The sequence below is a fragment of the Tetrao urogallus genome (genome assembly GCF_951394365.1).
Source record: "Tetrao urogallus genome assembly, chromosome: 14".
In the NCBI taxonomy this organism is placed as follows: domain Eukaryota; kingdom Metazoa; phylum Chordata; class Aves; order Galliformes; family Phasianidae; genus Tetrao; species Tetrao urogallus.
The window spans coordinates 886,672-1,030,850 of NC_136827.1; the positions used below are offsets into that span (position 1 = coordinate 886,672).

At 45.6% G+C, this 144,179-nt stretch overlaps 1 protein-coding gene and 3 pseudogenes across 5 annotated transcripts; all 4 read left to right on the plus strand.

Annotated features, from left to right (window-relative positions):
* The first annotated feature begins 2,807 nt into the window (after positions 1–2,807).
* Positions 2,808–5,369, plus strand: LOC306951852 (protocadherin alpha-5 pseudogene; annotated as a pseudogene). Its single transcript has one exon. The product of its transcript is annotated as a protocadherin alpha-5 pseudogene (transcript).
* A 5,587-nt stretch (positions 5,370–10,956) lies between these two features.
* LOC306951686 (protocadherin alpha-5 pseudogene) lies at positions 10,957–13,533 on the plus strand (annotated as a pseudogene). Its single transcript has one exon. The product of its transcript is annotated as a protocadherin alpha-5 pseudogene (transcript).
* Positions 13,534–20,935: 7,402 nt separating this feature from the next.
* LOC306951687 (protocadherin alpha-5 pseudogene) lies at positions 20,936–24,556 on the plus strand (annotated as a pseudogene). Its single transcript has 2 exons — positions 20,936–23,506; positions 24,494–24,556. The product of its transcript is annotated as a protocadherin alpha-5 pseudogene (transcript).
* Positions 24,557–30,011: 5,455 nt separating this feature from the next.
* On the plus strand, positions 30,012–120,397 carry LOC306951833 (protocadherin alpha-5-like; the record flags this gene model as incomplete). 2 transcript variants are annotated; one of them, XM_079542399.1, is made up of 4 exons in its annotated part: positions 30,012–32,558; positions 88,639–88,697; positions 90,928–91,016; positions 120,087–120,397. In XM_079542399.1, 4 exons carry the CDS (start codon positions 30,012–30,014, stop codon positions 120,395–120,397), a joined length of 3,006 nt encoding a protein of 1,001 aa, XP_079398525.1. The 2 variants fall into 2 exon arrangements, with proteins under 2 accessions (XP_079398525.1, XP_079398524.1); XM_079542398.1 differs by lacking the exon at positions 30,012–32,558 and adding an exon at positions 39,088–41,649.
* Positions 120,398–144,179: the final 23,782 nt, after the last annotated feature.

The following is a 144,179-nucleotide window of genomic DNA, read 5'->3' on the forward strand; positions in this document are numbered from 1 at the left end:
CTTTGGGAGCTGCAATAGTTGTGGATATTTCCATGATGGTGCTCCTGCTCAGACAGTATTTCTGAAGAGACAAGGGGAGGTGGATGTAATCCTTAAGGGCTCAAAGAACAACATGTGCTGTCTGGGATCAGATATTGATAACATCTCCCATTTGAGATTGTTGAGATGGTTCAAAGCTTTCAGAGTTTCTGAGGCAGGTAAGATCCTGGCAGCCAGTGTGTGCCTCGGCATAAGCTCAGCTGTTAATGGTGTCGTTGAGCAAAGTGGAGGATCTGCAGTACCCTGGGTCATGTTGAGTTTGGGATTTAGAACTGGACCCATTTGGTGGGATGGATCAGAGTTCAGACTTGTGTTTTTGTTGGCAGTGCCAAGAAGAGACTGGGTTTCCTTAGCAGGGAAGAAAGCGTCTTGTCTGAGGGACTCAGAGATGTTCCGAAGAAGATGGAGCGTATCTCTGGAGAACAGCTGGGAAATGCTGACTGAGCTGGAGCTGATATTTGCAAGGCACAGGATAGAGTTTGCCAGTAGAAAACCTTTAGAGAAGGCCATCCACACAGAGCTTCTTGGCCTGGATCCTGCGATAACCTGTGGAAATTCAGCTGTAAGACATTGCCATGAGAAATGATGTGTTACTGATGTGGCCACACTCTTACCTTCTGTATGGGTTTGAAGTGTCTGTCTGTTGTTTTCCCTGATCATCCACTTGACTTCAGAAGAGGATGATCTGGTAATCTGGGAGCACCGCAGTAGATACGATGGCACTTGGAAATATCCTCAGCTGAGCAACTGTTGACAGCAAGGCCATGTGCGAGGTGCGATGATGATCTGCAGTTCCCTGAGCAGTTAGCTTTTGTGTGCCTTTACTCCCTGTTGTATGTGTGTGATTTCTGCTTGTGAAGACATCTGCCATAATGGCTTTTATTCACATGTGTTTGAATATGGCATATTGTTGCTCAAACAAGGAGCTTTTCCCAATTTTGATAATTCTAGCTGATTTCATTAGACCTCCCCATGATCTTCCCTCTGCTGCTATTCTTTCCTGGGAGGGGAAAATGTACCCTCAGTATTCAAGACATTTGCTAAACATGTGCTTCAATGACATGCAGTGAGATCTTATTTTTTTTTCTCCCCTGTTATGTGAATGTCCCACTCTGTTGTTTTTATTCTCTCATAATGGAAACAAGTTGGTGAGAATGAATGAGATCTAGTGTGGTGAGCTCTGGCTGCTGTCAGATTGCACAACTTTGAGCAGCTGGCCATGCATCTGAGGTCTGAATTTGCTACTTCAGTGAACTGAGGTTGTCATTGATTAAGAGCAAGTCCTTAGTTTTCAGGTCTCCCTCTTTCTTCCCTTCTGAGAGGTGTGTGCCAGGGAGCACTGCACACTATGATCGTGTTTCTCTTGGGAACATGCATCCACTGATACCACAAGGCAAATCCATCATACTTAAAAAGACTTTGTGATTGATTAGCAGAGATATGTTTTTCTGTTGTTCAGCAGTTGTCACTTTCCATAGAATGGAGTTCATTTGGCCTGGATATTGCCTCTAGGTTTGCAGGATTCTGGTGATCATGTCTGTACCAATGCAGGTAAGATACAAAGACACTAATTTAAAGTTTACAAGGGTAAAACTCAGAAGACACAAACCAAACCCAGTGGACAGCAAGGAATTAGATTTGAATATGGATCGAAGGCATCAGTACTGTTCTTCAGAAGCAGGCTTGTCTTCAGCAGTGTTATTTCTGCGTGAACTAGCAATAGGTTGGAACAGGAAGGCTGGCAATGCCCCAACTCTTAGAGACTTCATCCTGCAGAAGAATCTAGGCATGCTGAGTGCACCTCCTCTCATGTCCTCCTCCAACAGTTCCTGCCATAGAGAAGTGGTGACTAAGCAGCGTTTGGAGAACTCACTCTCACTTCATATCCCTTCCCTTTGAGCACCGGAGAGCAAGGTCGTTGCAGCCTTCCATTGCCAGCAGCGTGGATTGTCAGCAGGAAATCCCCCCCGCTGGAGGAATTGCAGAATGGTCCTTTTCCCCTGGAAGGGCTCACTGAGGAGTACACATGAGCCAGAAGGGGAAAAGGGAATCTGTTTCCCTCTCTTCTCACTGTGCTTCATCCTTGTGAGACTTGCAATGGCCTTTAAAACCCTGCTTCCCCGTGTGTCTACTACAAGGAATGTGTCCATGTAATACAAGAGAGGTAGGAAACAGGTAAGTGAACAGAGCATGCTGTCCAAAACGCTCTATTCGAAAAGATTTCTTAACAGAAAAACACCGATTATGGCCATTCTAAGAACAACTTTCTAACGACAGAAGCATTCAATATATTTCAAGGGACGGCAGTTTCACTTGGAACACAAGTGCGAACACTGATTGGAGCCTCCAGTCAATAAAACAGGTGAAAATTGATGTGAGTAAGGAGTCAGAACAGAAAAACCCCAATGATGTCTGAAAGAAGTGAATTGCAAGGAATGAGGAAAGGAAAACGGAAAAAAAATAAGGTGAGGAGAACTTGGCTCGATACAGAGAAGCGCAGATGTAATTCCCGCAAAAAGCCACATGATGGCGCTGTGAGCTAAGGAACGCGCGATGCGATGCGATGCGATGCGATGCGATGCGAGGAAGGGAGGGGAACACCTTCCGGTGCCCATGGCAAAGAAGGCAGAGCGAGAGCGAGCGGCGGGGAGGAGGAGGCGCGTCCCGTGAGGAAGGATTGTGTCGGCGAGCGCGGGCGGAGGGTTTGGAGCAGGCGGGTCGGGAGGTGCGCGGCGCGGAGAAGGAGCGGTGCGGCGGCGTAGAGGGCGATGGTCGGCGGTGGAGCGGCGCGGCGGAGCTGGGGGGCCGCGGTGCTGGTGCTGCAGGCGGCCTGGGCGCTGGGCGGCGGTCCGGTGCGCTACTCGGTGCCGGAGGAAGCCGAGGCCGGCACGGTGGTGGGGCGCGTGGCGCAGGACGTGGGCCTGGAGGCGGGCGAGGCGGAGGCGCGGCGTCTGCGGCTGGTGTCGCGGGGCGGGCGGGCGAGCGTGGAGGTGAGCGGGGCGAGCGGGGCGCTGGTGGTGAGCTCGCGGCTGGACCGGGAGGAGCTGTGCGGGAAGAGCGCGCCGTGCGCCCTGCGCCTGGAGGTGCTGCTGGAGCGGCCGCTGCGCGTCTTCCACGTGGAGGTGGAGGTCACCGACATCAACGACAATGCCCCGCGCTTCCCCGCCGCCTCCAAAAACATCAGCATCGCGGAATATTCTCTGCCCGGGTCGCGTTTCCCGCTGGAGGGCGCGTCGGATGCGGATATCGGATCAAACGCGCAGCTCTCATATGCACTGAGTCCCTCGGAGCACTTCGCTCTGGATGTGAAATCTAAAGACAAAAACAAAGTTTCCATTGCCCTGGTGTTAACGCATCCTCTGGACCGCGAGTCGCAGTCGGAGCACCGCTTGGTGCTGACGGCGAGTGACGGGGGCAGGCCGGCGCTGACGGGCACGGTGCAGCTGCTGATCTCGGTGCTGGATGCGAACGACAACGCGCCGCAGTTCAACCAGTCGGTGTATAAAGTGCAGCTGCCGGAAGATGCCATGCCGGGAACAGTTTTCCTGCAGCTAACAGCAACAGACAAAGACGAGGGGATTAACAGGGAAATCTACTATGCATTCAGCGAGACAACTTCTGAGAACGTGAAGGAATTATTCATAATCGATAGATTGTCAGGGGAAATGAGAACAGCGGGACAATTGGACTTCGAGGAGGTTCAGTCGTATGACCTGGAGATCGAGGCGAGAGATAAGGGGACGCCTCCATTGTCGGGGCACTGCAGCGTGGAGCTGGAAGTGCTGGACGTGAACGACAACGCGCCCGAGGTGTGGGTGACGTCGCTGTCGGTGCCGGTGCCCGAGGACGCGGCGCTGGGGACGGTGGTGGCGCTGCTGAGCGTGTCGGACCGGGACTCGGGGCCGAACGGGCGGGTGCGGTGCGCGGTGGTGCCGGCGTCGCCGTTCGGGCTGGTGGCGACGTTCGCGGGCTCGTACTCGCTGGTGCTGCGGGAGGCGCTGGACCGGGAGCGGGTGTCGGAGTACGAGGTGGAGGTGCGGGCGGAGGACGGCGGGGCGCCGCCGCTGCGCGCCAGGCGCGGGCTGCGGGTGCCGGTGTCGGACGTGAACGACAACGCGCCGGCGTTCGCGCAGGCCGTGTACACGGTGCTGGCGCGGGAGAACAACGCGGCGGGCGCGGAGCTGGCGCGGCTGTGGGCGCGGGACCCGGACGAGGCGGGCAACGGGCGCGTGAGCTACTCGGTGTGGGAGGGCGGCGCGGGGATGGGCGCGGGCTCGGGCTCGGGCTCGGGCTCGGGGTGGCGTCCGGCGTCGAGCTACGTGTCGGTGGAGGCGGAGAGCGGGCGTCTGCGGGCGCTGCGTCCGCTGGACTACGAGGAGCTGCAGGTGCTGCAGTTCGAGGTGCGGGCGGTGGACGCGGGGGAGCCGCCGCTGTGCGGCAACGCCACGGTGCAGCTGTTCGTGGTGGACGAGAACGACAACGCGCCGGCGCTGCTGCCGCTGGCGGGCGGCGGGCCGGGGCCCTGGGCTGCGGGCGAGGCGGCGGAGCCGGCGTGGCGGGCGGCGGGCTCGGCGGGCTCGGCGGGTTCGGCGGGCTCGGCGTCGTCGTCGTGGTCGCTGTGGGCGCGGGCGGCGCTGGGTGCTCCGGCGGGGCAGGTGGTGGCGAAGATCCGCGCGGTGGACGCGGACTCGGGCTACAACGCGTGGCTGCGCTACGAGCTGCGGGAGCCGCGGGGCGAGGGCCCGTTCCGCGTGGGGCTGTACAGCGGCGAGGTGAGCACGGCGCGGGCGCTGGAGGAGGCGGACGGCCCGCGGCAGAGGCTGCTGATCGTGGTGCGGGACCACGGGGAGCCGCCGCGCTCGGCCACGGCCACGCTGAGCGTGTCGCTGGTGGAGGGCGCCGAGGCGGCGCTGGCGGCGGCGGGGGCGGGGGCGGTGTCGGCGGGGGCGGGGCCGCGGGCGGCGGCGGGCGCGGAGGGCGGCTCTGCGGCGGCGGCGGCGGCGACGAACGTGTGGCTGGTGGCGGCCATCTGCGCGGTGTCGAGCGTGTTGGTGCTGGCGGCGGTGCTGTACGGGGCCGGGCGCTGTGCGCCGCGGGCGGCCGTGCCGGCGGGGCCCGGGCCGGCGACGCTGGTGTGCGCCAGCGAGGTGGGCAGCTGGTCGTACTCGCAGCGCCAGAGCCGGAGCCTGTGCGTGGCCGCGGCCGCGGACGGCGCGGGCAAGAGCGACCTGATGGTGTTCAGCCCCAACTGCCCGCCGCCGCCCGGCCCCGCGCCGAAGGAGACGCCGCACGAGCCGCCCTCTCTGCTCGACACGGTCAGTGCCCCTTGAAGGACTCTCGCCCCTTCCTTCTTTCCCTTCTTTTTTTCTTTCTTCTGCTGTTTCCCTTCATCTCCTTCTTTCTCATTTCCTATATCTCGTCTCTTTGCTTCCCGTCCTTTTCCATGTCACTGCTTAAGGACACTGGTATTTCAGGTTTCTCCTCTCAAACAGTGTATTTTTCTGTGCTTTGAGTCAGCTGACAGAGTTATCAGGGAGGTCAATACATTTGCCCGCATCCTTTCCAACCGCAGCATTACTTCTCTGCTGCACAGACTCTCTTTGCCAATTCCTGCCGACCTCTCTGTTGTTGTGTGTGGCAGATGGTCTCAGCCCTTGGGCTGAGGTTAGTCAACTCCAGGTTCTAGTAGCCATGTGCCATGGCTGTACGTATTTCTGCAACAGGCGATCTGGTGCAGAGCCATTATGCTTGAAAGCTTACTGATAAAAATGTGATTTACTTGTTTCTTTATTTCATTTGGGTGAACTTGTGGTGGGGTATGTGATGTCCTATTTGCTTGCCAGGTTCAGTTTGAGAAGGTGATTCTAGATTTTAGAGCTTCTGCTGATTTCTTATGATTCAAGCTCTACAAATGCTGTTGCTGGTGTGCAGCATTTCTTCCTGAGTTTGCTGGAGGTTGGAAGACACGAAGGATCTTGGTTGTGCCAGAATAGCAGGCAGGATTCAGTGTCATTGGTGACACTGAATGCTGTCACTGGATATGGTTTCTTTTCAGAAACTTTGTCTTCCTTTGACTTAGGTCTCCTTACAAAGAATCGTGATACAAGGCAGAAATTTAGAGTTGAGGGTTATGTTTGTGATGTAAACTTTTGTATTTCGATTCTCATGGCAGAGTTATAATGAAAATCAATATGGACTTTTCCTATTTTTATTGGTATTTTTTAATTTTTTTGATTTTGTTTTTTGTCTTCCTTTGTAGTGAAATGAAATGTATTTAGAGTGAATAGTGTGATCATATTTATGGAAGCGGGAATGCATACTTCTTTTTTATTTTTATTTTTATTTTTTTTTAATAGGAATGCTTTTACCATACTGAGCAATATAAATTGTTGAGACCTCCAAGATTGCTTTTAAAAATGCCATTTTGCTCCTTCTTCTCTCCTCTGCCTCCTTTGGGTCTGTAATCCTTTTCTGTCCATTCTGCACTTGAAACTTTCATGACTAATGCTTTTGCTTGCAAGAGTAGCCCATGTATATGTATATCTTAAGGGCAGATATCAAGAGGATGGGGCCAGGCTCTTTTCAGTGATGCTCAGCAATAGAACAAGGGAACAAACTGAACCATAGGAAGTTCCATCTGAATGTGAGAAATGACTTCTTTACTTGGAGGGTGCCAGAGCTCTGGAACAGGCTGCTGAGAGAAACTGTGGTGTTTCCTTCTCTGACGATATTGAAAACCCAGCGGGATGCTTTCATTTGCAACTTACTCCAGGGAACCTGCTTTAGCAGGGGGTGGAGTAACTTGATCTCCAGAGGTCTCTTCCGAACCCAACAATTCTGTGATTCTGTTTAATTGTATGAAATTTTCTTAGCATGTGCAGTTGCAGAAAGCGCTGTTAGCTTCTGTGTCTGCTGGTGTTGTGATGTTGCTGCCTTTTCATGGAGGAAAATAATGATTGCGCTCTCAAATCAGTGTAGTTGTGGACTTGTTTCCTCTATGCTGGAAGAAATGGTTTGAGGTCTGCAGTCTGGTTTTGGTGTTCTTTTAACACTGTTATCAGCATCAGCCGCAGACTTAGAAAATCCCAGGAACTCTTTCATCCAAGAAAACGTCAAATGCTTCCATAACAGTTACTTTATCAATAACAGTGCTGTGCTTGACATTGCCTGTGCTATTTCCTCATAGAATGATATCAGTTCTTATTGCCTTTCGAGGTGTCATGACATCAGTGTTAGAAATAATGTTGCTTACAGACCTGTAACATTTCCATCTGAGATGACTGAAGCACTGCAAAAGAGGAGTGGTCAGCGGCAGAGATTCTGCTGCATTCTGCATGTATACAACAGTCTCCCTTTATTTCTGTTAATGGTGCTGTCATTGATAGGAAAGTTGTCCAAAATGCAGTCAACCTCTGGATGAGAATTGCAAGTGTGGTTGGTACCTCTGAGGAGTGAACCTAGCAATGGCAGCGAGTAAGGTCTGCTCTTTGCTGATGTGATGGGTGATCCTAATCGGTGGGAAAACTTGTGTGAGGGGAAGGACATCATTTGGAAGAGGATGGGACATGTCATAAGAATGAGAGATCTCTTCTTGTCTTGAGACAAGTGTCCCAGAATGTGGAGTTAACAATACCAGAGGTGGAATGGGCCCAGAGCATTCTGGCCAGGATCATTTCCCAGAGATGGCAGCTAGTGGTTTTCCTGCTCTTGAGCTTGTATGTAGTACTGGTCTTTCTGAGCATGAGAGGCTGTATGTTATTCATGGTGTCACGTGATGGATTTGATTTGTTTGCTTGAAGGCTCTCTTTGTGTTTTTTTTTTTTTTTTTTTTGCATTGATGCACGTAGAGGAAGACCTGGTATGCTCAGACAAGCCAAATAATTGCTTATTTATAGCTGAGACTTGGAGAGGTCTTCAAAGAAGCCATTGTTGACAGTACAGCCGTTATATGAGGTGTGATGGGCTTTCCCACATCCACATGTAGTCAAATTCTGTGTGCCTTCACTTCATGTTGCCGTTGTGCCATTCCTGGTTGTGAAGACATCTGCCATCTGTGCATTTATTCACTTGCGTTCAACTGTGAAATGTTGTTGCCCAAACAGTGGCTTTTCACAATGTATTTCTTCTTGGCTGTAGTGGACCTCCCCATGATTTTCCCTCTCCTCACATTATTACTTGGGAGGGGAAAAAGTGTGCTCTGTACTCCAGATGTTGGCAAGCCTTGTGTTTCAGTGATGTGCAATTGGATCTTCTTGTTTCTTTCTCTCTGTCAGAAAAGTGTCCCACTTTGTTGTTTTCCTTCTCTCACACTGGAAATACATTGATAACTGTGGATTGGATGTAGGGTGCTGAGTTCTGGTTTCTGTGACATTGCAGATCTTAGGGCAGTTGGCCATGAGTGTGCGATGCAGCTTTTCCACTCTGGTGGGCTCTGGTACTCATGGAGAGAAAGTCATTAGCTTTCAGGTCTCGCTCTTGCTTCCCTTCTGGTATATGTGTGCCAGGGAGCTCTGCACCCCTATCCAATAACAGTGTTCTTTTTGTGAACAAGCATTTTCTGCTACTGTGGGTAAGTCGTTCATATTAAAGAATATGTGATCAATAGACTGCTGTTGTGCTTCCTTTGTGTTGGAGTGTCGAATATTGCCTGAGGGCTGGAGCTTTCTGTTGATGAAGTGCATTTGAATGGGTAGAGCAGTTTCTTCCGAAGTCAAAGGTACCTCCCTGGGTTGTGTGTCAGCCTAGAGTTGGAAATAGAGGTGATTATTTTTCAGGAGACAATATTTGGTGGGTATAATCGTTGTGTACTGAGTTTTCCTCACTTTGTGCACTTGCCGAATTGGCTTTGGTCTGATGGTGTGCCATCTTGTGTCAGGGCTCATTCTAAAATATGAATGTATACACAAAATCCTGAATAGCAGCCCAGGTCACTTTCTCTGCAGAAAAAAAAGAAAAAAAGTTCCTTACAGCCACAGGTACGTGTTTGTATTTTTCATTTTTTATTTCTTGGAAGACTCTCCAGTGTTGGAGGCAGTAAACTGAGGTGTTTGGCAATAGATAATCCAACAACTTGGTGCTTTTCACAGGATTTTCTCAGCTTCTCCCTGTGAACTTGGTGGTTTCTCAGTATAGCTGTAGGTAAAAGACAAGTTCTTTGTGCATTTGTGATGAGTGTGCAGTGCTACGATTCTTGAGGATTTGCTTTACCCTCAGTAGAAGAATAAAATCCCACATTGGCTTGATATGAGTTAGAAGAGAACAACTCTCCCGAGATGTGGGTTGTCTTGAATCACACAAATGTTTATGCAATCTTAATTTTGACCTCAGCCCAACTCAAAGTTACCTGAAAATAAAACAGTACTCATTTTGCTGACTATAGCGTATGTGTGTTCTCATCCCTCTGGGTATGGCATGAATGAGAAGGTGATCTGCTTATACTTTGTGGATGGATGATCTTAGCAAGTGGGTAAGTAGAAGGAAAATGCCTTTACACTCTTTGAACACCTTTCATTCTGGATTCACATGGAATAAGTTTGGTGTTTTTTTTTTTTAAATATAAAGTCTATCCCAGAAATTTCTTTCTACACAGTGGTCAAGACATTGGTCTCTATCCAGGCTGGTGTCTACGTGGAGCTGCAACAAAATGTGTCTTGCAGAACACTAATCTTGCATTCCTCTGTTTGCTCACAGTCTGCCTGCATCTGGACAAATCAACAAAATGCTTTTACACAGGGCAGGATTCATTTTTGTCTCCATCTGTCAGGGTGGGGTAATACTGATGTGAGATCACAGGAGATACATAGGCACAAAAAACGGGAATGTGGAACAAAACCAGTTCTGTTATATTCTGAATGTGTTGGGAACGTGTTGAGTCTCCATCTCTGGATGATGCAGTGTCTGCTGGAAGTTGCTGCTTACCTTTCTCATGAGCTTGTCTGCTCAGGAGCATCACAGAAGGAAAGGACCACACTTCATCTTCTGAGGCTGAACCTCTACTCTGCCCTGCATGCAGGAATCTGGGATAGGAAACGTGCTCTGTCTGAAGGCTTCCTCGGAGCAATGAGCTTGCCAGTGGGGTAAAGAAATGCAGATAAGATACAAAGCTGCATGATTAAGGAGAGTATGTCTTTTGGTTAGAATTTGTACAGTGTGAACTCATCAGAACTTTAACACAAATAACCTGTGAGGAAAAGTCACTGGTCATGAGTGTAAGAAGGGGAACTGTTTCTTTACTCCTTCCACTCAACCCATATAAGACTTACCTGAACAGCCTGTGAACCTCAGCTTTCCAGTGTTAAGGTTAAAAATTACATCCATATTAGATATCTTTTGCTCTAAGAAATGTATAGCAGACCACAAGAATGGAGCATGTTTTCAGAAACACTTCAGATAAAGCACGTGGGTTCCAACACAGGAGAATTGATCACAGTCATGGTGGAAGCTGTATCACTAAGCAGAATTTCCTGCATGCCCATTTCGTTTTGAAAGGAAGGATGAAACGTTACTCGAAGTCTCATTGTAGCTAAAAAGACAAGTGCTTTTGGGAACTGGTACAGCGCTGTAGGTAAAGATTCGGAAAAACAAAGAAGAAAAAGAAAAAAGAAACAACTGAAAGAAATGAAAAATAGTAAAGATGAAGCGAATCCGGTACGAGAAACAATTTCCTCCGTGAGCCACATGATGGCGCTGTGAGCTAAGGAACGCGCGATGCGACGCGAGGCGATGCGATGCGAGGAAGGGAGGGGAACACCTTCCGGTGCCCATGGCAAAGAAGGCAGAGCGAGAGCGAGCGGCGGGGAGGAGGAGGCGCGTCCCGTGAGGAAGGATTGTGTCGGCGAGCGCGGGCGGAGGGTTTGGAGCAGGCGGGTCGGGAGGTGCGCGGCGCGGAGAAGGAGCGGTGCGGCGGCGTAGAGGGCGATGGTCGGCGGTGGAGCGGCGCGGCGGAGCTGGGGGGCCGCGGTGCTGGTGCTGCAGGCGGCCTGGGCGCTGGGCGGCGGTCCGGTGCGCTACTCGGTGCCGGAGGAAGCCGAGGCCGGCACGGTGGTGGGGCGCGTGGCGCAGGACGTGGGCCTGGAGGCGGGCGAGGCGGAGGCGCGGCGTCTGCGGCTGGTGTCGCGGGGCGGGCGGGCGAGCGTGGAGGTGAGCGGGGCGAGCGGGGCGCTGGTGGTGAGCTCGCGGCTGGACCGGGAGGAGCTGTGCGGGAAGAGCGCGCCGTGCGCCCTGCGCCTGGAGGTGCTGCTGGAGCGGCCGCTGCGCGTCTTCCACGTGGAGGTGGAGGTCACCGACATCAACGACAATGCCCCGCGCTTCCCCGCCGCCTCCAAAAACATCAGCATCGCGGAATTGTCGCTGCCCGGGTCGCGTTTCCCGCTGGAGGGCGCGTCGGATGCGGATATCGGATCGAACGCGCAGCTCTCGTATACACTGAGTCCTTCTGAGCACTTCGCCCTGGAATTACAAAGAGCAAATGACCGGAATATTATACCTGATCTTGTATTGAAGAGCGCCCTGGACCGCGAGTCGCAGTCGGAGCACCGCTTGGTGCTGACGGCGAGTGACGGGGGCAGGCCGGCGCTGACGGGCACGGTGCAGCTGCTGATCTCGGTGCTGGATGCGAACGACAACGCGCCGCAGTTCAACCAGTCGGTGTATAAAGTGCAGCTGCCGGAGGACGCGGCGGAGGGGACGCTGGTGGCGCGGGTGGCAGCCACGGACCAGGACGAGGGAATTAATAGCGAAGTGACCTACAGTGCCACCAACATTATTCCACGCAGTGGAAAAGATTTGTTTTCTGTCCATCCAGAGACGGGGGAGATTAGACTCACGGGTGCCTTAGATTTTGAAGAAGTCAGTGTGTTTGACTTTCGTATTGAGGCGAGAGATAAGGGGACGCCTCCGCTGTCGGGGCACTGCAGCGTGGAGCTGGAAGTGCTGGACGTGAACGACAACGCGCCCGAGGTGTGGGTGACGTCGCTGTCGGTGCCGGTGCCCGAGGACGCGGCGCTGGGGACGGTGGTGGCGCTGCTGAGCGTGTCGGACCGGGACTCGGGGCCGAACGGGCGGGTGCGGTGCGCGGTGGTGCCGGCGTCGCCGTTCGGGCTGGTGGCGACGTTCGCGGGCTCGTACTCGCTGGTGCTGCGGGAGGCGCTGGACCGGGAGCGGGTGTCGGAGTACGAGGTGGAGGTGCGGGCGGAGGACGGCGGGGCGCCGCCGCTGCGCGCCAGGCGCGGGCTGCGGGTGCCGGTGTCGGACGTGAACGACAACGCGCCGGCGTTCGCGCAGGCCGTGTACACGGTGCTGGCGCGGGAGAACAACGCGGCGGGCGCGGAGCTGGCGCGGCTGTGGGCGCGGGACCCGGACGAGGCGGGCAACGGGCGCGTGAGCTACTCGGTGTGGGAGGGCGGCGCGGGGATGGGCGCGGGCTCGGGCTCGGGCGCGGGCTCGGGGTGGCGTCCGGCGTCGAGCTACGTGTCGGTGGAGGCGGAGAGCGGGCGTCTGCGGGCGCTGCGTCCGCTGGACTACGAGGAGCTGCAGGTGCTGCAGTTCGAGGTGCGGGCGGTGGACGCGGGGGAGCCGCCGCTGTGCGGCAACGCCACGGTGCAGCTGTTCGTGGTGGACGAGAACGACAACGCGCCGGCGCTGCTGCCGCTGGCGGGCGGCGGGCCGGGGCCCTGGGCTGCGGGCGAGGCGGCGGAGCCGGCGTGGCGGGCGGCGGGCTCGGCGGGCTCGGCGGGTTCGGCGGGCTCGGCGTCGTCGTCGTGGTCGCTGTGGGCGCGGGCGGCGCTGGGTGCTCCGGCGGGGCAGGTGGTGGCGAAGATCCGCGCGGTGGACGCGGACTCGGGCTACAACGCGTGGCTGCGCTACGAGCTGCGGGAGCCGCGGGGCGAGGGCCCGTTCCGCGTGGGGCTGTACAGCGGCGAGGTGAGCACGGCGCGGGCGCTGGAGGAGGCGGACGGCCCGCGGCAGAGGCTGCTGATCGTGGTGCGGGACCACGGGGAGCCGCCGCGCTCGGCCACGGCCACGCTGAGCGTGTCGCTGGTGGAGGGCGCCGAGGCGGCGCTGGCGGCGGCGGGGGCGGGGGCGGTGTCGGCGGGGGCGGGGCCGCGGGCGGCGGCGGGCGCGGAGGGCGGCTCTGCGGCGGCGGCGGCGGCGACGAACGTGTGGCTGGTGGCGGCCATCTGCGCGGTGTCGAGCGTGTTGGTGCTGGCGGCGGTGCTGTACGGGGCCGGGCGCTGTGCGCCGCGGGCGGCCGTGCCGGCGGGGCCCGGGCCGGCGACGCTGGTGTGCGCCAGCGAGGTGGGCAGCTGGTCGTACTCGCAGCGCCAGAGCCGGAGCCTGTGCGTGGCCGCGGCCGCGGACGGCGCGGGCAAGAGCGACCTGATGGTGTTCAGCCCCAACTGCCCGCCGCCGCCCGGCCCCGCGCCGAAGGAGACGCCGCACGAGCCGCCCTCTCTGCTCGACACGGTCAGTGCCCCTTGCGGGCCTTCCGCCTAGTCCTTCCTGTTTTCTTTCTATTCTTTTTTGCTTTCTTCCTGTTGTCCTCTCTTTCCTTTCCTCTGCTTCCTTTCTTCCCTTCCATTTTGCACGCGGGACCTTGGAGTTCTCACAGCTCCGTTCTATTGCTTTCGGATTCTTGCAGTACCTGCTGGTGGCTTGCGTTCTCTGTTTTGATATACTTGCCAGGGTGTTGTATCTGGAATTTTCTCTCCATATGTGATTTTGTTAGAGCTTATTGTTTTCTTTCTGGAACGGTGGTGTCTTGCTCATTCTCACAGATTGTTTTTACTCTAACCGAGGTTAGGGAAACGCTACTGTGCTAATTCGCTGTGCGTATTGTATGACGATGTTTGTTTTGCATTTGCATCTGCCCTTTTATCCATCCCAGATGTTCTTAGTTGTTGATGTGGAACTTCTTTCTGAGGCTTGCTTTTTTGTTCTGGAGTTTTCCTTTGATGGAAGAAAGTCATTTGCATAGAGCTGCTGTGTCATAAGTCTTCTGCCGAGACTGATCCTAATAATGAACAGCATTGAAGGATCGGTCCACGTGAAGGCTCATTGTGGTAGTGTTGATCCACGGGGCACTTTCCTCCTCTTGTAATAATGTGGAGTGTGACTGTGCTGGTAACAGGTCTGTTTGTTTCCTTCATTCTCCTTTGCAAGAGTCACATTTCAGTATATCGATGGTTTGTTCAGCATTGTGCCTGAGTGTGGTGAGCCTCCGTCTGCATCAGATCGTCAGTCAGAGTTGTGATAGTAGGGAAGTCAGAAAGTGATTGTGGACTTTTCCTGTATCCTTTCCAAAGCTGTAGTCTGTCCTTATAAAGTCTTGGAAATGCCTCTGTTGTTTCGTTTGAGAGAGGAGTGCAGGACTGTTGCTGAGTGTGCTGGTGACCTCAGAGTGCTGACAGTGATGTCCCTTTGGTGTGTCTCTCATGCATAAAGTGAATAATGCAAAGCAGTGAATTTTTGTTTGGAATGTTGGGAGCTGGGATGGCTCAGGGTACTTCTGTAACACTTTTCTCTAGAGGGAGCACTCAAGATCTTTTCAATGAAAACGGTTTGCTTTTTGCTTAGTTTATTATTTTTGTCATTATTTATTGGTGGGACATGTTTTGGGATGTAACCTGTTTTGACTTCTGATTGCCATTTGTGGTTCTCAGAGGTGATTGTAGGTCCTGGAGGTGTTAGTGCACAGGGCTGTGTTTATTGGAGCTCTCCTCCTGCAGCTGGACACGAGGCTTTCATTGCTTGTGACGTTCTGTCCCAGACAGACATCAGTGCCTCTTTTGATTTGCCACGTCGCGTTATTGACTCTACAAATCCTGTAGTTGATGGTGTGCTGCATTTCCAGGTGGGCTGCTGAATGTCTGGAATTCGCAAAGGCTTGGTCTTGAGGCAGCAGTCCAGCATGTAGTATTCACCATCATTGGCCGTGATTGCTATATTATCAACTATAGTTTCTTTTCAGAAATTCTGTCCTCTTCTTCTTTCTTTGTTCTTTGATGGAGATGTGATGCAAGGTGACAGTTGTGGCTGGAGATTTTTCTGATTGTAGACTTGTGTTTTGGCAGGATGTATTGAACCTCTGTTGATGTTCTTTTAGTATTTGCATCAGTAGCTGTACCTTCACAAAGCACCCGTGCCATTTTTAAAACCAAAAGTGAAAAGGGCAACCTTGGAAACCCACCTATACAGTTCAGACGACACATAAAGATGTCTTACTCGTTAATATTAGAAATTCCTTTGCTTTGCTGTGTGTGGTGACTCCATCTGAATTTGCAGAAGCATTGCAAATCATTGAGTGTTGTCCACAGAAGGTCCGCCAGGCTCTGTGTATGTGACACTGTTTGGTGTGGTTGGACTTCTTTCTCTGATTGGTGGGATGGTTCAGGGAAGGGCAGTGTCAACGTGGATCGGGAAGGGGAGTAGAAGCTGGAACAGAGGCTCTTTGTCTTCTGTATCCATTGTTCAGAGTGGAGTTTGGAGGTTACCAGGGGCCGTGAGAAATGAGAGGTCCTCCAGATCTGGCGGCCGTTCATTGTGTTGACGTGACTGCACGGCACTGTCTTTGGATGTTCTGAATATGTGTCTCTCTCTGTAGTCATGAATCCCTTCGGCTCCTCTTGGCTTTCCTTAGCTGTATGTAGTTAATTGTGTCATGTCTGAGTAATGGATGAGTGAGATCCCAGGAGAGTTCTATGATACTCTGTGAGTTTTGGCGCTTGTGCGTGAGGCTGAATGTGAGTGAGGTGAGACTGCTGAGAGCCTCATCCTTTCAAGGTGTGATGATGTCCAAAGAAGAGAATTCAACACCTTCCCTGTCCTGCGGCTCTGTAGCTTACCCACTTCCACGTTGATATTTCAGTTTCTGTATCCTCTTGGTTTTCCTTCCTGGTCTCATTCTGCACTGCAGTCCTGTTTTGGAAGCGATGTGCAGTCTGGCCTTTCAATTTTCTCTTTCCAAGCATGAGCACTTGCTGCTCATGTAGAAGGAGTCAGAAAGATGGAGCATCGTGAAATGAAGTCCATTTTTTTCTTCCATATTTTAAGATGCTGTTTTCTTGTTGGTGGCCACAGCCGTGAAGCTGTGTTCACTCCCCACATCTCTGCTTTGGGCAAATATGCTGGTGTCTACCGAGTGCGTGTCATCAGAAACAGAGTTCTCCTTTTTGCTGATCCATCATAGAAATAGTCCTGATGTTGGTTTTCATTGGCACGTGTGGGTGTTTCTTTTTTCACTCTTATCACTTTAATACCACAAGGAGTTTCCGGAGAGGATAATGTAGCACAGCCATACTGTGTGTTCTATTTCCATGCATGATATTAGCAATTTGAAATGGAGACTTATGGAATAACAAACAAAGGTAGAACAAGTACTGAAAGAACAGTTTTTCCACGCTAGGCAAATGTTTGCTAAAGCGGGAAACTGTAGAGGATGTTGCGGTGTTGTTTCAATGTATGCTGTGGTGCCAGGCTTTCTTGTCTCCCATGAGTGCAGATAAAAAGAATGTGATTATTTCTGTGCGCCTTAAAAACATGTTGTTGCAAAGGGTTGAGCAGTTCCTCCCACCAAATGCTGTCTTCCACTTTGACATCTGCCCGATGTAGGAAATGTGTTTGGAAATGGGATGCGAGATGCAGAATGCTGCCTACGTTTAGACGAAGGTTTCCCTCAAGTACTGGGAATGTTACTCACAGCCGTGCCAGTACTAATGCTACAAGCTGCAAGAAGTCAGATGTAATTCTGCTTATAGTTTCCACGTGAAGTTGCTTAGTAGGTGCAGAACGTTCAGAGAGCAGTTGCTGCTGCTGTGAAGAGGCTGGCAGACTGTGTGTGTTTCTGCAGCTACCCAGCTGTTGGTGCTGTCAGTGATGAGGGAAGGTGAAGGTGTGTGCATCCATGGGTCGTGATGAGGGTGGGGCGTAGAGCCGTGTGCAGGCAGTGGGGTGGATCAGTGTGCATGTGTTGTGATAGCCATCATGTGAGCAGCACCAAGTGTGGCCTGGCTGTTTGATCCTGGGAGTTTTTAGCAGTGAAGAGTCTTGTGTGAGGGAAGTGATGATGCTTTGGTAGATTAAGTGGTGTTTCAGTGGCCACGTGCTGGAAATGGTTGACTGGTGTTGCTACTCGCCATGGACTGAGATGGAGGTTGCAAGAATTAATTGTGGAGAAGAGGCCAAGTGCAATATTCTGCCTGGCTCGCATTGTTGAAATCCTCCAGAATTTGATCTGTTTGTCCTTAACATGAGAATCTATGTGACGTTCCTTGTGGCAACACTTGTTCCTTTTCGTACGTTTGAAGTGTCTATGCCCTTTTTTCCCTGGACATTCCCTTTCATTATGTAGAGGTAGGACCAGTAAGGAGAGCTGCACAACAAATATCACCGTCAGTGGGTCATGGGGAGGCCTTCCACCACGTGACAGTTGTCTGCAAGGCCATCAGTGAAATGTGATGAGCCCCTCTGGTGCCCTGACCAACCAGATTCCGTGTGTCCTCACTTGCTGTTGTACTTGTGGCGTCCTGCCTGTGAATTCATCTTCCATATGTGCCTTTGTTTACTCATGTTCCATCTTTATATGTTGTTTCTTCTACAAGTGTTTTTCCCATTGTTGATGATTTTTGGCTGATTTCTCTGAAACCTCCCATTTGTCTTCTCTGTGGTCTTGTTCCTCCTTGGGATGGGAAGAAGTGTTCTACTGTATTAAGGATGTAGGCAAACTTTATGTTTAATTGAAGTGCAGTGAGATCCTTCATCTTTTTCTTTCTTGTTTTATGAATCTAACTTTGTTTTTTGTTGTTTTGGTTTTTTTTTTCTCTCTTACATTGGATCTATGGTGGTGAGAGTAGATGAGATGCAGTTCTGAGTATTGAGTTCTGACTGCTGTCAGATTGCACACTTTTGAGCAGCTGGCAATGAGGCTGGGATCTGGATTTTCTACTTCATTGATCTGAGGTTGTGCTGAAGTGAATGTCATTAGCTTTCAAGTCTCCCTTTTGTTTTCATTCTGATAGTTGTGAGCCAGGGAATACTACACTCTAATGAGTGATCATGTACTTTTTCTTAACAAGCAGGTATTGCTTCTGCGTGCTACAGGTAAGTTTTTCATATTAAAAGAATATGTGTTCTATAGATAGCTGTAGGTTTTGGTGCTGTTTAGTAGTGGTCTTTTCCTGTTGAGTGGAATGTGTGCTTCTGGGGAATTTTCCTGTAGGTTGTAAGCTTCGGGCAGTCATGTGTGTACCAGTGCAGGTAAGATACAAAGATGCAGGAGAAAGAAGAATTCATGTTTAAATTCTGAATATGAACTCAGATGGTGGAAACCAAACTGCAGTTGCATCAAGGCATATGGATCTGGGCTCCAGACACTTTGCTGTTCCATGTAAGACTGACGGTCTTCAGTATTTCAGAGGCAGATTTCCATATGAAACAGTAACAAGTTAAAGCACGAAAGCAAGGAGGACTGTAGGCCAAAGTGTGTTCCTTGATCCTGAACTGTGTTCTGTGTTTTTGAGCTGTAAGAAATGAAGATGCAAGTTGCACTCTGCCTTGGCCCGACTCTTGCTGTTGTGCAGTGCAGGTGATGGTGAAAGCAGAGGGTAGCAGAAAGGAGCTGTGTAAAGTGGTGATGGATTTTTCCCTGTAGGTTAAGATGCAAACCCTATTTTCAGGAACAGGGTGGAGCAGAACAGTAGCATTTAGTTGCTGAGTTCATAATTCCTGTCCACCAGTGTGTCTGTAACAAATGGTAAGGACAAATATTTTTTGAAAAGTACGTATAAAAATGGAAAATCCAAAGACTCCAAACCCCAGGAGACAACCCTGTCTTGTCAGAAGGAAGCACCTTGCCAGTAACACAGATTGTTTGCTCTTCTGCCCATCCATGCTCAGCGCATCTCATCTCAGCTCTGCTTCCAATGGTTTCCATCTGCAAGGAAGTGGGGGCTGACTGGCATTCCCAGCAGTTCATACCTTTTCCTTTAAGCACTTCACAACAAGGTCTCTGCAGCCTTGAACTGCCAGTCAAGGAAGAGGACAGAGAACCTCTCCTGGAGGAAGCATCGCTAAACTGCCCTGTTCCCACAGACTGGAGCACTGGAGATGAACCCATCATCCAAAATCAGTGCATACAAATCCATGGGCCCCGATGGAATATGCCCAAATGCGTGAGATAGTTGGCAGAAGTGATAGCCAAACCACTCCCTGTGTTGTTGAAAAGTCTCCAGGTGCTCGGTGCAGTCTTGTTCAGCATCTTCTTCAGTTACCTGGATGAAGGCATAGAGCAAGTTTGCTGATGATACAAAGTTTCTGACAGACCAGAAGGCTGTGCTGCTATTCAACCAGGTGTGGACAGACTGGCATGCTGGTCAGAGAGAAACGTGATGAGATTCAACAAGAGGAAGTGCAGAATCTCACATCTGGGAGGAATAACCACACGCATCAACGCGATTAGGGGATGACATTCTGGAGAGGAGCTCCGGAGAACTCTGCAACCTCTGTCCTTGTGGCCAGCAGGTCAGCTACTGGCCTTGAGCCAGCAGTATGCCTTTGTGGCAAAGAAGACCAACAGGATCCAGGGCAGTGGGTCATATTGAAAGGAGAATGGCCAGGTGTGAGAGGTGATCCTTCTCCTCTGCCCAAGTGAGACATTTTCTGGAGGACTGTATCCAGTTCTGGGATCCCCAGTTCAAAAAAGGGATCTTGTGGGAAGAGTCTGGCAAAAAGCAACAAATTAAGGGCCAGGAGCATCACCTGTGCAAAGAAAGGCTGAGAGAGCTGTGTCTGTTCAGCATAGAGAAGAGAAGGCTGAGGTTGGATCTCGTCACTGTTTATGAATATTTAAAGTGCATCAGTCATGTCGATGGGGTGGACTGTTTTCATTGATGAGCAACGATGTAAGAAGTGACAGTGGTGAAAAAGTGGAACATGAGGAAGTTTCATTTAAACAAAAGGATAAAATTATTTGTTGTCATGCTGACAGAACTCTGAAACAGGCTGCCCAGAGAGTCTGTGGATTCTCTCTCTGTGGATTCAGGACATGCTTTAGCATGGGGGATGGACTCAGTAATGACTAAAGGTCACTTAAAATCTCTACAATTGTGTGATACTGTAATTCTGTGACCACAAGTGGAAGAAGAGGAACTGTTTCCCACTTTCCTCTGTGTGCTCCGTCCTTCCAAGACTTAAACCAAGAGCCTGTGAGTCTCCACTTCCCAATGTGCTTGTCAGAACTGACAGTTAAATTCACTTTGCTGCTAGAAATGTTGACACTTGAACAGAGCATTCTTTCAGAGAAATTTCAATGATACCAAAAGAATTTCAAGAAGGACTAGACTGGTGGCAATAATCGTACCATCTGCCTCAATGCCGACAAATACATTCAATGCATTTCAAACCATGCCCAATTCAACTCGAAAAGAATTGTGAAATATTACTTGGTGACTCATTGCATTTCGACAGATACGCATTTAAAGGGAGCGAGATCACTGAAAAATGCGAAGGATACATTTATCGCAACAACAACAACAAAACAGAGAGAGAGGAAGAGAGAAAAACCCAAAGGTTGATGCACAAGGAATTGAAAACGGAAATAAAAGCAGATTGAATCCACACGGTAAGTAGAGAATCACGAGACGCAGTTCCTTCCGCGAGCCACATGATGGCGCTGTGAGCTAAGGAACGCGCGATGCGACGCGAGGCGATGCGATGCGAGGAAGGGAGGGGAACACCTTCCGGTGCCCATGGCAAAGAAGGCAGAGCGAGAGCGAGCGGCGGGGAGGAGGAGGCGCGTCCCGTGAGGAAGGATTGTGTCGGCGAGCGCGGGCGGAGGGTTTGGAGCAGGCGGGTCGGGAGGTGCGCGGCTTGGAGAAGGAGCGGTGCGGCGGCGTAGAGGGCGATGGTCGGCGGTGGAGCGGCGCGGCGGAGCTGGGGGGCCGCGGTGCTGGTGCTGCAGGCGGCCTGGGCGCTGGGCGGCGGTCCGGTGCGCTACTCGGTGCCGGAGGAAGCCGAGGCCGGCACGGTGGTGGGGCGCGTGGCGCAGGACGTGGGCCTGGAGGCGGGTGAGGCGGAGGCGCGGCGTCTGCGGCTGGTGTCGCGGGGCGGGCGGGCGAGCGTGGAGGTGAGCGGGGCGAGCGGGGCGCTGGTGGTGAGCTCGCGGCTGGACCGGGAGGAGCTGTGCGGGAAGAGCGCGCCGTGCGCCCTGCGCCTGGAGGTGCTGCTGGAGCGGCCGCTGCGCGTCTTCCACGTGGAGGTGGAGGTCACCGACATCAACGACAATGCCCCGCGCTTCCCCGCCGCCTCCAAAAACATCAGCATTTCAGAGAACTCCCCTTCTGGTTCTCGCGTTCCTCTGGAGGGCGCGTCGGATGCGGATATCGGATCGAACGCACAAATCTCCTACACACTGAGTCCCTCGGAGCACTTCGCTCTGGATGTGAAATCTAAAGACAAAAACAAAGTTTCCATTGCCCTGGTGTTAACGCATCCTCTGGACCGCGAGTCGCAGTCGGAGCACCGCCTGGTTCTGACGGCGAGTGACGGGGGCAGGCCGGCGCTGACGGGCACGGTGCAGCTGCTGATCTCGGTGCTGGATGCGAACGACAACGCGCCGCAGTTCAACCAGTCGGTGTATAAAGTGCAGCTGCCGGAAGATGCCATTCCTGGAACTGTTTTCCTGCAGCTAACAGCAACGGACAAAGACGAGGGGATTAACGGGGAAATCTACTATGCATTTAGCGAGACAATTCCTGAGAAAATGAAAGAATTGTTTGTAATCGATAGAATTTCAGGGGAAATGAGAACAGCGGGACAACTGGATTTTGAAGATGTTCAGTCGTATGACTTGGAGATCGAGGCTGGCGATAAGGGGATGCCCCCGCTGTCGGGGCACTGCAGCGTATTGTTGGAAGTGCTGGACGTGAACGACAACGCGCCCGAGGTGTGGGTGACGTCGCTGTCGGTGCCGGTGCCCGAGGACGCGGCGCTGGGGACGGTGGTGGCGCTGCTGAGCGTGTCGGACCGGGACTCGGGGCCGAACGGGCGGGTGCGGTGCGCGGTGGTGCCGGCGTCGCCGTTCGGGCTGGTGGCGACGTTCGCGGGCTCGTACTCGCTGGTGCTGCGGGAGGCGCTGGACCGGGAGCGGGTGTCGGAGTACGAGGTGGAGGTGCGGGCGGAGGACGGCGGGGCGCCGCCGCTGCGCGCCAGGCGCGGGCTGCGGGTGCCGGTGTCGGACGTGAACGACAACGCGCCGGCGTTCGCGCAGGCCGTGTACACGGTGCTGGCGCGGGAGAACAACGCGGCGGGCGCGGAGCTGGCGCGGCTGTGGGCGCGGGACCCGGACGAGGCGGGCAACGGGCGCGTGAGCTACTCGGTGTGGGAGGGCGGCGCGGGGATGGGCGCGGGCTTGGGCTCCGGCTCCGGCTCGGGGTGGCGTCCGGCGTCGAGCTACGTGTCGGTGGAGGCGGAGAGCGGGCGTCTGCGGGCGCTGCGTCCGCTGGACTACGAGGAGCTGCAGGTGCTGCAGTTCGAGGTGCGGGCGGTGGACGCGGGGGAGCCGCCGCTGTGCGGCAACGCCACGGTGCAGCTGTTCGTGGTGGACGAGAACGACAACGCGCCGGCGCTGCTGCCGCTGGCGGGCGGCGGGCCGGGGCCCTGGGCTGCGGGCGAGGCGGCGGAGCCGGCGTGGCGGGCGGCGGGCTCGGCGGGCTCGGCGGGTTCGGCGGGCTCGGCGTCGTCGTCGTGGTCGCTGTGGGCGCGGGCGGCGCTGGGTGCTCCGGCGGGGCAGGTGGTGGCGAAGATCCGCGCGGTGGACGCGGACTCGGGCTACAACGCGTGGCTGCGCTACGAGCTGCGGGAGCCGCGGGGCGAGGGCCCGTTCCGCGTGGGGCTGTACAGCGGCGAGGTGAGCACGGCGCGGGCGCTGGAGGAGGCGGACGGCCCGCGGCAGAGGCTGCTGATCGTGGTGCGGGACCACGGGGAGCCGCCGCGCTCGGCCACGGCCACGCTGAGCGTGTCGCTGGTGGAGGGCGCCGAGGCGGCGCTGGCGGCGGCGGGGGCGGGGGCGGTGTCGGCGGGGGCGGGGCCGCGGGCGGCGGCGGGCGCGGAGGGCGGCTCTGCGGCGGCGGCGGCGGCGACGAACGTGTGGCTGGTGGCGGCCATCTGCGCGGTGTCGAGCGTGTTGGTGCTGGCGGCGGTGCTGTACGGGGCCGGGCGCTGTGCGCCGCGGGCGGCCGTGCCGGCGGGGCCCGGGCCGGCGACGCTGGTGTGCGCCAGCGAGGTGGGCAGCTGGTCGTACTCGCAGCGCCAGAGCCGGAGCCTGTGCGTGGCCGCGGCCGCGGACGGCGCGGGCAAGAGCGACCTGATGGTGTTCAGCCCCAACTGCCCGCCGCCGCCCGGCCCCGCGCCGAAGGAGACGCCGCACGAGCCGCCCTCTCTGCTCGACACGGTCAGTGGCAATCCCCCGCCACTCGTCCCTTCTTTCCCTCCTTCCTTCCTGCTTTCCTTCTTTCCTGCTTTTGCCTTTTTCCTCTTTGCTCTCCTTTGCTCTTCTCCATGTCCTTGCTTCTTTTTCTCCATGCCGGAGCTGCCAGTTGTCACTGTTGAGGACGCTGTGTCCTTCAGGCGCGTTCCACCTGGCATGGCCTGGTGTCCGCACTGTCCCCTACAGCTGCTGGGCATGGTGCTGTGCTGCGAACTTCTTGCCCCCCTCCCAGCAGTCTTGGAGAGTTGTTGTGCTGCTGACAGCGTTGTGTTTTTTACTTCATTCAGGAAAGTGTTGAGGGAGGGTGAGCTCTTAATTTTTCTTTTCATGGTGCGTGATTTTTTTGTAATCTCTGACGCTGGTAGTACAATGGTATTGATGTCTTGTTCCTACGCAAGTTGTGGAGCAGTTGTTGTTTGTTCCAGTTCTTGTTGGAGCCATGCTTTTACTTCTAATGTCTTGTGGTTGATCTGCTTATTACGTTTATTTAATATTCATACTTTTGGTGTCATCTACGCAAGAGCTCTTCCGGTGTTGATTTTGGACTTCTTACAGAAGTTATGTATCCGTTATCAGAGCTTCTCCCTTCCAGAGTGAAATCACTGCCATAGGGCTATCACAACATCAATTTTATATGTGATTTGCCTCTGATTGTTCTGCAGAGGCATGCTGGTATGAAGGGTCATTTTGGTGGTGATGTCCACCAGGCTGTATTAGTTGCTTGTAATGATGTTGATATTAGGTCTGGTTTCTTCTTTGTTTCTCATCTACAGCAGATGTTAACAGCAATGAGAATTTGGCATTCTCTCTGCCCATTCTATTTGTCTCGACATTGCTTCACCTTACAGAGTTATTATGTCAGCAGCAAAACCAGCATGTCCTTTTTCTATATGCATTTCATCCATGTCATTACTCTCCAGTTCCATGGATGCCCCCAATCATTTTTGCCGACCACTCTTGTGTTTGCTGTGACAGAGCGATGCAGCCCTGGGGCTGACCACGGTTGTTGCTTCCCTGCTGGTCACCTCTGAGTGTTGACTGTGATATTCCTTGTTTGTGCCTCCTTTTGTTGTTCTGATACAGAACCTGGAATTTTGATTCTTGCTGAGGAGAGTGGGAATTGTGTTGGGTACTTCTGCAACATTCTTCTCTACAGTTATCACTTTAAACCATTCTGATGATAGTATTTTGTTTTGGTTTATTTATTAATGTATTTATTATGGTATTTGTTGTATGTTGCTGTGAAGTGTCGTGGTTCTAGTTTCCTTGCCAGGTGTAGTTCCAGAAGGCCATTCTGGATGCTAGATGTGCAGGAGTCTGTATCTGGGGTACTTGGAGCCCCAGTCATTGGGTTGGGCACGGAGCATTCATTGCTTGATGTTTTCTATCCTGTAATCATATTTGTGCCTGTTTTGACTGCCACTGTCGTGACACGGACTCTGCAAATGCTGTTGGTTGACGCTGTTCCGCACTTCCAGCTGAGACTGCTAAAGGAGTGCAAGTCTGGAAAGGGTGGTCTTGTGGTGACAGCCCAGCAGGCATTGTTCTCTGATGGTTCTGGCTATCAGTACTTGTTTCTTGTCAGAAACTCTCTCCTCCTCTTCTTTGGTTGTGCTGTCGAGGAGATGTGATGCAAGGTGCCACTTGTGACTTGAGAATTTTCTATCTATAAACCTGTGTTCCTGGTCAGGAACTGGCAGGATCTACACTGGCTTCTTTTGATGTTCCTTCAGTGTTAGCATCAGCAGTTGTGCCTTTACAAAGAGTGTTGGATGCTTCTCTTCAAAAACAGAAACAGAAGGAGAGAAAAGAACCCAGGAAATACATGTGTTCAGTTTGAATCATAACAACACCTTTTTTATTAACTTTAGAAATACATTTCATTACATCCATGTAAGATTTCCTTATCATTTTGTGGAATCATCATAAAGAATGAATCACTGTCATCAGAGCGTCTTCCAAACACTGTGTATGTTACACTGTTCTCCTGGTTTTGTCAGGTTTGGTGCTGTCACTGATGGGAAAGGTCTGCAAAAGCCAAATGAGGGGTGGGAAAGACAAGTGTTGGCATTTGGTGGAGGTGAAAGTGGAAGTGGTACTGAGTGGGGTCTGTCTGTTTCCTCCTGTGAAGGGTTGGGGGAAATCCTTCTTCTTGAGGAAAAGGAAGTAATTGGGGAGACCGAGGGACATGCCATAAGACATGAATGAGAGATGTCTGCTCGTCTTCTGTATTTGTGTTCGGGGTGGGGAATGGAAATTACCATGAGGCTGTAAGAAAGGGGAGCTGGAGGCCTTGATATAGTGCATGATCTTGAGAGAATATATGCTGTGGAAATGGCTAATATGTCTTTCGATGTTCTGTATTTATCTCCTGTACTAATCATGAATCCTTCTCACTCCTCTGGGAATTATTGAACCTACCTCAACACTTCTGCTGTTCCTGCGAAATGAAGTGGGAATAGCACTAGTGAGTGGTGGCATGGGCATTTGCCCTTGAATGCGAAGTCAAGTTTGAGGTAGGTGAGGGTGTTGGTGGCCTCAGCCTTTCAAGGTCTGATTATCTCCAAAGAGGGCAGTTCAATACCCTCCCTGTCCTGTTGTTCCATAGTGTGCCAGCTGCTGTGGGGAGTTTTGGTTTTCCATATGCACTTGGTTTTCCTTCCTGGAATTATTGTGCATTATAGGCCTGTTTTCAAAGTGATGTGTAATCTCAACTTCCACTGCTGCTTTTCTGAGCTGTTCAAGTAGAAGCTGTAGTGAAGTTTGATCATCCCATTGGCCTTCTCTGGAGGTGATGCTTTTCTTCCTTCTCTTGCTGTTCCCTGCTCCCCACATCCCTGCTGTCTGCTAACTGTGCTGGTGTCCACCAAGTGTTTCTGCTCAGAAGCTGTGGCGTTCTTTCCATTGATCCTTCTCAGAAAGGGACGTAAAATGAATTGACCAATGGCAGCTGTTGGTTTGTTTGTTTGTTTTTGCACAACCTTTGAGCAAATACAGATTTTTTTTTTTCCGTTTCTTTAGTACCACCAAGTTGTTTGTACAGAAGACACAGCGCGCATCATGTTGTATTTTCTTCTTCCATTTATGATAATAATGTGCTTTGAAATACAAAGTTGTTGAACACTACCATGTGGAAGATGCACAAATGAGAGAAGTGTTTTTCTGTATTGGACAAGGGATTGAGATGACAGCAGAGGATCTGGCCATGTCAGTTCCATGTATCCCATGGTAGCTAATCCTTCTTGTCTCCTGTGAGTGCTGATTAAAATGGTGCAGTTTTTCTCTATGCCTTATGATGAGCTTTTGGTACCACCTGGGCTGACGGTTTCTCCCATCAGAGGTGTTCCCTTCCTCTGGTAGCTGCGTGGTGCAAGAAGTGTGCTGGTAATGGGATGTGAGATGCAGAGTGCTGATTATTTTCTGATGATCATTTTTCCTCCCATACATGGAAAGCATATATGATGTGGGAGAGTAGCACCCCAATTTCCCCTCCTTGTGTCATGGTGGGAACCTTCAGGAGATGCAACAGCTGTGGATATTTCTGTGATGGTGCTCCTGCTCAGGCACTATTTCTGAAGACACAAGGAGAGGTGGATGTAATCCTTAAGGGCTCAGAGAACAACGTGTGCTGTCTACGACCAGAGTGGTCCCAGTTCAAAAGAGGGAATATCTAATGACTGTGGTGTAGAGACTGGTAGCATTTCCACCTGAGATCGTTGAGATGGGTCAAAGAACTCAATGTTTCTGAGGAGCCTGGCTGACATTGTGTAGCTCTGCTCCAGCTCCGCTGTTATTGGTGTTGTTGAGGGAAAGTGAAGATCTGCTCAGCCCTGGATCACGCTGAGTGTGGGACTTAGAGTTGGATCCAGTTGGTAGAGTGGATCAAATTTCACATTTGTGATCCTGTGAGCAGCTCTGAGTAGGGTCTGGGCATTCATTCTTGATTTCCTTAGCAGGGAAGAGGGACTCAGAGAGATTTAGAAGAAGATGGATTATGTCACTGGACAATAGTTGGAAAATGCTGACTGAGCTGGAGAAGGTGTTTGCAAGGTTAGGGGTTATCAGTAGAAAACCTTTACAGATGGCCAACCACACACAGCTGCTGACCTGGATCCTATGATAACCTCCAGGAATTCAGCTGTAGGATGTCACTGTGAGAAGTGATGTGAAATTGATGTGGCCACAAAAATGCTTTGCCGTATGGGTCTGAAGTGTCCATCTGCTGTCTTTGCTTGGTATCCCCTTGCCTTGTGAATATCTGATTATCTGGGAACAGTACAGAGTATATACCATCTCTGATGGGAAATTGAGAAGTCTTCAACAGTGTGATCATTGACAGCAAGGTCATCTGTGACATGTGATGATGTTCCACAGTTCCCTATGCAGTTAAGTTTTGTATACCTTCACTCCCTGTTGTATTTGTGTCATTCCTGCTAGTGAAGTCATTTGCCATATCCACTTTTATTCCCACGTGTGTGAATACGGAATGTTGTTGCTCAAGCAAGGAGCTTTTCCCCATACTGGTTGTTCTGGATGACTTCATCAAACCTGCCCATGATCTTCCCTCTGCTGCTCTTCTTTCCTGGGAGTGGAAGAAGTGCTGTCTGTATTCAAGATATTGCAAATCTTGTTCTTCAATGATGTGCACTGGGATCTTATATTATTCTTCTCTCCAGTTATGAAAGCATCCTAATCCATTGGTTTGGAAATATATTTGTTGGCAGTGGATGAGATGCAGTGTGTTGAGTTCTGGCTGCTGTCAGATTTCAGATCTTTAGGCAGTTGCCCATGAGTGCGGGGTCTGACTTTTCCATTCTAGTGAGCTCAGGTAATCACTGAGTGAAAGTTATCAGTTCTCAGGTCTCCCTCTTACTTTCCTACTGACAGATGTGTGCCAGAGAGCACTATATCCAGTGATAGTCTGTTATTTGTTCTAAAGAAGTATCTACAAAGACTACAGGTAAGTCATTTGTGTTAAAAGATAATAAGAGTGATAGATAGCTGCATTTTTTTTTCTTTTTTGCTGTTCAGTTGTGGTCTCTTTTCATTGGATGGACTAAATATTGCCAGGGCATTACCTGTAGGTTTGGAGTCTTCCTGTAATCTTGTGTATGCAAATGCAGGTAAGATACAAGGATGCAGGAGGAAGAAGAGTTCATCTTTGTGTTATGACTTTACACCAGGTAAGCAGATGGCGGAAACCAAACTGATCAATGACTTCTTATGCATCTGGACTGAAGACATTGCTGTCCTCAGGAGGTCTTGTTTTCTTCAGCAGTGGGTTTCCACATGGACCAGCGATCGATTAGAGCAGGAAGGAAAGAGATCAGGAGGCACAAGATGGTTCAGTGCTGAAGAACCATGATGTACATTATGAGAAAGATGTGAGTTGCTCCCACCCTTACGCTGGCAGATGCCGTTGTATGGGGCAGGTGGTGTTGAATACAAAGGGAGTCAGAGAAGACCTGATATACAGGCAGGTGGCAGATTTTGTCCTGCATGTTTAGCCACTCAGCCAACTTTTTTGATTCGAGGAAGAGGAGAATGATTCCAGTATCCAGCCCTGACGATGTGTCTGCTGCAGGTATTGGTCACAGATGGTGAACACAGATACCCATCAAAGAAGAAAATCTCCTATTTCCTTTCTCATCTGAATCATCTTGCTAATATGGAGACTCCTGTGCACATCCTCCCACAGCTCCCACCTGCAGAGAAGTGCAGGCTGACAGGAATACCAGCAGGTAGCTCTCACTTGCATCCCCGTTTCCTCTCAGAAACCTCTCTGCCTTCAATCATCATACGACTGACACACAGCAACTGGAGCTACCACTACCCGAGTGTTGGCTCGAAGCAACGTTTAAATTTACTTTGCTGTAAGAAATATACAGAAGGCAGGTGATCAGAGCATGTTTCCGGAAGCACTTGTGTTAAACGATAAGGTTTCCGACAGAGGTCATAGTAGAAACTGTCCCACTAACCAACCTATGGGTACAGAACATTTCACAGCACGGTCATTTCAAGTGGAAGACAACAGGAAGAGATTAATCGGTGTCTCACTGCAACTAAATAGCTATGAACGACTACTAAACGAGTACAGTGAAAACTGCTGAGAGAAAAAACGTGTAAAAAAAAAAACAAAAACCCTACATCTCAAAGAGAACTGAAGCATAAGAAATGGAGAATTGCAAAGACGAATCGAATCCGGCACGATCTGCAGGAACACAAGAGCAGTTCCGTCCGCGAGCCACATGATGGCGCTGTGAGCTAAGGAACGCGCGATGCGATGCGAGGCGATGCGATGCGATGCGAGGAAGGGAGGGGAACACCTTCCGGTGCCCATGGCAAAGAAGGCAGAGCGAGAGCGAGCGGCGGGGAGGAGGAGGCGCGTCCCGTGAGGAAGGATTGTGTCGGCGAGCGCGGGCGGAGGGTTTGGAGCAGGCGGGTCGGGAGGTGCGCGGCGCGGAGAAGGAGCGGTGCGGCGGCGTAGAGGGCGATGGTCGGCGGTGGAGCGGCGCGGCGGAGCTGGGGGGCCGCGGTGCTGGTGCTGCAGGCGGCCTGGGCGCTGGGCGGCGGTCCGGTGCGCTACTCGGTGCCGGAGGAAGCCGAGGCCGGCACGGTGGTGGGGCGCGTGGCGCAGGACGTGGGCCTGGAGGCGGGCGAGGCGGAGGCGCGGCGTCTGCGGCTGGTGTCGCGGGGCGGGCGGGCGAGCGTGGAGGTGAGCGGGGCGAGCGGGGCGCTGGTGGTGAGCTCGCGGCTGGACCGGGAGGAGCTGTGCGGGAAGAGCGCGCCGTGCGCCCTGCGCCTGGAGGTGCTGCTGGAGCGGCCGCTGCGCGTCTTCCACGTGGAGGTGGAGGTCACCGACATCAACGACAATGCCCCGCGCTTCCCCGCCGCCTCCAAAAACATCAGCATCGCGGAATCTTCACTGCCCGGGTCGCGTTTGCCTCTGGAGGGCGCGTCGGATGCGGATATCGGATCGAACGCACAAATCTCCTACACACTGAGCCCCTCGGAGCACTTCACTGTTGATATTCCGAAATTGGAGGAGGATGGTGAGCCCCTGTTCCTGGTGCTCTCAAAATCTCTGGACCGCGAGTCGCAGTCGGAGCACCGCTTGGTGCTGACGGCGAGTGACGGGGGCAGGCCGGCGCTGACGGGCACGGTGCAGCTGCTGATCTCGGTGCTGGATGCGAACGACAACGCGCCGCAGTTCAACCAGTCGGTGTATAAAGTGCAGATCCCAGAGAATACGGAACGTGGCACTTTCGTGGTAAGGGTGAACGCTACAGATTTGGATGAGGGAACGAACTGTAAAATTTCATATTCTCTTACGAACTTCTTTCCTCCTCATGCGAAACACGTTTTCGAAATAGAGAAAAACAGTGGCGAGATCCACCTAACAGGTTCCTTAGATTTTGAAGATGCTGCTGTATATCGCATGCAAATAGACGCGCAGGATAAGGGAAATCCGCCGCTGAGCGGCCACTGCAAGGTGGTGGTGGAGGTGTTGGACGTGAACGACAACGCGCCCGAGGTGTGGGTGACGTCGCTGTCGGTGCCGGTGCCCGAGGACGCGGCGCTGGGGACGGTGGTGGCGCTGCTGAGCGTGTCGGACCGGGACTCGGGGCCGAACGGGCGGGTGCGGTGCGCGGTGGTGCCGGCGTCGCCGTTCGGGCTGGTGGCGACGTTCGCGGGCTCGTACTCGCTGGTGCTGCGGGAGGCGCTGGACCGGGAGCGGGTGTCGGAGTACGAGGTGGAGGTGCGGGCGGAGGACGGCGGGGCGCCGCCGCTGCGCGCCAGGCGCGGGCTGCGGGTGCCGGTGTCGGACGTGAACGACAACGCGCCGGCGTTCGCGCAGGCCGTGTACACGGTGCTGGCGCGGGAGAACAACGCGGCGGGCGCGGAGCTGGCGCGGCTGTGGGCGCGGGACCCGGACGAGGCGGGCAACGGGCGCGTGAGCTACTCGGTGTGGGAGGGCGGCGCGGGGATGGGCGCGGGCTCGGGCTCGGGCGCGGGCTCGGGGTGGCGTCCGGCGTCGAGCTACGTGTCGGTGGAGGCGGAGAGCGGGCGTCTGCGGGCGCTGCGTCCGCTGGACTACGAGGAGCTGCAGGTGCTGCAGTTCGAGGTGCGGGCGGTGGACGCGGGGGAGCCGCCGCTGTGCGGCAACGCCACGGTGCAGCTGTTCGTGGTGGACGAGAACGACAACGCGCCGGCGCTGCTGCCGCTGGCGGGCGGCGGGCCGGGGCCCTGGGCTGCGGGCGAGGCGGCGGAGCCGGCGTGGCGGGCGGCGGGCTCGGCGGGCTCGGCGGGTTCGGCGGGCTCGGCGTCGTCGTCGTGGTCGCTGTGGGCGCGGGCGGCGCTGGGTGCTCCGGCGGGGCAGGTGGTGGCGAAGATCCGCGCGGTGGACGCGGACTCGGGCTACAACGCGTGGCTGCGCTACGAGCTGCGGGAGCCGCGGGGCGAGGGCCCGTTCCGCGTGGGGCTGTACAGCGGCGAGGTGAGCACGGCGCGGGCGCTGGAGGAGGCGGACGGCCCGCGGCAGAGGCTGCTGATCGTGGTGCGGGACCACGGGGAGCCGCCGCGCTCGGCCACGGCCACGCTGAGCGTGTCGCTGGTGGAGGGCGCCGAGGCGGCGCTGGCGGCGGCGGGGGCGGGGGCGGTGTCGGCGGGGGCGGGGCCGCGGGCGGCGGCGGGCGCGGAGGGCGGCTCTGCGGCGGCGGCGGCGGCGACGAACGTGTGGCTGGTGGCGGCCATCTGCGCGGTGTCGAGCGTGTTGGTGCTGGCGGCGGTGCTGTACGGGGCCGGGCGCTGTGCGCCGCGGGCGGCCGTGCCGGCGGGGCCCGGGCCGGCGACGCTGGTGTGCGCCAGCGAGGTGGGCAGCTGGTCGTACTCGCAGCGCCAGAGCCGGAGCCTGTGCGTGGCCGCGGCCGCGGACGGCGCGGGCAAGAGCGACCTGATGGTGTTCAGCCCCAACTGCCCGCCGCCGCCCGGCCCCGCGCCGAAGGAGACGCCGCACGAGCCGCCCTCTCTGCTCGACACGGTCAGTGGCAATCCCCCGCCACTCGTCCCTTCTTTCCCTCCTTCCTTCCTGCTTTCCTTCTTTCCTGCTTTTGCCTTTTTCCTCTTTGCTCTCCTTTGCTCTTCTCCATGTCCTTGCTTCTTTTTCTCCATGCCGGAGCTGCCAGTTGTCACTGTTGAGGATGCTGTGTCCTTCAGGCGCGTTCCACCTGGCATGGCCTGGTGTCCGCACTGTCCCCTACAGCTGCTGGGCATGGTGCTGTGCTGCGAACTTCTTGCCCCCCTCCCAGCAGTCTTGGAGAGTTGTTGTGCTGCTGACAGCGTTGTGTTTTTTACTTCATTCAGGAAAGTGTTGAGGGAGGGTGAGCTCTTAATTTTTCTTTTCATGGTGCGTGATTTTTTTGTAATCTCTGACGCTGGTAGTACAATGGTATTGATGTCTTGTTCCTACGCAAGTTGTGGAGCAGTTGTTGTTTGTTCCAGTTCTTGTTGGAGCCATGCTTTTACTTCTAATGTCTTGTGGTTGATCTGCTTATTACGTTTATTTAATATTCATACTTTTGGTGTCATCTACGCAAGAGCTCTTCCGGTGTTGATTTTGGACTTCTTACAGAAGTTATGTATCCGTTATCAGAGCTTCTCCCTTCCAGAGTGAAATCACTGCCATAGGGCTATCACAACATCAATTTTATATGTGATTTGCCTCTGATTGTTCTGCAGAGGCATGCTGGTATGAAGGGTCATTTTGGTGGTGATGTCCACCAGGCTGTATTAGTTGCTTGTAATGATGTTGATATTAGGTCTGGTTTCTTCTTTGTTTCTCATCTACAGCAGATGTTAACAGCAATGAGAATTTGGCATTCTCTCTGCCCATTCTATTTGTCTCGACATTGCTTCACCTTACAGAGTTATTATGTCAGCAGCAAAACCAGCATGTCCTTTTTCTATATGCATTTCATCCATGTCATTACTCTCCAGTTCCATGGATGCCCCCAATCATTTTTGCCGACCACTCTTGTGTTTGCTGTGACAGAGCGATGCAGCCCTGGGGCTGACCACGGTTGTTGCTTCCCTGCTGGTCACCTCTGAGTGTTGACTGTGATATTCCTTGTTTGTGCCTCCTTTTGTTGTTCTGATACAGAACCTGGAATTTTGATTCTTGCTGAGGAGAGTGGGAATTGTGTTGGGTACTTCTGCAACATTCTTCTCTACAGTTATCACTTTAAACCATTCTGATGATAGTATTTTGTTTTGGTTTATTTATTAATGTATTTATTATGGTATTTGTTGTATGTTGCTGTGAAGTGTCGTGGTTCTAGTTTCCTTGCCAGGTGTAGTTCCAGAAGGCCATTCTGGATGCTAGATGTGCAGGAGTCTGTATCTGGGGTACTTGGAGCCCCAGTCATTGGGTTGGGCACGGAGCATTCATTGCTTGATGTTTTCTATCCTGTAATCATATTTGTGCCTGTTTTGACTGCCACTGTCGTGACACGGACTCTGCAAATGCTGTTGGTTGACGCTGTTCCGCACTTCCAGCTGAGACTGCTAAAGGAGTGCAAGTCTGGAAAGGGTGGTCTTGTGGTGACAGCCCAGCAGGCATTGTTCTCTGATGGTTCTGGCTATCAGTACTTGTTTCTTGTCAGAAACTCTCTCCTCCTCTTCTTTGGTTGTGCTGTCGAGGAGATGTGATGCAAGGTGCCACTTGTGACTTGAGAATTTTCTATCTATAAACCTGTGTTCCTGGTCAGGAACTGGCAGGATCTACACTGGCTTCTTTTGATGTTCCTTCAGTGTTAGCATCAGCAGTTGTGCCTTTACAAAGAGTGTTGGATGCTTCTCTTCAAAAACAGAAACAGAAGGAGAGAAAAGAACCCAGGAAATACATGTGTTCAGTTTGAATCATAACAACACCTTTTTTATTAACTTTAGAAATACATTTCATTACATCCATGTAAGATTTCCTTATCATTTTGTGGAATCATCATAAAGAATGAATCACTGTCATCAGAGCGTCTTCCAAACACTGTGTATGTTACACTGTTCTCCTGGTTTTGTCAGGTTTGGTGCTGTCACTGATGGGAAAGGTCTGCAAAAGCCAAATGAGGGGTGGGAAAGACAAGTGTTGGCATTTGGTGGAGGTGAAAGTGGAAGTGGTACTGAGTGGGGTCTGTCTGTTTCCTCCTGTGAAGGGTTGGGGGAAATCCTTCTTCTTGAGGAAAAGGAAGTAATTGGGGAGACCGAGGGACATGCCATAAGACATGAATGAGAGATGTCTGCTCGTCTTCTGTATTTGTGTTCGGGGTGGGGAATGGAAATTACCATGAGGCTGTAAGAAAGGGGAGCTGGAGGCCTTGATATAGTGCATGATCTTGAGAGAATATATGCTGTGGAAATGGCTAATATGTCTTTCGATGTTCTGTATTTATCTCCTGTACTAATCATGAATCCTTCTCACTCCTCTGGGAATTATTGAACCTACCTCAACACTTCTGCTGTTCCTGCGAAATGAAGTGGGAATAGCACTAGTGAGTGGTGGCATGGGCATTTGCCCTTGAATGCGAAGTCAAGTTTGAGGTAGGTGAGGGTGTTGGTGGCCTCAGCCTTTCAAGGTCTGATTATCTCCAAAGAGGGCAGTTCAATACCCTCCCTGTCCTGTTGTTCCATAGTGTGCCAGCTGCTGTGGGGAGTTTTGGTTTTCCATATGCACTTGGTTTTCCTTCCTGGAATTATTCTGCATTATAGGCCTGTTTTCAAAGTGATGTGTAATCTCAACTTCCACTGCTGCTTTTCTGAGCTGTTCAAGTAGAAGCTGTAGTGAAGTTTGATCATCCCATTGGCCTTCTCTGGAGGTGATGCTTTTCTTCCTTCTCTTGCTGTTCCCTGCTCCCCACATCCCTGCTGTCTACTAACTGTGCTGGTGTCCACCAAGTGTTTCTGCTCAGAAGCTGTGGCGTTCTTTCCATTGATCCTTCTCAGAAAGGGACGTAAAATGAATTGACCAATGGCAGCTGTTGGTTTGTTTGTTTGTTTTTGCACAACCTTTGAGCAAATACAGATTTTTTTTTTTCCGTTTCTTTAGTACCACCAAGTTGTTTGTACAGAAGACACAGCGCGCATCATGTTGTATTTTCTTCTTCCATTTATGATAATAATGTGCTTTGAAATACAAAGTTGTTGAACACTACCATGTGGAAGATGCACAAATGAGAGAAGTGTTTTTCTGTATTGGACAAGGGATTGAGATGACAGCAGAGGATCTGGCCATGTCAGTTCCATGTATCCCATGGTAGCTAATCCTTCTTGTCTCCTGTGAGTGCTGATTAAAATGGTGCAGTTTTTCTCTATGCCTTATGATGAGCTTTTGGTACCACCTGGGCTGACGGTTTCTCCCATCAGAGGTGTTCCCTTCCTCTGGTAGCTGCGTGGTGCAAGAAGTGTGCTGGTAATGGGATGTGAGATGCAGAGTGCTGATTATTTTCTGATGATCATTTTTCCTCCCATACATGGAAAGCATATATGATGTGGGAGAGTAGCACCCCAATTTCCCCTCCTTGTGTCATGGTGGGAACCTTCAGGAGATGCAACAGCTGTGGATATTTCTGTGATGGTGCTCCTGCTCAGGCACTATTTCTGAAGACACAAGGAGAGGTGGATGTAATCCTTAAGGGCTCAGAGAACAACGTGTGCTGTCTACGACCAGAGTGGTCCCAGTTCAAAAGAGGGAATATCTAATGACTGTGGTGTAGAGACTGGTAGCATTTCCACCTGAGATCGTTGAGATGGGTCAAAGAACTCAATGTTTCTGAGGAGCCTGGCTGACATTGTGTAGCTCTGCTCCAGCTCCGCTGTTATTGGTGTTGTTGAGGGAAAGTGAAGATCTGCTCAGCCCTGGATCACGCTGAGTGTGGGACTTAGAGTTGGATCCAGTTGGTAGAGTGGATCAAATTTCACATTTGTGATCCTGTGAGCAGCTCTGAGTAGGGTCTGGGCATTCATTCTTGATTTCCTTAGCAGGGAAGAGGGACTCAGAGAGATTTAGAAGAAGATGGATTATGTCACTGGACAATAGTTGGAAAATGCTGACTGAGCTGGAGAAGGTGTTTGCAAGGTTAGGGGTTATCAGTAGAAAACCTTTACAGATGGCCAACCACACACAGCTGCTGACCTGGATCCTATGATAACCTCCAGGAATTCAGCTGTAGGATGTCACTGTGAGAAGTGATGTGAAATTGATGTGGCCACAAAAATGCTTTGCCGTATGGGTCTGAAGTGTCCATCTGCTGTCTTTGCTTGGTATCCCCTTGCCTTGTGAATATCTGATTATCTGGGAACAGTACAGAGTATATACCATCTCTGATGGGAAATTGAGAAGTCTTCAACAGTGTGATCATTGACAGCAAGGTCATCTGTGACATGTGATGATGTTCCACAGTTCCCTATGCAGTTAAGTTTTGTATACCTTCACTCCCTGTTGTATTTGTGTCATTCCTGCTAGTGAAGTCATTTGCCATATCCACTTTTATTCCCACGTGTGTGAATACGGAATGTTGTTGCTCAAGCAAGGAGCTTTTCCCCATACTGGTTGTTCTGGATGACTTCATCAAACCTGCCCATGATCTTCCCTCTGCTGCTCTTCTTTCCTGGGAGTGGAAGAAGTGCTGTCTGTATTCAAGATATTGCAAATCTTGTTCTTCAATGATGTGCACTGGGATCTTATATTATTCTTCTCTCCAGTTATGAAAGCATCCTAATCCATTGGTTTGGAAATATATTTGTTGGCAGTGGATGAGATGCAGTGTGTTGAGTTCTGGCTGCTGTCAGATTTCAGATCTTTAGGCAGTTGCCCATGAGTGCGGGGTCTGACTTTTCCATTCTAGTGAGCTCAGGTAATCACTGAGTGAAAGTTATCAGTTCTCAGGTCTCCCTCTTACTTTCCTACTGACAGATGTGTGCCAGAGAGCACTATATCCAGTGATAGTCTGTTATTTGTTCTAAAGAAGTATCTACAAAGACTACAGGTAAGTCATTTGTGTTAAAAGATTATAAGAGTGATAGCTGCATTTTTTTTTCTTTTTTGCTGTTCAGTTGTGGTCTCTTTTCATTGGATGGACTAAATATTGCCAGGGCATTACCTGTAGGTTTGGAGTCTTCCTGTAATCTTGTGTATGCAAATGCAGGTAAGATACAAGGATGCAGGAGGAAGAAGAGTTCATCTTTGTGTTATGACTTTACACCAGGTAAGCAGATGGCGGAAACCAAACTGATCAATGACTTCTTATGCATCTGGACTGAAGACATTGCTGTCCTCAGGAGGTCTTGTTTTCTTCAGCAGTGGGTTTCCACATGGACCAGCGATCGATTAGAGCAGGAAGGAAAGAGATCAGGAGGCACAAGATGGTTCAGTGCTGAAGAACCATGATGTACATTATGAGAAAGATGTGAGTTGCTCCCACCCTTACGCTGGCAGATGCCATTGTATGGGGCAGGTGGTGTTGAATACAAAGGGAGTCAGAGAAGACCTGATATACAGGCAGGTGGCAGATTTTGTCCTGCATGTTTAGCCACTCAGCCAACTTTTTTGATTCGAGGAAGAGGAGAATGATTCCAGTATCCAGCCCTGACGATGTGTCTGCTGCAGGTATTGGTCACAGATGGTGAACACATATACCCATCAAAGAAGAAAATCTCCTATTTCCTTTCTCATCTGAATCATCTTGCTAATATGGAGACTCCTGTGCACATCCTCCCACAGCTCCCACCTGCAGAGAAGTGCAGGCTGACAGGAATACCAGCAGGTAGCTCTCACTTGCATCCCCGTTTCCTCTCAGAAACCTCTCTGCCTTCAATCATCGTGCGACTGACACACAGCAACTGGAGCCACCATTAAGCGAGTGTTGGCTCGAAGCAACGTTTAGATTTACTTTGCTGTAAGAAATATACAGAAGGCAGGTGATCAGAGCATGTTTCTGGAAGCACTTGAGTTAAACGACAAGGTTTCCGACAGAGGTCATAGTAGAAACTGTCCCACTAACCAACCTATGGGTACAGAACATTTCACAGCACGGTCATTTCAAGTGGAAGACAACAGGAAGAGATTAATCGGTGTCTCACTGCAACTAAATAGCTATGAACGACTACTAAACGAGTACAGTGAAAACTGCTGAGAGAAAAAACGTGTAAAAAACCCTACATCTCAAAGAGAACTGAAGCATAAGAAATGGAGAATTGCAAAGACGAATCGAATCGGGCACGATCTGCAGAAACTCAAGAGCAGTTCCGTCCGCGAACCGCATGATGGCGCTGTGAGCTAAGGAACGCGCGATGCGATGCGAGGCGAGGCGATGCGATGCGATGCGATGCGATGCGAGGAAGGGAGGGGAACACCTTCCGGTGCCCATGGCAAAGAAGGCAGAGCGAGAGCGAGCGGCGGGGAGGAGGAGGCGCGTCCCGTGAGGAAGGATTGTGTCGGCGAGCGCGGGCGGAGGGTTTGGAGCAGGCGGGTCGGGAGGTGCGCGGCTTGGAGAAGGAGCGGTGCGGCGGCGTAGAGGGCGATGGTCGGCGGTGGAGCGGCGCGGCGGAGCTGGGGGGCCGCGGTGCTGGTGCTGCAGGCGGCCTGGGCGCTGGGCGGCGGTCCGGTGCGCTACTCGGTGCCGGAGGAAGCCGAGGCCGGCACGGTGGTGGGGCGCGTGGCGCAGGACGTGGGCCTGGAGGCGGGCGAGGCGGAGGCGCGGCGTCTGCGGCTGGTGTCGCGGGGCGGGCGGGCGAGCGTGGAGGTGAGCGGGGCGAGCGGGGCGCTGGTGGTGAGCTCGCGGCTGGACCGGGAGGAGCTGTGCGGGAAGAGCGCGCCGTGCGCCCTGCGCCTGGAGGTGCTGCTGGAGCGGCCGCTGCGCGTCTTCCACGTGGAGGTGGAGGTCACCGACATCAACGACAATGCCCCGCGCTTCCCCGCCGCCACCAAAAACATCAGCATCGCGGAATCTTCACTGCCCGGGTCGCGTTTTCCTCTGGAGGGCGCGTCGGATGCGGATATCGGATCGAACGCACAAATCTCCTACACACTGAGTCCCTCGGAGCACTTCGCTCTGGATGTGAAATCTAAGGACAAAAACAAAGTTTCCATTGCGCTGGTGTTAACGCATCCTCTGGACCGCGAGTCGCAGTCGGAGCACCGCTTGGTGCTGACGGCGAGTGACGGGGGCAGGCCGGCGCTGACGGGCACGGTGCAGCTGCTGATCTCGGTGCTGGATGCGAACGACAACGCGCCGCAGTTCAACCAGTCGGTGTATAAAGTGCAGCTGCCGGAAGATGCCATTCCTGGAACTGTTTTCCTGCAGCTAACAGCAACGGACAAAGACGAGGGGATTAACGGGGAAATCTACTATGCATTTAGCGAGACAATTCCTGAGAAAATGAAACAATTGTTTGTAATCGATAGAATTTCAGGGGAAATGAGAACAGCGGGACAGCTGGATTTTGAAATTGTTCAGTCGTATGACCTGGAGATCGAGGCGAGAGATAAGGGGATGCCTCCATTGTCGGGGCACTGCAGCGTGGAGCTGGAAGTGCTGGACGTGAACGACAACGCGCCCGAGGTGTGGGTGACGTCGCTGTCGGTGCCGGTGCCCGAGGACGCGGCGCTGGGGACGGTGGTGGCGCTGCTGAGCGTGTCGGACCGGGACTCGGGGCCGAACGGGCGGGTGCGGTGCGCGGTGGTGCCGGCGTCGCCGTTCGGGCTGGTGGCGACGTTCGCGGGCTCGTACTCGCTGGTGCTGCGGGAGGCGCTGGACCGGGAGCGGGTGTCGGAGTACGAGGTGGAGGTGCGGGCGGAGGACGGCGGGGCGCCGCCGCTGCGCGCCAGGCGCGGGCTGCGGGTGCCGGTGTCGGACGTGAACGACAACGCGCCGGCGTTCGCGCAGGCCGTGTACACGGTGCTGGCGCGGGAGAACAACGCGGCGGGCGCGGAGCTGGCGCGGCTGTGGGCGCGGGACCCGGACGAGGCGGGCAACGGGCGCGTGAGCTACTCGGTGTGGGAGGGCGGCGCGGGGATGGGCGCGGGCTCGGGCTCGGGCGCGGGCTCGGGGTGGCGTCCGGCGTCGAGCTACGTGTCGGTGGAGGCGGAGAGCGGGCGTCTGCGGGCGCTGCGTCCGCTGGACTACGAGGAGCTGCAGGTGCTGCAGTTCGAGGTGCGGGCGGTGGACGCGGGGGAGCCGCCGCTGTGCGGCAACGCCACGGTGCAGCTGTTCGTGGTGGACGAGAACGACAACGCGCCGGCGCTGCTGCCGCTGGCGGGCGGCGGGCCGGGGCCCTGGGCTGCGGGCGAGGCGGCGGAGCCGGCGTGGCGGGCGGCGGGCTCGGCGGGCTCGGCGGGTTCGGCGGGCTCGGCGTCGTCGTCGTGGTCGCTGTGGGCGCGGGCGGCGCTGGGTGCTCCGGCGGGGCAGGTGGTGGCGAAGATCCGCGCGGTGGACGCGGACTCGGGCTACAACGCGTGGCTGCGCTACGAGCTGCGGGAGCCGCGGGGCGAGGGCCCGTTCCGCGTGGGGCTGTACAGCGGCGAGGTGAGCACGGCGCGGGCGCTGGAGGAGGCGGACGGCCCGCGGCAGAGGCTGCTGATCGTGGTGCGGGACCACGGGGAGCCGCCGCGCTCGGCCACGGCCACGCTGAGCGTGTCGCTGGTGGAGGGCGCCGAGGCGGCGCTGGCGGCGGCGGGGGCGGGGGCGGTGTCGGCGGGGGCGGGGCCGCGGGCGGCGGCGGGCGCGGAGGGCGGCTCTGCGGCGGCGGCGGCGGCGACGAACGTGTGGCTGGTGGCGGCCATCTGCGCGGTGTCGAGCGTGTTGGTGCTGGCGGCGGTGCTGTACGGGGCCGGGCGCTGTGCGCCGCGGGCGGCCGTGCCGGCGGGGCCCGGGCCGGCGACGCTGGTGTGCGCCAGCGAGGTGGGCAGCTGGTCGTACTCGCAGCGCCAGAGCCGGAGCCTGTGCGTGGCCGCGGCCGCGGACGGCGCGGGCAAGAGCGACCTGATGGTGTTCAGCCCCAACTGCCCGCCGCCGCCCGGCCCCGCGCCGGAGAGCGGTTCTTTGGAGAAGGGTCGGTCTCTGTCTCCGTATTCTTTCTCCACGGTAAGTTGTCTTGCGTATTTTTACTGGTCAGTTCCTTTTTTCGGTTCTTGTGGGCTTTTTGGTTTTGGTTTTTGTTTGTTTTTTCATTAGTCATTGAAGCGTTTTATTCTGGTAACTTCTGCAGCTCGTTTCGTTGTAGTCATGCGCAGTCATCATTTTTACTTTTTGTGTTTGTGTTGCATATGAATATGTTGTTCATATGTGCCGTTGCTGATTATTGAGTTTGGATTGAATGTGGATTGCCGTGTGCTGTGGATTCCTGTCACGGTTGAAAGCTGAACTGACCCATAAGGTGTGTGATTTGAGAGAGAAAACTTCGTGGATGTAATGTATGTTGTCCTTCCTCAGGATATTCGCTGAATATTATGGAAGAATGAGGCAACGATAAAGATTGTTAAAGATAGTGGTGGGAACTGTTGGAGGGCGCGTGTTTCCTGCTGTGCTTCGAGGTCTATGCCAGGCTGGGCTCCCATATCCCTGTAGCTTTCTGTTCCATCCACCTCAGAAACACATTGTGTATAGTAAGGTCAAAAAGTGTTCTATTGCTGTATATTAAGAGGAAAGAAGAAACAAGCGTTTCTGTATTCGAAGTCTGATGATTTTGTAATGAAAACCACTCGTTTTTTCTCCTGTGTATCTGAATAAAGCTGCAAATACAGATTCACCTGGAGAGTAGGTCTTAGTGCTGGTTTCTGCATTGATGTCCTTATTTGGAGATTGATTATTTACGGGTTGTTTTGATATTGTTGCAAACTCAGGTCATCTTGGCTGCGCACTGATGGTATTTGTTGATTTTTTTTCATTCAGGTCAGCTGCAAAACACTCTTTGGGATAAAGTGTTAAGGTCATGTTTAAAGTTTTGTGATTGATGCTAGAATCTGGATGTGTCCTTTGTGGAGAAACATGAAGATCTCTTTATACTGCTTTAGTTCTCATTTTAGTGTAAAAACAGTATGTTGGGCTGCCAGGGTAGTAAGAACAAAGAGTACTCCTCTCATTATGCATTCAGTTCACTGAAGGTGCGTGTATGGCTAATTATCATGGTATGATTTTTAGAGCATATTTTCTGACGACTTCTGTAAGCGATTTACACGAAAGTTGAGGTCTGAAAAAAAGAAATATCTCCGATTGTTGGTGATATGACAAGAGTGCTGCTTTTGGGGGTAGCGAAATCCAGTCAAGAGAGTTGAAAACGTAGTGGCCAGTGGTTTTTTGTTTGTTTGCTTTTAATATAATAAGATTGAGATTTCCCTCTGAACTATTTAAAAGAATATTTCTGAGCACGTTCCATGAATTTGTTTCTTTCGTGCATCTCTTTTAGATCTCTTAGAAAAAGCTTTTTGTTCTCTTTCTGGAAATAAGATGGGTATTGTGTTTGTATGCCTTTAATCTCAACCCACAGCTGATATGTATCAATAGAACGGCTGATCACCTCTTGATTATGCACGAACTGCCTTCATTTGTCTGTGATCAAGGCTTCTTCCAGAGCTGCAGATCTGTCATTTTTCTTCTCTTAATTCACAAGAATGTGATACGAAGCTGGAAACGCAAACCACGATCTCCTAGAGAAGAATCCTCTGGATTAAGTTTATAAGATTGAATCAGCGCTGTAGGGAATGTATAACCACATCAAGTAGCTCATTTCTCTGTGCTGTACGATGAAGGGAGATGAGCCTTTTCTTGCTAAATCGTTTGGGACAGGGTGGGCTTTGCCTTCCCTGCGATTTCACAGAATCGCAAGGGTTAGAAGGGACATCCTGAGATCATCGAGTCCAACCCCCTGCCACAGCCAGTTCCCTACACCAGGTCACGCAGGTAGGTGTCCAGGCAGGTGTTGAATATCTCCAGAGAAGGAGATTCCACAACCTCCCTGGGCAGCCTGTTCCAGTGCTCCGTCACCTCACTGTACAGAAGTTCTTGAGCACATTTGCGCAGAACTTCCTATGCTGCAGTTTCTGGCCATTTTCCCTTGTTCTGTCTCCACTCACCACTGAAAAGAATGGTCTTGCCATTCTGCCCCCCACACCTTAGATATTTATAGACCTGGATCAGGTCTCCTCTGAGTTTTCTTTTCTCAAGGCTAAACAAACCCAGTTCACTTAGCCTTTCTTCATAGGGGAGATGCTCCAGACCCTTCACCATCTTTGTGGCTCCCCTTTCTCTTGGTAACTCCGAGTTCAGTCATGAATTGAAAATCAGAATGTGATTTTGCTGTAGTCGTATAGCGGCAGGAAAGAATGCAGTAGTTTGTTTAGAAATACACAGCTGTCAGCTGCCAGAAACGAACCACGTGGAAGCTTTTATTTCGTAGGATATCCTGGGAAAGAGTCCTCGGCAGAACATGCGAGAATACCCAGTCGGTGCCTGGAATAAACCCTGACAGCATGGCGCGGGGTTATCAGCCGCTGCAAGCTCAGGCTGCCGCAAAGTGGCGCTGACGAATTAGCGGTGCTTTCAGGCACAGGAGGCAGCTAAAGCTGTGCTCGGAGCCGGGAACTTGGCAACCCAGCACTGCTCTGTGGGAGCTCGGGAGCCGCCGGGCTCGGAGCTGCTCGGGCGCACGCGGGACCGAACCCCGCTGCCCCTGCGTCCTCCTCCGAGCGCGGTGGTCGCTGGCTGCGGTAACCGAAGCAGCCTCTGCCCTCTAGTTCCAAACGCGAGTTCTTTCTTGCGATGTAGCGTCGTGTTTCCGTGTTTCTGTAGCTTGTTGGGGACGATGAGGATGTGGGAAATCAGGATTTTTGTGGCGTTCGTTGAAATCTCTACGCCCGCCCCGTAGGAGATAGTTCTCCCCGGTTTATTTTAGGACTTTCCACTGCCGTTGTGCCCACGGAGCAGTTGCGAGCTCCCGTGGCTTGCCGAAGGGCATTCCGACCTCGCTGTCTGCTCATGTAGCGGTCAGATTTCTCTCCGTAGAGGTCTGCCAGCTCTGCGGCGACAAAAGCGGATCAGCCCGGGGCTACCGGGCGGGGGGTGGCGGCAGTTCGGGCTCGGTGCTTCTGGCTCCAGTCTTTCTCATCCCGCGGGCAGACCCCGTTCTCTGTCGGGCAGAGTAGGAGCTGTGCTCACGCTCCAGCGGGACCCTCGGTTATGGAGGGCACCCCTGGCATCTCCCTACGTATCGAGCAGGACAGGACGTGTTTGTACTCCGCAGAAATCTCCCGAAGGCGTCGCTCTGCATCTGCACGACCCCGGGTGCATTGCTTGCGGGGAACGGAGTAGTAAAAATCGTCGTTCACATAGGTGATGCTGTTCCAGCACGCGTGGAACAACAGTCTCATGTGGTGCAGTTATCCCCGAGATAACCCAGTGTAAGTACTCACCTTTATGTTTTGCCCTTCCTTGCTTAACGGTTCCTTCTGGCCGCTACCATTGTCCGTCGCCCGGTGTGCACGTCTGGACTAATGACGTCTTCTGGCCGGAAAAAAGGGATGATTGGCTGAAAATACAAGACGGGGCGGGACGAAGAGAACAGAAGGCGTTCTCGGGGCTGTGGGGCGTGGTAAATGCAGCGCTGCGGCCGCCAACCGGGAGAGGGAGCGCGAAGGGGGCGGGAGGTGATGGGGGGGAGAGGAATGGCTTCGGGTGGCAGAAAGTGGCATTTGGGGGAAGATTTAGATCGCTCAGTAGTCGAGGTAGATAACAGAGATCTGTTTCGAGGTCATAGAATGTGGTGGATTATTGGAAGGGACCCACAAGGATCGCCGAGTCCAGCTCCTGACTGCACACAGAACTGTGCAAAATCAAACCCTGTGTCTGTTACAGCTGTCTGAATATTTCTTGACCTCTTGCAGTTTGGATACTGTTACCACTGCCCTGGGGAGCCTGTTCCAGTGAAATATGTCTTTAAATAAGCCTTTCAAATGAATCAGTGAAAGAACTTGTCTGCTAAAGGAAAACCTATGTCAAAAAGTTTACATTTAATCTATTGATGATGTTTTATTTAGTCTTGATTGAACTGTTTTCATAATCATGCAATCATCAATTAAACTGTTTTCATTATCTGTGTTCATCTTTTATAGTAAGTGATTATGATCAGCTAGATTTTGCTGTTGGAGATATTTAGGATCCTGTTTCAAAGTTTTAATCTGGGCAGCCATCTGCTGTTTGTTATTCATGGTGCTCCAGTCTTCAGTTAAGCAATTAGGTCCTCTCTTGAGTCTCTTAATATTGAAGGCTTTTGAAGGGGAAATACAATAAATATTTGTTTCACCATAAGCTACCCAAAGCTATAGGGCACGTGTCAGTAACTCTTTACAGGGTGAATGCCTTTACACCGCTGTGTGACATCCTCAGTCTGGGTTTTTCCCTTAGTTGGAGGCAAAGATGAGATCAGAGATGAGAGATTTAAAGTAATAGTTGTGATCAGCTGTGACACTAAGGGATGGTTTTACATTTTTAGTATTTACAAAGAATGATGCACAAATACCATAATTAGGAGAAGACCAGGGCTTGAAAGGAGACTCTTGAGATAAGAGATCATGAAAATCATGTTAGGAGGGAGGGTAGTAAAGCAGGCACCACAGCTGTGTGTTGAGATGTTTGTTGTTGAGCAAGTCTGCCTGACTGTTGGGGACATCAATGTCCACAGCATAGGAGAATAGCCCAAGTGCAAGAATATTAAACAGAGCTGAAAGGTCTAAAAAACTAGTAAGAAAGAAGGCAAATTTGAGGCAGGTCTCCTAAAAACCTGAAGGTCAAGCATTAGGTAACTCTGCAAAGGACAAGGGATGCAGCAGAAAACTAAAGAAATTAACTTCAATGGTAAATGTGTAATAAAGGAATGAATTAAAGCCAAAATCAACATAGGTTGCCAAATACTTCCAACAGGTGACTGCATCTTGGAAAGAGGCAAATGTATAATTACTTGGACTGGTTTTAGCCCTTGTTCGTTAATCATTTTTTTTCTAATACTCCTGATATTTCAGGCAGCAGTGTGCATAACCACAGCTCTTATTAAAATATTAGTGTTTGGGCTTTTTTTCCCCCATGTTTCTTTGAGTGGGTTTACCTGTTGAATGAAGGCTCTCAAATTCAAAATTCTTGGGTTTCTTCATCGCCAACTCAGTCACAGATCGATGAGCGCAGTCCATGTTTTACCTGTGTGTGCCCAGGGGCACCAACAGCTGGCTGCCCCAATCCTCCCAGATGGATCAGTTTACCTTTGTCATTGGTCAATGTTAAGAGAAGTTTGGGTATTTCCTTTGATTTTATGAAGTGGTAACGCATTGGGTCGGGGTGTTTTTAACAATTTTGTATTGCTACAGAACAGTAAGAACACTTTTTTTTTTTTTTTTTTTTTTTTTCAATGTACTGTAGAGGATATCATACCTTTGCAGACAAAAGTATAGTGCACCTTTGGGCTGGGGAAGCCTCGGTGACATTTCTAGGGTGACCAGGTGGAAATTACATTATTTCTTCTGTTATCAGTCAAGCAAACAATATGCTCCAACGTTGATTGGGTATCGTATATATTTATATTATATATTGCATGCAATGGTCCCCTGGCCATATTTACATGGTGTGTGAACTAAGGTGGGTGCATGCTAATGTTGCAGTACCTGCAGTCAGCCCCCTGCAGCTGTAACAGGTACATCAATGAAGTAAAAGGAAAATGCAACGTTCAGACACTCCCAGGTGCTCCTGGAGTTAGAAAATTGTAATAACAGCAAATACATGTGCTGGGGCCGACCATGGGTTGCCCTGGTGCATACAGGATAGAAACCTTTCTGGGAGGTTTTGCTGATCTGTGAGGTTACAAAGAAATCTATCGATTTTTATTTATTTATTATTTTTTTCTTATATCCAACTTCTGGCTGTGCTCTCGTTTTTTTAAAGGCCCAGATACTTCATATAATAGAAATGCTTTTTACTTGGCTGGCATTTCTCAACTGCATAAAGAAGCAGTGAACACTGCTAGGGTTAAGTTCTCTTCTTGCTGTGGGTTTATAGCCTCTCGGTTTTGATTGATCGGATCTCGTGATGACAATAAGCTCTCAGAGAAGGAAGCTGGAATCCGAGGAGTCCAGAGGGGATTGTCAGGGTCGAAACCAGGGGGTAAATTGCTGCCGAAGGTCACTTGAGGAAAGGTTTTCCAGGAGGTGTTTTGCAGTGCATTCTGCCCTTTCTCAGCTGCTTAGAGGGCTGGGGGGGCAGACAGCTTTGATTTTCATACATGGGCTGTTATCTCTGCGTGGTATCAATTTGTCTCTCCACACAGTTCCTAAGCCGTCCTAAATGCAAGAGCTTTCTGGCGCCGGTCTTTACTTGTGTGCGAGCAATTCTCCCATTGCAGCCTCCCGGTCCTCCCACCCAGCCGAGCCGTCCCATCCTGCTCTGGAGGTCGGATAGGAGCTCGCCTGTGGCTGCGAGTGATCAGACTGGGACTGTTACGGGAGAAACCCGCTTTCCCTCCTGTAATCCGAATTCGTTTACTCTGTATAAAAGAGAAAGCAAGAAATAGGCTTTTTTTTTTTTTTTCCTTTTATTTTCCCGTCTCCCTTTTTAGTTTAACAAGGGTAGAGTCTACTGCCTCCCTTAATCGTGCTCTTAAAACCCCTCTGGGAGATGTTGTTCTCAGCCGGAGCGTGCTGGGACTGTGCTAACCCATGTTTAGCCGATGCCTGTCACTTCTTATACACGTTTCCCTTACAGCCCGTACTCTGACAGCGGCGGGCGCATCGTCTGTCTGGAGCAGAAAGGGGGAGGGAGCGGGGGCTTCGCTGTGTCTCTCTCTCACGGAAACTCAGCCATGTCTTTAAGTCGGGGACCGCGAGCCTCTTCGCAGCAACGGGTCTCCGTAGGGAAGGGAAAAAAAAAAAAAGAGAGAGAGAGAGAGGGAGAAAAGGCAAAAAGAAAGGTGTGTGGGGGGAAGTAGGAAAAAGAAGAAAAAGGAAAAAAAAGAGGGAAAAAGAAAAGAAAACGGTGGGGGGGGGGGGTAGGAAAAAAAAAAAGAGGGAAAATAAAGAGAAAGAGGTGAGGGAAAAGAAAAAGGGAGAAAAAAGAGGGGAAAAAAAGGGGGATAGTAATAAAAAGACAAGAGTGGCGGAGGGGCAGCGGCGGGGCTCTAGCAGCCTCCACCCCCGGCACGCAGGTGACTCCGCGGCCTCTGGGTGGCGCCGCCGTCGCGGGCCGCCGCCGCTTGCCCGGTAAGAGACGAGCGGGGCCGCGGCGCCCGGCACAGAGAGCGGCGGCGGAGCAGGGGCAGCGCGGCGGAGCTCAGCGCAGCGGCCGCCTCTCTCCGCGCACGGCGGCGGCGGAGCTGCGCGGGACCGGGGCGCCTCCCGCACCCGGAGCGAACTTCTCGCCTTGCCGCCGGTGCGCCCCGGTGCCCGCTCGCTGGGAACTTGGGCTGCTCGCTGAAATATTGGATTATGTTCCTGCCGAGCCGGGCTGCGGGGAGCTGAGTAGGGGAGGAAGAATGCGGGTCTATTGGATGGTCTTCTGCCTTATTTGCTGCACTGCGAAGGGACAAGTGGTGTACTCCATCGCCGAGGGAACAGAGCGAGGAGCGTTTGTCGGAAACGTAGCGAAGGATTTAGGAATAAACGCGGCTGCACTTTCAGCCCGGAAATTTCGCATGATCACCGGTTCAAGTAAGCAATATTTTAATATAAACGCAACCACGGGGGTTTTATCTGTTAACGAGCCAATAGACAGAGAGCAGCTTTGTGAACTAAAATCTGCGTGTCTTCTGAATTATGAACTTGTGCTAGAAAACCCTCTAGAGCTTTATAGGATGGAATTTAAAGTCCTGGATGTAAATGACAACTCTCCCAGCTTTCCTTTAAGTGAATATCGTGTAAGTGTGCCTGAGTTCCTGTCACCTGGGGCAAGGTTTGCGCTCCCTACTGCCCAAGATCTCGATGAAGGTACTAACGGTGTCCAGAATTATATTCTGAACCCTGATGACCATTTCCATTTGGAAATGCAGACACGCGGGGACGGAAGTGTGTATCCTGAATTGGTGCTGAAGAAAGCCTTAGACAGGGAACAGCAAGCCACTCACGGACTTGTTCTTACAGCCAAAGATGGTGGAGATCCTCCAAGGTCTGGTGATGTCCCTGTCGTTGTGACTGTTCTGGATACCAACGACAACGCACCAGAATTTGAGCAGTCAGTCTACAGGGCGAGTGTCCTGGAAAACTCCCCCAGTGGCACATTGGTGGTGCAAGTGCATGCCACAGACTTGGATGAAGGTCCCAATGGAGAGGTCGCGTATTCATTTAGCAATGCTACAGCTGCTGACCTACAGCAAATGTTCTTAATTCACCCGCACACCGGGGAGGTGACAGTCAGTGGCGATTTAGCAGTTCAGAGACCTCTCCTCGAGATGCTTATTGAAGCAAGGGATAAAGGGGCATTTGCCTTGTCAAGCACAGCTAAGCTGCTGGTGGAGATCACTGATGTGAACAATCATGGCCCAGAGATAACGATTGCATCCCTTTCCAATCCCATCCCTGAGGATGCTGTTCCTGGCACGGTGATAGCACTGCTGAGTATTGTGGATAAGGACCCTGGGGAGAATGGGAAAGTAACCTGCCAGATCCCTGATGACCTTCCCTTCCAGTTAAAACCTTCCCTGGAAAACTACTACAGCCTGGTCACCAGCGGGCTCCTGGACCGAGAGCTAATCAGTGGGTACAACATCACCATCACTGCCACAGACTTGGGATCTCCTCCCATCACCACTCAGCAGACACTTTGGGTGCAGATTTCTGATGTGAACGACAACCCCCCTGTCTTTGCTGCTGACACATTTGATGTGTTTGTGGAGGAGAACAATCCACTTGGTGCTTTTCTCTACCAGGTCTCAGCCTCTGACCTTGATATAGGGGAGAATGGGCAGATCTCTTACATACTCAGGAATTCAACAGTTGCAGGCAGTGCCCTGACCAGCTTTTTGTCTGTGAGCTTGGTCAATGGGAGCATCTATGCAAAACGTGCCTTTGACTTTGAGCAACTTAGAAGCTTCCATTTCCAAGTGGAAGCCAAGGACAGTGGGTCGCCAGCCCTGAGTGCTGCCATGACTGTGAATGTTTACATCTCAGACCAGAATGACAACGCCCCAGCCATCCTGTATCCCATCAGCCAGAATGGCTCAGTGGCAGTGGAAGTTGTGCCCCGCCTGGCTGACGAGGACTATCTAGTGACCAAAGTGGTGGCAGATGATGAGGACAACGCAGAGAATGCCTGGCTCTCCTATCACCTTGCCCACTCTACTGACTCCACGCTGTTTCACTTGGCACCGCACTCGGGTGAGCTACGCACCGCTCGCTCCTTGCGCTCCACCGACCTCCTTAAGCACAAGGTGGTAGTGGTGGTGCGGGACCATGGGGAGCCTCCGCTCTCCTCCACGGTGACTGTGGGCATCCTGCTGGCTGACACTCTGCCCCAGGCTCTGCCTGACTTCGACGACAATGGGGAGCCACGGCCGCTGCTCAACGCTACAAACATCTATTTGATTGTTTCTCTTGCTTGTGTCTCCTTCATCTTTACAGTGTTCCTCCTCTTTCTTGCCATTGCACGGCTGTGCCATTGCTGGGCTTGTCACCGCCAGGGCTGCTGCTGCAGCGTTTGTTGCTGCTCAGCTGACGAGTATGAAAAATATCGATACAGTGTGCACATGCTTCCCAGCTCTCACCTCCCACCGGACATGCTGGAGGTCACCGGTGTGGGTAAACTGACTCATACTTACTTGTACAGGGCATCTGTAGGCCTTGGGCTTGAGAACAGCGGCATCCCAAATGGGGATGCTGGGAATGTTCCCAACGGCTCAAGGTTACAAGTGCCAGGACCCTGCATCCAGGTGCAGCAGATCCAAAGCGACCGTTTGAGTGCTGTCCTCATGGTAAGTACTTCTTCCTTTCACTTGTTTTCTCCCAATCGCGTGGCCACTAAGAAGCTCATCCAGGAGAGTAGGTGTAATTTTATGGCGCCCATAGGAAACTTCATATCCTTTTATGTATTTCCTAAAGCTAGAAGCTGACTGGAAAGCTCTTTTTGGATTAGAGTATGGTCATAGTGTGGCAAAATGTGCGACACGCATTTAGGGTATGCAGATGTAGCTGAAGATAAATACCTTGTAAGTTGAGCCATTCTATTCACATAGCTAAGTAGAGTCATGATGAGAGTTCACACAAGTTTCTAATCTATGAGAGGTTTTTCTACATTTACACAACCAGTGATTTCTTTTCTAATTCTGGAGACTTTTCATTCATCAATTTAATGAGCCAGGATGCTGGCTTACAGCGTCCAAGTTAGGAATATGTTGAAATAGCAGGAATTCCATATCAATAACCTCTTGAGAAAATGTCAAGTACCCGTCTCTCTTTTCAAACCCTAACATGTGATGGGTGACTGTGGAAGAAAATATGTTATTGTCATTACAGTGAAGGATTACAATGTGGGGTATGTTTATAGATCATATTTATTGGGTGTTACCAGGTCACTTGTCCAAGATTCAGTTTTCGTCTATGCAAAGTAACATTAGTTGTGATTGTAATAGGTGTTTTGCATTTTAAGTATATTTTTGTGAAGTTTTGAGATGTTTTGTCTACACACTACCAACTTTCCCTACTATGCGTAGCAGATAACTAATGTGTGGATCCAGCAGTTATGGGACCTAAAGGCATCATCGTTATTGTGAGCCAGATGAATTGCCTAGAAAGGCTCAGTTACTTGATTTGTTTTTTACTGTAATATTTAGTACTGTAATTAAAGAGTGATTTTTCTTAGTTATGTCAACTTTGGATGCCTCAGTTTAAGTAACTCAGCGAATCCTGGCCTTCAGAGTACTTTCTGAAACTCAACACACACCAGAATGTCTCAAGTTCCAACTCTCCGGTTAGAGACAGTCACATGGTTGGACTAGATGATCTTAGTGGTCTTTTCTGATCTTAATGATTCTATTATTCTGAATGAGTCTACATCAGTGCTTTTTAGGACTAAGAACAGTGGCCAGCTCTGTCCAGGCCAACATTCTGTGCTAAGAGCTATTCCAGATGTTCCCAAGGCAAAGGTAGGAACCCTTGGTAGACAGGTATGATAATAATCTGTTTCCCACAGTTTTTGTCCTTACAAACAATTACTGGAGATTGTAGTAAGTTTGTAGTCATGATTTCACTATTACGCTTTTTAATGCTTGGAAATGGCCAGTCCCCTTCTGAATCCGGGTGTATGAGTAGCTTCAGTAACTTCTTTGGCTAACAAATATACATTCAACTAGACAGTGTCTGAAAAATACTTCCTTTTATAACTCTTGAGCTTTTGTGTAGATTCATTGTTCGCTCTTAACTATGCAACGTTTGTTGTGTCTTTTATCCACCTTTTAATGAGGTGAACTAGTTTTGTAGGTTGGTTTTTTGCTCTCTGTTCTGAACACCTTTCACACAGAAATCCTATTCTCAAGGAAGGATCTTTTCTCAAATATATACTACTTGATTGACTCCTGATGGTCTACCTAGTATTTAACTGAAAACATGGCCAGTTTTAAGCCACTGTAGTGGAATAGAGAACTGTGCCTCTCAGTAAGAAAATAGCAGTTGACAGTATCAAAAGAAGAGTTTGTTCCTGTGCTTTGGTGTATTTTGGAAATATCATTGATTATTTGGAGGATCTCAAAAAAAGCCTCCCACAGTAAAAGCTTTCTAGCAAGGAATTGAAAACTTTTTGGCTATCACTTAATTCAGGGTTTGTTTTCAGGAACACTGATTGTGTCTTAAAAGTGTATCCTTGGCTGTAGAGTAAGTCATAATTGCAAAACTTTTATAACAAAGGTGATACGAAAGAACATTTTTACAATTAATGTCTGCGTTCCTATTGAGCAAAATCTTGAAACTCGGGTTGCTAAAATAATAATAGACTGAGTAATAATAAAAAATGCAAATGCATTCCCGTTCTTTGTAATAGGAACAACCAAAATTACTTCTGTCTACATGTCAGCCATTCAGGTAAACTTTTAGCCTTGAGATGTAATAGACATTTTTAAGAGCTTTCCATAGCGGGGAAAATAAATCCTGGATGTTTTCTTTGGCAAATTTCTTTCCTTTGCTCTTATATTCAGGAATGGGTGACCATAGACGTGACAGGTGTGAGAAGTCCAAAGGCTGTGCATTAGTTGTGTTGAGCAGAAGAGTAAGGAAGAAGGCTCAGAACTACAAAAATTTATCTATCCTTAGGAACAAAATGATGACAGTTATTATTAATTCGGTGCTGATGATCATAGTGATTTGCATGTTGAACAATTAACAATGTGTGTATAATATAGAGTATTCAGCTCTGGGGATCTCAGCGTATCACAGAATCACAGAATGGCCAGGGTTGGAAAGGACCTTGAGCATAATGAAGCTCCAGCCCCCCTGCCACACGCAGGGCCACCAACCTCCACGTTTCATAGTAGCCCAGGCTGCCCAGGGCCCCATCCAATCTGGCCTTGAGCACCTCCAGGGATGGGGCATCCACAGCTTCTCTGGGCAGCTGTTCCAGCACCTCACCACTCTCTCTGTAAAGAACTTCCCCCTGACATCCAACCTAAATCTTCCCTCCCTCAACTTCAAACCATTTTCCCTTCCCCTGCAGTTATCTACCCTTTCAAAGAGTTGATTCCTCTCCTGTTTGTAGGCTCCCTTTAGGTATTGAAAGACTGCAGTGAGGTCACCCCGCATCCTTCTTTTCTCCAGGCTGAACAAGCCCAGCTCCCTCAGCCTGTCTTCCAAGGGGAGGTGCTCCAGTCCTCTGCTCGTCTATGTGGCTCTCCTCTGGACCCTTTCCAACAGCTCTCTGTCAAAGATGAAGGTGAACTATTAGAGCAGGTCCAGAAAAGGCCACAAGGATGATCACCTCCCTGTGGAGGCTGGCTGAGGGAGATTAACCTAGGAGAGAGAAGGCTCTGGAAAGACCTCCAGTCCCTAAAGGGGAGCTACTGGAAAACTGTGGAGGGACTTTTTATCAGACATTGCAGTGACAGGATGAGGGGTAATGGTTTCAGACTAAGAAATTATAAATTTACATTAGATATAAAGAAAAAACTTTTCTTGATAAGCGCAGCAAGGCCCTGGGCACTGCTGCCCAGAGAGCTGTGGGTGGCTCATTCCTGGTTGTGCCCAAGGCCAGGTTGGATGGGGCTCAGTCTTGGAGCAACCTGGTCAGGTGGATGACAACCAGCTCACAGCAGAGCTCTCGAACTGTTTGGGCTTCAAGGTCCCTTCCCAATCATTCCATTATTCTATGACTCTACTTATTTCTTGCAGAAATCCGAAGTTACGAAAATCAGGAGTGGATAGAAGATACAGTTGCTGTACTTGGATTCCTTTGCCTCCTTTGGGATTGCCAAGTTACAGAATAAAGTGAAATAGAACAATTTGGAAGAGATTCTTGGAAAGTAGTTTCCAGTTATCTTGGGTAGAAAAGAGAACTGTCACTCGTTCTTGAAAACTGTTCCTTTTACAAAATCTCTTTCGTTGCTCTATTATTGAATGGTTTACTCCTTTTATATTAAAATGAGAGGACAAGCATTTTTTCAGCATTTACCAATGGATATTTTGGTAAAAAATAGCATGTGAGTTTGCTCATTGAATTTTGTGTTCACGTGCTTTCAGACCAACTCATTTGGATTTACAGATATGAGCATTACATTACCCTCTGAACTAAAATGTAATAAAAAGTAAGCATCAAATATTTAAAAGGAAAAGGGAGCAAATCCTTTGTTACAAAGCAAGGCACTGGGAACGACTCCAAAATTATAATGTAATCAGAAGATAAATCCCCAATTTAAAGAAGTATTCTTAGGATTATAATTTTTAGTACCTGGAAGACAGAGAAATGTCTACATATAGTACAAGGTTAGTGGAAGTTCCAGAAATTAAATGTTTTCAAAATTTAGGTTTATTTATTTATGGTTGGTCCTCTTTTGATACTGAATTGAATGACAGGATTGAATGCTTTTTACATATACAGAAGTGTGAGACCATTTTGTGCTTTAACATCTTCTATTTAGGTTAGTGCTAAAAATAGAACTTTGGCCACAACTGCAGTAAACTGTAACTGTACATCTTTCAGCATCTTACCGTCTCTTTGTGCAGTGTAGCATGTGTGACAGCCAAGTGAAAAGCATTTTACGTGGCAATGCTGCATTGCTGTATTAGAGACAAAGGCATTAGTGGCTTTACTGACTAAAGGAAGCATTAGTTCACTGGGGTCATTAGTTTTCGGGGTCATGATGTGGCCATGGATTGTTGCAGTGTTTCTGTTTGCTTGTTTTGTCCATTAGGTGCACAAAAGGCCTGTAAGATAGTAGCGCATTCGGAGCATAGTGAGCTCTCTGTGATTTTGCACTCAGTATTTAGGTTACATCGACAAAAACAGACACCAGTGTGGCAGTGGAGAATATTTCCTGGTAAACTGTAGTGGCAGTGGGATCATTTTATGCTAAGTGGCATGAATTTCAAGCAATGAAAGTAGATGCACTTCTTGACAGTGGCACGCAATCTGGGCTGAGATGCTGCAGGCTAAGCATCAGTGGCTTGTCACAGAAGTAAGGACCAGCCATGTAATTTCCCTATGCATCTCATTCTGATGGGCCTCATAACTTAACCAAATAGAAAGGTAAAGCGCCATGCCATTTCCTCCCGTCTGTACAGATAACAACCTGCCCAGATACAGCAGTCTTGTGCCCACTTTTTAAGAAGTCAGATGTGGAGGCAGATTTCTTGGCTACAGAAGTTTACTCCTGGAATCAGGCCAAGAAAATCCTTGAAACAGCAACAACCGAAGGAATTTCAGCAGTGGGGAATTCAGTAGATTTCCCTCCTTCTGACCACTCCACTTATCTTTCCCAAAGAAGGATGCAGCTTCAAAGTTCAACAAGAAGGACACTGTGTCCAGGAAAGCCTGCAGATGTTGCCTGGGCTGAAACTTTGCATGTCTGATGTCTGCCTTGGAGTACTATTTATAGAAGTAGTGGAGGGGAGGGAGAGTGACAGACGGAGAAGCTTGAGACAAAGGCCTTGAGGGGATGTGAAAAGTAATGTGACTGTATTTGGAGATGTTTAAAGGCAAAGGCAGTGATGGGGAAGCCTGAATGAACTGGGCTGAGGGAGAGTGGATGTGAGTAGTAGTACTTGTATGAAAGCATAAGACAAGAAAACACCATTTGGATCAAGGCCAGTCCTTTCCTATATGAGCCAGCATTTGATCTTAAAACTTTGTATTTAAAGATTTAAATTTGAATTGTAAAAATGCTCCTTTTATTTGCAAAATTCATTAGGTTGTGCCCAGTGTTCCAATTGGAAAGTCATTCTTCCAAGGCTTTGAAACCAACTTGTAACATCTTGCCAACAGTTATTTGCTATCAACTTGTAGACATCTGTTCTCATGCCAGCAGTGTCATTTTTAGTATAAATAGTTCTTTTCCCTTTTAAGGGCTGGCTTTCTTCATAGTTTAGAAAGCAACCATATTTTTTTTCTTAGGCTTTATTTGACTACGCTAAACAGATCAACCTCTTTTAGTCTTTTTTTCTAGGGTCGTCTCTGCATTTGTCTGGTCATGCTAACATCCCTTCTCTGCATCTTCTCTTCCTTTGTAGAAGCATATTTCTTGCAAATTTGTTCCCCCTATGTATATTTCCATAGGGCCTTCTATACGATAGAAATATTTCCCTATCCAGGGGATAGAAAATACATTGCCTGATATTTCTTGAGACAGAAGTTACCTCCTCCATAGATGGAATATGTTGATTGATCTATCAGGTAAGTATTATCATAATACTTCTTTGATGGTAAAGTAGATGGGTAAATCTTCCAAAATGGTGTTTCTTGTGCCTAACTTCATGAATCCAAATGTTTGATGATTGAACATTTGGAAGGCAAAGCCACCTGCTGACAGCGACTCATCCTCTTCGTCTCAGTCATCTTATCTCTTTTCATTTAGTTTAGACATGATCTGTAGACAGTGCTCAGGCTTGATGCACAACTTTTAAAAGACAAGTTAGGTGGGATGAAGAGTGGCTTGTGGGAGTCTGCACTTTGGGTTCTTAGGTGTAATTCATTTCTGTGATGGGTGTCAAGTTGTTACTGCAGTTAATAATGTCGTATGGCTGTCTTCAGCAAATACTATTAGGTTTGCACAACATCCTGTAACATCATTAAACTTTTCAATGGTGCCCTGGAAGCCATTCCTGGGTGTCAGCTGGTACCACCAGCCCTTGAGAACTCCCTCTCCACTGTCCTCTTTGTAGGCTAATTCTGCTAGTCTCTAAAGAGTTATGCTGCTGGAGTTGGATCCAGTTCTATTGTTCGGCGTGTTGCAGTGTCTCTAGTTCTGCCCTTGCTACAATTCTGTTGAATCTAGTTAATCAGTCAAGACCATATGTGGGGTTTCTGATATTGATCAAGCTCCCCAGTCCCTCATAGCACTTACTACATGATGGTAGCAACATTACATCTCGAAAGCAGAGTAAGAACCCAGTTGTCTCATACTTTGTGTCTATATAATGTCTCATGTGCTTACCAAACGATAATAAGCTGTTAATATCCATGATAATTATACAAGAGTACCCTATTAAAAATAAGAATACCCTATTAAAAACATTTAAAGCCACTGCCACATAGTTTTCTTTGAATAATTTTATAGTCAGTTCTCCAGTGTCTGGAAGGTGGGACTTCCCAAGTAACCAAATAACCAAATAAGTATTGTGGAGTATCTTAGACCATTGAGATGGTCATGACTGCATGAAGCCAGCTCACAGCTAGGGCAGCGTGTTGGCTGGGCTGCTGCAGAGCTTGAGCTGAGCTAAGACAGCTCTGCTCGATGCAGACTGGTGCTCCAGTCCTCACAAGCTGTGTTAGCTGAGAGCTACTTGCATGTAGCTGTATCCATAAATCCTGCAGGACCAAACTTTCTCAGTGCAAATTAAAGATAGTTTTCCATATCAACTTACTTCTAGATCATAAAGGTTCTGCATTACATCTAAGGCTGTGTTGAAGGACTTGCTCTGCCTCTTGGTTGCTCCTTGTTAATGTGCATGCTTGTGCAGCATCCTTGCTTGTTACTGGGAAAATCCCTTGCAGAAAGCAGTTCTGTAAACTATCAGTGCATACACTGAAAATGTGCCCATATAGAGAGATCTCTGCTTGCAGAAGCTGAGTATTTATTTTTGACATATGAGGGAATAGCGTTTGAAAGAATTACTATGAACACAGTAGACCTGTAGTCCTGCTGTGTAAGAGTACAGGGAAACAGTATCAAAATGTGTTATGACTGAGGTAGTTGAGAGACTTCCAGAAAACACATCTCTCAGTCAATTATCTTTGAAGCAGAGTCATGATTTTCATAGTGCAGAAATTATTTCGGATTCATTGGGATTCACTGGGGCTCATTCTGATTCTTTTTAGACCGAGATGATGAAAGGAATTTTGATTAAGTGTGGCTTGATGTGGATTGTCTGAAGAACTGTAAGAACTGTTAAAAGAGGCAATCAGGCTTTTGGGAATTAAGAGATTGGCAAGCCAAAAACTCAAAGACTTTTTGCAATCAGAGACATTTGGAGAATAAATACAAATTTGACAAATACAGCAAGCAGAAAGTATATGTCAGAGAAAGAAGGTACATTAAAAAAAAATAAGGGGTTTTTACTTTCCAATCTTTGAACAGTGTCTCTAAGGAGCATTGATTTATTTTTATTCTTTGGATTCTTTCTTTCTGAAGGAATGGTTTGTTTGTTCTAATTGGTTATTTCTGCTGTCCCTCTGTGGGTTCATCTCAGCCTGATGGATGTTTTCCCCTTGACACCCTGTTCAGTGAAAGCCATCTTTTCTTTCTTGTTCTGAAAGAGCTGCCTCCTCAAAGTAAAACACCTTTGTATGATTGGTCTGCAAAATCAAAGTTTTGATGTTCATTTAAGAAACATGAGGCTCTTGGTTCCAAGAATCACTGTGCTGTTCCTCATCCCTTGCCAATTCTTGTGCAGCAAGCAGAAGCTGAGCATGGTAGTTTTACAGCTGAATGGGCTTAGCTGTTATGTGTATTGGGAATGTATTTTAAATAGCTGTTAGGCCCTGCTTTGTAGCCAGCAGTTGTGTAGGGATTGGTGCAATATCCATATGTTTCAAACATTTTTCATTGCATGATGTTACATTCACAGGGATGTGATTAGACCTATAGTATTAGGGTGTATAGCCTCATTTTCAGATTTCTCCTTTTGTAAGATCCCACGAATCTCTGTGCAAGAGAGATTAGAGTGACTGGAGAGAGTACAGAGAAGAGCATCTGAAGTTGGGACTGGAACATCTCTTCTATGAGGAAAGGTTGAGAGAGTGAGGACTCTTGTAGCCTGGAGAAGAGAAGGCTCAGCAGAGAGATCTCATTTATGGAAAATGTCAGGAGAGAGGGTGTAAGAAAGATGGAGCCAGGCTCTTTTCAGTGCTGCCTTGTGCCAAGACGAGAGACAGTGGTCACAAAATGAAACACAGGAAGTTCCCTTTGAACATCAGGAAGCACTTTTTTGCTGTGAAAATGGCAGCACTGGCATGGGTTGGCCAGAGAGGTTGAGATTCTCCTTCTTGGAGATGGTCAAAACTTGCCTGGCTGCAGTCCTAAGAAGGATGCTCTGGATGGCCCTGCTTGAGCAGGGGTTGGACCAGGTGGACCCAGAAGTCCCTTCTAACCTCAACCAATCTGATTCTATGATGTTCTTAATGGAAGACTGTTCTGGGTGTGCTCTACTCTACAGAGCTGTGTGATGATGAGGGACAAATGCTGCAGCTTCTGTGTTAGAGTGCATCCTCAAGCACATTTCCTAATGGAAAAAAATAGCCTTGGGCAATGCCTTGGAGAGAGTATGGTGCTGTACTGCATTGACTATGAGAGACAGTTTTCTTTTTCTGAATGGATAGAGATTAAAAAATACATATTTTTAATATATATATAAATAATAGAAAATAATAATCATAGCAAATAATACACGTTCAGTTATATGTTTGATCAGGGATACCTTTTCTGTTTCTCATTGTCATTCAGCATATCAAAGATAGCAAGAACTCAAGACATCTGCCATGTGGTTAAGACCAAATGAACTATGGAATTTAAGGAGCTTTGTTCAGTAGGAAATAGAAAATCTGTGACTGCTGATAAACCATAGGAAAAGTGCTTTTTAGGGCAATTGGTGAGTTGAGTATTCAGTGACCCAATTTTATGAAGGGACACTGATTTTACAAAGAGCACCAGAATGCTAAAGGTGCTGAAACGGAACTGATGTAACATTTTGTGTTGTAAACACAGATGACCTTTGCAGTGTTGCAGACCGAGGTGTTTATTCTTTTAAAGGCTTTCAGATTTGCAGCCACGATCCCATTGTATTACTTATTTTTCCACTATTCCTCATACCTCCAGCCCCCTGAAAAGGGAGGTCTAGCCAAATTTGTTCAAATTATCAAATTCTGCTCTGTGCATCAACCAGCTATTTATCTCCTGTAGGTTTAAATCATAAGAAAATTCATGATATTTCAGGGGTCATTAAAATGTAATGTTTTAAATATATCTTCTTCAGTTTTCTTCTTTGTGGTGTCATGTACAGTGTCATGCAGGATGGCCTTTATCAATTCTATGTATTGCTTCAAGAGGACCCTTCATGCAATTTTTAAAATCTTTTTGGCTTTTGTTTTGGGCAGTCATGAAAAATGAAGATAATTCAACTCTAAAAATATTGCTTGGAAGGAAATCAAGTGTAAAAGAAAATAATTTCCCCCCTTCCAAACAAAAAGGAGATTATTGCCATCTTCAAGATCTGATGAAGTGAAATCATCCTTGTAAATGACTTGTCTAATCTGAGTTGTCAGTTGGAATGGTTTCAAAGGATTTGGGGTTGTTGGCTTTGAACTGCTACTTGCACTTTCATATTTGTTTGTTTCAATTGTATTATATATTTGTCAAAGGATTAGAATTAGCGGGTTCTTGTCTCCTCTTTTACAACATCCTGCTTCTCTACAAGGCATTCAATCTCTTTAATGCATCTCACCTTATTTGAAAAACTACAAGAAAAATTAACTTGAGCTAATGCAGAACATGGAAAGATGCCAACTTGATCAGAGTCAGAGTGTGGGTGCAGAACAGAGATGTGCACGGAGGAATACTATATGAGTTCTTCATCTGGTGAAGCTTTTTACTATTGCAATTATATATGTCAGGAAAGAGCTTTTCTTCATTCAGTCTGTTCAAAGTGGAACCAGATTATTTAGAATAAAATTGGAACTGAACATTGGGGCCCTGGAGCTGCAAGCTCCCGTTGTACCAATGGATAGTTCAAATCCAAGGGTCTCTTCTGTTTTGTTTTTGTTGTTATCTAGGAAATGAGACCAGTGTTTTTTGATGTGGGTAATATAGGTTCTTGTAAAACTTAGGAAACAGTTGGAGTTCAATTTAAATAAAGAAAATAAAAGCAAGAGGGAATCTAACATTGTTCCTCTACTGTGTCATTGCAGTGGCAGAAAGACAAGTGATGGTTACAAATTTCAGGAAAGGAAATTCTTGGTGGCCATGAAGAAGAAATGGCTTCTTGTGTGAAGTGCAACCCAGGGACAGTCAGGCAACTGAACTCCACCACGTCTCTCAGTCTTCCTCGTTAAAGGAAGTGGGGAGAAACTATGATAGAAAAGGGCTCAAGAGCTGAGACAAGGCCAGAGTTGTCACTCACCAATTACTGTTATGGGGAAAACAGACTCAGTGTGTGGACATTACTATAATTTTATTGCCTATTACTAACAGACAGCAGCAAACTAAAACAGAAAGCAAACTAAAATCACCTTTCCCCCCCATCCATCCTCTTCAGCCTCTTCTTGACACAGAGGAACAGGGAATGGGAACTGTGCTCAGTCCAGAACTGAGCATCTTCTACTCTTTCATGGCCACTCCTTGCTCCATGTGGATCCCTCCCATGGATGCCATCTTCCCAGACTGATCCCTCCCACTGGCTGCAGCTCCTCAGGCTCCTCCTCTCCATCCAGCAGAGGTGGACTGCTCTAGAGCAAGGCAACAAGAAGCCTAGATCTTGCCTTTAGCTATGTATAATTGTGATAAAGTGAAAAAAATTTAATTTTCTTCTCCCTCTGTATAACGTGAGGAGTTCCTACAATAAATCAGCAGCATGTGAAAGATGAGCCAGTTTACACAGTTGAAGCAGCTGGTGGTGTTGTGTTCTCAGGGTTCTAGGATGACTGCAAACAGAGAAGAGATGCTTCATGCTGTGGTGTCATTATTCAGTGAGGAGGTGTGGAAATGGCCTTCCTGCAGGTACTTGTTTGTGCTATCTGTAGAACTGTGGCTTATGTTCTGCCTTTTGCAAGGAAATCCTGCTCTCCCTTCTAAATATTCTTTCTGCTTCAGAATTCAGGGGTTCTGTTACTCTGTCTTGAGCCTGCTGGTAACTCTAGCACCCAAGCAAAGTTGATGAAAAGAGATTACAAGCAATCAACACCTGCTTCACTGAAAAACATAATGAATTTTATCAGAAAGCTGATAAATGCAAATGCCAGTTTTCATCTGTGATACGTACTGAATAATTTGATCTTATATCTATGATTTTAAGGAGTGTTACTGATACTCTTCTCACATTAAGGAAAGGTGCTGCTCAGTTGATTAATGAGACAGCATTTACTTTAGAACTTGGAGGACTTGAGTCATGGCTCCCATCTCATAAAAATCCAAAGAACTGAAAAAGGCAAAGACATTAAATTTCAAAAAATGTTCACGTGTCCTTATTCCCACTTAAGTGATACTGTAGAACAAATGTCAGGACAGAGCATAAGTAGCGGAAAAAGTAAGTTAAAATAGCTTTATATTTATATATACTTCTTTTTTTCCTCTGAAAACACTGCCACACTTCATCTAATGTGTATTAAATAGATTGAATGTAAATAAATCACAGTCTGGGAGTAAGGGATTTTGGAGTGCATTCTGGAAAATTTCCATGTCTTATAGCTATTTAAAATGCATTAAAATACCAAACAAGTGTGTGTTACAGTATCTTATGATACATTTTGTCTCTCTATACCAAGGGCTTCCAGCCATCTTTATAGAGGCAGCAGAAATATGCTATTTATCAGCTGTGATGCTGTGCAATTAGTCTGTTCCAAATGTATGTTTGGCTGCTGCTAATGCACAAGTCTGGTTTGCTGGGATGATTTTATATGTAGAAGTGTTCTGTCTGAAAGATACACTTACTTTCATAAATAGTGTTCTGTCTCTTAATGTAATGCATCCGTAATGTAATATTAATTCTTCTAAAAGGAATGTTTTCTGAAATACTTTAACAGAGAGAGACTGGACAGTAGTAATTGTCATATATAACAGCACCTTGTGTTCAAGCTGAATTTTCTTCTAGTCCCACACTTATATTGTTTATATGGAGAATATTTTGCTCTAGGCAAAGTATCACTTGTCATCTATGACTTCTGCAACAGATGGAAGGAGATTCAGAAATGTGCAAATGTGAGCAAACGATTACTTTTTATTAATATTCATTTAAACAATTTAAATGGTTAACTTGGATTTATGAACTTCTGTATTTACATCTCTCTCCATTAGTGAATGAATGAAAACCTTTCAGGCTTTCAGTCTGTGTTCGTAGCACTGCTTACTATGAAAGTGGTTTGGTGCTATTCATTATAAAACCCTCTGGCCTCTTTGAGTGGTGATATGCCCAAACCAATGGTTGCCTGTTAAAAGTTTAACTGAGCAGTTTGGTCATTCCTCAGGCTGAGGGTGGTGAAGAATATTCATTTTTGCCTGCAATAAAAATGTGGTTAGCCTTAAAAGTCTTGGCAAGGCATATCTGGGGGGAAAAAGACTCAATATTTGTTGTGAAGTAGTCTCTGTCGTGTTAAATAGCTGTTGAGGTCTACTCAAGTTGGCTGAGTTATAAGCTTTTGAGTAATTCTTGTCCTCTGAACTTGGTAGACTCTTGAAAGAGCTGGAAAGCTCTTTCCTTCAAGTCCTGCCAACACAGAAGACTGTTTAAGCCAAGAGCTGGCAGGACCTTCCCGTAATAGCAGTTGTATGATGGTGGCCCAGATGAGGATGAAAACTGAGAACAGGAGCATTGAGAGCAAAAATAATGCCCTTACCAGGATGCAGGGAAAGGGAGAATCCCAAATTTCAGTGTGCAGAAAGTGTAGAAATGCATTGCATGGAAGCAGACCAAGTGATCCCATGGCCATACCCTGATGTCTTTTGAGTATCTTGAGATATGGAGACACCAGAGCCTCTCTGGGCAACCTTTGCTACTGTTTAGTTCCCTACAACGTTATAAATAAATAAATAAACAAAATTTTCCTTATTCATAGGCAGAATTTACCTTAGAAAAACATTACTTCAAAACTTCAGAGGCTTGTAAGTCCTATAGGTCAGTTACCGCATAGCGGACATTCATCAGTAGTAAGTGTGATAGGCCGCATGAAGTTTCCTGTGAGGGACTGACTTTACAGCATCACTGGAAGCACATGGAAGGTGTAAAAGGAACTATTAATAGAGAAACAAACATGTCAGAAGTGTCAAAGTTCAGAGTTAAGAGCTTAACTAAGTGATTTGATGATGTAACGCTGTAGTAATTAAACAAGTAGCACAGTGGAATAAAATAGGCAAACCATTTGGTAGCTCAGAAATCCAATACCTTCTTCCTTTTGATATTTTTACCTTGAGTGGGGGTACTTTGTTTCCATCAGGATGGAAAACTATAAAGGTTTTTGTATTGCAACAGTACAAAACCCAGAAAATAACCCACCAGTACTCGTCTGAGTCCTTAGTGTGGGTGGTTTTATGTTCTTGAATGAAGGACTGAAAAGGAGCTGAAAGTCTTCTAATGAGAATGCAATGTCAAGATGACTCTGCGTTTATTCAGCAAGAGGATAACTATGGTGTCAAGTTTTCAGGACTAAGTATCTCAAGAATGGGAACATTGACAGGGCTGAGTCTCCTTGTTTTTTCAAACCTTTCTTTGGCTCTTTCTACATTTGACACCACAATGACATTGTCTGCTGTTGTAGGAACAAGTAGACACAATATGAGGCTTCCGTCAGTAATATATATATATTTTTTTCCATTATTTTGCATAATTATACAAAATGCATAAAGCAGATCTGCATTAATATTCCAGAACTAGATAGTTCTAGACACCAGATATAGCCTAGCTTTTAAAAGAATACTTTATTATGTAAACCACTTTGAACTATTCACTATAGACCCTTGTGCTCAAGGAAGGCAATACTGAAAACGCTTCCTAAAGCTGAAACATAAGTAGTTTAGTGTCACTGATGTTATAAGAATCCTGAAAAGAAGATGGAAAACAGATATGCTTTGCGTACTTAAACAGTTTTCTCCATTCGGCACCCATTACAAATAATAAATTATACATATGTATATGTAACTTGTTTCTTGAGAATATCCACGTGTCCTCTGCAGTACTGCTGTAAGCCATTCATAGCCACTTGAGCCCAGATACTGCTGCCATTTTAAGAACCAATTAACACACTTAGAAATCATGAAGCCCTTGATGTAACACTGAATAGAACCCAGTCCTCATGAATTTATGGTTTTATGGCACAATCAGATATTTCTGTTACTGTCTTAGAATCAGAGAATAGAATCATAGAATATTTTTATTTGGAAGGGGACACATAAAGGTGGTCTCGTCCAGCTCCCCAGCAACTAACAGGGCCACACACAAATAGATGAGGCTGCTCAGAGCCCATCCAGCCTGACCTTGAGTGTCTCCAGGGACAGGGCACCACTTCTCCAGGCACCCTGTGTTTGTGCTTCACCACCCTTATAGTGAAAAACTTCTTCCTTATTTCCACTCTAAATCTTTCCTCTTTTAGTTTGAAACCATTTCCCCTCGTCCTGTCACAACAGAACCTGCTAGGGTCTGTCCCCATCTTTCTTACAGCCTCCCTTTTTACACTGAAAGGCTTCAATTGTGTCTCCCTGAAGCTTCCTCTTCTCCGGGCTGCACAGCCCCAGCTGTCAGCCTGTCCTCACAGGGAGGTGTTCCATCTTTCTTGGATCTTTCTTGTGGCCCTCCTCTGGACTCACTCCAGCAGCTTCATGTCTTTCATGTGCTGAGCACTCCCCATCTGGATGTAGCACTCCAGGTGAGGTCTCAGTGCAGAGAAGAGGGGCAGACCTCCTCCCTTGCCCTGCTGGCCACGCTGCTTTGGATGCAGACCAGGGTACAGTTTGCTCTCTGAATTACAGGGGCACAGTGCTGGCTCGTGTCCAGCTGCCATCCAGCAATACCCCCAGTCCTTTTTGACAGGGCTGCACTCTATCCTGTCATCCTCCAACTTCTACTGACAGTGGCGGTTGCCATGACCCAGGTGCTAGACCTCGCACTTGGACGTACTGAACCTGGTGGTGTTCTCCTGAGCCCACTGCTCAGTCTGTCCAGGCCCCTCTGAATGGCATCCTATCCACTGGGTGTGTTGACCACACCACATAGCTTGCTTTTGTCTTGCCTTGTTTTCTAAACCCCCAACTCAGTTCCAGGGAATTTCATCCTCTTCGTATTGCATGAGTGATACTGCTTTTCATTCCTTCCTTTGAGCTTCTGATCATCATGTGCCCTCCACTTACCTGCATCTTCTCTTTCCTTTGCATCTCCTTCTGAAGTCTCAATCTCAGGTGCTCTTATTTGCTGCATCAGAGGTGATCTTGTTGCAGCAGTGAATCTGAACAGCGCTGGCTCAGCATTTCTGAAGCTTGCTACAGGCCCTGATGTGGGCAGCTGTGGTCAGCAACTTTCTGACATCTTCTTAATAACATGATTGCTATTTCTCCTCGACCTGTCAGCCCATACAATATCATGCTGTCAAGTTCTTAGCTAATTTTGTCTGTGACATTACAGGTCTTGTATTTTCTATGGTCCATTCACCACTGCCTCTTTCTCTTCTTTTTGGATCTTCTTGTCTCAGTATTTTGTCTCACCACCCTGGAGTGTCTTTGGTGAAATTTTTGAATTTCACATTTATCTTGTTTTTCTCATCAGTGTATTTTAAGGCTCCAGTTCTCCTCTCTGTTTTCTTGACACCTTGCCTCAGGTCATTTTGTTGCTCTTCATTCATTTGAATGAAATCTCACATAGGGTGCTCTGCAGCAAGTAATGCCCATTCTTCCTGTTAGTCCTTTTGTGTTTTTTTTTTGAGTGCTTTCACTTGTGCACACACTTGTATTCATACCTCAGTCATACTAATCTTAGTCATTTCTTTTAGTCAAATTTCTGTATCCAGCATAAAATATAATAAATGGGGACAGGTAAAATCAGAAGGATTACAGAAAGGAAAAGCTCAGATTAGTTGCAGGTAATGAACTCAAACTATCGAGACAATCTTTGTAAGAAATGATAAAGCAAAATTGTTGCTGGGCTTATGTACAAGATTATTGGCAGATGATCTTTGGCATGTTATCAGATACTGCTTGTAAGTGCCCAGTTAGAATCCAATTGATGTTCTATTTTGATAACCTCACTAAGGGAAAAATATGATAGAGGTTGTAAAGGTGGAGTAGAGGGCACAAAATGGCTGGAACATAGAATACAAGTGAAGAGGGAAAAAAGAACCAACTTCTGCATGGCTATTCAGGGAGAAGGAAGACATGAGATCTCAGAGAGCTTCAGGACGCCAAAGAGAAACAAAAATGTAGAACAAAGTCATTGGCCAAGGGTGTAAGCCAGGGTCAGAAGCTGTTCCTTGTTCTGCTGAATAAGAAAATCAATGGGTCTTGTCCTGAGGTGAGATAATATCAGCAGAATCTGCAGTAAAAACATTGTGCTCATTGTGGATGTGGTTGTACATTAAAAATAGCCCAAGCACAACAAAGTTTAGGCAAATGTGCTGGGGGTTTTTTGTTGTTGTTGTTTGTTTTTTTCCCTAATAGGATTTGAAATAAAATCTTCTAAGCTCAGAAATGCCTTCTGAGAATTTAGCAAACAAAAATGAAATATTTTCCTGCCCTACTTTCCCTGCTCAGCCATTCCTGGGCAGACATGAAATACAGAAAGCTGTGGAACAGCAGCCATTGGATTACTGATCTCATAAAACTCCTCACAGAGTCAGTATGTTTTATGGGGCTGGTGCTGTAATGTCCTCCTGCTTCTTTTATGACTCTCAGCTGCTGAGTAAAATAGCTAAGGGCTTTATATTTTCTGTCGATGTACTGAAGACCATAGCATGTCTATCAGAACTGCAAGCCAAGACCTGCAGCTCAGCCACAAGGCTGATGGGATGAAGGGTTATTGGTTACTTAACTGTGTTGCTGGGCAAAGTCTTCCCCATTGGTGCTAGAAGTTGGGTAGACTTCTGTGATGGAGGCTTTCCCCCATCATTTTATCACAGGGTGAAGTTACTTCCTTCTCACCATAGGGAGAATTATCCTAAAAATGGCTAACGCTGAGGAAGCTGTGAAAGGCTGGAACCAGACATGCAGAACTGAAACATCCACACCACATGTGGCTCTTATGTCATAGCAAATATGCTAAATACTGCTTGTATACAGGCCATGTTTGTTGTAGGGAGCTCTAGAAGCCCCGAGCAACGCTCTGTTTTTCTTTTGGTTGTTCATCCATTCTGCAGCAAAGAAGTGACTGATACCTAGCTGGTTCTACCTGCTGCTGCTTGGAGGCAATACTGCCGTGGTGGCTGAGGCTCTGGCTGCAGAAAGTGTGGGGACTGTGTTTGAGTGCTATATCCAGGGCTAGAGGTGTTGACTTGCCCCACTTTTATGCTTTAGAAGGCATAACACTAATGATTTATTTTCCTGGTTGATACAAGTTGCAGCTTGATAGGACCCTTAATGGATAACCTTGTTGTTTGTTTAGCTAATGGGAAGGATCTGCATCTCTGTTGTAGAATACAAAGAGATGTTCTGTGAGACTTTGTATTGAATTGATAAGGGAGATTCCTGAGACTTTGTATAGATGAGGAAGGTTTCATGAGTCTGTGTGGAATATGTTTGTACCTCAGAGAAGGTCTCTGAAGTAGCAATCCTCACAGCCAAAGCTGATTTTGAAGAATGCCTACTTTGTAACATCCAGCTTGAGTCTTAGAGAGTTTTTTGATTGACTGCTTTATGGTAAAATGGTAGGTTTGATACTGGCTTGTTCTGACATCAAGAAAACAGCTATTACGTGGATAATCCTAAAATGCAGCCCTGAAAAAGAAGGTCATTCCGACACTTTTAGATTCTGCTGAAGTATAATTTCTTCTATTCATTTTAATTTAATCTATTAATTAAATTGCTGACATTTAGGGCAGCTCTGTAGCGCTCAGCATGGTAGGATATGGAGTGATTTGAAATGGGGAGAATATGTCCTTCGTTGTTTCAGTGCTGCTTTACATGCTTAGCTTCAAGAGGAAGTTGTAGCTTGCTGCTGTGTAAGAAAATCATAGAAGTTTGGAGCAGACGCTTGGAGCTTGGTGCTAAGCTCCATGCAGCTTTGGAGATGTGCCAGAGAGGGAGAAAGGACAGGTGTGTCACTCTCAGCTGCTCCAAGAAATTTGAGCAATATGAAAAATGCTTAATTGTAACCATTGGATAATCCATTTTCACACTGCGCACGTTACTTCTCAAGTCTTGGTCTGTTTGGAGTGGCTGCAGATGGCATGTTGAATGCATATTGGAATGCATTTCTGTACAGGGAATGAGCACAAACCATTCAAGCCACGTTTAAGTTGTCAGGTTGGGACTGAAGTGGCACTTAGGTCTGTTTAGCTAAGAAAATACACTTGGTATTTGCAGCCCAGTGGAACAAGTTAATGCATGCTTCAGCTAGTGTTTGTGTATATATGTGTATATAATTTGTTTATTTCTGTTTTTCTTATTCAACCAGGAGAAGGTATGTTATACTTTAGGTAACCCAAAGAAATATTTATGATCGTTTAAGGAGGCAAATAGAAGATGGTTTCAATATCAAAAGCACGAGTCAACTGTCAGATGCAAGTATGATCTTGCTACTCAGTATTTAGCAGAGTAGCTCTGCAAAGGGAGGGAGGTCTTCATTTTGGTGTTTGTGTGTGTGCTGCTTTGAATTCAGTATGATTACCCAGATACGAGGCTCAATAGAACATCAGAAGCAAAGCTTAGGATACACTTTTATCTCTTGAATTTATCATTTCTAATTTGATATATTTTTGCAGAGTAATGGAATTTATGGAGATGCTATTAGAAAATGCAACAAATCTGGAAAAGTCATTAGTAGGCCAAGAACTGAAAGTGCAATTGAAGGAGATGGAATTGACATTTGAAAAAGCAAAATCTGATCTAGCACAAGATGTACAGTTTATAGTTAGGGCATTGACAGTCAGTACTTCTGACATGCTCAAAGACAAACTTAGGTCATCATTAAAACAGCATGAAAACCAGCCTACCTGATTGCCAGCTCCTTTTCAGATCCAAATGAGGACATTTCAGATTTTAGATGATCAACTACTGAGAGACACTTAAGCAGGGAGCAGAAATAAATTTAATAGATATATCTCACTCTGTGTCTTTAAAGGAGTGAACACACAGCATTTAGCTACTCATATAGTCTTCTATAATGCAAACTTGAACTCTTTTGCTAATAAATGAGAAGCAGTGGCAGGCTGTGAAGAAAGTGCTGTCAGTCTTTTTCAGCAGTGAATAAGGTGACGGACTGTTCCTCATATTACTGCTTCCCTGTATTTTTGATTCTCACTTTCTATTTTTACACCTAGTTCTCAATTTCCATTGGGTCAGTGCTGCTGTTTGGTGCTTGGCTTCTCACTTTATCTGAAGTGTGTAGACAAAAATGAAGGGAAAAGGAGACATCAGCATCCCTTATCGGTATTGTTTTGGAACACTGTCAGTTTCTCATATATCCAGAAGGACAAACTTAAAAGTCTTAGGAAGCTGAGGAAGAAAAAAGTAGGGAAATCAACATAAAGAGAGGAGAATATTTTCTGGAAAGCGACAAGATTACTACTGACACTAATAATATGAAAAAGGAAACAAAACATGTGGAACAAATATTCAAGAAGGAGAATAGATTGATAGGAAAACACAGAAGAGAAGGAAGGGTTTAAGTATTGGTCTGTAGACATGAAGACAAGACTGAGAGCTTTAAAACTGCCAGTCTATCTTGGATGAGTTAGCAGAGCGAAGGAGGCAGCAGTAGAGACTTGAACTCAGTGGTCATGTATAAAAAAAAAAGGATTTAAAACACTTGAGTCCCACTCTTTAAATATTTAGAAATGTTAATAATGATAATAATCTGGAAGAAATTTGTTTGTGGAGTAGAGGATGTCTTACGACCAGATGGCTTGAGATGAAAAATCATAGTATGTATGGAAGACTGACAAAGATGGAGGCAGAGATTGGAAAGAAACATAATATAGGTAAAAGAAAGCACAAACCGACTTTACAGTGGTGGAAATTATTCTGCCCACATCCAAGTTGTTAATGTCCTTTCATTTAGAATGGCACAGTGTGTGACAGTTATTGTCAATAAGTTATTGGAGGGATTTGTAGTTATGAGAAGAAATATTGCAGGCGACAAACTGGATGAGTCAGAGAGAGAGCCATCCTTACATTTTAGACTACAAGTCAGAAATAATTAACTGAAGACCTTGAGAAGCAGAGAAATGCTTTTTTTTTTTTGTATTCTTGTTATATGTATTTTGTCTGTGGCTTGTCTAAATTCAGGTTTACAACATAAATCCTTCTTTTCTATACCCCAACTCACCGCCACTTTTTCTTTGCATGCAGTTTTCTGGAATACTATCAAGTATGCTACTGGAAAGAAATTGTGACCTAATTACAAGCAGGATTTTTTTTTTTTTTTGGCTGTTTAGCAGCCTTGGTTCCCATAACAGCAATGTTTTAAATAGGCTGGCTTCAAGATGTCTGTGATACAAAAAAAAAATCTCACCAGTTATTCTTACCAATGGTAAAAAATGAATTTATGGGAGGATATGAAAGAGCAGAGTAAATTGAGCTGAGCAATTTGGCACAGTACCTATTCCAAACAAAGGGGAGGCAAGCTGCATGTAGAACAATCACTTATCAGCAAAGAATTCAAGTGCAGAATATGACTGGAACGAAGGAGCAGAGAAGTTGGATGTAGAAACAAGAAGTTTACATTGCCTCAGGGAGGCACTTTGCAGTGTATTTCAGAAGAGGGAGAATCCCATGTCCTCAGAAAATCCCACACTGAGAATGAAGACTGGATGTGGTTCAACTGCGGGGCTTTGTTTGAAGGGTTGATTGGTGGCTCTGTTCTTATTGCAGAACCCACTTGCTCATGTTTTGGGATCTCTGAGCTCAAGTAGCTGAATGGAGAGTGATGGAAGCTCATCAAACCCTTTTCACTCCTGCTTTTACATTGTCTAATCATCCTATGTGCCATTTTCCTGACCAGATAGTACTTGAAACATAAGGATTCTCCAGAAACAACGTAAGGCCCTCTACACTCTTCAGAGAAGATGTGTGTGAGGGTGGGGGACACAACTGAAGTAAGTGGGATGCAGAAGAGTTCTAGAATCCCAAGGGAACAAATTGAAACAGGGGGTTGGACTGGAGTATTAGTGTGCATCCCTTCAGATTAACAAGATCTTTCCATAGGCGTTCAGAGTACTTGTGGGCTAGAAGAAAGCACCTTTCTGGAAAACACTGTCTGTAGGAGTCATTCCCTTTCTGTTTGTGAGCATTGTTTTCCCCTGTGGTTGATGTAATTGGCCTTGTGTCTGTCCTCTTGATTTAATTCTAAGCAAAGCAGACAAACCATAAGCACCGCATGCAAGTGGGCACACGAGGAGAAAATCTGGGGTTTTCTACAGAATGACATAGCTCACCTTTTTGTTAATGGCTGAACTGTGTGGATCATCTAGACTTGTCTCTATACATTTTGCACACTGCCTTATCTGAAGGCAGGAGTTGTGTATGCCAAGAGCATTGTGTAGTTACTTAAGTAATCTCTTGTTGCTAAAGAGTACGTGCCGAAAAAACGGAGTGCGAAAATCTAGAGCCTGGTCCTCAGGTCTGCATCTTCCCACAAGTTCAGAAAGGAGCTGCGTCACAGCACTGAGTCATTGGATGTCATGTTTCAGGGATTTGCTTTACTGAAGGTGAAGTCATTCGCAAAGAAGCAAAATGTCTCTTCAGGTGTCAAAATTCCATACAGTTCTTCAGTTAACATGGCGCATGGTCCCATGTTCCTATTTCCTGACATCTCTTTACTTTTGCTTTGTGAGAGACTCAGAAATAGCCAGAGGAAGGAAGGACTCTTCAGTGAATTAAAGAGAACAGATATGTTGCAGCTCGAGCAAATTTAGGTGATTTTAGTTATGTTGCTGTATGAAGTTGTTTCTGGTACAGGTGTGATATGAAACAGGTGAACTTTTAAGGCCCTCAGTAAGTGCAGAACTGTATTCGTTTTTAATTGTATCGCTCCCAGGAGAAATATCTGTGCAGAAATATTTCTGTGGCATTGTGTTATGCTGCTACTAATTCTGGCATACCTATATATAGTAAGATTTCAAGAGAGACTTGCATAGGAATTGTGGTGACTTTCTACATTGAAACAGTTGTATTGCTACAGATGCATATCAGTGTATTACTGCTTTATAATATAACTTACAGTTACTATCATATAACTTAATTGATTTCTGAGCATCTTGGTAAAACCAGTGTGTATTTCTCTGCTTCCATATGTTTGTACTCGCATCAGAGAACTGATAGAATTTAATTTAACCAAGCAAAACGTAGTGGTGCAATTTTTGTGTCAGTGAAGCCCAACAGGCGTGAGTGTGCAGATACTGCATGCAGGTTGTATCCGTCACTTCAGGAGCTGTCAGGATTGTCAGCAAATGGGTATTTGGCCCAGAGTGTTCTATCAGCTGTTTTTTGCTGCAGGGACAGACTCTGATGCTCTCTCTTCCGTGAACTGTTCTGAAGTCCTGGGAACACTCCTATGTAGTGATTTTTAAGGTATTTCAGAATTTGGAGTTTTATGAAATTTCAAGAAGTTTCCGGAAAGCAAAACTCCAGGTTTCGAAGTCTGAGTCCAACTGAAACTGAAATTTTGTGTCTGAGTTTCCTTTATTGTCGTTTGCTATATAAATCAATATTACTACAGAACAAACCCTGAGGTGTTTTCTCTATGGGAGTGTTTTCCGGAATTAAAACCCAACATCTGCAGGACCGACTCAGCATTCCCACCAAAGCCAGTGGGAATACCTAAAATTGTTGTGGCCATTGATAAATTTTATGTAGATTCAGAATAACTCAGGGCACACTGAATCAGAATAGAGGTTTCAGTGTATCATTTAAAAACTGTATGGTCAGCCTGAATGCTGTAAAGCAAATATTTTCAGAAAGACTGTTACATTTGTACAGTACTAGTGTGTATCAGCCAAGCTACAGTATTAATCTTTTCTGATTTTATTCATTCTTTAAGGCTTACAAAAATTCCAGAGGCCAATCGCTGGAATTAAACTTCTGAAATTAGGAGAAAAATCTTGTAGGAACTTGACGTTGAGATTTCAAAACACATTTGAAGGAAATTTCTAGTTTTGTTATGTGTGTGTTATCTGTGTTCAGTTTTACGTTCTGCAGTACTTTACAAAACCTAAGGTGTGCACAGTGCTAGCTGTTCACAAAGGGGTGGGATCTCTGGAGGTGTTTAAGGAAAGGGTAGGGGTGGTACTGAGGGACATGGTTCAGTGGGTGCTGTTAGTGGTTGGCAGACAGTTGGACTGGATGATCTTAGAGGCCTTTTCCAACCTTAATCGTTCTGCGGTTCTATGAGATGAGCCCCGGTAGCACGTGAGTAGGGATGGGTAATATTTAAGCATTCACCAGCTGTCACTTGGTGAGGTACCCAGCTGGAATGCACTAGAGGGGAACCTCAGTATGTATCAGAAGTAAATCACTGGGGCCTAGCAGCAATGAGAAAGGAAAACTTGCCCCCAGAGGTGGGCTTTGTCTTCCCACTGCCGCTTACCATGGGCATTGCTCATTTTTGAGAAAATCCCTTATATTTATTATATATATATATATTATATTATATAATATAATACCATTATATTCCTTAAATCAGTGCCTAAGATGTTGCCTTTTATCCTGTCTGTTGGTGTGATGCGTGTTTGTTAAAGGACTTTGTACCTGTATGCCTGGGAGATGTGGGGCAGAGGTTGTCCTTAACCTGACTGGATGAGCCAATATTGAGTTGTCTGGAAAACTGAGTGTGCGTCTGCTCTGTTTCATATGCTGACAGTGAGCTGTTTTGACACACAGCCACATAATCCACATGTACTGCAGATTCAGAAATTTCAAAATGGAAAACAAAGAAACAAACAAACAAAAAACAACACCAAAAAAGAAAATTTGGGCTTCTAATCATTTAGTTAGTTTGTTCTATCAGGGCATTTTGTTCTCAGTCTTTGAACTTTGTGATCTTGAAGGTGGATAGCTAGACAAAAAAAAAAAAAAAAGGTAGCTTTTTTTTCTTAGAAGTATTTGGCTCCTGTTTAGACCACTGGTTGAAACGAGCAGATCTCCTGATATTGTAGGTGCTTGGTTTCTCCATCTGCCCTTCTTGCTCTGCACAGACCCACATTTGTCCTGCTTAAAAAGATAGGTAGGGTGCTCCCACCACGATACCTGCAGACCCTAGAGTGCTGGGCATATTAAATATGAAGGCAAATATTTGGAGTAGAGAAATGGCCTTGAAAAGTAAATCAGTACATGAGTATTGAACATAAGTAGGGTGATTCTACTGATATTGTCTGTTCTAATTCCTCTAGTTCCTCTCCGATAATAGTGGCTACAGTTAAAAGCTGATAGACTGGTAATCTCAGCAGTGCTGAGTCAGAGTTAGGGCAGTTGTTCTTCAGGATTTGTTCATCAGGTACATTGTAATAAAAACCTTTGGGATTCACAATTCTCAAAAGGTCAATGAGAAAGACTTTAGCTGAAAATTGAGGTCTGCTGTTGCATTTCATAGAACAGCCCCATCCAGAAAAGATTTCAGCAGTCATTCCAAAGGACCTGGTGAGGAACTTTGCGCTGGGTAATAGGTACAGCATGCACCCCTGGAGGATTATGTTCAGTGGTTTGTCTCCATAAATACATCAGTAGTGACTTATGTGCTGTATGAATGGGTACTTAAGTTTATTGCTTTGACTGTGATTTGTGGCACTGGGGTAAAAACTTACTGCAGCTGCAGCACCTTTTCCCCCCACTGCTGAGGTGATTGAATTTCATCACTCCACTTTTTGTCAGTCCTCTAACACGTGAGCAGAGGAAGATACAACAGTAACTGGAAAACAGCTCGTATTGCGCTTCTCCATCTTTTCTCCAGTCACACTCAATCACCTTGAGCCTCTCTTGCGTTAATGGGAAGCTGAAGCCCACCTTAAATGCTCTGAACTCGTGGGTGTGACCTGCAGAATTTCTCCAGTCCGACAGCTGGTGGGCCTGCAGCAGGGGCGAAAGGAGGGAGAGGGGCCCCGCAGGGGCTGGGCAGAGGGACGGTGCTGCAGCGAAGATGAATCTCCGAGGGAGCAGAGGGGCAGGTCTTCGAGAAAGAGGTCGTCAGACCCACTGCAGCAGCACACAGACGGCACCAGGCTTGGCTGGAGGCCCGGTTTTTTTCGGCGCCCTGCGCTGATTTAACTCTCCCAGGCGGATGCATTTTAGCACTGCAGCAGCAGGTCCAGAAGTGCAGGCGGCTCGAGGCCCGCCCCGCGCCCCCGAAGCTTCAGCAGCGAAACCGGGGCGGAGGCGAGGGGCGGCGCGGCTGGGCACGGCCGGACCGCTCCCCTCCCTCCTCGGCGGCGGCTACCGGCAGCGACGGGCCCGGCGCTCCGAGGGGCGGCAACACGTGGGTGAGGCCGGGGCCGCGGGGGGGAGCGGGGCTCGTTCGCACGCCTTCCCCCCCGGGACCGGGCCCCGGGCCGGCGCGGTGCAGCGGAGCGGAGCGCGGCGCTGGGAAAGGCGTGCGGCGGAGGGGCCGCTGTTCGCGGCCGCGGTGCTGAAGCGGAACCCGCCCCTCCCGCCGCGGAGCCGCTGTTCCCGGCCGCGGTGCTGAACCGGAGCCAGCCGCGGCTTAGCGTCCTCCCCCGCCTCCGCCCGCGCGGCAGCTGGAGCAGGAGAAAGCGGATCCGGCGAGTCCCGGTCCCTCCTCCTTCCTCCTCCTCCGCCTTCTCCTCCTCTTCTTCCTCCCCGGAGCAGCCGGAGGGAGAGAGGTCGGAGCCGCCGCCTCGGTCAGCCTCCGAACATGGGCCGGGCAGCCGGCGGCGGCCGGCGGCTGCTGCTCGCCGCTCGCGTGAGGCGGCCGGGCGGTGGGGTGTGAAGCCGGGCCAGGGCCGGGCGAGGCGGCTCCGGCGGCTTCCCACCCCCGGCTATGGCGGCGGCGGCGGCGTCTCGGCGGAGCCGCGGCGGGGCGGTGGCGCTGGGCCTGCCGCTGCTACTGCTGCTGGGGATGAGCAGCGGGCGGACGGCGGGCGGGCCACTCCGCTACTCGGTGCGGGAGGAGCTGCCGCACGGCGCCTTCGTGGGCAACGTGGCGAGCGACCTGGGCGTGGATCCGCGGCGGCTGGCGGAACGGGGAGCGCGGCTCACGTCGGGCAGCGGCCGGCAGTACCTGGAGCTGGAGCTGGGCCGCGGGGCGCTGCTGGTGCGGGAGCGTATGGACCGTGAGGTGCTCTGTGAGTTGAGCCCCACCTGCTTCCTCAGCCTGGAGCTGGTCATCGAGCAGCCCATCGAGGTGCACAACGTGGAGGTGGAGGTGCTGGACATCAATGACAACGCGCCCCGCTTCCCCCGCCAGGATTACCGGCTGGAGATCAGTGAGTCTGCCGTGCCTGGAGCCCGCTTCCACATCGAGAGTGCTCAGGACCCTGATGTGGGCACCAACTCTGTGCAGAGCTATCAGCTGAGCCCCAGCCACCACTTTGCCTTGGACCTTAAAGGCTTCCAGAGTGGCAGTAAGCTCCTGGAGCTTGTGCTGCAGCAGCCGCTGGATCGAGAGCAGAGTGCCCTGCTGCAGCTAGTGCTCACTGCCGTGGATGGTGGGGATCCCCCCAGGTCCGGCACAGCTCAGATCTCTGTGCGAGTTGTGGATACCAACGACAACCCACCTGCCTTTGATCGCTCTACATATACCGTGAACCTGCTGGAGAACTCGCCCCCTGGCACGCTAGTTGTCAAACTCAATGCTTCAGACCCCGACGAGGGCTCCAATGGGGATGTGATCTATTCTTTTGGCAGCTATACCCCACAGAAGGTGAGGCAGCTCTTCCGTGTGGACCCACATTCAGGGGAGGTACGGGTTAATGGCACCTTGGATTATGAAGAAGCATCCTCTTATGAGATCTATGTGCAAGCCACTGATCAGGGCCCTGTCTCTATGGCCGGGCACTGCAAAGTGCTGGTCAATATTGTGGATGCCAACGATAATGTTCCTGAGGTGGTCCTGACCTCTCTGTACAGCCCAGTGCCAGAGGATGCAAAGCCAGGAACTGTGGTGGCCTTAATGAGTGTCACAGACCAGGACTCTGGGCTGAACAAGCAGGTAAGCCTGCGTATTCCTCCCGGCCTCCCCTTTATGCTCAACTCTTTCAAGAATTCCTACACCTTGATCACCCAAGGCAACTTGGACCGTGAGAAAGCAGCAGCCTACAACATCACAGTTACGGCTACTGACTCTGGAAGCCCCCCTCTCTCCTCCCAGAAGGTGATCCATGTGGTCATCTCTGACATCAATGACAATCCTCCGCTCTTTGAGGAACCTGTGTACTCAGTTTACGTCCCTGAGAACAACCCCCTTGGAGTTTTGCTTTGCACTATCAAAGCCACTGACCCAGATGTCGCCGAAAATGCCTACATATCCTATTCTCTGTTGGATGGGGAGATTGAAGGGCTACCTGCCGCCTCCTTTGTCACCATTAAATCCGACAGCGGTGACATGTATGCTGTCAAATCCTTTGACTATGAGACACTAAGGGAATTCCATGTGGTTGTCCAGGCTCAGGATGCTGGGATCCCATCACTGAGCAGCACTGTCACTGTCTACATCTATGTGGTAGATGTGAATGACCATGCTCCAGAGATTCTGTATCCTACCTCAACCAACACTTCAGCAGCCCTGGAGATGATCCCACGCTCAGCTCATGCTGGATATTTGGTAACCAAAATTATAGCCATTGATGGGGACTCAGGACAAAATGCCTGGTTGTTCTACTACATAGTGCAAACCTCAGATCCAGATTTGTTCAGGATAGAGCTCCATACTGGGGAGATTAGGACTACTCGGAAACTGAGGGAGGAGAGCACACCTACTTTCAACCTGACGGTGGAGGTGAGAGACAACGGAGAGCCACCGATGTCTTCATCAGTAGCCATCACTGTTGCCGTGGTGGACAGAGTTTCCAAAATCATCCCTGATACAAGAAGGCACGTTAGAAGTCCGAGCAATTATTCAGAAATCACTCTTTATCTCATTATTGCTTTGTGCTCTATCTCCTTCGTTTTCCTTTTCACAATCATTGGGCTTACTGTTATCAAGTGCTACAGATACAGTCTGTACGGGGACTCCTGCTGTACAGGTTTCTGTGGGGTCAGAGAACGGTGCCCTGCTGACTTGTACAAGCAGGCCAACAACAACATCGATGCGAGGTTGCCTCATGGTTTAAAAGTGCAGCCCCATTTCATTGAAGTGCGGGGCAATGGGTCTCTCACTAAGACCTACTGCTATAAGGCTTGCTTAACTGCAGGATCGGGAAGTGACACTTTTATGTTTTACAATACTTGTGGGCCAACAGGAACGGTTCCCTCTGCAGTGGTGACTGAGAGGCATCTGACAGGACAGAGTGGGCAGAGTGCACAAAACCTGATCATACTTAAAAATGACTCCATTACTCCTAATGAGGTGAGGCTACGTTGATAAATGGTCAGCACAGTGCTCTGAGCAAATTTGTACTTAAGAAGAGGTTCAAACTGGAAAACTCTGATTAAGTGTATTTCCTTTGGGGCTCACTGGCACATAGTGAGAAACATGGTTCTAAAGTATTCTAATGTGTGCAATGCATTTTGTTTCTAGGTAAATACTGGGAGTTTCAGGGTCCATTTGGTAAGTTCAGTATCTGTCTGTGTGAGATTCACTTCATTTTTGCAGCATTTGCTATGCAGAGTATTGTGTCCTTCCCTTTTCTCTTACACATCTAAAATTGCCTGCTGTCATAGAGTGCTAAGAAATGACAGACACAAGTCTTGAATCGTTAATCTAAAACTAATACTGCAGGAAAAAAAATAAATAGATTAGCTTGGAAATGAATAGGTGATTTCATGGCAATTGTAGATGTTTGATACTTCATGGTTTTGATACCTAAGCAAAGTTGTTGGATTTAGATAGCTACAAAAATATGCTTTGCTTACTGATTCGGGCATATTTTAGTTGTCTGAATGCTGCAAACCCTCATTTGGTAGCATCTGTTCTACCCAATGCTGCATCACTGACAATCCAGTGACATCTTTATAGAGAATTACAGCAAATTACCATTGTGGTGTTGCATTGTGACAACTTCTGACCTGCTGGGCTGATATTGAAAATTGTTTAACACCTGTGGTTTTGCCAGCAATGTATGAACCTTTTCAATATCATCCCACAGTGCAGCATTAATGGCTGCTTCATGTTAGCATGCAGCTAGCCTGCAGTTAGCACGTAGTTTGCATGCTCTGCAGTTTATTTCATTCAGAGATACGAACTAAATCTGGAAATACCGGAGAAAATCCTGGTTCACGATGGGAAAAAGTTGCAAGTGCTGTGTGTTTGTACTCTAGGATTGTGTCAGCTGTAGGATCCGTTTGTGCATTAATGTGTAGTGTGCATCTGGATATGGGGAAGCTGGGGGGAGGAGTTGTGGGGGGGTTGAAAGCAGCCTGACTTGTATGCTTTTGCTGGAGAAATGTAACTCATTTAGTTCTTTGCACTTAAACACATATGAAGATATTAGCATCTTTTGCAACTGGTTTTGCAAGAGAATGAAGATGCATGAATCCTGAGGACCAGCAAATCTTATATAAAATTGCTTTTAGAGAGCAATGATCAACCATTTAAAGCAGAACAGTTTATAATGTATGCAGTGTTTTTCTGTAATTCACAGTGATGTGGTGTGGGGGTGTATTTTTTCCTTCATTTTCTCTGCAATTTTTGTACCTTAAGTTCTTTCTGAGCATAATAAAATCCTATAATCTGGTATTGGAGGGAACGTGAGAGTGAAATATTTCACACAGAGTGAAATTCACACTTTCAGTCCGGCTTTCTGGGGAAAATGAAAAAGAGTAATAATTGAAAATTATTTCGTTTTGGATGCAAGAGCAGCAGGAAATCAGTTTAATAGACAGATTCTCGTCCTGTTTTAGGGAATCACTCCACTGAATGCAGTGAATTTGCAAATTTTGAAAAGCAGGGCAGATCAGACAAGGGCTGGACTTGGAGTACAGAAGTATGGGCACACATAGAACAAATGAGCAAAGGGCTGCTGGTGTGTGTGTGTGACCCAGAAGAGGAGTCAATCAGTCCAGTAGTTCTGTGTGATGTAAATAGAGGTGAAATTTGACTAAAGCTACTTGTCCTAAATTATTTTCTTTGGTCTTTGCTTCTTAAACTGCCCTGTGGTAATACATACCGTGGAGATGTGTCAGTGCCACGTATAATGAGAAAATGGGTGAATGTGTTGGCATTCACTGATTACTGATTCCTAGCTAATTACATGCTATAAAATGAGAAGTGTTTTCCTTGTTTTGACTTCGGATTGTGCACCAAGAATTGCCTCCATTGCTTAGTAACACCAAATCCTACTTTTGATCAACAATGACATTTGTATGATAGATCTTTGGAGGACTGTGCTCTTCTGTTAAGCTGAACTTAGAATTCAACTGTAAAGGCCCATGCCTCCAAACTGAAGCACAGCGATGAGTGTCATTACCCTTGTGACAGTTTACACAATTAATCTCTGATGTGTGTGTCACTTCTAGAAAATATCAACAGGTCTTTTTTTCTCTCTCTCCTTCTCCTCTTCCTTCCCCTCCCCTCTCCTTTTTGGAAATGGATATTCTGGTAACTGTTGAATGATGGGAATGGGACCAGCTGAACAGGCTTTGTATGCACGCGTGCCATGTGGAGGGTTTCACAGCGTTGAATTTTACAATGTTGTTCGTAGTGAGATGAAAAATATTTCAGATATGTTCAGAGTTAACCTCAGCAACTTAGCCTCAATAATGCTTGATGCAGTAAGATCTCAGTCCTTTGCGTACTTGCTGGTAAGTTCATTTGAACTTAGCAATTGCTCTTTGCTAAGTTGTGACTGAATCCACTGAGTCATTCCATGGATGCAGTGGAGGGGAAAGTGCAGCTTATTAAGGAGAAGTGAGTTTTTTCTATCTGTTGATGCACTGGTGTCTGTGCGGCTGTTCTGACTTTTATTGCCCATGTCATGAGATTGTAATGGGAGCTCGTTTCTGCAAGGTAACCTTTGCTTATGCATCCCCCTTGCTTATCTGTGTGGTCTTTTTAGCTTTATCTCAGACTGGGTGGATTTAGTAATAGAAGAAACATACTGATATAGCAGCACTGAAAACCTTACAAACAGGTATTGCTGGAATAGTCTAGTGATAAGATTCAGAGTCTGGGGTTAATGAGCATTGCTCTCTCATCAGCTAGATCGTTACCACAGGGTGAGCAGGCAATGTGGGCACGAAGATTAAGCTGGCAAGGTATTGCAGCTTCACTGCTGGCAGTATGTGAGTTTATGAGCAGCCTGGATTCCTGCCTTTTGGGAAGGAGTGCATGAAGGGGAGATTTTGCTGCTGTGCACTACTGCAGTGATGATCCATCATTTTCAGGGAAGGTTTCAGCATTTCAGTCTGGAGTCCCTTTCTTCAAAAGCCTGTGGAGATGCTGAGTGATGTCTGAGCAGTGTCTGGTCCTGGTTTTTCTTTTCATTTCTTCTGTCTTCTTGTTATCTTGTGTGCAGTTAAACTCGACCGTCATCTTGTGTCTCATGACAACCTTTCCCTTTCAATGCAGGGATGAACAATCAGACCGACACAGGTTTTGGCTGAAGTTTTCATTCCCTGAGGCACATTCTTAAAGATGAGTGGGCAGCTTGGATCTTTGACAAAACTAGATAGGAGCACTTCTGAATGTAGGTTTCCTTTTACCTTTGGGTGTGCCTGTGTGTGTGGCACATGATGGCAACAAAGTACAATGATAATCATGGTGTCCTTAGGTAACTTTGCATTGTGCTCTGTGCACTCTTTTCGGAAAGCACAAAGGCTGCAAATGAGTGACTGTAAGACCCAGTGGTTCATTGGGCTTTTGCATTTGTTTGATCACACTGCTCTACTTCTGGCTTCCCCTCTGTGTTTTGTACTTCAAGGAAAGCCTGCCAAGCACAGGGTCAAAAAGCAAGCAACACTTGAACACATCTTGATACTGCTTTTAAGTGCCAGCATGTTTCAAAGTGTCTAAATCTAATAAAGCCACAGCATTGTCTGGAGCTGTCTTACCAAGAGATTTCTCACAGAGGCTTTAAAGGTATTAATGGTGGAATATCTTACAGTCTCAGTTCAAGAACTTAATCCTCTAAGAAATTCTCCAGCCCCACTGACATTGTAAAGGTTAACTATAAATGTTGGTCCTCTTATTCAGGGTCCATATCCGGACCTGTTCTGCTAAGCAGGGGCAGTGCTGTGTGCTTCAGGGAAGTCGGACTCTTAGTTTGATGTGTACTGCTGTGCCAGCAGAAATTTGCATCTAATATTAAACAGAGGAGTTTTCCTTCTCTTGGAACTCATTAAGTGCACTTTACAGAAGCACTTGCTTGTTCCTTTCACCTTAGTTTTCTCAGAGTTAGAAATGCATGTGAGCACTGACAGAAAGCAAATCTTTGGAAAATTTAGGCTCTTCTAGGTTCCTTTCTGATTCCTTGTGTGACGAATGCATGTTCAGACTATAAATAGGCTGTTCTGTGTGTCAAATTAATCTGAAGCATTTACAGAAGGGAATCAGTAACAGAAGTATCTGTTTTTTCGCATCTGTCAGCACCGTCTCACAGGAAAATAAGTAGAGCTGCGTGTGGTCAGAGGTTGTGAAAGGCCTTTTATTATTGCTTCGAAGCACATACATCTGATAAATATAGCTTATGTCATGCTGTTGTGTGTTTGTGTGGAAATGGGAACGGAGTGGGATGCTTTTAGCAGTCTCATCAGCTGGTAGCTGTTTGTAAATGTTTCATTCACACTTCTCTACCTCAAGCAGGCCCTGTTCTAACACCCGCTGAAATCATTGGGAGGTTGGATTTTCATGAATATGGGATCAGAACATCAACATTTTCCAGCAGTTTCTTCTATCTATAGAGATCAACTTTACTGGGGTAAATCATCAGGTGAAAAAAAAAAAAAAGGATCAAGCCAAATTTTTGTAGCAATGTATTCTCAGTTCTTCTCTAAGTAGCAGTGAAATGTTTTAATTAACCCATGCTATGCAACTTAAGAATGAGTGTGTGAAATTTTACTTGAGCTTTTATGCTGTTAAGGTGACTTCACTTATAATATAAATTCACCTATTGAACTTTCCAGTATGGTTGGTTGATTGATCACATTGATGCTTGTGGTTATGCAGAATGTAACCCTGGCTCTTGGAAGAAGCAGGAGGAACAAACTGTTGGCATGAGGTGCGCACCTGGTGTGATGGCAAACGCTGCTGTAGGCATCTGGATGGGTCTTTGTTCACCTTACAACAGATGTTGAGTGTTTTTACTAATGGGAAAAAGCAGGTGATGGGAGGAGCAGGAAATGATGCTTGGTTGTGTTGTTTCCCTCAGCTCAACTGATGTATGGTAAAAGTGGGACCACCAGCTTTCAAAAACCTCTGAGGGCAGGCTGAGGTGATGTTACAGGTAGAAAAATGAACTTGTATGTGACAAACAGTGTCTTGTGACAAGTTGGGAGCTAGAGACGTGAAAGGAAGTGTATTAATCTTCATTTGCATTGTGTAACTGCCAGGGGATTTACAGATGGGGAGAATTGGGACTACTTTAGATTCTGTGTTCCTCTTTGTGCTTCCTCTCTGTGCTCATGCTTTCTGGCTGTAACCCTGTTCTGTCGGTGCTGACCTGTGATGCAGCAAAGCCTGTGACAGGGTTTTTTTAGAGGAGCCTGCAGACAGCATTCAGCTTTCATCAATGTAGCAATACAGTCTTCTGTTCCATGGGACTGTGCTGAAGACATTGCTCCACTCTGAAAATGGCCATACTGTGCCATGATGCAGTGACTGCTAGCACCATATTTCAATGAGGCAGGTTTCAGCTTGTGGTTTGGTAAAGGTAGGCTGTTCCTAACCAGAGTCATGGGCCAAACCAAGTGTGCAGACTGGGAATGCCTGGTGGGTGTATAAGGAAAGTGCTTGAAAGTCAGATGTATCATGCTGGCTTTTGGTTGGAATAGAGTCTTCCGAGGATGGTGTCATCTTTTGGACTTGTGATGAAAATAGTGGGGCTTTTTCACCTCAGTCATGCTTTTTTTTTCTTTCTTTCTTCCCCAGTGTATTAATCTATTTTTTGCTCAGCCAGTGAGTTTTCCAACTTGCCCTTCCAATTCTGCTTTGCCATTCCACTGGAGAAGTTAGTAAGTGGCTGTGTGTGCACTTAAACCAGAGCATGAGCCGATTGCTTTTTCCATCTCCAGAGGTATGTGCCTGAGATAATTCCTCCTTCGGACTCTGACTATCACTGCAGCCCTGTCTGAAGAGTAATACCACATAGAGAACAACAGGAATTGGCTGTAAGAGGCCACAGCATCTAGATAATAACCTTTGAAAATACCACAGTCTCCTAATTGCTGATATTTCTCTTATTCTGACATTGTGACTCTCAGCCCATGGAATGAGAATTTCTAACAGATGAGTTTCTCCTGCTACCATCACCTATTTACCACTTTGTATCTGAAAGTTTACAATCAACCATCGATTTTGTGAGGTTTTCGTTCTGTTTGGTTTTCAGCTGAGCGCTTCCCAGCTCTTGGTGAGAAAAAAAAATCGGTGTGCATTGAGCAAATCATGCTTTCCCCTTTCCTTGCTCCTGCCTAACTCATGACAGACTTTTCCAGCTCTTCAGTGCTGCTTCATCTGTGTTTTGCTTGGAGCAGTGGTAGCATTTCTTCTCCTCACACTGCCTACAAGCTTATGCAAATTTGTGACTTTCACATCTCCTGTTGTATGAAAGGACAGGAACTTCTCTCCCACCCCTGTCCAACAGTTCCCATTCTGCAAGCAAATCTCCAGCAGAGGAAAAGCCAAATCTTCTGGTGTTAGCACCCTTCATACATTTAGAAAAACAAACTTGGAGAAGGGTCTGATCAGTGTATCTTCTGTCTTTTCTTTCATTGAGTATTTCTATATGGTTGACTTTACAGTTACCTTGACATCCTTGGGACTGGGGCCAAAATGGAATGAATCAGAAAATACTGGCAACATGCATAATGGGCTCCTTGTCAAGTCATTTTCTGCTAAACTCAGCAGAACCTGAGCATGCCAGACAACTGGGGTCTAAATGGGAAGGAAATTGCTAGTACAGATGTTTAATGTGTGGTTGCAGATAGAAGCCTCCTCCCTTCTGTGTAATTCAGACCATAAAGGATACTGAGGATGCTCATCATCCAAGAGCATCTCACTCTTGAGTGAAGCTGGACTCAGGAAGTACAGTGATAGAATGATGGGGGAGGTTCTAATTGCACCATTTTTATTTGAATAAAGCCTATTGATCCAGGGAAAAGCATGCCCAAAACCTCAAGAGGAAAAGCAGAGCTGGCTGTAAATAATTGAGAGCATTCAACACTTTATTTTTTCTCTTCAAGTAATGGGGCCAAATTCATTTCTGATCTGACTCCAATAGCTTGAACAGAATTAAACCATTACTGTCATTTATTATTTGTGTGTTTGGCACTGTATGAGACACACCACGAATGAGTGCAGTCCATTATATTTGTGGACATAAGTTCTCTCTTTGGATTCAAGTGCCTGACGTTAATCACTGGCTGCAGTATCAGGTACAGACTAATGCTTTGAGAATCCTGGGAAATAACCTTGTCATGTTCTTAGGGCTGCATAGAAGTGCAGAATTTCAAAAGACCTCAGTTTGCTGTTGTCTACCATAATTGAAAATTCTTTCAATGGTCCTCTGACTCTGCAAAGGCATTTTTGGAGCAAGTTTTTGTTCAACAGAGGATATCTTAGCTATCTGTTCATTTAGCAAGCCACTCTGCAGTAAGTCAGCATACACTGTTGGCCAAAGGGCATTGGTGTCTGCTTTCCCCTTCATTCCCTTATGCCCCCTAATGAATAAGGAGAATGTAGAAGTTCTTGATATTGTGAAAGAGCACGTCTGCCTTTGATAAAAGACTTGCTGCAGTCTGCAAATCTGATACCATCTAGTGCAGTCCTCTGCAGTACATTAAATGCCAGCAGAAACTTCACAGCAGAGGAGCCCACGTGTCCCCTTTGCAGGGGGCTCCATTTTATATGTCCTTAGGCAGACGCTATTTGGCTCAGCAGCTGAGCTTCCTTGGCTCATCAAGTAAAGCAGCAGAACGTATATTATGAATTTATGATTCCTTTCTTCCTATGCCCAGAATGTTTATGAATATGGAAAATAACTGTCCTCCAGTTTCCAGCATTATATGTCTTTCCACAGAGATCATCTCTAGCCAAAGGCCTTGGCATCCAAACAAGTTGCTTTGTTACAGAGATCATCTCTGTGTGACCATTTGAAAGTTCAGATTCATAGAAAGATTGCAGAATTCTGAACGTTCTCAAAAACCGAGGGTCACCATGCAGACTGTTTGACACCAACCCCAAAAGGAGGCAGGTCTACATGCTTTTCCACACATTTAGTGTACACTAACCATGTTTTTCTGGGCTTTTGTTTCTACAGCCAAAACACCCCAATCCTGACTGGCGCTACTCTGCGTCCCTAAGGGCAGGAATGCAAAGGTAGGTTGCGTGCTGTCCCAGGCACAGGGCATTCTGTCCTTGGCCTCTCTGACAAAGACCAATCTGTCCCCCTTCTCTGATGCCTCCAACTGATCGTATCTGTAAGCTGAGATGGGAAGAAGATTCTGCTACTGTCACTTTGAATCTCTAAGTATGACAAATTTGGGCTGACTGCATCTTTTGCTATTACTGTAACACCATCGATCTCTGCTTTTGTCGTATTTGCTCTCTGCCTTTTTTATGTTGCTGTCAAGGTATCAGATGCTCCAATTATTGAGTTATTTAGTTGCAATTATACACTTTTTGTTTTCCTTCAAGCTCCCTCATATCTTCAATGCTGATAGTTTTTAGTAGATCATATGGCATTGGTGCATTTTCCATCTAGCTGCCTCTTGTTGCCGTAAGTATGCTACTCCTGCAGCCAGTGTGAAAGCCATGCAGTACAAACAAGGTGCTAAACACAGTTTAAAGCATGTTCTAAAGATATATATGGTAGTTGTTGAGTCATGGCTGAACCACTGATTGAGCACCTGGGGAAAGGACCCAGTCAGCCCTAGGAGCACAGGTGAAGGCAATTCAGCTGTGTGACCAGAAGGGGTGGAGCCTGGCTGCACCTCTCTTAGACCTCATTGAAGGGCTGACTGCCACTGGGGAAGGATCTCTTCTGGAGATTTCTTCTTAGTGAAGTTTTTCCCCTATGGACCTGGACTCTTTTGATATGGGTGAGCAATCTTCCATTCCTTTATAGCACCTCTATTTTGTTCCAGTCCTTTTGTTGTCCCGCCTTTGTTGTAACACCTTTTTTTATTGATGTGTCCAATTACTATAAGGTATGAGGCTGTTTTCATATAAGGCAATGCAAGACTGCCTCCAAATCTCTTTCAACTGAAGATTCCCTGCATAAAACCATGAGCAGGCTCTGCTATAATTTACTACTCAGTGCATCTGGAAAGGATTATAATAAAGCTTTTTTTATGGAGCCTAGATGAAATTATATCTTTGCTTCCCTTTTCTGAGCAGAGTAGCAAACTGGTGCAACGTGATTAATGACACTACCATGCAGGTATAGATGGAACTGTAATGTTGTGGTAATTTCTAAGATAATACGAGTGCAGGAATTTATGATTTTTTTTCCAAAAACTGCTCATGCAGTGTGGCCAAGGCCATCATTTTTTATCTATTATCCATGGTGTTGTAGTCTTTTTAAGGTAAAAGTCAAAAATTCAGATTCAGAATGTCCATTTCTGGGACTTCCACGCTATCATGTTATTCAGGACACAGTTGAATCTGAATTCCTTTCTATTTGGAGTTGAAGATTTTGTCTGAAGTTACTTAAAGAACAAATGAGGAGTCAGAGCTCGTTTAAAGCAATTTGTCCCACACACAGAAGAGTTAATGAAGCCTTTCTTGGAAATGGTGCGTTCCTCTGTTCTCTCCCATCAGCAGCCTTAGTCCTTCCGTGAAATCTCTGGACAGGTTTACGTGACCTCTCCAGCAGAGGATTTTCATAAAGTGCTGTTTTATTTATAAGACATGTAGAAATGTGATGTTGGTACGACCTTTGGCATTTGTTGCATTTAGTGGAAAATGCCCATTAAGTTGGTAGTGTGGAAAGGAGCTGAGGGGCAGATGAGCAGAGACAGCGGCACGGTCACAGCATCCTGTTTTTCTAATGAATTGCACACAAATAAAGGAGCATAGATTTGCATTCAGTGCAGCAGATTTTTTTTTCACTTTCTTCCATGTTGGTTGATATACAGCAGTGGTGCTTTCTTAGCCAAGTGCTCACCATGTAACATCACGTTTGATGTGATGCAGTTTCTGCATTTTCAGGTGTATTTCTGAATTGTTCACTGGAGTAGCATATTTACAGAGGCTCAGTGCTAATTCAGCCAACCTTTCATTATTTGCTTTAATGTTAATACATCGTAACAGCAAGAATCTTTGCAAGCTTCCCTGTCAGCAGCTTCCAGTCAATGAAAGCAAAGTGTTCTGGGGTTATGTTTGTTTTATAAATTCTATCACAACTATGTTTTACTAAATAATCAAAGCTTCTTTGTAGCAAATGAGAATAGCTGATTCTCCAGTGTTCCAGCAGGAATTTGTTAGCTTGAAACAGTACAACAGCAGTGTTTGCATGGTGACCAGTTCAGACCTTTGAAGAGTAGCAAGGGGAATAATGAAGCCAGAGGATAACTGTATAATCTAATCATGCTGTGTGCTTGTTCAGTGCTGTGCATCTGGAGGAGGCAGGAATCTTACGTGGAGGACCAGGAGGGCCTGACCAGCAGTGGCCAACAGTCTCCAGTGCTACTCCAGGTAAGGGTGTGAACTATATGTGAACATATGTAAGGAACAGTTAGAATGTACCCTTCATTTCCTGCCTGTTTTCGTTGACTAGTGTGTGGTGATGGAAACTAAATTATAATTTTATTGTCAAAATAAATGACCAAAAATGCTTATTAGGTTATAATTCCTTTTATTCAGCCATTGAGCGATGACTTCACAGCAGTCAATAAGAACTAGTAAAAAGTCTACAGTGAGTTAAGGAAAAAAAAAAAAAGTCCAAATCACTTGCAGGCAATGAACTATCCTTATTTTTTGTGTTAGAACAGCAATAATGTAGAGCTGTGCTTGACTAGAGCAGCCAGTCACTGGTGTGATCAGTGCATTCAGTCACATTCAAAATGAGCCTTTTAGGGGGTGCCCTGTGTAGGGTCATGAGCCTTTTAGGACAGCTCTGTGAATCCTCCAGGTGTTCCAGTGAGGAATGATGCTTTCCATCACGGAGCTAGATCAAGTGACCAGATGTGGGGTCTCCAGCAGAAAAGATATCAGAGATGTTTTTTCTTGCTATTACTTTTCAATTCAAAACTTTCCATTAGCTTATATGTGAATTTTACCTGGATGAAGGACCAAGGAGCAGCTTTGGGATTTGCATTCACAGCTAAAACATACCCATGGATTAATGTTGTGCAGCAAAACCTGTATGGCTATTACAGAAGGCAATCTGCAAAAACAGATTTAGAAACAAGATACAATGGGCTTCTTGGCTGTAATTACCTGGTTGTCCTGTGCTCTTCCTTCTATTGCAGGCTTTGCAGGAAGATGCAGTTTGTGCATGTTATGCAGAGTGTGAAACTATTGTCAGTGTATTTGAAAATGCCACCACAAGTACACTGTAACCTTTGCAGAGGGTTTCCTAAGGCATTCAGCTGCGCTGCTCATCCTTCACTGTGCACTTAGCATGTTACCTTATTCCAAGCTCAGTATGGATGCAAAAATCCACTCAGATGTTTGCTTGCTGGTAATGCAGATTTCTAACTCGGATTTTTCTGAACATAAATGCAGAATTAGGGTGATCCCCAGACATCTGGGGATGCCTGTTGGCATTTGGGTTGCAGAGTGCAGTTCCACTGACTGGACTCCCCCCTGGGGTCATATAATTCTAGACTCATTTGGGGAATCTGAATGTCTCTTGGTCTCAGGAGCAGCATCAACCTTTGTCTCCTAGTGCTCTTTGCCTTCATCGCCACGTGTCTGCTGCAAAAGCATCTGGTTACATGTGGGTTGCTCACTGCTCTGTATGAGTTGGCGGCTGTGAAGAATGGACCAAGCTGTAAGACAAGGGGAGAAACTGGCAGGTGGCTCTGTGGGACTGGGTCACTGGAGAAATGCCAGTCCAGGAGCCAAGGCTGTTTGGCCTTTGGACTGGCATCATCCATCATTGTTTCTGTGTATTTTATTTCTAAGTAATATGTCCAAACAAGTTGTAAGGAATATCCTCTGCCTGGGGAAATACTTCTGCCATGCAGAGAAGACATGACTAATTAAAATGGTAGTATGGAATATCCACACAAGTTACAGCTACTTTTAAATCCAGTTTTTGTGAATCAGGTTCCTTGTAAAATACTTTATTTTCCTGCACAACAAAGACTTCTTTTGTCTTTTCCCAAGGGTATGTTGACCCTGACATAACATTATCAGCCCTCTTATGGCAGATTTTGGGTAGTATTATTCTCCGCTCTTTGCATGCAAAACTACAGGTGACTGCAAACAGCTGATAGGAAAACCTCAGGATTAGTGAAAATTAAGTTATTCATACTCTGAGTACAATATCAAGCATCACATTTTCGGTAGGTTAAGTTTGAGACTTTCAGTATTTTTTTTACCAAGTTAACATTCACAACTGATGCAGAGAAGCAACTCATTATGGTACATTACAGTTGATTGAGCCAACAAAGGCATTTGCTCCTGAAACATCATCTGCATATGAATGGAGTGCACCTGTGTCTGGATAGGCTGCTAGATGAGCTGTTGGTTGTCTCCGTGATCATTGGCATATTATGGCAGCTTCAAGTTTTTGACTACTGATTTAATAAACCACTTCCTAGCCTGTTCTGTGCATACATGCTCCATGTAGTGTTTTTAGTCGATTAATCCCAATCAGTTTGTCACTAAACTGTTCATTCAATTAAACAATCCACAGTAGTAATGGATAAGATGCATTATGGAGACAGATTCAGAAAGGTAATCAATGAGAGCATTTGAAGGTGATGTCATAGCAATGCTTTAAGAAGAATGAACACGACAAGTGCTAAATCACTAAAGCTTTAATTCCTAATGCATTGCTGTGCTCAAACATCATGTGATCTTTAATCAAATCTACATTGTCCAAGCAAGGCCTGGTCTGCATTTAACAGCACTTTTACTGGCTTTATGGCATATTTCACCCATATAAGGAAGATCAAATCCTGATTTGGTACACTTTGATTGCCTACATTTTCTTATGCACCAATCCAATAGTTTGTAGTCTTGTGGTCAGGATCCTTCCAAATGAAGTAGGATGAGAAGGTTCCAATTCCCCCTGGGTAGAGGATAATGTTGGGCTTAGCTCCCTGCAGCATCTCATTTGTCCCCCATATGCCACACAGCAAGACTGGGAGCTACAGACAGGTTTCAGGTTCCTGCTCTGTGCTCTGAGTCCTTTGAATTAGCAGTTGGATCGCTCTTCCTTCAGGCAGTCACTGATGAGAGTTGATTTCATTTTCTGGGTGTCTAATTCAGAATAACTGGAGCCTGGTTTCTGAAAATGGTGGAAGCTTGTAATCAAAGAGGTGAACGGGAGCCTTGTTCTCAAGATATAATACTGCAGATATCTAAGAAAGTCAGACCTATCCATAATCAGAGCTCAAACTCGGTGGGCATTGAACATGTCTGTGTGTATTTCTACATGCTCCAGATTCTATTGTATAAACTAGAGCTGGTAATGTGAGTTGCTTCACAAACAACATTCTAAAGATGCATTCTCAGCACACACAGGGCCCAGGAGAATTATAAGTTTTTGCAATGCAAAACAACCGTGAGGAATTTAAAATCCTCTGTTCTAACAGGGCTTTGTGTATGTGCAGTAAGTAAGGTGCAGGGCCACACACTGCACGTGCAGGGTGAAAAAAAAAAAAAAAGAATTTAGAGAACGGTGTGAGCAAAATGAAAAGCCTTCATGGGAGAAAGGAAAGGAGAAAATCTGAAATTTGTAAAATGGAGCTGAATGAAAGCTGTAACCAATCTGAATCTTACTGGAATTTCTGAAGTCCATGGCAAACTGCCCACTGACTTCAAGGAAGCTAGGATTTTAGTGTCTGTCCGTAGGAGCATGTGCGAAAGGCTGAATTAAGTGACATAAGCAAGAGTATGCTTAAGGTGTATTAATTTGTGTGCTTCTGATTTGGCAATGGCAACGTTCTAATGGCTGTCATTCTTATTTTGTTTCCCCAGGTAATCTAGGTGGTAGCCTCGTTTCTTAAACCACTCTTACAAAAAGAAAAAGACATTATTGTGTGAGATTCTATGACCTCAACATGGGCAGTCTTCCATGCTTGGCACTCATAGTGCATACATTTGTCCCTTGAAACTTCCAGTAGTACTTGCTGCTGTTCCCTCAGAGAAGTGATGAGGAAGGTGGGACAGGTTGGCAGTGGGTTTCAAGGCAACTTAATAAGCACTGTAATCAAGAAAACCAAAGTTCAGGTCTGGCTCTGGAGAGTACTGTGTACTATATACATATGTTTGCATATATGTGTATAATGTATCTACATATTGCTCCTTGTGTGCCATTAGTGCAAGCCTCACTCTTTCAACTTTTGTCCTCTGCAGTTTCTCTCTCAGTTTTCCTCTCTCTGTTTGTTGGAACATCTCCTCATGTTCCTTACCTCCTGCCTGGCTCTATTTCTACTTCTTCCATGCTGTGCCCATGTACCAAGGGACTCTGTGTGCTCTTGGGTTTTGTGCTGGGAGCTGCAGTTGCTCTGGAATAGATTTCTGTTTCTCCCAAAGGGTTGTTCCGGCTGGAATGCAGCCAAAATCTGTGGATGGAGTATGTGCTGTAGAGTAAGTGATGAATACTTGCAATTGAATGAGAAGCAATTACAGATATGGCAGAAAAGAAAATAATCTGAAAGGTAAAGTTAGACTTCCTAGTTAGTTTTGTACTGCTGGTTTGGGTGGAGAATAGTGCTGTAGAGGAGAGGCTGCAGAAAAGGTGTTAGAGGAAAGCAGATGCTGAGATCTTATTCCTAGAAATAATGGCCAAGAGCAGAGTTGCTCTTGTTCCTCCTCCCTCCTTGATGGGAGGAGGAAATACTACAGCTCTCTAGTGTAAGCTGTGGCATACATGATTCTGTGTTTTGCAGTTTAACTGGCATGCCAAGGGAATGATTTGTAGTTGAAGAAGAACATTCTTTCAGAAGGAATGCTATGGGAAGGGCTAGTATGAGTGTAGGGGCAGTGTTTGTAGGCAGGGGAGGTTTGAGAAGGGTAAGGGGATGGACTAGGAGGATATAACAGGAGAGAAATGAGAGTAGGAAGGCAAGTGCAGAGGATCAAGGGAAGGGAAAAAGTGGAAAAGGATGCTAGAGATTCTGCAGGAGCAGATAGCATTAAGGATTGGACAAGGCAGACTCTTTAGAGAGTACTGAGAATAGGTGACTGGAAAGAAGATTGGTGCGCTCAGATTGGGTAATAGGTTCTGGTGAAGGGGGCAGAAAGCTATGCTTTCTGAACAGAGGTTCATTCTTCTTTTCATGGAATAATTACTTATCTCTCTGCATCTTAACATCACTGCTGTAACACTGCTTTTGAAATTCAGCAGGCATAACACACCAGTAAAGGCTCACAGGGGGCCATGATGCTGTTGCAACACTCTTGGCTTCTGAAGTATTTTACTGAAAATTTCAGTTTAAGGAAAAAGAGCCTAATAACAACTCTGACTCCTCTGAGAACTGAGCTGTAACATATTTCATATAATAGAGCTTTACAGTGTGGTTTCAAGTGGAGAGCAATTTCTTCCTAAATGTCAATGAGTTTCTGTTCATTTTCTTCGAATGACCTTCCTTACCTACAGAAAAAGGGACTCATCAACCTCTTCAACCAGTTAAGTCACTGCAAAGAAAGTACAGGGGCTGAAAGTGTTACTTCTTAGAAACTGCTGTAGGGTAATTGATGAGCAACAGCTCAGAATATTGGTCTGGCTTGTCTTTGGTAGCTCATCGATTAAAGCTGTAAAAAGTAATAACTGATGTGCAACTCAGAATACATAACAGGGATCTGGATTCATTACAAAATGTCGTAGCTCTTTAAAATAGAGGAAGCTGGAAGATGCAGCTGTGCAAAGCTCTACCCTGTACAATAACCAGTTTTTGTTGGAATTTTGTAATTGCAAGTTTGAAATCTAGAAATACCTGCTTATCAAAATACGATCTCTAAGAAACTTACCTTTGTTGTCTAAGGAACTCTACACTGCATGTACTATTTTTAAAGAGGAAAATGGACAGATCTTTGAATTTGCCTTCAAATCAGTGATTTAATAAACTTCCAAAATGAAGGTTATGGGAAGTTGAAGTAGTTCCTAAGCCTACATTGTGAAGAAAGAGATTTGATTCACAGCTTATTATAATCAAGGAAAAATCATCCACATAAATCATACTAAAATCATTCTTAAGCAACTGCAATATCCCCACCAGCTCTGTGGAGTCCAGAGGAGGAAACTGTGCCAGCTCTTTTATGTAGATGTGGAGCAGTGAGGCTATACTGAAATAGAAATAATCTGCTGGGACTGCGTAAGGCTAAATCCCTTTCTCTTATCCCATGCCAATGACCTTGCTTGTTGGATTCTCAAATCAATTCCACCCATTTGCTGAGACCTTCAAGGTGATGCATACTCGTCAGTTTTGTCCCAGCTCCCAGAACAGTTTATTCCCATGGCAGATCCCATGTGCTCAGTTTTCTCCATTTTCCTTAATTATCTATTCTACCAAAGGTGCATCCTGTTCCCTATTCAACATTTTCACCTACTAACTCTGGTCTATTCCCACTCATCTCCCCATTGGGTGTTGTTATTTTAGCCACCTGCAATTCAGCAGACGTGGCTTGGCCACCCGTGACCTTTACAACATTTTGCAGTGAACTAAGAATTTCCTATGGTAAATGCTTATCCTTTCTGGCAGCCTGATGGGAGCTGAGGATTGCAGAAGCTGCTTGGTCTGACGAAAACATTTTGGAGTCAGACATTTGGTAAAAGAATACATCAGAAAAATGTCAGTTTATGTGTGATAGATGCTGCTTGACATTTGGCTTATTTTTAAAAAGCTGAAGACTATCCAGATGAGGAACATGTCTGCTTCACCAGATGCGAGCACACTTGAAGCAGCACTTTAGGCTTTCACTATTTGCAGGCAGGAGTAGGTAGGTGGATGTGTTGGTTCAGATATCGGTTCAGCTGAGTGGGCAAAAGGGAAAAACGTTGTGTTACACAAAAATTGCAGTAAGTTTAACATGGCTAATGTGAGACTTACCTTCTGTGGCTTTATTCTTCTTAGCTCCAAAAAAACAAACAAAAAAAAAAAAAAAAAAAAAACCCACATGACTGACCTGAAATTGCGTATGTGATCTTTATCATAGGGTCCATTACTCTTCAGTGTAGAGTAAATTGGTTGATTGGGTGAGAGATTTTTCTAGTGTCCTTGAAGACATAGCGTAAGAGAAAAGACTTTGAAAATAGCTGATGTTGGAGACTTCAAAGTAGTGTGACAAAAATTACATATTTGACAAAGAACTGACATGAAAAGTAATGACTTTGGGAGAGTTTGTGCCTTCATGAAGTGAATTATTCTTGATTTCACCTGCTGCAAAGATTTATGAGAGTAATTAACTCAGTAGCCCCAGGTTATGAAGAATGAATTTGTGCATCTTGTCATTTAGTGAAGTCCCTGCACAAGAACGGCCTTTCTATTTAGGTGTTCCAGGCTGAAACCAATTGTTGTGTTTCCCAAACTGGAGATGACTGTTTCCAATGTTTGATCTCTGCATGAGATGGTTGTTCCAGACCACATTTCTTAAAGATTCACATAAGACTTACAGCTCCAGCTGAGAAACTGATAATGCAGGATTTCTACAAACTTTCTGGAGCCTAAATAAAATAGAGTAACAGAGGCAAGTAGCTAATAGTTGTTTCTGTTTGTAAATGGTGGAGAAAAGCAGCTGTAACTCAAGTCTGCCATATGAGGGAGTGATGAAGTAAGAGATTTTACCTGAGATGCTGTAGGAAGTGATAGCTTGAAGCTTGCCGTGTGTCACAGTGTCTGTAAGTAGGCAGCCAGCCTGGGAGCTGTATTTGGGCTTGGGATGTTGAATACCAGAAAGCGGGGAGCTGGTGCTGAGGGCTGCGGGGCCGGGGAGATGGTGAGTCCCTAAACTCACAGGGTGGAGATACAGAGCTAGGTTCAAAGTCTGTAGCTTTTGTAGACTGAAGTATCAGCATGAGAGTTAGTATGTACGATGAGCCCAGAACTGCTGGGAACCATCACACTTAATGCAAACAGCCTGCCTGGTGTCTACAAGGGGCATCAGGCACACAATCAAGCAGATTCAGAAACTGGCATTCAATACAGGCTCACTCTGCTAATGCTAGAGGGATTGGCTGCACTGGCATTGCCAAATAGAGTCCAGCTGGTCATAATTTTTAAGTGCTAGGGGGAAGTTTAATGGCTAACTCCTTAAAGGATAACTCCTTTAAAGGATAAATCTACCCAATTTATCCTTTCCTACATTATTCATTTGTTTCCTCAGAATGGAAGTTTCAGTTGCACTTGCACGTTTCTCATTTGGTAGCTGTTGCTAACTCTGCTTTTTGATTTCAGAACATAGGATCATCTTTCGTAGTGTTTGATTATAGTTAATTTTCTTTTATCTGTAACAGCCAGTTGTTGAACTCCTTTAAATCAAACACCAACACCTCCAGCCAGTTTGGTGGCTTTCTCATCCTGATTAATCAAAGAGAGGAAACCACAGTTCCAACTAAAATTAGATTTGCCAGATTGATTCCTATACATCTGGTTGGAAATTCTTTTGTAATTAAAATTATGTCTGATTTTCAACCCTGAGCAGCTTCTTCAGTTGTCTGACTGTCCATTGCTTCAGGCGCCTGTTTCTCTCTGATCCTGGTAACAATATCAATGATTTTTCTCTTGCGTGCCTACTGCTAATATTCTGTAGCTACGCAGAAGACGTGGGTTTTGATTTCCATCACTATTATTTTCCCAGAGGTTTCAATAAATGAAAAGAAAAATCACTCTCTTGCAGCTGCACTACCTTGGGTTGTGCTCTTGTCAGAACTTATAAGCTGAACAAGTGTTTATCTGGTCAGTACTTGAGGGAATTGGTGGTAATCAAATTTTTTTCCACATGAGCTTACGGGCTTACAGCTGCTTTGTTTTGTCCCTGTTGTGCCTCTTTTTCTTTTTTTTTCCCCCCTCTACCGATTTTGTTTATCACAGTGGTCTTAATTTTTTTCTTTTTAGTCTTTTTCTTTAAAGGGAAATATACTGAAATAAATGTTAAGCTGACCTGTAATACTTGTGATCTCAGAGGAACATCCGCTGTGTTATCCCTTGCTTGTGTAGGCAATTTACTATCTGTTAGAAAGTAAGTGGATAAAATAAGCAAAGCTCTAAGCAATAGGAAGAAATTTCAATCTGGAATGTATTTCTATTGCAAGTGGGAGAAGAAAACTGGAGAGTAAGAGAGTGCAGCCCACTCTATGCTATTACTTCTTCCCCTAATGGCTGTCTGCCTGTGTGCAGTACTTTGCTGTGCACAGAGGTCACAAATGCATTTTTCATGTGTTTATTTTTGTAACCTGCACATCCTAAGAGATAAAACCAGGCACTGCTTCAGCGCCTGGTATTAATATTGTAGTGTGGCAGTGCCTCTCAGGTCAGATGGTGCTGCACAAAGCCCATGGAAACAGCGAAAGACAAGTCTTGCCTTAAGGAACTTCCATGAGCTCAACGAAGTCTGGGAAAACCAGGGAGAGGAGATGATTATTATCCTGTTTTAAAAGAGCCAAGGTGCAGAAGAGTTTAAGTTACTCTTATCAGGGTGCAAAGGTGAGGATCAGCATCCAGCCTGCCCCAAATGCTCCATACAGCCAAGGGAGCAGAGAATAAGAGCTGCCTGGATCAGGGCTGTCCTTGCCTGCTCCTCTTGGCTGCAGAGGTCAGGGCTCCCTGAGCACCCTATGGTTGCTGCTTCAGCCTTTCTGTGCTGTGCTTGCAGGCCTTTTGGCTGCAAAGTCAGACATCCAGCAGCTCGCCAGCCTTGCTTGTAAGGAGGCAAACAGAGGCTGCTTTGCTTTCCCTTGGCTATTGCATTTTTCTCTTTTGTACCTCCCTGGTCTCTTTGCCATATCCTTGCCTGGGCTGCACAAATACAGAGCAAGCAGTACCATAATTCTGCATATTTTCCCAGCACACCCTCTGACTGTTTACAGAATGCTGGCCTAGAAATGTTGAATTTACTCTGAGAGCTAAACTCATACAGTCATTACTTGTGTGCACTCAGAGGGTGTAATGAGAGATGTAGAACAGCAACAGCAGCATGCAGAGGCACCCCCTTCATTATGAGGATTTAATTCTTATAAAACCAAGGCTCTGGCTGTGGAGGAAATGAATCTGTGTGCAGCTTCTCTGCTCTTGTCTTGTATAATTACCATCACCCATCCCTAAAAGCATTCTCTCTTAGCGTGCACATGCAGCTAGCAAAATAAGTGATTAGGAAGAGAACAACAACAAAAAAAAAATCTCCCCAACTTTATGATCTTGTATCATCCAAGATTTGAGAGTAAACTTATTAATATCACTGTGGTGTCTGTAAATAGACATTCTTAATTATGTTATCAAACGTGCGAGGGGTTATCTTTGCCCTAACTGCATATCCATTGAGCTAAAGCCCTTGGGCTTATATACATTACTTGTGTTACATGTGCAAAAGGTTTTGTATCCTCCTCGGATGATGCTCATGTAAACTGTTTAATGTCTTAATGCTGTGAAAGGACTGTTTGGAAAGTGCTTGTTCTGCATACCCAAGTAGGTGGGACAGGTTCTGAAGAGGCAGGGGAGCCATGGGATCTGGTGCAGTGCCAGGCTTAGATGCCAAGAGGCCACCAAAGAGACACTGCACAGCAGCACCATCAAAGAGGCTGGAGCTAGGATGGGGTTCACTGGTAGTGGTTTGAACATGATAAATTAGATTGCTTATATCTGGATTGAGTTTGTCACTAGGAACAGAGTAAGTAAGTGCTTCATTTGCTGTTAGTAGCCTTGTTGTCTTGTATCTGCTTCCATGACTTGCTTGAGAAAAGGAGATGTTGATAAGGCAAGATGTGCTGACCAGCAAGTCCTGTGCTGATGGATTCACAGGCTCTCTTGGGGTGTAAGTTCATTCCTGTTGCATAAAGCAGGATGGGGATTTGAGGGCCTGCAAAGGGAGTTCAGTTTTGATGTAAAGGTTTCATTTCAGGCATGTAATACTGAAGCACGCACAAGACAGACTGCTACTTGGGCTGGGAGTGGCACTGATTAAATACCTAATTGTGTGGTTAATCTCCTTAGTCTCACTTAGACAATTAAGGGCAAGAGAGATGCCCCCCTTACTTAAGCCTTCCTCCATGCAGTGAGAAGAGCTGATCTCAGGTTATACCTTCTTATACTCTCTGGCTTGGTGCCTGATCAGCTAGGTTGCTCAAATGTTGAACAAGAAATACCTGGTTATTTCTAGCTTGCAAGCTCTGGTCTTCAACTCATTTCAGCAGGTTTCTCCCACTCAGATTTTAACATGATGGGAGACCTTACAACACCACATTTAAGATTCAACATCCAAACTGGATTTTTCATTGCTATGGGACATTACATATCAACCACATCTCATGATTTGCAGTTGGAAATTGCTTTCTCCTCCCTTCTGCCCTCAGTTTTCACTGTCCCGTGGCGTATTACTTTCATCATGATCCAGTGTGCTCCCAGCAGCAGGAGGCCCTCATGTTATTGGTAGATAAGCATGTATGAATATGGTGATCTTTAATTTTAATTGATAAAAACAAGCTGATTATTTCACCTTCACTTTTTGCTGCTCTGTTTCTAACTCTCCCATTGTCATCTCACACAGTATAAACACATAGATTGTACTGTTAGCAGTGTCCTTTCCAAATGCCTGAAGTCAAATATGTTCTGTCTCATATAGAGGATAAGCCAACCCAGAAACTTAGCCTGCAGCTGTGGTGTGCAGAAGCCATCGGTAGAAGTGTGGGCAGAGGAGGAGTATACTTGCACTATGATACTCAGTAGGCTGCCAGGGAGTTTGTTTCTCTCCAATTATTGTGTGCATCATCTCTTCATGGCAAAAATTACCTGTTCTTGCAGATTATTATCTTGCTGCAAATGTATGCTACATAGATAGCATCTCCCATGGAGCAGGGAATGAAAGAATTACAATAAATGAATAACATTCATCTCAGCTTATCTGCCTCAGTTGTTTCTGTAGATCTGTCTATCTATCACAGTGTACAGACTTTCAAACTTCAGCTTGATCTATCTGGGAGAAGCATTAGTGGGAAAGAGAAGCACTCACCTCTGGGCTGACAGACAAAGTCATTTGGTGCCCCTAATCCAGTTCCTCACTGGCAATTTGCCCCATCAAAGAAAACCCCATCGCAGCTGAAGCTGATTGGCAGCCCTAGCAGGGAGGCTAGTGGGTCACATGGACTAAATCCATGTCAAGCATCTGATCTTGTCTGAGGCCACAGTGGGTTGGCAACCTGGGAGCAGTTCTGCTAATCTTTAACTGTTTTCAGTGTGAAATACCTATCCATCCAAGAATATCAGTGCTACAACTGTGTCTTCCTTGATGCTTTTTTTTTTTTTTTTCCTGAGCTTGCAGATTATATAACACATCTAATTTTAAAAGCTTCATCCTCATTAAGTTCCACAATTAACAGTTTTCTTGCCTGGTAATTCTCTATGTGCTATTCTGTGATGATAAGTTTTTGAAACAGAGGTTGTAGAAACTACATCTGAATCCTTCATGGCTGTGATGTGAGATCAGCTCTGGCTGGAGATCTTTGATAAATCCACTCAGAGATACAGATTTTCCTTTCCATTTATTCATTTCTCCTGATGAATTTGAATTATGCTTTAGCTTAAGAACTCACCACAGTTCCTTCATGTGGAGGGATAATCATCAGAGGATGAGGTGCAGGTAAGGATGAAATGGAACACTGATTGCTTTCACAAATTTTCCAGAGAGGCCTTTGAGAATGTTCTACCTGTGCAATATAGAGGAGAGAAGGAGGCAGTTAGAGAGTATAAAGTGTCAATTTGAGAAGAGCAGCAACAACCTTATGCTAGCAGGTGCTCAGTGCAAAATTGCTGCTAAGTTGGGCTACAGAGTTGCTAGGAAACAAAAATATAACCCCAGCTTTGTGAAGCACAGGAATATCTCGAGCACAATGGATTTTTGCTGCTATTCCTGTTATGCTTGTCTTAGGTGTAGCACAGGGAAAAGAAGAGGAAAAATGCATGAAGGAGAATTTGGGGGGGAACACAGGGAAGTTGATCTGCTCCCATGTCTGTGATCCTGCCTGTGATGCAGGCTTACTGCATGTGATTCTTATCAGAGTCAATTTTCAGGTTTTGGACAAATAAATGGTTTCCCATTATTACCTAGTTTGTATGCAATGATGCATGAAGGCGGCTGGCAGGGAAACGGGGAGTTGTAATCACTAAGAGTTCACTTTCACATCGACCAAATGGATGGACTTTGTGTTGTCCTGTAGCAGCTTATACTATTGATGTCTGGGATTTTGAGTTCTGCTTCTTCTTTTCATTTGTGCCATACATTCTGGTCTTGTCCCCACATCAGCATCATTTCACTGACTGTGAAGCCAGGTGGATTGGGGGCTTGTTTTGCCTAAAAGGATTGCGTAGGTTAGATTCAACTCAGTGAACTGCAGCTGAAGACAAATGTTGGCACACAGAGGGGTAGGGGCACAGCACACCCGCCTTGGTTCAGCTGAGAGGAACTGCATCCTTGGAACAATGGGCTGCTGTGCTTGCTGATAAACAGGCAGGATGGGGAAATGAGCTGATTTTGTTGTGGAGCTGATCATAAAAGATAACAAAGAGAAAAGGGAAGATAAGGACTTTCATTTGTCTGAGTATGAGGAACAGAACAGTTCAAAATGAAGCTTTTCATAAGGTGTTTGAAAAGTACAGTGATCCTCTGGCTGAATTAGTTCTTTTAAAACATGTTATTTTTTTGAAGTATACAAATGAGAACATTGAATAGATAGCTGCAAGAGGAACATTGAACTCCAGCACTGGAGACAGTGATGTCTGAAATTAGAGATGAGATACAGGTGGGTTACATCTGCAGTGTATTTAGGCGTACATGCATGGCTCCTGCATATTGCAGTGAACTTGGAAAAATCCTCAACGTTTCTCCCATTTGTGCTCCCTGTTTGCTTCAGCACAGCCTCAGGTATAGATTAGCATTGTAGCAGTCAGCAAGTCTGGCTTTCCATTTCAGTTATGGGACTACTCCAAAAAAAAAATCACAAAAACCAACCCCAAAACCCAACCAACCACTTTCACTCCCAAAACAACACAAAACAAAAAAAAAAAGAAGAAAGGAACACATCAAATGCTAGAGACTTTCATGCAGACAGTGAAGACCAGGTTATTGAAAAAGTGAAAAGAACCAACAGTTACTGCCTGCAACCACTCTCCTTCCTGTACCATTAAGCCTTTTAGCTGTAGGTTTTCTGATCATTGCTCAGTATAGAGAAGATGCCAGTGTGTTAGTCCTTCAGTTCTCGTGAACTCTCCATCTGCAAACCACAAAATTTCCTCTGTAATCCACATACATGTAAGACATTTTTCTTTCCTCACTCCTGCTTTACTTTCTGTGAGAAGTCAGGTTCTGTACTGCTTAGGTGAGTTCCCTCCCCTCCCCTCTCCTCTCCTCATAATGAGTTCAGATGCCAGATTATTACTCCTGAATCTGGTGAAGATGTATTCCTGTAGCACAGATCTTGCTGTCTGATTTGCCAGACAGAGTTTGTGGCTTTGGGGGCTCTGTACGTAGTACTTGCATTTTCACAGGGAAACTGAGATTAGTGAGGGTTTATTTGTATTTTGAATGGCCTTCTTTCATGTTGTGCAATTTAAATGTAGAAGCGAATGCGCACGAATGTTGTGCAAAATAAGGGAGTGTCTGCTTGCTGAGATAACTGCAGTGTTTTTGAGAAGTGACACGTTGCACCTGGCAGTGAGGTCTCCTGTTTACTGCAGTGAGAGGCAGTGGGTGGAAATCTCTCCCTCCTGTACATACTTGCTTGTGTTTCATCTCTGACCTGGAAGAATCACGTCTAGCCAGCCCTCTGGCTGCTTCCTATTCATGTGTTAATCACTGTCTTTTTTCCTCTGCCAAGGTTGTCAGTTAAGAGAAAAATATCCCTGTTCTTTGTAGTGGGAAGGTTTGTCCACCCACTACTTGACAGGAACCCATTATTTCGTGTCACATCAGCTGGGTGAGTGGCAGCGGAGTCTGGAGGTGAAAGCTCCCAAATTGTACTAATTACTGATGTTTTTGAGATGCAGACAGGACATCCTAGCAACTGCTCAGCTGGGATTTCAGTATAACTTGGGTACACCTTTATGCTGAGATAACAGTTTGGATGTACAAACAGAGCTTCCAGATGAGAATGTCACTGCCTAATCGGGAGAAACATATTCAGGTCAAGTGCCAGATACGGTTATGCAGGATAACAGTATTGCTCCACACAGCCTTTAGGGAAGGAGCATAATACTGGAATGCCAAAAAAAGGATCCAGAAAGCAGCACACAGATTAGAAGGAAGACATCAGAAGGTATTTTTCTGTCTTGCAGACCGTGATTATTGATTACTCAGCTCTGTGATTCCGAGACATGAGCTCTTCATTGACAGGAATGAGATTTATGAAAGCAGTTGATTTCTCTGCAGCAGTCACGCATGCCTGGCATGTTCTGTTTGTCGCAGATGCCTGGGTATGGGAGAACACCTGTTATTGAAAGCATGACATAGGAGAGAGTAGGATAGATAAACAGACCATGAAATTGCAGTGGGTCAGTCCTGTGCTGCCCATCTCAAACATTCAAAGCTTAAACCTCTAATGAAAATTGTTTTAGAAATCATGAATTTTTTTGGAAGCAAAAAGTAAGTTTCTCTTGTAACTTGTTCCCTGTGAGATTCTTGTACAATTGCAGAACTGCTGATGTTTACATAAAATGAGAAACAGTCAGAGAATGGGTGTGACGTGGACCCACTACTCAATGGTTAGAGACACAAAAACCCCAGATGGGCAGTAGAAGCTACATGAGAAAGCTCAGGCTGCGTTGCAGTTTATGAATTTAACATTATTGAATTACGGTTCCAATAGTCTCAAGGAGACAAGCTTGCCTCTATTCTGTGTATGCAGATGACAGCAGTGGCACCTGCTCAGAGCTTTGCTTTAGTAATAGAAATCCAGTGCTGAGCCCAGAGCGGAAAACCTGCACGTTGCTGAGGATGAGCTGGAAGGAAATGGGTGATTCAGTTCAGCTGCTGCAAACAGACACTGCAACAAAGCTGCTTCTCGGGAGGGAGCAGTGGAAAGAGTCTTGGGGAGGTGTTTAACACTATTCCCCTCACTATAAATAATAATTACCTCAAGAAAATTCTGCAGATTTGGTGCAGGGCACAGGCACGTTTGTCCAAATGGATGCATTTGGGTCCCAGCATGGCTTTGGATCAATTATCTCAGTAAATACCATCCAGTTTCAGACAAGGTCATGGCAGTGTTTGCTCCTCAGCCTCAATATTTGTACTCCCTGTATTGTGCCCTCCTGAAGGCAGATGCATCAGCTGTTACCAACTGGCAATTTTGTTCATCCACACAGAGAGACAAATCTTTCTGCCTGTTCATTGAGTTGTTTCACTAGAGGTACAAATCGGATGATTGCTGATGCAAAAATTGTCAATAGCTGCTTGCCTAAGATCTGCATGCATGATTATATGGCAGTATTCCATGGAAGAATATTAAGCATCAGTAAGTATGCACACACATTCCTGCATATAAATTCATATCGATTCTGAACGGTGTGCCTCTCTGATGGGTAGGATGGTTTAGATCAAACCCAGCATTTTTAAGCATCATTTTGCTGTCCTCTCTCCTTGGTGCATGTGGATATATGTGCTCTGACTGCACTTCTCCTGGTCTGTAAGCCACTGCAGAAATTCCAGCTGCTGAGCAGCTGTGGGTTATGCTTGAATGAAGTGTTTGCTATTCCGTGTGTCAGCAGGATGAGATATAAATAGAGCCTTTTCCTCCTTGTTGTCATGAACTATGCTTCTGTTGGCCACCCCAAGCCATTTCTTCTTGAAATGCGGTTCATTTAGCTTCAGTGCTTCAGTCATGGAGAATATGAAGAAATGCAGGGATTGCAGACATTTACACCTAGTGCTTAGTGAGACAAAGCATACTAGATTAATGAACAGCTTTGCTGCTGTCCTTTATTTATTTATTTTTTAACCTTTCCAGTGAGGGAATATATTGACAGAACTGACAAAAAGCCCTATTTCACAGAACTGCAAGGTTTCAATCTGAGCATGAAGCTGTCTTTTGGCTTTGTGCTCCCATGCCCACACATGCTGCTCTCACACCTTTGCCATGAAGAACTGCTGCTGCTGCCAGCTCCTACAACAAATGCAGTCAGCTGACGTGGAGATCTGCTTGTTGAGCTGGTTTGCTTGGCACCTGGAATACCTGAGTGGGAGAACAGCTTTCCCTGGCATAGGAGAAACATGTGTTTGTCGTCATGCAACTTGACATGCGTGAGCTGCATCATGGACCCTGTAGACTGGAGTGGTCTATGTGGATTGAAATGGACTGGAACACATTACTCGTTAAATTACTGTTCCAGATACACAGACTATAATAAAATGAGTCCACATTCCAGCATGATTTGACCTAGAAGGGGTGGGACTGAGGGTGGATGCTGGGAAAATTGAACCTGGAATGAGATGTTCTTTGGGGTGGGAGAGGTCTTGGCCCATTCCAGGAAATTCAAAGACTGGTGCAGGAGACCCTGATTACAGATGGTTTCTCTGCAATTGGAAACAATCTGGTCTCACTTCTACTTTTCTGCCTTTCATCAGTCTTGGGAGTGTTGCTGAGGTATAGGGATCTGATTTGGACTCAAGCTCCTGAGTGAAACAGTCTATTTGCATTAGATATGTTTACCTTAGTGCAAGGATTACTGTGATTAGCAGCAAATCAGAATTTATGCAGGGAATTGGTCAAAGGATGCACTGCCATCGTTGCTTTGCTCTCTGACAGAGAAGTGCCTCGCACTGCCCCAGTTTGCTGCTCAGGGGACCAGCTGTACATCCACGTGTGTGTACATACACACAATTTCAATAGGAAATGTTTAAAAGCATTTTTAAAAGATTCTTCATGTAGATTCTACCAGATGTTAATTTGAAATTCCTTTCCATGGGAGGGATTCAGAAATGCCACCTTTTAACTTCCATAACTATTAACAGCTTTTAAATGTCTCTGTTTTCTGTTAGCCTGTCCCTGTTATGTGAACATGTGACACATTTCCTGGAATGAGAGTCACTGTGCTGTCAATCTAGGTACAGTTTGTGTTCAGTTTCCTCCCTGCCATCAGTTTTAAAAGAATCACAGCTCTAAGAAATAAGAAATATGAATTTTCCGAAATGTGATCAGGACAAGGCTTTTTTTGAAGCCAGCTTTCATTAAGCAATAATATAGAAATCAAATTCATTTTCCTCACTTTGCTCTCAGACATCCACTGCACAGCCATTGCTCTTAACTTGTAATTATTCATTTCCCAGATTTCATTCCCAGGTTCATTTCGAGCTGCTTTTTCCATTTTTAATATTTCCTTCAGACAAGTGAAATGCCAGGTGTGTTACACAAAAAACCTTTCTGATAACAACTGCTAACACTGTTTTCTAGAGAGTTCATTAGCAAATGAACAATTCATTAGTACAATGTGAAGAGATAAAAATAGAGCTGATTCATCCTTGTTTTCATGTACTACATTTCTATTGGCTTTTCTGTAGGAGCAGAAGCCTGATCCATATCTCCAATTGTTCCATTGAGGGAACAGTTCTTGGCTTAAAGCACGAGTGAGGCTATACAATTAAAATCTGAACAATTAAAGTACAAAGTGGACTATCTGCTAACTGGGATTGCTAGGGCTCTATTCTGAAAAGGTTGCAGGAGTGAAACATTGGGTGATGGTTCCACTCATTATATATTCTATGTTCTTATATTCTATGTTCTTACTTAGTTTTGGCACATGCTTAATAATTATTTACAGTGTGTGAGGCATCCAAGATGCTATTTACCATCTGATGAATATTTGAGCAAGTGTTGTGCTGGAGACAGTGACAGAAGGGATCAGCAACTTTCCTTAAAATCACTGCTGCAATGCATTGCTTTCCAGTTCAAGCAACTGCCAACTTTGATCTCATCTTTACTTTGAAAACCATATCTTAATGTTCTATAATTGGGCATTATTTCCCCCTCAAGTAATCTTCATTAAATTTGTTTTGTTCCTGCATTATATGGCCTTTACAGCACATTACCTAGCAGTCTGTGATTTCAGTGGAGACCAAGTAGAATAAAGCACTGGACAAATCAGGAGCTTTGTAAATGTATTTACATTGGCTGTCAACAGACAGCTAGAGCAGGACTGCAGTCTGATCTGCAAAATTCAGCAGTATGTATTTATTGATGAAAAATGTTCATCACGTGGTTCAAGCAGTTACTCTCTTCTCAATGAAGAGAGGACACCTTCAGCTGCAGGGCAGTGCAAACAGGTAGGAGGCTTAAAGCCATGCTGTGGCAGATCCAGTTCCCAGGCAGTCAGTTTGGTTCATTTCATCAGTACCAAAAGAATCTTCTCTAAAGGCTCAAAGGCACAGAAAGGCCATAAATGATCATAATATCTGCATTTTCTTATACAGCCCAAGAAAAAGTCCTCAAACTTTGAGCCTTGCTTCTCCTTGAAAGAGCCAGGCAGAAGGAGAATGAATGTGTGGAGTCTGCACAGGGTCACCTCCATCTTCTCCGTGGAGAATGTTTAAAGGGTTCTGAAAAATAGAGAAATTATATAGCATGCATATCCGGGAGGCTTATCATATTGTATTAGCAGTTAGCCATCACATTTAATTAAGGCTTCTTTGTAGCTGATGTGAAATAATATTAGCTCTATTCACCCCGTATCAGGAAAAAAAGAATAATAATGAGATGTGATCCTAACAGAGATGTTAGGAAGCTATTAATGTGAGGTACATATTGGGGACAGGGAAGGATTGCTACAGCTGTCTGAGTTTGCTTTGAGGCCTGCAGCATCTTCGGCTTCACGGACAGGATGGGAGATGTGAGAGTAGCACACTTCTGCAAGAGCAGGTTGCTGACTGCTTCATTAACTGGCTTTCAGAGAGAATAAAGTTTGCAGATGCTCAGTGATACTCAATAGGAGTAGGTCAGCTAAAGGTTTTCTTAGGCCTAGAAGGATTTTATGCACTTGTGTGGTGTGGTTTGCTTTTGAAATGATGAAATCCCTTGAGAATAAAACAAATAGCAATAGCACCCTTTCTTCCCTTTGTGATCCAGATAGAGAAATGGTCAATTTTAATCCAGAAAATACTGGTACAATTATTCTTTTATTTATGATGAGAGCTGCAGGGAGTGCAGAGTGCCAAGCCACCTCCAGCCTCCGAGGGACAAGGCACTGCAATGCCTATGCTCTGAAGCTTTGTGTGGTTTCTGAAAGGCATTTCCAAGCAGAAAGCTTCCCACTGCAGTGCTCCATCCCTGGCATTACAGTGGTTTGGGCTGTTGGGGTGGGGACCAGATCCAAGAGGAATGGTTGAGGTCTATAGGCTGAACACAGGTGCTGAGAAAAAAATTATCTTCTAAGAGCATTTTTTAGGTGTCTGACTCATTACTATGCAATCCTTTCCAAGTGGTGAATCTCACACATTCATTCGTGTTTAAAATAGATTCCTCTAAAAGCACTGAAATAAACGTGTCCCTTTTCCCTCTCACTATTGCTTCAATCATCCAATTACTTGGTTAAAATTGGGTTCTGCTTCAAAAGGCTAAAGCTGATGTTGCAGGTTTCCATAGTAACTGCCTTTCTGTAAATTGTGCTCTGTTAAAAAATGGGGATTCTCTTTTCTCTACCAGCAGCTTTGGCAGCCCTGCTGCTCTCTGTCCTCCTCCTGTACCAATGGTGACGTGGACAGCTGAAGTCAGTCTGTGATTTTTATGGCTCTAAAGACTGATATATGTGGGGAGGAATTGGAATGGGCTGCCCAGGGAGGTGGCGGAGTCACTGTGCGCTGCAGGTACAGCGTTGCACTTGGGGGCACAGCTTAGTGGTATGGTGCTATTGGGTTGATGATTGGACTAGGTGATGTCAGTGGTCTTTCCAGCCCTAACGAATCGTGATTCTGTGGTTCTGTTTGAGGAGACTGAATTTAGTGGGTAGTGTTCACTCCCTAAGGTAAACATGAATAAAAACATACCAGTCCTGTCTCCACAAGATCAAGTGCTAGCAGAATATTAAATCCTACCTTCAGCTAATCTGGAATCCCCCGATTTGAAATTTTCCTTCTTTGGGGAATTGGTCACAAGGAGCCAGCGAGGCAGAGCGAAGGCAGAAGGTGGCTGTGGATCCATGCAGCTGATGCTGCCATCACCCCATAGAAGCAGAGTGGCCTCCAGTGGCAGGAGGTGACCATATAGACAGTGCATCTGTGCTCTTGGCTGCAGTTCAAGAGCTCGTTGAGCAGGCAGAGGGAAAGAGGGGGTGTATGCAGAATGCTGTTATGTGCTGCAGCACCAGCCAGCAAATGCTTCCTCCTTTTCACCTTCACAGCAGGATTTATGGTGCTCTGTGAGCCTGTTGTCTTGCACATTAAAGTGCTTGTGTGTAAGAGTGAATTTATTTAAATCTGACAGAAAGCAGTAAACATTCTGGCTTCCCGTAATGCAGAATAGCCAGTGCACAGATCTCTTCCTGCTCTTCAGAGCTTTTTCTTCCTAAATGACTTTTGCTGTCTTCGCAATATTTAATGTCTCTAAATAACAGAGCCAGTGTGCCTCTACTGCTGCAAGATGCTACCTCCATCCTGGTCACATCCAGGTTGAAATTTGAGCCACAGGTCAGACATCCCAGTTTGTAAACATCTGTCTCAAAATCCAGATTTTTTTTTGCATCTGTTGCCCAGAAGTCCTAAAAGCAGCCCTCAGCAGAGGCCTGAGGAATGGTTTGCTACTCCGGTAGCTGAGTGCAGGCTGTATAAGGAGGCTGTAGATTGCTACATTTTGCCTGACAGCAAAGAAAAGCTGTGAATCCATGTGGATGGGATCTCATGGGGTGTCCCACATTTCTGTAGACCATCTGGAACTCCACCAATGAGCTTCACCATCTTTTCATTTGTGTTCACCTAAGGTGACATCTTCCGCAGTAGAGGTTCAGTCTTCCTTTGCCACTCGCCCTATGCTGGTTCTCCATTGATTTATAATGTAGGACAGAGAGGGGAAGGTCTTTTAAAGAATGTTGCATTTCCTTCTGCAGAGCACCTCTCTTGTGAAGAAAGACTGAGGGAGCTGGGGTAGGCAATAGGAAGAAATTCTTTGCTGTGAAGCCCTGGCACTTCTGCCCAGAGTGCTCTGGGTGCTCCATCCCTCAAAGTGCCCAAGGCCATGGATGGGCCCTGGGCAGCCAGAGCTGGGGAAGGGAGTTGGAACTGGATGATCTATAAGGTCTCTTCCAACCCAAACCACTGTATGATTCTATGAAAAATGAGCACTATGGCCCATAAACACAGTGAAATGCCAAAACAAAAATTCATCTACTGTAGATTGCAGGTGTCATCTGCCCCTAAAATCCTCTCCATGCTTCACAGACATTCATACAGCATTAGAAGGATATTACCCAAAAAGGATGATGTTTTCATGTGAGGAAAAGCCTCTTTTACTGATAAGAGAGCAAGTGGAGCTTGGGGCTGCTCTCTGTGTTATGCCATGGCTGTAAGCAAATCAATGTTTGCTTGCATGCTTCCTGGAACATACAGGCAGGGCTATTTGGTATCAGGGACAATTGCTGTAATGTACAGTGATGTAAGGTTGCTGTCTTATAATGAGATGTGTAACCTTTATTTAAATGGTCAGCATGGATAGTAACCTGAGATGGAGCTGGGAGTGACCTTGTGCCCACCCCCCGTGCAGCTGGATGTCAGAGCAGCAGGGGGTTACAGATCTCCCACAGCATATGTGCTATAATTACCCCGCTTCACGTTACTGCCTTGAAATCCCAGCAATGGATTAAATCTACAGGCCCCTCCCTGGGGAAAATATCTCCTTTTGTTCATTCCTCCTGTGTGAGTCATTAGTGCAAGACAGGTCACACGGATGGAGGGGCAGAGCTCGAGAGTCATTTGCTTTTCCTTTAAGATTCCAAACTGGCACAGTCCTTAGGGATGGCTGGGACTTTTTGTCAAAATTGTAGTTAAAATGGTTCACCTTTGTTCTGGATGAATCATATCTCTACTTTTCAGCTCGCTATATATCACTTTATCATGAATTCTTGCTTGCTCTGCGTTGATGGCATTTTTTGTTGTTTTTGTTATTTTTCCCCTCCAAAAAAGAAAAAAGAAAAAAAGAAGAAAAAAAGAAAAAAGATTAAATGGGCATTTTAATCCCAAAAAGGCTTAGGGATGATCAGTGAAGAGAGAATGTCTGCAGAGATCCTGCAAATGACACGGGGAGGGTTTTTTCAGTGCACAGTGTTTGCATTTGGTGTGCTGTTCCAGAATCAGTGCGGGATGTCAGGCTCTTTAGAGCAGTGAATATTCATTAAGCCTGCCAGAGGCAGAAGCTGCAGTCGGTACAGCCTCCGCAGAGGAGGCAGGGAAGGGAGAAATCAGGTTAATGACTAGCTTTCTCTGCAATTTGCTTCCTGCTTATTGCCTGATCTCCATTTTAAATAAATTCATTTAATTAATGTTGGTTGCCACTTTGACCTGGGGACAGAAGGGTCTGTGATTAATGATGGGCGATTCCTTGACTCACAGCGGCTTTAGTTGGTGTGTTCTGGTGGTTAGGAAAAGAAAAATTCGAGAAGATTTCTTTTTAATTTAAGAATGATTGATGATTTGACTGAAAGCTTTTATCTAAAGCATATCCTGGGTCTGTGAACCACCAAAATTTTAAAGACAGGGACAAAGCAGTGAACAGAAAGCAAGCTGCTGTCTTGGCTGAGGATGTCACACAGTCAGAAATGTCTCTGCAGAAAGGCAGAGCTGCATAGAAATGCTTTCCTCTCCTCCCCCCGAGCAGAGCACATCTGTTCTAGCATGGATTCTCCTTCTGACAAAGGTTCTTAAAGAAAGCAGCAGAGGCAGAGGAGGTAGTGCTGATCTGCATGATGCTCAGGATATACGGGCAGCTCGTGATATGGGAAGCGAGCACCACCTGTTCCTAGTAAACAGCAGATTGGAGCTGTGGGGCTATGCAGGGACAGAAAGAAAACACGTGCACCAAAAAGGAGAGAAAAATATCAGTGAGATAAAAATTGCAGTCTTTATCCAGGCTTGATGGGTTACTAATGGGAGGACTGAGAGATTCCATGTCCTGTAAGCAGGCACCTGCCCCTACAGTTAGAGTATGTCTTCATTTCAGGCTGACTGTACCCATCTTTCAGTATTTTGACTTTGTTCCACTTACGTATCAGCTCAGCTGGTTTTACAAGCTGATGAACAGCAACCCTTCAATTGAGTGAATTTGCAAAAACTGCATTTGGAAGGACAGCACCATACATTTCAGTGACAGATCTGTACTTTGGAATTTTGCATCACAGGATCACCTGAATTATACCTGTGTTATTGCTGTCATAACTAAGAGGCTCTTTCAAGGGTGGAAATGGGGTCACCATCACAACATGGCTGCACTTTCTCAGGCATTTCTCTACAGAAGATACCAATGCTTGCAGAAGTGAAAATCCCATGGAGGGATTAGGGCTCAGAAAGAGGTTTCATCTTGCAAATAGTTGCTCAGGATTTTTGTGGCTGTCCTTGTTAAACAGATTAGATTTCAACTTTTTTTTTTTTTTTTAAGTACTTTGGCACGGCCATTAGTACAACATCCTCTGAGCCGTACTGCTGCTTAGCTTGGCTTCTGAGCATGGAATTCATCTCATTTCTTGTTGGCCATCCAGAAGCCAGCTTTCTAGTTTGTACTGGCTCACCAGGGTTTATCCATAGTTAAGGAAGCAAAGGTAAGACAGCTCTAGTAGAGAGAAGAGAGGAGTGAGGAAAATCCACTTCATCTAAAATACTTGTTAAAGTTGGGTTGAATTGCCTTCCTAGGATGCTTGTCTCCTTGGTGAAAAATAGATTGGGTACCTGCTATTTTGGTGGCTATTTTGGTTAGGAAGGAGAAACCTCACTCAGTGATCACATCTAAGAGAAAAATAAAAGGAGGGGGAAAAAGGGCAAATAATAATGAAAAAATAGAGGCTTAGAGTTTAGGTCCTGCCCTTTTCAAATCTTGTGCCCAGTACAAGATGGGCCAACATTTTGGGACTATGGAGTCTCTATCATCAGCATGATGCTCTGTCTAGTGCTTTCAGAGCTATTAGGTTTTGATGAACAAGTGCTTATTGACTGTGATTAGTATGGTTGTAAAGCCCTGTAAGAGGTGGAGGGCTACAGCATGTGATGTGTAGTGCTTCTGGAAGAGAAAAAGGTAGCTAAACACCATAGCAAATGGTTCAAACTTTCAGCCGTGTGATTTTAGGATCTAGGTTTTCTTTTGCACCCAAATCTGCCCAGTGCATTTCAGGTAAAAGTTACTGGCCTGAAAAATAGGTATTCAGAAAGGCAACGTAAAAGTCCTTTCTGCCCAACTAAATACACGAACTACTCGACTGCAAAGCCTCAGTGGTTGTGTGTTCCATTTAAAGTCCACTGAGACAGTTGTATTTTGAGACCACGAAGAAATGGAAGGGGTGAAAAGTTCATTTTCCCTTTTAGCATGCAGACACACGGGCGAGAGAGCATCAAGAGCTGCAGGTGCAACCTAGATTCTGAGTTCTGCTGCGTGCACACATTTTAAAAATGATTTGATCTTTCTGTATGAAGGCTGCCATATTCCTGGAGAATAAGTCAAAGAGGAGAGGGAACAGTCTCCAAAGTTATACCAGGAAATGGGCAGGGTGTGCACTCCTATGTGTGCACTGTGCCTAAAGAAAACCAGCCAGCCACCTATGTAGCTCTGGGAAGAGAAGTTTGATGTTTCAGTTGAACTGGTATAAATGTAGCTGAGGGATTTGCTTTATTTAGATATTCCTCTAAGTTTACCAAACAACTTGAAGGCATTTAACAAGACCCAGCAAGCATGAAAGAGAAGCATAGCTAATCCCATTAAATGTAAAATAGCACATAAGTGGAAAATGTTTGTTGTTAAATTCCTGCTGATAAGAAACAGAAGAGATGTTTGAGGGAGCTTTGAAAACTCAGTGGTACGTGACATTTACCCTTGATCTGAAATGGCTAAACATGCAATGCTCCTAGGATGGCTGAACTGTGACCTTCCAGCCTGCCAGTCCAAATGCAAACACATTACCTGGTAAATCAGGCAGAAGTGAAATTTCCCGAGGAGGCTGTGGAAGCCCCTCTCCTAGGAAACGAAGGCTATTAACTCATTACGTTCTGCCCATCTCAGTCTTTTTGCATGTAAGCTCTCCACACAGCTGCAGGGATAATTGGTTTCCTTTGGCTTAGCGAGAATTAAGGAATATAATTAATATGCTTAGTTTGTATGGCAACAAACATTGAAGGTCTGGGGGGGGGGGAGGAAATCACATGGAAATGCAGGCAAGCACCATAGTCTTTAGGTGAATAGAGATTGCAAGGTTGAAATGGTGGGCTTGCTGTGTTTGGCTGCATGATGTCAGTTGGATTTGTGATATGTTTTACTGACTTCATCTGGTGAGTGGATTTGTCTGGGCAGAACCAGATTAAAGGGTCAGTATCCTGTTCTCAATCAGATTTCAGTAATGCAGGCGTGTACGTGCAGCCTGTTAGCCTGGAAAGAGCTTTCATTCAAGGGAAAAAAGGTACTGCACTGCAAGGGTACCCTCTGTTCTTAAAGGCTCTTGCAAGTTTTCTTTATTACAAAAATGGGTAATACAGAATCATTGCCTCGTTCCCTATCTTCAGCCTAATATGGCCACATTGAAATGCCATGGCCAAATGTTAAAACAGTGAATGGCCACATGTTAAAAATAAGATGTGTTTTGGCTGTGCAGTGATGGCAGTGAGATCCATTGAGTGGTGTTGTAACCTTACATGTCTCAAACCCATTTTTAGGCTGTTCACTGCTGCAGGGCCATCCCCACCAGAGCAGGAATGGTTCAGAAGTGGTTGGAGGTCACCTTCAGCTGTTTGTGCGTTGTTTTGTTTTATTTTGTTTTGTTTCTGCCAAGAACAGGAAAATAGCATTGGGTCTAGGCCAGAATTGTTTGGATTGAAGGCTGCACAGTCTTGTTGGGAAGGAGGACTTTATTTGTCAAACAGGGCTTAATTTATTGTGTACTCTGTGGAAGTTCACATTTTATATTGCTGAAAAGAGACAAATGATAAATAATTTGGAAATAGGCCAGAACACATTTCACATTTTCAATGCTCACATGTGTAATTTATTGCCTCAAAGAAACAAAAGCAATATGAAATGTACCTGACCAAAATATTCCATTAAGCAGAAATGAAAGCTGGTTCGTATTAATGTATTTAGTATGAAAGGGCTTCTTAGGACATTTCCATTACCAACAACAAGCATTAAAAATAAATCTGAAGCTGAGAGTTAAGGTCATAGGAAACATACAGAACAGCTTCAGCTCACCAAAACGGAATAGAAGAACTTCTGCATTAATAATATCTTAAAAAAAATAAATAAATATATTTGAGACTCAAGAGATTAAATTAAGGTCACTGAAAGTACTTCAGCAGTTCCTGGAAAGAACATAAACTCAAAGTTAAAGCTGCTTCATCATCAGAGGCAGTCTGAGGGCAAAATGAAGAAGCTCTTCTAAATCTTGATCCAACATCATGTTGTAAAAGCAGCCGTATAAACTCTTTTTAAAAGATTCCCTGTGGTAAAACTGTTACACAGGTAAAGTCAGAGGCAATGCTGATGTGTACAGATTTCTCTGGCTCTGTAATGTGGACACGCTGTGTAAGTATGAAAAAGGTGAAGAGGAATAATCTTGCCAAAAGTGTTTGTTTTGCTGCCAGGCAGGAAAGAAGCTGTCAGGCAGCAAAATGTGTCCCTTAGCTTTTGAATCAGGAAAGCCCTATGTATGCACACAACACATGTTCTACCTCACAACATAGAAAACTGTGTGAACACCATTACCATCCCTTCTTCCCCACTGGAGATCTTGGCCTGTTTAGCTGGGCAAATCCAATCCAGGATGCAGTGGAGAGACTTCATGAGAGCCACAAGATTAGCAGTGTTTGTGTGTTATTGTAAGAATTTGTGTGTGGCTATGAGTGTTACAAGCATGGCAGGTTAATATCGTGCTTTTAGGGTATAGATAAGAACGTTTTTTCATCAGATCTGATGGCTTTAGGATCAGTGCATAAGCACTGAGCTTTCACCTGACCAGAATCCCTCAAGTACTTAAAGGGATACACTAAAGTGAACATGTTGTACCTACCCAATTTGGGAACTGTATAAACTACAAATACTCTTCAGAGTGTGAGAAGACACCAAACAGCAAGGTTTTAAGATTTTCCATCATGTGAGAGTTATCTCATTACACTGGAAAATTGTCTTTGCTGAGGCAACATGCATGAAGGTTCCCATCTTACTGGCTCACCCATGGCAAAATCATGGAAGGAAAATGAAGAACTTATATAGTGTGAGGCTAAATCTGGGGACAGAACTTATATTTGCCTGTATAAAGTGTTGTAATCTACCATGTAGCAATGTTGATTCAAGAAAACAAGAGATGGTCACCAGGCTGATTTTTTTTCCCAGCCTTTATGTTGTGACATTGCAATAGGAAAAAGGAACTTAGTAGTGAGGAGTTTCTCAATTTGAGGACTCACTGCAATATTATTTCCTTCCAGACCATTTTTTGACAGCTCACCACAAATTTGGCACTAGCCCTTTCTGATTTCCCCCTTCACATATGAATGAATAGGTTAGAAGAGCTTTCCATCTCTCAAGAGTCACCACATTTCCTGGCAGAAGAGCAGATGGGTAGAACCTCAGCTTGAGTAACTCAGTGAATATTTCTGAGGTCAGGTTCTACATCCTGACTGTAGGAGTCCTGTGTCACACCTGTCCAGGCAATCACTACAGCCATGTTTTTTGCTCCAGGGCCCTGTCTGCTGATCATACTGCAATACATACATACCAACTCAATCCCTCTATTGAGAATTCTTAACACAACTGATAGGATGGTTTTCTGTGGTACTCAGCATGGATGATGTGCATAAGTTTGACTCCCCCTGCCCTGGATGCTCCTCTAACACTATCCCAAAAGATTTAGCACCTTCAAACAAACCCCTGTGCTGTGCAGCACTGATGCTTGGGTATCACGCTATACAAAACACCAGTGGGCTGTTTCACAACAATCTCTTATTCTGAACACTTCAAATTCAGAAATTAAGAATACAGAGAGCAATGCTCTGGCACAACAGGGAATCCAAAGCACATGGAGCCAAGCGGTATGGGGGTCAATCTAGCACTGAACAGCTGGGACGTGGACTAGTCAGTAACACCCAGATAAGCAGCTAGACCACCAAGACTCAGCACAGGCATAGGCTAAAGCCACAGACTTCATTTATGAGGCTAAATACTCACTGAATCCTTGTATATCATGACGTTTTGAGCTCTTTTTGCTGTTTTTTTGACTTTTTCAGAACCTGAGGCAGGAGAGGTGTCCCCGCCAGTGGGAGCTGGTGTGAACAGCAACAGCTGGACCTTTAAATTTGGACCCGGCAATTCGAAACAAGGTGGTCCTGGTGAGTTGCCAGACAAATTCATTATCCCAGGATCTCCTGCAATCATCTCCATCCGGCAGGAGCCACCAAACAGCCAAATTGACAAAAGTGACTTCATAACCTTTGGCAAGAAGGAAGAGACCAAGAAAAAGAAGAAAAAGAAGAAGGGAAACAAGACTCAGGAGAAAAAAGAAAAGGGCAACAGCACCACTGAGAACAGTGACCAGTGAGGGGTTTATAATGAAAGAACCCCCTTAGCCAGGTTTTGTAATAATGGCAGATTTCTCCTATGTAGCAACTCCCAATTTCTTCCTCCTGTTAACAAATTTCCTGTACGTACAGACTTCAGAAAATCCGCAGGAAATTCATGGTGTCTGTCTAAATTGCTTAACAGGTTTTGTCTTGAAAAGCTTTATTAAGTCTGTGTTAACTCTTTTTCTCCACTCTGGCTTGTTTTCAGAATCTAAAAAGCAGACACAAGTTTCCTTTCTCCTACGCCGAAAAGGAGAATCTTCACAGTACAGCCAGTGAGAGGTTGGACTCTCTGCACTGTGGTTCCTGTGCTCCTGTCTTGATGACACTTACAGGGCAGGTTTAAAAGTTTTAATATTGTGCACCCTCTATCTGATTGGAAATCTTTGTGTGCAGATGTCAGCTAGGTGATAAGAAACCAGGTTGTAAGATGCAAGAAGAGCTGGTAAATAACAACAGAGGAAATACCTAACAAACATACATGTTCAGAGATGTTCAGGCTGGGGAGGAAATGTCTGAAAGGTGACCAGACTTTTCAAACTTTGAGAAGTCACTGTGTGGGAATACTGAGTCTTACACGTGACGTATTGTACATACTCCTACGAAGAAAACCTCACATTTACAGCTCTTTAAGATACCATAAATGTTATCTTTTTACCAAGCAAGCCATTGGGAACTTGTCCCTGGGAGCCCTGCATTACCCCAGCAAGGCCCTAATGCTGTAGGGAGGGCTGGGCTGACATCCCGGTATGTGACTGACTGTGATGCTCTGTGTCCCTGTTGCCACTCTTTGATTATTTTGCACATTTTGTCTCTGAAAAGGTCAGAGTTTTTCCACGACACTTATGCAAAAAGAGAGAAAAAAGAAATGTTAACTATGCTGTTTGTTATCTGAGATATTTATTTATAAAGAAATATAGCTGTAAATGTTATAGAAATATGATGCCCTTTAACCCAAACAGAAGTCAATCTAGAGCCATTATAAATTAAAATTGCTGCTACTAAAGTGCTTTAGAAAAATTGCCTGAGACATCTGTATTATATCGGCCACTTGCCAATAACAGCTTTATTCTGTCGGGTCACTTGGGGGCTGCCTCTTGCATGTTATTAATGAATACAAGAATTTAATTTTTTTGCATTAATCTGCACTTTCAATACACCTTTGCAAACAAACTGTCCTAATATGAAGAAGCAGAAGCGAACTCCTCACGCAAATGGATTTACTAACCTGCTAGTTCTGTGCAGTACCTTGGTGTTACCTTCTACACACCCCTTTTCTGACTTTAATTTTACTTTTTCTATGAGATTATGAATTTCTGACCCTATTAACACTTATTATGTAAAATTCAAGTACTGTATGTATGCTGTATGCTCTTATAAGAATCCTGAAATATTTATTCTGTGCTTGTGTATGTGAATGTCAATGCAACTATTATTAGAGTGGACTTTAAGCTTTACCGTTGAATGTAAATTCATGATTTCTTTTTTTGTACACTTGTGAAAAAGTGGAGTAGTGTTAATTTTTTAAGCCACTGTTGATTATCAGTTGTTCTTTTTTTTGTGTATGAAACACAAGTAAAATATCTTTCTTAAATCAAGCCATGCATGCATTCTGAGATTCATTGAATCTAAAGCCCTGTGAATTACTAAACCTATAATTGGAGTGCTAAATGTGATTGAAGATGCTGGTATAAAACCAATACATGTATTTTTAAAAAGAATAGAGCTGATGAGGGAATTCCATGGAGTTTTCTACATTACTGTACCTTCACAGAATAAAGCTCAAGTGTTGTACTAATTGGAACTGCGTAAGAAACTACAGAGCTCTCACATTGCTGCCAGTCGCTCTAATCTAGGATCAAAGAGAACAACTGGATTTCTTGAGACGTGTCCTGGATGGTTGACGTTTCCAAACTGCTGACAGTTCAGAGCAGGTCAATTAGTATTCATTTGAGAAACCTTATGCAAGTCTTAAATCATCACAGAAGATAAAGCTCTAATAAAAGAATGAATCTCTCAAAGTGCAAACTGCTGAGAGCCTCATGTGGTCTATTCAGTTTTCCTTTGCTACCAGTCTTGTTTTACTGGCAATAAAAGCAATGCCACTTGATTCAATTTCAAAGTCTAGCCTAGAGGAACAAGCTTATGGTTTGGGGAGGGAATTGTTCTTTTCTTTGGCATCTGGACAAACTATGGCTTGCAGGTCACAATTGGGGTAATGCATTCAGCTGGGAGTTAGGGGTTACTGTTTGAATATCACACAAGAGAGGATCAGACGTGGCCAAGACCAACAAAAATCAAGAAATTAAAATCTGTTTTATCCTCCTACTGACAATAAAGTCAGGACACCAAAACTCATTAGCAAAGAACTTGCAATTCGGGAATATTTTTTTTTTTACCACTTGATCAATTTACTTCTCTTAGAATTCATGTATTGCCTGTGAGCTTATTGTCACTGAGAAATTTGTATGAATACTAGATTGGTGGACAAAACCAATTTTAAAATAATTAAAGCTGAGTTATGTTGCTTCCTAATTACATCTCATTGTTGAGAAGATATTTTACACTGGCCTTCTGAAATACAATCTTGTGCCATTTCTTTCTACTCGGGATTTGGGTCATAGAACATCAGAGGCTGCAGTTCCAATTAAAATTTTCCAGTGATCTTACTAAGGGGAAGAACACAGAACTCAAAATACATTTCCCAAAATTCATACCTAAAAATCCACGCTGGAGTTAATTGCAGTCTTAGGGTCATCTTTAATTTCTCCTTCCCCTCCATTCACTTGATTTGCTTCAAGGACTGCTTCCATTTTTGGAAAAAGTCATTGTGTTGTTAATTGACTTTCTCCCCAAGAGAAATGTGAGTAAGCTACCTTTATAGACCAGTGCTTATTAGTACATGACACAGTGACCACAATTGATACAATTCATGTTGGATAATCAAAACTTAGATACACCTATTCTGGGTCTTGGAGACCTCAAGGCTCCAATAAATACCATTTCCTCCAGGAAACCTCATCTTATTATCTCCCTAATCAATGTGCAACATATTTAGGTATAATGAAGCTGGATTCTTCCAGTTTCTTTCCACCAAACACTTCATTTAGAGCTTTCTGTTTGTCTAAAAATCACCTGTTCTCAAATTGTATTTGCATTCTTAAAATGTAAAGTCAATCACTGCCTTTCTTTACACAGTTGGCCCTGTTATCTTTGTGCAGGTTCTCACTAAGCTTAACACCTTTGTGCAGTCTTTCTTCCTTTGTCCCATTCTCCCCTACCTGTAGTTTATGGATCCCATAAGCTACAGGCATTCATGAAGATGTTCAATTATTAACCTCATTTGAGTCCCAAAGAAGGAATGGGTTCCTCACATTTGCTGCTGCTTAGTAATTTGAGAATTACTATTTGTTCCTTAACACAGATATCCTTTATAAGATGGTGCCATGAGTCCCACACTCTTAAAGCTCTTGTAAGTTTACAGAGTTAGGACTTAAATTTTGGCTACACTGAAGTCCTTTGGTTTCCTCCTCCAAATGTCTCTGAAGGAGAAATGAATAAACAGCATTTTGATATCATCACATAAAAGTTAATCTACACAAAGCAATTGGAAAGAACATGCAATGCAGTAACAAGTTGTGAGTACGAAAGGTATGTATTAGGCTCCTTGTGGTGCTTGAGCAAATGAGTGGCTGATTTAATGCTCACACAACTGAACATGTTAAGAATATAAAGAACAGCTGTAACAAAAAAAAAACGTGCTGCGATAACGACCGTGTGTTGCTTAAGCACATATTAGAAAATCAATATCACTAACATATGAGTTGTTTCTTACATTAGCTTTTAGTATGAGGTTGTGTGTTCTCTAGAGACTTTTCTCTATCACCTCCATTCCTCTCTAGTGAGTCCACAACACTCTCCTGCACTTGCAGATATATATATATATGCATATGCACACACATATGTACACACACGTATATAACACATATAAAAATCCAAGTCCTGCTTATGTTGCTATTCAGGATATTGCCACACTGACTCTCAGCAGTAATGCTACTTAGGAAATCTCTGATTGAATCTAATTTTTCACAGTGATGTACTAGGATGACATTACATACTTACTTCTGTCTCGTTCACGTGCTTTTGCGTGGCTTACAGAAATAATGAGAGGAGTCCTTCTGCATGCAGTAGCACATCATTGCTTCTGCCACACTGGAAGGAGGCGACTTTACCCTGCACCTTGGGTTTCCTTTCATATCCCAGCAGCATTTAATGCAATCACTCTGACACTGAGGTTTTAACGTCAAAAGATAACAGAGATGTAGCAAAGTAGGTCTCTCATAACTCATACAGCTTCTCAACTGTTAAAAATGTTTGCCTGTTAGTAGTGCCAACAATTATGACTACTGCATGAAGAAAGACAAGAAGTAACTCATCCACGTTTTAGAACTGAAGTCAAGGGCATATTATAAACCAAACATGGTAGACTTGAAAAGCATATTTCAAAACCAAGATCCCGATAAAGAGCTGGAAGCAGTAAACTGGTCTTCATACCAGGGACAGCAGCCATAAACCTGCTGTCACTCCCACCATTCAAGTCATTTGTCTGACAACATGAGCTGCATGGAGGAGGGAGGGTGGGGGTGAATGGGATGTGGTGAAAACACATCCCCACACTGGGAAATATTACCCTACCATGATACCAGTGCATTAAGACACGTAAATCTTTGGATCACCTATTGGGCTTCTTGTTATAGGAAGGGAAAAAGCCCCTGCTACCAGTGTGCTGTTCCAGCAGGACTGCCATCTGAATTGCCTACTCGGCAGGAGATGTGAGACCTTCAAGGGCTGTCCTGTGAGCTCATCAATGGTACTGCAGTGAAGCACTGGGATAGGTAACAGTACAGCCAGCCCTAGCAGCCTTGTTCCATTTTCTGGTGGTATTGATGGAAGTTTCAGATGTTTTGGGCAAGATTTGACACCAAAGATGTTCTTGCTCATTAATTACTGAAAGCCTGACAAGAAATACCAGTTATTAGAACACATTGGCCTCAGCCACCCTAGACCTGCATTAGTTTTGTGGTAAATACTTCTTTTCTGGGACTCAAATTCCACTCAGTGCAGCTTCAGTGTAAAAAAAATGCGTGTGTTGGTGGGGGGAGAACCAGATTGAAAGCTTACATAGATGTGATACCGTGCCCCAATTAAGATCCTGTTGTATCAGAAACCTATGTTAAGAGGATATGTATCACTCTCTCCCATGTAGAAGTTTCGTCAGAGTTTAAAGAACAGGAAGTTACTGATATGACTGAATTAAAGCTGTCTCCAAGCATCACAAAATCTACCTTGATCTTTGCAAAATGACATCAAGCAGATGCAATATAAACATAATCCTGAAGATAAGCTGTGTCTTCCTCCGAAGGGTGGCTGTACTGAGCACTGGAAGGAGCAGCATCCCCCTCTCTTAGTGACAAAGAGGCACAAAAGTGCAAAACTCATTTGGTTTTATCCTCAGACTCTTTTCACACATACAAGGGGAGGCTTTGGATGGTCATGTAGAGTCAGATTCTGGCCAGCAGCACAAGCAGAGAGTGGGAAGTATCAGACATTTATCAGCAAGGAGATGCAGGGGAGTTGCTCAGGTGAAATCTTCCACATTAGAAGATAGCAGGGACAGGTCAACCCAGGGCACTAAATGCACTTGCTGTCACAGAGAGGCTGCTCTGCCTATAGATCTTGCTAATGGCCCCCTGGGTCAAGCAGCCTTTCACAAATGGACAGCCTATGCCATCTGCAAAGCTGTCCAATACACTGGCTGATGGCAGAACTGCTGGCCTGTGAGCTACATTGCTATAGTTTTCTGTAGTCAAGAAAAAAAATAATAGTAATTGAAAGTCCCATCAAGGATCTTTACTTAATTCCTTATGTGACTGCTGGGCTCCTCCTGTGAATCTGCAAAGCCAAACTACATAGGTGCTGGCATTCCTTAATGTGCACACAGCTAATGCAAAACAGCCTGGAAGTAACAGGTTATTGCAGTTGCCAAAGCCTTCATGATCCAATCAATATTGATGGTGCAGTTAGTTTTGCATTGATTAACTTATGAAGTGAAACCCCTACAGCAATAGAGCTCATGGTGAAACATTCGGTGCTACAGTGTCTGCCAGAATTATACAGCTGTAAAAAATAATAAATAGGTTACAGATAAAAAGAAAGTTCAAGCATGTGCAGCCCAGTTGTACTCTGTGCTGTGCACACTGACAGGTCTGCTGCACAGCCCTTAGACTCTGGAGAAGTGTTGTACTAACTCTTGTCCCACTCCAACAGGGAGATACATGCTAACATCCCCTGCACAGAGAGGCTTCTGCCCATGCTCCCATATGTGCATGCCACCATACATCTCTGTATTGTTAACTACAGATACCAATGGGCTTTGGGTTGCTGGTACCAGCTCTGAGCAAAGACATTTGACTGGCTGCAAAAATCCATACGTGCTGCCTGCCAATCAATGGTGGGTTTACGGTGGGGAGCAGCCCAGATGCCCTGATGCTCGCTTACCCACAGGGCAAGTGCTGGAGCCTGCCCTGGGAGCTTTCTGCTCCCCTCTCCATCCCTTCCAAGCTCTCACTGCTCCTATGCAGGCTTTCAGATCTAGCAGTGAAAACTGTTTTGAAAAGTGTACCTTATTTTCTGGGAAAAAGTTTTTAGCCATTTTTATAGGTGTGAGGAGCAAGGAACAGTATAGAGTGAGAAAACAAGCGTACCTCATCTCTATCAACCAGCTGTCCCCACCCTTTCCTGGTATGCATTGCCAGAACTTAGACACCCAAAGACAAACCTAGATGACATTTGAAGCACAAGCACCCAATGAAACTGGCTCATTTACAAGCCCAAATCTTTTTTGTACATGGCAGTTACACACATGATACCTGTAGTCAGAGGGAAAAAATTCATGCAAGATCAGGTTTTGGAAGTATCAAAATAAATGTGTCTTGGTTGTTCTCCACACCTTACAAAAGCAGCTTGGGTTAGTTTGTATAACTGTATACAAACTGTATAACTCTATGCCTTATTTTCCATCCCAGTAGTATGTACCACCTGTATGTTTTTCCTTAAATAATGTAATATTTTCTTCAGTGTTTACATTTTGACAGCACTTGGGGAAGAAGAAACCATTCTCATAGAGAAAGATCGTTTGGGGATTTAAGGTTCTTGTGCTTATATTTCCTTGCTGCATTTTGTCTGCTGTAAAGGATTTAACAGTTTATGGCTTTATTAGATATGATTGGTGTTGTGTAAGACAAAGGCACACAAATTAACAATTTTCAGCACATTTTCTTTATAAATGAAGTTGATGATCCATTAAAAAAAAAATCTACTCTGCTCATTTGACAAGATCTAATTTCCATAAAACCACAGCTGTATTCTTTCCTATTTACACGCAATACCAGTCTTCCCCTAATGTTTCATGGCACAAATTTCCAGCCCCCTACCCCTGAACTTGGCTCATGCCATTCGGCCTCTTTCTCTGGTCTCTCTCCAGGGTTCTGGGAGGTTTGAAAATAGTCTTGGAAGGGCTCTGAGCCCATTCTTGTATTGCTCTCCAATAAAAATGTCTGTCTTACCTGCCAACAACTCCAGTTCAATTAACGAGTAGATATATATAATGTTAACTCATTCCCAGCTGTTGCTCTTTGTATGTTTGACTATAACCTTATCACAGAGGGAATTTATTTTGTAATTAATATCACAGAACAACCAGGTAAAGCTTCTAGGCAAACAGTTCAATAAAATAGTAGCAGTTAGTGAAAATCCAAAATCCAAACATGTTAAAATCCCATCTAGAAATGTTCCCGTTTCTTAGAATCATTTTTGACAGACATTTATTAGTAACTTCTCATCTTCCTTCAAGGCTCTGCAGAATGAGGCTCTCTCAGGCTCTCAGAGCTCATTTCTTATCTCATAAACGATTGCCTTTATACTGACAGTGAGATGTTCTGAAGCTCTGATTCTAATGAAACATCTCAGTCAGGCCGCAAGGAAGTGTGACAGCCAATATAATGCCTCTGCCTTGTGCTGTTTGGTGGCTATAGGGAAATAGCACCGATCTCATAGTTAGGGCAATGGATGCGCTGTTGTGAACTGAATCCTAAATCTCTCATTGAAGTATCTCAAGTCCCTGGTGGAGAAGACTGAGAAATTTGCATTGGCTTCCTTTTCAACTACTTGCATAATCAGGACAGCGCTTCTGAACTGTTTGCTGTAATATTAAATTACATACATGACATACTTTTTTCTTTTTCTGCTTTTTTTTCTTTTTTCCTCAAGAGCTCTGATTGTCCCATTCACAGAAGATAGCCTTGTAGAAAATGATTAGAGAAGAACTGAAGCATTTGACACAGAAAAAGAAGCAGGAGTGAGTTGCAGATTAAATACCAAACTTCTCTGTAAACGTGAATAGAAATTAAAGAGTTAAAAATATTTTTGAACTCTGAATATTACATTTCATCATTTTCAGTTCTTCATGTTCTTCAGGCTCGGACAGGAGGCTTAGTACAGCCCCTTCTACATACAGACAAGCTGTCAAGAGTATCTTCTGTACCACAGAACCAAGGGGAATAACAGAAATAAAATAGGAATGTTGATCACACAACAGATAAATGGCATAAGGTCTCCCATCAGCCTCCAGTGTTTAAGAGAACAACGTAACATATGAAAGAAGCTGTACACATGTTTGCCTTTGGTGATATGTTTGGAAAATAATGCATTTTTTACATTACTATTCTCAGTGAATACTGAACATCTGCCACAGTCATAAAGAAGTGCATCTTCCTCAAATACACCCAGTCAGGTCTCTGTGGCCTATCAGTGCCTTGGTTTCTGTTAGTCATCACAATCAGGCTTGTTGTGAAAGCAGCTCAGAAAAGACATGTGCATGAACTTGAGACATTAATAGGCACCATTTCTCCTCCACAGAAGCAACATTAATATCAAAGTGCCTCTGCTGTGGTAGAGCCCACACCAAGTCCTACATAGAAGTAAGTGCAAGAGCAGCTGTAAGGGCATGCTGCTGTCAGAGAAACGGTACACAGGTGGAAATTCTCAGTAGTTGTTTGCTGAAGAAGTACAGGAATTTTGGAAAATACTTGGTAGACTCCCTGAACCACTGAATCATAGAATCACCAAGGTTGGAAAAGACCTACAAGACCATCCAAGCCCAACCATCCACCTATCACCAGTAGTTCCCACTAAGCCATGTCCCTCAACACAGCATTGAAACATTCCTTAAACATCTCCAGGGTCAGTGACTCCACCACCTCCCTGGGCAGCTGTAACAATTATAAAGATCAATGCAGTAGAATGGTGATACAAGTGCAGTGACAAAGAGACCAGCGCAATAGGAAGATGTTTAAAAAGATAATAATGAAGTACTCACTCTTCTCTGAAGATCTAGACTCTCAATAGAAACTACACAAGGGAGGGATCTCCACCGAGATCCCCCTCCCCAGTGGCAGTCAGCCCTTAAATGAGGTCTAAGAGAGTTGTACTTACACTCCATTCCTTCCTGTTACACAGCTGAATTGTCTTCGCCTGCTCTCAGGGCTGACCAGGTCTTTTCCCCAGGTACTCAATCAGTGGTTCAGACTGTGATTCAACAGTTCCCATACAGCAGCCCGTTCCAGCACCTGACCACTCTTCATGTGCGTGGCACATTGTGTGGGAGATCCCATCTTGAACAATGAACCCATGTTTTATTCACAATTAATGATTTTGTTGTTCAGAAGAGCTGATCTGGAAATTGAAAGCCACAGGAAGCAAAAACTTGTTCAGTTATGCTGATTCCTTTGTTCCAGGTTACCAAGTTTGTTTCTTACTAACCCGGTTTCAGTATTTTGAAACTTTAAATTTTGAGCCTTTAATGCTTTATGTAATGAGCTTCTCACTCACGCCATTTCTTAAAAGATAATACATTGTTTTGCAAATGATTTTATCGTTTAAAAGGCAGCTGAGCTTCTCCCAATGCGCAGCTTAGTGTATTTCAGACCAGAAAAGAAGGTTATTCCACGTCAAACCTCAAGAATAGAGGAAGTGAAGAAAATGCTTTTAAAAAACGTGAAAGTAATTCGGCCCCAAGAAGACAAAAGTTTTGGGTCTTGAGAAACTAACAGCTCCACAGAAATACTTAATTATGATTCTGCTAGTGGAACTTATGATTCTGCAGCTCAAACATCGGTATGCATCCAAATCCACGAGAACAGCAAAGATTTGCTGACCACGCTTTCACTTCTCTAATGGGAACGTTCTGATATTTGCAATTCTGACCCTTCTATCCCAGCTTTCACTTTCAGCCCTGATCCCCCATCCCCAGGCTCTGGGACAAAGCTTTACCTCTGAAGCCAAAATGTCCCTGACCTCGGGGCACACCGAGTACCCAGTAGTTCTGTCGGATTTGCAGCGGGATACCAAGTGGGTTAATTGGCTTTGCTTTTCCACCTCTCACCTCTTTGTAGCTTGAATCTAAAACTACCAAAGACCACATTGTAGGAGATAAAAGCCATTTAGACACCTCATTGACATTACCCAATAATGGGCAGCACAAAGCCTAACAGGCAATCAGTGCTGCAACATCACCGTCTAATCTCACTGCCTGATCAAAGCCTTCTCTTATCAACACGATCAGCTTAACGAGTCTCAATGCAAGCACACATTTACAGCGGGAGAAAGTAGTTGGGGAGATCTATGTTGTGTTAGAGAACTTGCTTGTTTGGTCTGGGACAGTGCTTTATTTTTCTTTTCTATTTGCTTTTGTGCTTTTAAAAGGACTCCTGCCCAGTAATAACAGCCGTTAGCTGCAGACCCATGGAGTAAATCTGTATGCATGTAAGCCTCTATTCTCGTTTACTGTACTACAAGGATAAACTCCTAATTTGATTTTGATTATTGGGGTTGCTGTGGTATTAAATATTAGTAAGATGCTTAAATATTTTCGTTCTCTTCCCCTCCCTTTTTCCAGTAAATAAATGCATCACGTTGATTTCTTCAATTCTTATAAGAAACAAGTGCTTGCAAGTGTTTAAACTCTGAAATCACTATTTTTAAGTAGTTAGGTATGCTGCGGGCTGTTAGGTTTGTTATGTTTGCTTGGAGGCTGGGGGAAGAAAGAGAAGGAAGAATGTAAGAACTGTTCTACAACATCAAACTTTCTGGACACCATTCTAGACTGGCAACATCAGAGCAAGGTATGATTTCAGGTTCTAACTGAATCAATCCCTGGAGCACCAGCTACTTGCAGGCCTCACTTTACAGTTCCAGTCCTAAACAAGCTGTGCTTTCATGCTGTGAGGAAATTAATGAGCTGAAGATTTATCTCCAGCTTTGCTCTTGTTCTTTGGGCAAGTGGCAGCTCTAGACAACAACAAGGGAGAAGTATTTTTCCATCTGAAATCTATGTTTTGTCTATGGAAGAAAATGCCATATAAAAAAGAAAGATCTGTTACTGAGGCGTAAAGAACCTCAGGTTCAAAGAAAAAAATCTAATAATTTAGCTTGGCCTATCCTTCCTAAGTCTGGTGGAAATATTGTAGAGAAGACCCACTAAACAAAAAGCACGCAGGCTGTGAATACCCCCTCTCTGGAGACACTCAAGGCCAGGCTGGATGAGGCTGTGAGCAACCTGGTCTAGTGGGAGGTGTCCCTGCCTATAGCAGTGGGGTTGGAACAAGTGCATCTTAAGGATCCCTTCCAACCCAATCTGTTCTATGATTCTATCAGACTATCTGTGGTACTGTTTAATTACCTCAAAGAAGATAAAGAAAAAAAAATTGTTTCTGTGTAGATCTCAAACAGATTGTTGCTTGAGACTCTGGTAGCATCTCTGAGACAAGATATCTTAAAACAAGCCAGTAGTTACCACAGTTAAAAATACTTAGAGAAGTTTCACTTTGTGGAAGCTGGGATTTCTTGGTTGCAATTGTGGCCATCCAACAGCAAAACAGTTATTCAGAGTTGCATATTCAGTATCACTTGGCCAGGCTGTGTCTACAGTCAACAAAAAAGAACAGTATTTCTGAGCAGTTCATCTGAACGCCCTTTGAAGAGGTGGATTATCATCTGGAGGTGCCCATTCTCTTTTGGATAATCAAAGCCCTATTTATTTTTCCCTCTTCATATGGGATTTTGTGTTGCTGTGGTTGATTTGTATCACTACAAATGCTTTCAGAAGGGCCTGTGTAGTATGGGATCTAACACAGCTGGACAGCTGTTTGGAGACTCAGCACTGTGTTTTGAGCTCTTTTCTCTAACCAGCACCAGGTAAGAAATCTCAGCCGTTTCTGAATGCTTGTCCTAAAAGAAAATCCATTCAGATATATGAACTATTTAACTTGCCTGCATAATCCCCATTGTTGCAACTTGTTATGAACAATTTTACTGTAAATTATAGATGTGCAGCTATGCTACTGAAACCTACAATATTCCCAGTTAGTTGTTCTCAGTTGATTTTTTTTTTCCACACGATGCTTCCTTTTATCACAGAATAAGTTTCTATGGTTATGAAGAAGCAAACTCACTGAAAAATACAATAAGCAGAGCAGTATGAAAGATGAGGTCCTGTAAGTTGTGGGTTACACAGCTGTTTCTCCTTCAGTGTAATAGGTACTTACATCTTTGGACAGGGCAGAGGAAACTGCTGTTTCCAGAGAAGATGAAGCTCCTGTAAAGTGGCATAAATGACTCCAAGGCCAACTGCACTTGTGGCAGTAGCTCAATAAGTAAGGTATAATTAACATAACTATATTAATATAATTAATACTAAATGGTCTTAAATTCAAACAGAAGCATTACTATATTGCATAATTGGTAAAAAAAATAGCTGAATAGAAGTACAGCCATTTTTGTACCCAGTGTCCTAGGAAAAGAAGCTTCCCCATTGCTAGGAAGAGGCTTTGTGCTACCTGCCAGATTGCAATCCTACCTGTAAGGCTTGCTGGCAGCTTTTTATAAGAACACCTTGTGTAAACTTAAGCCTGATCCATCATCTTTTGTCATGCACAATTTAAACACAGGAAAGTTGTGAAGGCCTTGAAAATATGGGTGCATATTGAAACAAAGCCCTCAGACCTAAGTCAAGCAATGGGTTGGCTGCTCACTTGTGGAGAGATACTAATCACAAAAAAGGCACTTATTGAAGAGCTGTTTATGCTCCAAGGGGGTGACAGGGAAAAAGCTGTATTTTTTTCAGGGGAATTTAAAGAAAAACAAATATGGGAACATTTTAAAAAGAAATGACTAAGCTACGTAGCAGCCTGGGAAAGTTACACCCCACAGCATTCTGCAGTGCAGAAATCAGTGGCTACGGACTGTCTAGAGACAGTCTTATGAAAGTATTCATGGAACAAGTAATTTTCTGCCTTTGATTCCCATTCTCCCTCTTGAAGAGTTCTCAAAATTAGCCCTCCAGACACCTCTGTCTCAAAGACAAAGATTCTCAAGGCCTCAAGTACATGGCACCCTCTCCATAATTATGGATGTTCAACGACATTTGACAGTATGATTGATAAAATAACTCCTCTTCTGTGGTGATTATTAATAAGTAAATAATTAATCTGTGGTGATTATTAATACCACTGACATCAGAAAAGTCACGTGGGGTTCGTTTTAGAGGTTAAAGCTGCCCTTGTTTATCTGTGTTCTAAAACATCCCATCACAGCAGTCTGTAGTTCCCTGATAAGCACAGGTGTGCTCACCTGCAAGTAATGAGTCTTGGTGTTTTACCATAGTACCGAGAGAATCAAGTGTAATTTAATATTGCACCTCGTATTTTTGTGTTTCAAGTTGCAAAAGAAAACTGAGAACTACATGAGAAGGATTTAGAGAATATACTGGCACACATCTCACCTAATCTGAGAAGTCTGCAGCACAGATATCTGCATTTGATCTAATTTCTGAGTCTCCTTTCATATTCAGTGGAGTGAAATAAACTCTTCTGAAATCCCAGTCAGTTGTCCTATCTTTGTGTGAGATGAGGTGACAATAGGGTGAAAGCCCTATTTCTGTCTCTGTGTAAAGAGAGCCCAGACAGCTAGCTCAAAGATGACAGTCTGCACTGCAAACATCCCCAGTATGATGGGGAATCTCACCCTTCATCTATTAGAGATCTCTGCTCCCAAAAGCTTGTTTTGCCAGATGTTCCTCTTCTGTCCCTTCGCAGGGGAAGAAATTAGAATCTAGTTCTAAACAATACAAGAAATCCCATCAAGATGACTCATGTTTGCTATTCTTCATCTTCTCTGAGCAACTCAGTTTCTGGGGCCAGGTATGTATGCTTATTCATCAATGAATCCACAGTAAAGTGGTATGCAAAGGCAGGGGATTTTTTTGTGTGTGCTCTTTCTTTTTTGTTTGTTTGTTTTCTTAACTGGGGGTCCCCAGCCTCCCTCTTATGCTTTTTTTTTCTCCCCATTTGGATAACTATGGAATCCAGTGAGAAGGCTACAAGGTACTTGTTCTGGGGAGCAAGGTATGATGGCAACGCACAAAAATTACTAACAGAATTAAATTTGAGCTCTACTAGGACTCATAAACTCATAGTATAGGACAAATTGACACTGATAAAGTACTGGAGAAGTTGTTTCATGTTTAGTGGTCTGCATCCTATAGAAAGGCAGGAGATCACAACGCATTCAGGAAGAAATGAAAAGAAATGGGGCAATGTTACTCCAGGATGTTCTGGCTACTGTAAGTTCAATGCCATCTCAAACTTGGTTAAGCTGCAGTGACCAGCATTTTCATCCCCAGGGGATGATTTGGAAAACAGTGGGGAAAAGGATAACTGCAGCAGGCCATGAATTAACAAAACACATTAAGGGGAAAATATTTGCCAGTGGTTTCTAGTCTGCTGAAAGAAGATAATACACATATGTAGGAGTGTACCTGCCATCCCTGCCGCTCTTTGGAGTCTTGCTCAGAGCACATGTGCTTGCATTTGCACTAAAATAGCTTCCAGACAAGAGGAGAAATAAATTTAAAGTGACAGGTACAGGAATTCAAGGACTGGGAAAGACTCTAGGGATGTATTCTTCTACAGATCACAGACAGGTTAAAGGCATGGTGTAAATGTAAGTTGTTTCTGCCAGCAGTGTAGTGCTGACTCAATGGAAAAACGTTACGCTCCATTTGTTTATATATTCCTGCCTCCTGACTTGGAACATAATGCAACATCCAATTTTTGGCTTAAAATCTAAATGATGGCAAACATCACATGAAGGTACAACTGAAGGAAGATTACAAATGCTATCAGAACACTTTTTGTCCCCTTCTCTCTCCTCTGCTCTCAGCAGGCCAGTAGTGTGTCTTTGGATTTTCTAATCAGATTCCACATGGCATGGGCTATTGCATGCTTATAAAATTCAGCTTTCCCATGATGGTAAAGCATAAGAGAGCACACATCCCAGCCTGCCCCAACTTCTGCATCAAAAGCTAAGCTAAACCTTTTAGACTCGAACAATGAGGTTGTTCCTTGGTGTAATGAGGAGATGAACTAGCTCAGAAATAACAAAGAATCATGTCATATCTGGACCCTGAAGAAGGCACTGATACTCCCAACACCTTTTATAAGCATCTCATGCTTGCTGGTGGTCCTCACGCTATCACATTTTTTTTAAAAAATATTTTAAAGCAACATAGAAAAAGCACTTATATTGCACCTATTAGTTATCTGAGGTCTTTGGGAGCACCTCTGAGGATGAACTATCCTTCTTACAAGCCTGAAGTAATTGAATTTCCCACCAAAACTCGTGAGTTGTCAGCAATTACCATTGTAGCACTGGGGCTGGTCTGTGTTTGACCCAAATTGTTGTTCTGTGCTGACCTACCATGGACGTTCTGTTCAGATTGCTTTGCTGAATAGTCCTTCCATTTTTATTTGTTGTTTTTACAAATTTTAATTAATAGCCATCTGATTAACTCTGCATGGACAATCTTTTCTTACATCTCTATGGTGCCACGATGGAATTTGACAGCTGTTATTTCTTGCTTATCATCACCCAACATTTGCCCATGATGGTAAGTCTATGTATTAGCTGGAAGTGCAGTTCTCTCACCTTGCTTGCTGGGTGCTTGTTAAAATAGGGCACTGAGGTGAGAACCAGCATTCTAGAAGGAGTTATGGAGCAACTGAACAGATCAATACAATGGGAAAGGCATTGCAACAAAGGTGCAATGAGGGAAGGAGCAGCACAATAAAAAGGGGCTGTAAAGAACAGGAAGAAGATTGCTCGCCCACATCAGAAGAGTCTAGATTTACAGGGGAAAGCTTCACCAAGGAAGGATGTCCAGAAAGAGATCCTTCCCCTGTTGCAGTCAGCCCTTAAATGGGGGCTAAGAGAGGTGGAGCCAGGCTGCACCCCTTCCTGCCTCACAGCTGAATTACCTTCACCTGTGCTCCCAGGGCTGACCAGGTCTTTTTCCCAGGTGCTCAATTAGTGGTTCAGGCCCTGACTCAACAGTTACCATACAAGTTATTAAATAAATGGTTAATCCCTGAACAAGAAAACCCATAATATATGTTTTTCAGTTCTGCCTCTGCTCACTTCTGGAACTTACACAACCAAAGACTCACAGATGGGGAAGTGAAAAATGACAGAAAGTAAGGTTGCCTCAAAACAAGCTGATTTTTTATCTGTTTAATTAACTATAGTGAAGTCAGAGCAGTTGCCTGGATGGTTAGACACCTCCATAAAGTGTTTGAAACAAAAATCCAGCAAACTTAGTATCCTTAAACATCTACAAGCCCCGTTATTCCTCCACAAAATCAAAAGCTTTTGAACTCAGTGTAACAAAACCCACTAGCCAGGCTGCATGTTGGAAGACCAGTGCTGCCTTTTGTCACATCTAACAGTGTTCTCCAGTTGGAAAATACTGTGTGTCACAGATCTCACCAAGTAAGAATTCTCAGTGTCACATGACAAGAAAGAAGTCTTACTGATAAAATCATCAGCTTGAAAGTCACAAATGCAAAAACATTTGGCTTCAAAGTAGTGATAGGATGTTTGCCCTCTCTGTGGATGTTTCCCCCAGGAATTTGAGAGGTCAGAGCAGTCCAATGTCAAGGATACTTTGCAGCCTGTTCTTCCACCTGGCTTGCAACATAACACATAGGTAGCTCCCATCACTGATACATCAGCCCAAATTGTTCTTAGAACTTCGTACTGAAGGGATCCTGCTACCACCCCTGCCAGCCTGCTCCAGATCTTAATTGTCCTCAGAGCAGTATGTTTTTCCTAGCGTGTAACCCAAATCCTCTTTGCTGCAAGTTAAGCTGATTGCCTCTTGCCCTCCTTCAGAGGACACGAAGAGCAATTGATCACTGTAATAAGCTTTGATAAACTGGAAGGCTTTTCTGCCTTTCCCTCAACTTCCTAATTTATCATCTAAACAGTTCCAGCTCTTTCAGCCCTTCTTTGAAGATCCCAGCTTTCTGAAAAATCTTTTTTCTTGTTCTCTGGATATTCTCTATTATTCCCAGGCTTCTTTAAATGCTGTGCCCAAAGCAGGAATCAAGCTCTTACTGGTAATAAGTAGAGCAGAATAATTACCTCCCTTGTCTTACAGACAACGCTTCTGATAATATATCCTGGAATGAAATTTTCCTCTTTTTTTTTTTTTTTTTGGGACGTGGTATTTCATAGCCTGTGACCCACTGCAACCCTGGATATTTTCTGCAGCACTGCCTACCCATTTATTTCCCACTTTACACTACTCCATGTACTCCCATTTTCCTGTCTGTACAATTTTCAGCATCTTGTCATGAAATTTTCACTTACTTTAGATTCCCTCCCAGGTCTGGGTTCATTTGAATTCCAAAAAGCTTTTCTTTTCCCCTTTTCCTGTTTGGCATCAGCTAAGATTTATTGTGCATTCCCATAGCAGATGTGCTGCTGGTGAACCAGTTTTATAAAGCTGGATCTATGACAGACTTCTGTAGGAATATGTATATGAAATGTCATCATGATTTGTTTAAATGGTGAATTTTTCCTCCATCAATCACTTCTGACTGTTATTGCAATTCATTCTTACCCATTACTAGTGTACAATCAGGTTCCTACATGAAGCTTATCTGCAAACTCAAGGTCTCAAAAATGTGTCAGCTTGAATGGTGAAGGTGTTTGGGATGGCAATCACAGAATCACAGACTATCAGAGATTGGAAGGGACCTTGAAAGGTCATCTAGTCCAAGAAGAGAACGAAGAGAAGTCGAGGAAGAGAACGGCCAATAAAAGTTAACTGTTGTCTACATGGCATTGGGATAATAAAGCTTAGTGGGGAAAAAAGTAATACACAAGATGAATCCAAATGCAAATCACAGAATCACAGAATCACAGAATTGTAGGGGTTGGAAGGGACCTCTACAGATCATCGAGACCAACCCCCCTGTTCTCAAAACTTTTTCTGGAGGAAAAGGAATGGAATGTTACGATAGACCTACTGGAGGTTGGGAAGTGTAAGTGAAGAAATACATTTTTCTTTCCTCAGAAATGGATCAGATTTCAAGTAGAAAATCAATGTGGGAAGTAGAAACAATATTTTAATGAGACTTCTTTCAGAATTCTTATACATCGCAGCCAAAAGCAGCAGGAGTGTATTTTGGAAATAGTCTCCAGCTCTTGCTTATGAAGAAACTATTTCTTTTTGGAAGAATGGGCCAAACATATCAGGGCAGCAGAAAAAGAGGCCAGAAACCTCAATGTTACTGCAGAGGGAAGGCACGCTGTCATAGAAGATGGAATGTGTAGGTGACAGATGGGCAGGTGGGTAAAGAGTAGTAAGATACAATTGTCCCCTATTCAATATTAGGAGTTTTACAGTACAGAAAATTTACCAGATAGCCACTTTTTCCAACACAAGTCCCTCCTTTACAGTCTTCCTTTTTAGCCAGAGCAGTCTGGGATTTCCCTATACATTCGCTGTCACTTCAGTTCCTTGTAATCACAGGTGACAGCACAGTGGGGTAAACCAAGCATGCTGCTGCCCATGTAATTGGATGCTCCTGTGCACAATAAGCACCTTTTACTGCACAGTTCACAGTGTCTGTCATGTGTGAATCATTCTGTTCTGCTGATGCCTCCTTCACTTTGCATCGTTTTGTTGCTCAAGGGCATTTTGTTCTTACTTAAAGAAGCCTACATCTTCCTTCCTTTTGATGTTTTTATTTTGTTTAAGAACTAGAACCTTAGAGTTGAATCTTAGTTTCAATTCTCTGAAGCATACCTTTAGGTTGAAGTGATCTGCCTTCTGGGGAACCAGTCATCACAAATTGAATCTCCATGTATGTTATTGAGAGCAGCCCCATGGAGAAGGTCTTGGGGGGTTCTGGTGGATGAAAACTTGTCATGAGCCAGCAGCCAGAAGGCCAACTATATCCTGGGCTGTATTAGAAGAGGAGTGGTCAGCAGAGAGAGGGATGTGATTGTTTCTCCTCTACTCTGCTCTCATGGGGACCCATCTAGAGTATTACATCCAGCTCTGAGGTCCCCGGCATGAGAAAGATGTGGAGCTGTTGAAGCAGATCCAGAGGAGGCCATGAAGATGCTCAGAGGACAGGGGCACCAAAAGGCTGAGGGAGATGAGGGTGTTCAGCCTGCAGAAGAGTAGGCTCTAAAGACCTCATTCTAGTACTTGAAGGGACCTTATAAATAGGAGGGGAAGTAACTTATTAATACAGGAATTTAGAGATAGGACAAAGGAAGAATAGTTTAAAAGAGAGAATATTTATGTTAGATGCTAAGAGGAAATTATTTACTCAGAGAGCAGCGAGGCCTTGGCACAGGCTGTCGAGATCTGCTGGTGTCCCATCCTTGGAGGTGCACAAAGCCACACTGGATGAGCCCTGGGCAGCCTGAGCTGATGGGTTGCAACCAGTGTCAGGCAGCTGAGTTGGAACTGTGTGGGCCTTTAGTTTCCTTCCAACCCAAACCATTCTGTGATTCTGTGATAACCTGTGACTTTCAGTCCTATATGCCAGAATGTTGAACTCCCACACATTACACTATCTAAGTGCAAGATGAAGTATTTTTTAGGCACTAAGCCTGGGGGAGGGGGGAGAAGGGGGAAATGTTACTGCCTTATAAGCACAGCCTATATCCAATGTACCCCTCTGCGAATATGCAGTTGTTTTCAGAGGCTAGGAATCAGGTTTGGTGCACTAAAGAACTGTCTCTGATTTATTTCCCAGATCAGATAGGTAATATAGTCCATGATAACCACAAATAAAAAAATGTCCATTTGGTGCTCAGCACCAAACAATTGTGGGATTTGCTTTTCAGCCTCTTCTCAGTAATGCAGAATCCCCTCTTCAGGTCTGTTGAGCAATAGCTATGCTTCCATACACATAAATAATCAAAGACTAATCATCAGCTGGAAGCCTTCAGAAAGGGGACTGCTGCATCTTCTTCCCTGAGGCAAAACACTGGGACAGGATTACACAATGTAGTTACATGATGTCATGCAGCTTTCACACATATGAACCCCACAAAGCATGTAACTAAACACCATGCTAAGATTTGTTTTTAAGAGCATGTTACAGTATATATGGAGCTAAACTTTCTAAGCATTACTTTACTCATGTAAAGTGTTTTTACATTATCTTAGGAAGAAACCTGTTGTCTTGCTTTCTGTCTAAGAAATGAGAACAATACCAGCAGCCAGAGATGAACGTTGCTTTCTTGCTGTCAAACAAAGCTTTAAGTCTACAGACTGCACTTGGAATGTTATTACAGAGAATCAGTGTGGCCCCAACCCTGATCTTCAGAACAGATATCCATCAAAGTCTGAATTTAATTTCCTTCAAAATATTAGGCTGTTTTCAGATGATCTCTGTAACCGATTATGTTGCTGTAAACATTACTGTTGGTAGAACAAATGATGTTCTTTCACATCCTTTGTTATTTAGTTGATGTTATCTAGACTGGCTGACTGACTGACTGTGTTCCCTCAACCTTAACAAACTTTATAAACACATTTTGAACTTCCATAAGTAATGTTGATGTGGGCTAAAGTATAGCTTTGGGGCCAAGCCAAACTTCAGTATGGGATGGGATGGGGTAGGATATAGGATAGGATAGGATAGGATAGGATAGGATAGGATAGGATAGGATAGGATAGGATAGGATAGGATAGGATGGGATGGGATGGGATGGGATGGGATGGGATGGGATGGGATGGGATGGGATGGGATGGGATGGGATGGGATGGGATGGGATGGGATAGGGTAGGGTAGGGTAGGGTAGGGTAGGGTAGGGTAGGATCTACAAAGATCATTTATTCTAACTGTCTGATCACTTCAGAGCTAACCAAAAGTTAAAGAATATTATGGAGGGCATTGTCCAAATGACTGTTCAATGCTGGCGGGCATGGAGTGCCAACACTCTCACAAGGAAGTTTGTTTCGGTGTTTGACCACACTGAAGTCTCCACTCCTGAAGATATTCAAAACCCACTGGCTGAGAATGGGAGTAACCTGCTTTAGCTGACCCTGATTTGAGGTGTGAGGACATTGAATACGATGGTCTACAGAAGGCACCTCCTAACCTCCTCCTTTCTGTGGTTCTGGGAATGATGAGAAAACTGGTTTCTGATAGAGCAGCTCAACTGTGAGTTCCAGGAGAGAAAGACAAGACTGGAATTGAATAAGGGGATGTGGTTTAGTAGGAAATACTGGTAACAGGTCGATATTAGAGGTCTTTTCCAACCTTGGTGACTCACTGATTCTACAATTCTAAAGCATTACTCATATACAGGTAGTGTGCCATTTATGTCCTTTAAAGCAGCAGATGAGGCAGCAAAACATGAAATTGGTAAAACTAATTAAAAGTGGTGTATTATGCCTCTATGATTAGTAGGGCAAAAGATATCGGGGGTAAACATGCTACATTTAATTTGATGAAGCTGAACCAATTAAAACTTGATCTACATTTTATCTTTCAATTTCATGTATTTCATTTCAAAGACAGCTTTTTCCTTTCGCAAGCTTTTCATGCAGTATATTCCTTAATCATTATATTTTCTAATTTAACAGTATGCAGTACTGTGTCAAATCAGTTTTATGTCCACAGTTTCCTTCTGTGATATTTGTTACCACTGTGAAAAATTCTGTCAGATTTGATAGGAATAACCTCCCATGTGTAAATCCCACAGAGTCAAACTCTCCTTAATTAAATCATAACAGTCCAGCTGGCCTGCTCCATCTAGGCTTAATGGTGTCCTCTGTTACCCTTCCAGTCTTAAACCTGCATTTTTTTATTCTTGTATTTTCCTTAGTGTACAAGACAGGTGTTGTATTAAAATTGTTCCAAACATCTCCTTGCTTCCAGGAGTGTACTGAGTACATATGCTAATATTGGCCCAGTTTTTCTAGCAGTTGCCTCGGGATTCTGGGATGGAGTCTTTCTCATTTTGCACACTTGCTTAATTTTTGAATACTCTCCTCCCTCCCTCCCTCCCTTCCTTCCTTCCCTTCCTTCCTCCCTCCCTTCCTTCCTTCCCTTCCTCCCTTCCTCCCTTCCTCCCTCCCTCCCTCCCTCCCTCCCTCCCTCCCTTCCTCCTTCCTCCCTTCCTCCCTTCCTCCCTTCCTCCCTTCCTCCCTTCCTCCCTTCCTCCCTTCCTCCCTTCCTCCCTTCCTCCCTTCCTCCCTTCCTCCCTTCCTTCCTTCCTTCCTTCCTTCCTTCCTTCCTTCCTTCCTTCCTTCCTTCCTTCCTTCCTTCCTTCCTTCCTTCCTTCCTTCCTTCCTTCCTTCCTTCCTTCCTTCCTTCCTTCCTTCCTTCCTTCCTTCCTTCCTTCCTTCCTTCCTTCCTTCCTTCCTTCCTTCCTTCCTTCCTTCCCTCCTCCCTCCCTCCCTCCCTCCCTCTCTCCCTCCTTCCCTGCCTTCCTCCCTTCCTTCTTTCTTTTATCTCTCTTTTTCCTTCTCTTTCTTTCATTTTTATTTTGACCTTGCAGTATCCCAGTTTCCTTCAACAGGTTTTATTTTTTAAAATGATAATAATTTCTATTTTGGGGGAAAATTGCTTGCTTTAATGATCAGACTTCCTCAGAGTTTCCCACGTATGTTCTTGTTTGTCATGTCACTGAAATGCTGTTATTAAGCGATGGCTGATATCATGGCTACTGCAGAACAGTCAGACCATGGGCTCTTTGTCAAAAAAAAAAGTATTGTATACTTGATGGAGATGGTATAAACTTCTTCTGCACTATCATGAGCATTTAATAAATGACACAAGTAACACAAGGTGTAATTATGAAAAAGAGGTGTAACTCAGTATCTCATTTATGTGTTTCCTTACCTTTGCTGGGCTCAGGCTAAACCTGGTATTTTAATAGTAGCAATGCTAATTTCTTTTAGTTACTACAGCAATTTCTCTTAAATTTTAAGAACATCTCTGTAAACTTGGATTTTTCTCACTTCAAAGACAGTTATTAGAAGGCAAATGATCAAGTAGGTCAAGAATGTTGATCATTATCTTCCCCTGTCCGTTTCTCAGTTTTAATCCAGAATATTAAGAACAAAATTCTACCATAATCGACTTCAGAATGTGATTTTATATGGAGATTATGCTTGGACTTACAGGGATCTATATGTAAATAAACCCCAACTGTTCCTCCATGGACAGCCTACATCTTCCCCTAAGCCATTTTGTATGCATGGCTGGGTTGGTAGCCCCGTGTCTCTGCTAGTTCATGCTTCATTGTTGACACGTTTGTTTTTTGCAG